The sequence below is a fragment of the Anolis sagrei genome, chromosome 6, assembly GCF_037176765.1.
Source record: "Anolis sagrei isolate rAnoSag1 chromosome 6, rAnoSag1.mat, whole genome shotgun sequence".
NCBI lineage: Eukaryota > Metazoa > Chordata > Lepidosauria > Squamata > Dactyloidae > Anolis > Anolis sagrei.
Window position 1 is genome coordinate 128,233,082 of NC_090026.1, and position 144,179 is coordinate 128,377,260.

Consider the following 144,179-nt stretch of genomic DNA (forward strand, 5'->3'; position numbering starts at 1 on the left):
TAAAACAGTGGATGTGGCTCTTAATGAGACATGCCGCATTATCACGGGGTGTCTGCGCCCTACACCACTGGAGAAATTACACTGTTTAGTTGGTATTGCACCACCTGACATCTGCCGGGAAGTAGCAGCCAATAGTGAAAGGTTCAAGGCAGTGACATCTCCAGCTCATCCCCTGTTTGGGTATCAGCCAGCACGTCAACGACTTAAATCAAGAAATAGTTTTCTAAGATATACAGAGACACTTGCTGGAACACGTCAGCAAGCGAGAGTCCAAAAGTGGCAGGCTCAAACCCAGAACCTCAACCAATGGCTGATACCAAATGAGAGACTCCCTCCTGGGCACACAGAGGACTGGGTGACTTGGAAGGCGCTGAACAGACTGTGCTCTGGCACCACGAGATGCAGAGCCAACCTCAAGAAATGGGGCCACAAAGTGGAATCCACAACATGCGAGTGCGGAGAAGAGCCATCCACTGACCACCTGCTGCAATGCACCCTGAGCCCTGCTATATGCACCATGGAGGACCTTTTTGCAGCAACACCAGAAGCACTCCAAGTGGCCAGATACTGGTCAAAGGACATTTAATCAACTACCAAACTCACATTTTGTTATTTTGTCTGTTTGTTTTGTTCTGTTAGAAATGTAATACAATTGACTGGTTGCCCTGACATGATTGATTGATTGTTTGATAAATAAATAAATAAATAAAATGGCAGGGAAGACTCAAAGATGGCTTTGCCAGTCCCTTCCTCTGAAATCCAGCCCATAGCGATATTCATCAGTGGTCACCCATCCAAGTGCTAATCAGGGCTAACCCTGCTTAGCTTCCAAGTTTGGGATCTAGTGCTTTCTAGTCATCGTTTAGTCCAAACTGTAAAGTAACCATTGAAGGATGTGGACAAGGGATGGGATGGTAGGCAAATCAAGAGAAAAATGAGGCAAATTTGAAATGCAGACCCTGGCAAAGAGGAGGATTTATGGGGAAGAACAAACAGATCAGGGACTAGTCAAGGAAATCTTCCAGTTCCTTGGATATGGATTTTCCCAGCCAAGACTGCCGCCTGGTGTTCAGAGAAGAAGGCCTTCTTTGAGGACAGGTTCAGTATACTACTTTATCCGAAAGGACAGAAATGCTCTGTAATTTGAATTGTTCTCCAACATGTTGGGAAGACTTGCATATAGGACCCAAGTGCAAACCTAACAATATTTAATTAATAAATAATTATTATATAGTATTATATTATATATATTATTATATTATATATATCAGGACCCCCGGCGGTGCGGTGGGTTAAAGCGCTGAGATGCTGAACTTGCAGACCGAAAGGTTGCAGATTCGAATTCGGGGAGCGGCATGAGCTCCCCCAGTTAGCCCCAGCTTCTGCTAACCTCGAAAACATTCAAATGTGAGTAGATCAATAGGTACCACTTCGGCAGGAAGGTAACGGTGCTCCATGCAGTCATGCCGGCCATATGACTTTGGAGGTGTCTATGGACAACGCCAGCTTTTCAGCATAGAAATGGAGATGAGCACCAACCCCCAGAGTCGGACACGACTGGACAGGGGAAAACCTTTATCCTTACCTATCATGCATGGGCCAACTTCGGCCCACTCTCTAGATGTTTTGGACTTCAACTCCCACAATTCCTAACAGCTGGTAAGGGTTGTGGGCGTTGAAGTTCTAAACACCCGGAGGGCCCAAGTTGGCTTTTTTTTTGTCGTGTCAGGAGCGGCTTGAGAAACTGCAAGTTGGATGATGCCTGATATATATAATACTAGCTGTGCCCTGCCACGCGTTGCTGTGGCCTATAGTAAAACTTATCAAAGTTGAGGTAGATATCTGGACTATTATGAAAGAGAGGTACCTACCTATTCCTTCCCCCTTTTCCTCCCCCTTTCTCTCCTTTCTTCCTTCTCTACCTCTTTCTTTCTTTCTTTCCTTCTTTCACTACTTGGTTTCATCCTTCTCTCTTTCCTTCATTCCCCCCCCCCCCTTTCTTCCTTTGCCTTTCTTCCCTCCCTGTTTGCTTCCTTCTTTCTCTTTTTATTTCCTTTTATTTCACCACCATCATAACAATAACAATAATGCAATGCATTGCCTCCGGGACCTGACACCTCTCCCATTCCCCCTAAAAGGGTCTCATAGGAATAATAGCATCATAATAATCATAGAAATAACAACCTTTACCCGCCCCGCGTTGCTGTGGCCAACCTTCCCTCTTTCTCTCCTTCTTTCCCTCCTTCCCTCCCATCTTTCCTTCTCCTCTTCCTTCTCTATCTCTTTCCTTCCTTCCCCCTTTTTCTTTCTCTTCTGGTCTCTTTTCTTCCTTCTCTCTTTCCTTCTTTCCTTCCCTCCCTCTTTCTCTACATCTTCCCCCTTCCTTCACTCCCTCTTTCCTTCCTTCATTCCCTTTTTTCTTTCCTTCTCTCCTTCCTTCCTTCCCCCTTTTTCTTTCTCTTCTGGTCTCTTTTCTTCCTTCTCTCTTTCCTTCTTTCCTTCCCTCCCTCTTTCTGTACATCTTCCCCCTTCCTTCACTCCCTCTTTCCTTCCTTCATTCCCTTTTTTCTTTCCTTCTCTCCTTCCTTCCTTCCCCCTTTTTCTTTCCCTCCCTCTGTCTCTCATTTCTTCCTTCTCTACCTCTTTCCTTCCTTCCCCCTTTTTCTTTCTCTTCTGCTGACTCTCTTTTCTTTCCTTCCATCTTTCCTTTGATTTCCTTTTCTTCTTCCTTCTTTCTCTAACTTTCCTTCCTTCCCCCTTTTCTTTATCTCCCTTTCTCTTTCTTCCTTCTTTCCTTCCTTCCTGTCTTTCCTGGATTTTGACAGGGCGGGAAGGGGCGGGGTGGGGTTTGGAGGTGGCGTGAAGTAAAAGGAGGTAAGATTGGGGCAGGCGAGTGATGGAGCATGGGGTTGCGTGTGTGTGTGCGGCAGCAAGGGGAGTGGGGTTGCGCGTGTGTGTGTGGCAGCGGGGGGAGTGGGGTTGCGTGTGTGTGTGTGCGGTGGGGGGAGTGATGGAGCGTGGGGTTGTGTGTGTGCGTGCGGCGGGTGTGTGTGTGTGCAGGAAGCGGCGCGGCGGGGCTTGGAGTGGGCATGGCTTCGCAGAGGGAAATGTGTGCGCGCGCCAGGGAACTTGCGGCAGGGCACCAATGCACATGCTCAGTTGTTTTGCCGTTTTGTGAGTCTGTTGTTGTGTTGTTTTTCATTTTGAGTAGATATGTTTGTACCTTGTGGGTTGTGTTATGGGCATGGCAATTTTGGTTAAGTTTCGTTGGGTTTTTTTGAGTTTTGTTGTTTTGCCGTTTTGTGAGTGTGTTGTTTTTCATTTTGAGTAGATATGTTTGTACCTTGTGGGTTTTGTTATGGGCATGGCAATTTTGGTTAAGTTTCGTTGGGGTTTTTTGAGTTTTGTTGTTTTGCCATTTTGTGAGTGTGTTGTTGTGTTGTTTTTCATTTTGAGTAGATATGTTTGTACCTTGTGGGTTGTGTTATGGGCATGGCAATTTTGGTACAGTTTCGTTGGGGGGTTGTGGAGTTTTGCTGTCCGGTTGAACCAACCTAACAGATTTATATATATAGATAAGAATATACTTTATATGATTTTGGGATACAGTCACCCCTCCACGTTTGCAGTTTTGACTTTTGTTGATTGATTTAAACTGCTTTCTCCAGGCATTTATCATTCATCCAATGTGGCTCTATGGGAGTGAAAAGGGCCAACTAACTGGCAACCCTAATAGTGATAGGTAAAGGTAAAGGTTTTCCCCTGACATTAAGTCCAGTTGTGTCCGACTCTGGGGTATGGTGCTCATCTCCATTTCTAAGTTGTCCGTAGACACCTCCAAGGTCGTGTGGCTGGCATGACTGCATGGAGCGCTGTTAGTGATAGAGACCCTAATATATTAACGTTTTCAATTGTTGGCAGACATATCCGATATTTGATAATGCTTGCAGTGGAAGAGCCATGATCAGACTCAAGGTCAGCCCATGTATTTGGGGGTCTGGGCCAGAAAACATCTTTTCCCCATCTTGAGTTTTCCAGGGTCTCCAACAAAGAAAATCATCAATACAGTTGAGGCTCTGCTGCCACTTACTGGCAATATTTAGATAGCAACCATGTGCTTAATTCTCTGGGGTTATACTAATGCGAAACTGTAAAATGTCTTTCCTGTTATTTTTTCTGCTATTAGTATGCATCTAATAGAGAGGGCAGCTTTGTTCAATACCTCAGAAGGTAGAGCCAGGTCTAATGTTTTTGAGGAAACATAAGGGCAGATCTGGTTCAAGATTGGGAAAGGAGTACAGCAGGGCTATCTACTCTCACCCTCCCTATTCAACTTGTATGCAGGACACATCGTGCGATGTCCTGCAGGGCTTGAGTTAAAATTGCTAGAAGAAATATTAGCAACCTATTGATGTGAGAGCTGGACCAGAAGGAAGGCTGAGTGAAGGAAGAGAGATGCTTTTGAACTGTGGAGCTGGAGGAAAATCCTGAGAGTGCCTTGGACTGCGAGAAGATCCAACCAGTCCATCCTCCAGGAAATAAAGCCCGACTGCTCACTGGAGGGAAGGAGACTAGAGGCAAAGTTGAAGTACTTTGGCCACATCATGAGAAGACAGGAAAGCTTGGAGAAGAGAATGATGCTGGGGAAAAGGGAAGGAAAAAGGAAGAGGGGCCGACTAAGGGCAAGATGGATGGATGGTATCCTTGAAGTGACTGGTTTGACTCTGAAGGATCTGGGGGTGGCCACGGCTGATAGGGAGCTCTGGCGTGGGCTGGTCCATGAGGCCATGAAGAGTTGGAAGCGACTGAACGAATGAACTACAAAAGGTAGATCTGGTTCAAGATTAGATAAGGAGTATGAAAGGGCTGTCTCTTCTCCCCCGACCTATTCACCTTGTATGCAGCACACATCATGCGATGTGCGGGGCTTGACAAATGCAAGGCTGGAGTTAAAATTGCTGGAAGAAACATTAACAACCTTAGATATGCAGATGATACCACCTTTATGGCTGAAAATGAGGTGGAGTTGAGGAGCCTTCTAACTAACGTGAAAAAAAGGGCAAAAGCTGGGTTGCAGTTAGATATCAAGATTATGGCAACCAGACTGATAAATAACTGGCAAATAGAGGGAGAAAAGGCAGAGGCAGTGACAGGATTTGTATTTCTAGGCGTGAAGATGACTGCAAACGCAGACTGCGGCCAGGAAATCAGAAGATGTTTCCTTCTTGGTAGGAGAACAATGACCAATCTTGATAAAATAGTGAAGAGTAGAGACATAACATTGGCAACAAAGATCCACATAGTTAAAGCAATGGTATTCCCCATAGTAACCTATGGATGTGAGAGCTGGACCATAAGGAAGTTGAGCGAAGGAAGATAGACTCAGATGAACTGTGGTGTTGGCGGAAAATTCTGAGAGTGCCTTGGACTTGCAAGAAGGTCCATCCAGTCCATACTTCAGGAAATAATGCCCGGCTGCTCGTTGGAGGGAAGGATAGTAGAGGCAAAGTTGAAGTACTTTGGCCACATCATGAGAAGACAGGAAAGCTTGGAGAAGAGAATGATGCTGGGGAAAAAGGAAGAAAAAAGGAAGAGGGGCCGACCAAGGGCAAGGTGGATGGATGGTATCCTTGTTGAAGTACTTTGGCCATATCCTTGAAGTGACTAACTTGACTTTGAAGGAGCTGGGGGTGGCCATCTGGTCCATGAGGTCACGAAGAGTTGGAAGTGACTGAGTTCATAAACAACAATAAAGGACAGATCCTGATTGCACATTAGAAGGAACGTCTTGAACATAAGAGCAGTTTGGCAATGAAGGCAATTGCCCAGAGAGATGGTTGGGTCTCTCCTTCCCTGGATGTTTCCCTGGTGATGATGCTTTATATGGAGATCCTGAATGGAGCAGGGAGTCAGACTAGATGGCCTATGGAGTATCTCTTCCAATGCTATCCTTCTGTAATATACATAATGTAAAATAATCAATGCACACACTTGCAAGGGCAAAGAGCAACAGTGCCAAAGATAAATCTCTGCTTCCACATCTTTAGCTGAATATGGACCATATTGAACACGGATGGTCCCATAAACCTACCCCCCCCCCCCCCCCAGTGAAACATCTAAAAACTTCTTTATGGCAGGAGATTAAAGCTGAGTGTGGATTCACCGTTCAAGTGATGTGGAGCCAAAAGCTGCCACTGGCTTTTGAAAAGAGTTGGGAAACCTCTTTAGATGTTGGTATACTCCAATGCTTATCAGATCCAAACCACCCCAGCAGGTTGGGAGCTGTCATCCAGTCATATCATTATGACTTGAGAAATTGCAAGTTGCTTCTGGTGTGACCTGAGAAATTGCAAGTTGCTTCTGGTGTGAGAGAATTGGCCATCTGCAAGGACATTGCTCAGGGGACGCCCGGATGATTTGATGTTTTTATCATCCTTGTGGGAGGCTTCTCTCATGTCCCCGCATGAGGAGCTGGAGCTGATAGAGGGAGCTCATCCGCCTCTCTCCAGATTCGAACCTGCAACCTGTTGGTCTTCAGTCCTGCCGGCACAGGGGTTTAACCCACTGCGCCACTGGGGGCTCTTATATTATTGAATACTTGGATAGTCTATGGCTATAGTACTTCCCATCTGTTTGTGTGACTGTGAAAACTGGATGATGATGCCCAACCAAGAACAGGCTGATAAGAAGGTAAAGATAAAAAGGACTGTTTTTCAATCAATGGTGTGGTGTTTGCAGTCAGAGGGCTTTTCCTGTCCTGGAGTGCAATAGTAACAACAACAACAGCAGCAACAACAACAACAACAACGAGTACTGGGGAGCTTCCAATTTGGGGTGGTGTCTCAATTTGTCCAAGCCAAATTAGAACAACTCAAGTATGAGATGTGAACATTCCACTCAAGATTTGAAACAACTGGACAGGTTTTTCATCATATGGCACAAAGAAGCACCGATCTAGGTATCTGAGTTTGCATAGCAGAGAAAAATCATGTGTTGGGGCTCAATGTCGTCTGGCTTAAACATGCAGTGTGCTTAAAAACGAATTCAATGCAGGAACACACAATATGTGTGTGTGGTTGTTTGGTGTTACTTTGAAGGCATTTTCCATCTGTTAGCTGTGATCTGGGGCAAAATAGGGACCAAAAGGTGTGTCTTTGGGGATGAAGTTGATGCTTCACCTGCAGTGCTCACCATCACCACTAGATGTCACTGTTTGTCATGCAGAAAAATGGTCCATGGGTAGCTTCAGCTGACTGCAGTGAAAAGGTGGACAAAAACTATTATCCTTTTTGCAATGTCTATTTCTTAGAGCAAAGGTGAGGAACTTGGGCCCTCCAGATGTTTTGGACTTCAACTCCCACCATTCCTAACAGCCTCAGGCCCCTTCCTTTTCCTCCTCAGCCGCTTAAGCGGCTGAGGAGGAAAAGGAAGGGGCCTGAGGCTGTTAGGAATGGTGGGAGTTGAAGTCCAAAACATCTGGAGGGCCTAAGTTCACCCATTCCTGCTGCAGAATCATGCTGGAGTTCCTAAAAAATCATAGCAACGTCTCCAAAGCCAAAGGCAACCCACAACCTGGCATTCCTTCCTTCTCAGATGGAGCGGGAGAGCTTTCCAGATGTTTCCGAGGCCCAGCTGCGGGTCACCTGCCGGCTAAGTCAACTCCAACTCGGTCCTGACCTGCGATAAACTGCGAAGGCAAACAACCCGCAGCGGAGGAGCGTGTCCCTTTATTGATTCAGTCGGACCTTTTTGGTTCAACCGTCCTCGTCCCACGAGGCCCCCGGCGCATATCAAGCCTCGGCGAGAAAATAAACACCAGATCCCGAATATTAAATCCTATAAAGTCAAGTTATAAGAGCAGCATGAACCCTTTCCTATATAATATCACTCAGTTGCTTTTTCTAGGATCAGTAGCAACAAATGAAACCAGGACCCATTGGCACCAATGTTAAGAGTTGGAAGGGACCTCTTGAGGTCATCTAGTCCTGTTGCTTTAGGGGTGGCTTCTTATTACAAGTTTTAAATGTATTGTCCAAAGCTTTCATGACTGAAATCACTGGGTTGCTGTGAGTTTTTTGGTCTGTATGGCTATGTTCCAGAAGCATGCTCTCCTGACGTTTCACCTGCATCTGTGGCTAATGGCATCCTCAGAGGTCTATTAGCAGTAAGACAATAATAATAATAATAATAATAATAATAATAATAATAATAATAATGGGTTGTTGTAGGTTTTTTTTTTTTAGGTAGGATGCCACTGAGGATGCTTGCCATAGATGCAGGCAAAATGTCAGGAGAGAATGCCTCTAGAACATGGCCATATAGCCTGAAAAAACCTACAACAACCCAGTGATTCCAGCCATGAAAGCCTTCGACAATACAATAATAGTAATAATAATAATAATAATAATGGGTTGTTGTAGGTTTTTTCGGGCTATATGGCCATGTTCTAGAGGCATTCTCTCCTGACGTTTCGCCTACATCTATGGCAAGCATCCTCAGAGGTAGGATGCCTCAGAGGATGCTTGCTATAGATGCAGGCGAAACGTCAAGAGAGAATGCCTCTAGAACATGGCCATATAGCCTGAAAAAAACTACAACAACCCAGTGATTCCGGCCATGGAAGCCTTCGACAATACAATAATAGTAATAATAATAATAATAAACTAGTAAAGGTGGTCCCAGTGGTGATCCGCACACTGGGTGCAGTGCCTAAAGACCTTGGCCTGCACTTAAACACAATCATCGCTGACAAGATTACCATTTGGCAGCTGCAGAAGGCCTTACTGGGATCTGCACGCATTATTTGCCGATACACCACACAGTCCTAGACACTTGGGAAGTGTCCGGCATGTGATCCAATACAACAACCAGCAGAGTGTCTGTTGTGGACTATTCTTGTTGTGTTTCAAATAATAATAATAATAATAATAATAATAATAATAAATAAGATCGAACTGCAAAGGCTCTGGCACAAACCAGTAAAGGTGGTCCCAGTGGTGATCGGCACACTGGGTGCAGTGCCTAAAGACCTTGGCCTGCACTTAAACACAAGCATCACTGACAAGATTACCATCTGGCAGCTGCAGAAGGCCACCTTACTGGGATCTGCACGCATTATTTGCCGATACATCACACAATCGTAGACACTTGGGAAGTGTCCGATGTGTGATCCAATACAACAGCCAGCAGAATAATCTTGTCTGCTGTGGACTCATCTTGTTGTGTTTCAAACAACAACAACAACAACAACAACAATAGAAAAGGTAAAGCTTTCCCCTTGACATTAAGTCCAGTCGTATCCAACTCTGGAGGTTGGTAGGTACTCATCTTCATTTCTAAGCCAAAGAGCTGGTATTGTCCATAGACACCTCCAAGGTCATGTGGTGGCATGACTGCACGGAGTGCCAATACCTTCCTGCTGGAGCTGTACTTGTTGATCTACTCACATTTGCATGTTTTCAAACCGCTAGGTTGGTAGAAGCTGGGGCTAACAGCGGGAGCTCATGCTGCTGCCCAGATTCAAACCTGCAACCTTTCGGTGAGCAAGTTCAGCAGCTCAGTAGTTTAAATTGAGTTTTAAGGTTTTAATTGAAAATTTAATTGTATATGTTGATCGCATCATTGATGCTTATGTGAGGCTGCCCTGAGTCCCCTTTGTGGGGAGAAGGGTGAGGTAGAAATAAATAAATAACCCAATGCACCCCGGGACTCCAATAATAATAATAATAATAATAATAATAATAATAATAATACTTTATTTATATTCCTCCCTATCTCTCCAAGGAGACTCAGGGTTGATCACAGTACACATACATGGAAAACATTCAATGCTGTTTTGGACAGACAGGACAGAGAAAGACAGAACAGAAAGGATGTATGTTGTGTTGACATCCAGCTTTTTGGCACTTTGTAGGTTGTGCCTTCCTCCTTCCTTTTGGTCGCCAAGCATTTTCTGATTTGTTTATTTTATGCTGTCATAAAACATCTCCCCCACTTGTTTAGAGGTACGTAATTTCTCTACTTACAGCTCTAATCTGTTTAAAAAATGCTTAGGTAAACAGTGAGCTGGGCTTTTTGTCAGGAGCTCATGCCAACCCAGGGCTTCGACCCCACCCAATAGTGGGTGGAGTGGACTAGATGACCTTAAGGGGTGGTAGAGCTTATAATTGCTGGTGATTTACCACTTGTGCTAAAGCCATACAAGTGGAGTTTATATATACACCTGTGGAATGTGCAGGGTGGGAGAAAGAATCATAGAATCATAGAATCATAGACTCATAGAATCATAGAATCAAAGAGTTGGAAGAGACCTCATGGGCCATCCAGTCCAACCCCATTCTGCCAAGAAGCAGAATATTGCATTCAAATCACCCCTGACAGATGGTCATCCAGCCTCTGCTTAAAAGCTTCCAAGGAAGGAGCCTCCACCACACTCCGGGGCAGAGAGTTCCACTGCTAAACGGCTCTCACAGTCAGGAAGTTCTTCCTAATGTTCAGATGGAATCTCCTCTCTTGTAGTTTGAAGCCATTGTTCCGCGTCCTAGTCTCCAAGGAAGCAGAAAACAAGCTTGCTCCCTCCTCCCTGTGGCTTCCTCTCACATACTTATACATGGCTATCATATCTCCTCTCAGCCTTCTCTTCTTCAGGCTAAACATGCCCAGCTCCTTAAGCCGCTCCTCATAGGGCTTGTTCTCCTGACCCTTGATCATTTTAGTCGCCCTCCTCTGGATACATTCCAGCTTGTCAATATCTCTCTTGAATTGTGGTGCCCAGAACTGGACACAATATTCCAGATGTGGTCTAACCAAAGCGGAATAGAGCATGGGGAGCATGACTTCCCTAGATCTAGACACTAGGCTCCTATTGATGCAGGCCAAAATCCCATTGGCTTTTAAAGCTAGAGCATCACATTGTTGGCTCATGTTTAACTTGTTGTCCACGAGGACTCCAAGATCTTTTTCACACGTACTGCTCTCGAGCCAGGCATCCCTCATTCTGTCTCTTTGCATTTTGTTTTTCCTGCCAAAGTGGAGTATCTTGCATTTGTCCCTGTTGAACTTCATTGTGTTAGTTTTGGCCATTCATCTCTCTAATCTGTCAAGATCCCTTTGAATCCTGCTCCTGTCCTCTGGAGTCTTGGCTATCCCTCCCAATTTGGTGTCGTCTGCAAACTTGATGACCATGCCTTCTAGCCCTTCATCTAAGTCATCAATAAAGATGTTGAACAGGACCGGGCCCAGGACGGAACCCTGCTGATGGCACTCCACTCATCACTTCTTTCCAGGATGAAGAGGAAGCATTGGGGAGAATCACCCTCTGGGTTCGTCCATTTAACCAATTACAGATCCACCTCACCGTAGTTTTGCCTAGCCCACATTGGACTAGTTTCCCTGCCAGAAGGTCATGGGGGACCATGATCTTTTTAGAATAAGTGTGAATGTTGCAATTAGGAAGCTTGAATTAGCATTTGAATAGCCACAAAGTTTGCAAAGTCAATCAGTAAGCGGGTTGCTGTGAGTTTTCTGGGCTGTATGGCCATGTTCCAGAAGCATTCTCTCCTGACATTTCACCAGCATCTATGGCAGGCATCTTCAGAGGTTGTGAGGACTGTTGGAAACTAGGAAAATGGGATTTATATATCTGTGGAATAATGTCCAGGGTGGGAGAAGGTCTGTTAGAGGTAGGTATGAATGTTTCAATTGGCCACCTTGATTAGCATTTAATGGGCTAGCAGTTTCAAGGTGTGACTTCTTACTGCCTGGGGGAATCCTTTGTTGAGAGATAAGCATACCTGCATTGAAGTAGCCTAGGTTTTGTTGCCTGGAGGCATCCTCTGTTTGGGAGGTGTTAACTAGCACTTGATTGGGTTGCTGTGAGTTTTCTGGGCTGAGTTTTCAATATTCTTGGAAAGCTCACAGCAAAGAGTGCTGCTGCTTCACCAAACTACAACCCCCTCATTCCATTGCATTGTGGCAATTAAAGTGGTATCAAACTGCATTAATTCTACAGTGTAGACAGAACCAAAGTTGAGATCAGGACCATGTTTTAACTTGTTTAGCTGATTGTTTAGTGTAGACAAATGTTGTTTCATCCGTACAACTATTAAAATATTGCACATGAGACCTTCAGGTGATGTGTATATGGAATATATATTAGACTTGAGATCCATGTCCAAGATATTGCAGCATGTGTGTATACACATAGGTAAAAGTAAAAGTTTTCCCCTGACATTAAGTCCAATCGTGTCCAACTCTGGGGTTTGGTGCTCATCTCCATTTCTAAGTCGAAGAACCGGCGTTGTCCATAGACACCTCCAAGGCCATGTGGCCGGCATGACTGTATGGAGCAGTTTTATGTTCCTGCCAGAGTGGTACCTATTGATCCACTCACATTTGCATGTTTTTGAACTGCTAGGTTGGCAGAAACTGGGGCTAAGAGCAGGAGCTCACGCCGCTCCCCGGATTCGAACCTGCGATCTTTTGATCCACAAGTTCAGCAGTTCAGCAGTTTAATCCACTGTGCCCCAGGGGTAATGGTATGGAATAGGAAATCATTTCCCACAGTGGTCCACACTCTTGTTACATCCCGAATAGACTACTGCAATACACTCTACGTGGGGTTGCCCTTGAAGACTGTTTGGAAATTTCAACTGGTCCAGTGAGTGGCAGCCAGATTGCTCACCGGAGCGACATACAGGGGGCACACACCCCCCCCCCTGCTGTGTCAGCTCCACTGGCTGCCGGTTCAGTTCCGAGCACAATTCAAGTTGCTGGTTTTGACCTACAAAACCCTATACGGTTCCGGTCCAGCGTATCTGTCCGAATGTATCTCCCTCTACGTCCCACCCCAGAGTTTGAGATCATCTGGGGAGGGCCTGCTCTCTACCCCACCGCTATAACAAGTGAGGTTGGTGGGGATGAGGAGCAGGGCCTTCTCAGTGGTGGCCCCTCACCTGTGGAACTCACTCCCGGGGGAAATTAGGGCATCAACATCCCTCCTCTCCTTCAGGAGGAAGGTAAAGACGTGGTTGTGGGACCAGGCCTTTGGGCAATCTGACAACTAGATAAGGACAACCAGACGGATAGGACTGACAGGACTGACAATTGTGGAATTGGAATTTGAACTATGAGATAACGAATGCTGACCGTCAATGAGGAGAAAGTGGTTTATATTGGTTTTATTGCTTTTATGGTTGTAATGCAAGAATTGTTGTATACTGTTAATTGATGTTATTTTGTCTTATAGCTGTTATCTGATGCGGGCATTGAATTGTGCCTTGCTTTTGCAAGCTGCCCTGAGTCCCCTTTGGGGTGAGAAGGGCGGGGTAGAAGTAACCGAAATAAATAAAAATTTCTACATAATATCATAATATAAAATAATTTCAAAAATACTTTTAACAAGAAGCTATTCCTAAACCATCAGGGAGTGGGTGGGGTGGACTAGATGACCTTAAGGGGTACCTTCCCACTCTATACATTCCTTGTGCCAATGGATTCTGACTACATGTGTTGCTATTGTTGAATTTAACTACATTTATTCTCCAGTGCAGACACACCCCAAGACTTTCTCCCTTCTCTTCTCCAGGAATCCGGAGCACTTTCACCCTTGGAAGGAGCACATTGTGGCGCATGGATCTCCAGAGCAGGGGGTTAAACTCCCTTTAACCATGCGAGAGAATGATTAACCATTAAAGCAATAGTTGGTTGACCCGCTGACCAAAGAAGATGCCTTTCGATGTGGTTGAAACAAACACAGTTTGGATACAGAAAACACTAGGCTGGATCTACACTGGCCTATATTTCAGAATGCAGATTAATTGCATTGAACTGGGCTAAAGGGCGACATAGGCTTGTATAATCCAATTCAATGCAATCCTGAAACTGGATTATATGCCAGTGTAGATCCAGCCTGAGAAACCTTTTGTTCCGCTACTGATGATGTTCCTCTTTTTCTCTGGCATTGGATTGAATCAGATGCCTGTTACTGTTGCTGTTCACACACCCCCTGCTCCAGGTCAAAATATGAAATTGAGAAACTCTGAACTGCAGCAGAGAGTTCTGCAAGTTGTGGGAGCTGAAAAACAATGGATTGGCTTTGCGAACGCATGGAGGAGCCCAGCAGTACAGTAGCTACCGGAGATCTTTTTGTCCTTTTTACAACCATCTCCCCTTTTGACTAGTAGTGAATTACTTACTTACTTACTTACTTACTTAGGTGATCCCTCGTAGTCCGAGGATGATGGTTCTCCAAGTGTAGTGACTGTGGAGCCCTATTCTTGATCTGCATCGTCTCCCACAGTGAGGGCATTGGTTTCCAGGTGGAAGGCGGTCCCGGTTGGGGTTGGATTGATGCACCTTTCTCTTGGCACTTTTCTCTCTTTCACCCTCCATTCATGCCTCTTCAAATTCTACAGCACTGCTGGTCACAGCTGACATCCAGCTGGGGCGCTTCCCAGTTCTCAGTATCTATGCCAGAGTTTTTAAGGTTGGGTTTGAGCCCATCTTTAAATCTCTTTTCCCGTCCTCCAACATTCCACTTTCTGTTCTTGAGTTCGGAATAGAGCAACTGCTTTGGGAGACGGTGGTCAGGCATCCGGACAATGTGGTCGGTCCAGCGGAGTTGATGGCGGAGGACCATCACTTCAATGCTGGTGGTCTTTGCTTCTTCCAGCATGCTGACATTTGTCCGCTTGTCTTCCCAAGAGATTTGCAGGATTTTCCGGAGGCAGCGTTGATGGAATTGTTCCAGGAGTTGCACGTGACGTCTGTAGACAGTCCACGTCTCGCAGGCGTATAGCAGGGTTGGGAGGACAATAGCTTTATAAACAAGCACCTTGGTATCCCTATGGATGTCCCAGTCCTCAAACACTCTCTGCTTCATTCAGAAAAGTGCTGCACTCGCAGAGCTCAAGCAATGTTGTATTTCAGTGCCAATGTTGACTTTTGTGGAGAGGTGGCTGCCAAGGGAGAGGAAATGGTCCACATTTTCTAATGTTACACCATTAAGCTGTATTTCTGGCTTTGAGAGGGATTGGCTGGTGACTGTTGGAAGAGCACTTTGGTTTTGACTAGTTATATTGTTTCTAACCCCAAAATAAACATGGTTATTAGGTTCCTGTGGGTTTTTTCGGGCTATAGGGCCATGTTCTAGAGGCATTTCTCCTGACATTTCGCCTGCATCTCTGGCCATGAAAGCCTTCGACAATACATTAAGCATGGTTATCCTTAACTTTTGCTCTTTTGTATCTCTGACTACCTCATCACAGTAGAGCAGCCATTCTCAACTTTGGGGGGGGGGGTGTCGTAAAAGGGTATCAGAGGGGTCTCCAAAGACCATTGGAAAACACAGAATTTTCTGTCGGTCATGGGAGTTCTGTGTGGGAAGTTTGGCCCAATTCTATCATTAGTGGTGTTCAGAATGCTCTTTGATTGTAGGTGAACTATGTATTCCAGCAACTACAACTCCCAAATGTCAAGGACAGATGGATAATAGAGCGGATTCTCACATTTAGAGGATTCTGGCAATGTTAACTCTTCCAGCTCCAAATCTTTCCTTTCCAGGCGTGGATGGACCTTCTGGCAAAATATTAACAAAGGACACTAAATACAAAAACATTGCATATGGTTGCCTTCCTTTGACATGGCAAGAACAACAAAGAGCAAACCCAGAGTAAGCCTCTTATGGCTAAAAATAAAACCATTACTTGTATTTATTTATTTTATTTTAAAAAACATATTTTTAGAAAGTCTTAGAAAATCCGTGGTTGGTGGGCTGGACAGTGGATTTGCAAAAAAATATTTTTCGCACTGTTTGATTCTGGCAACATGAGCTCTTTCTCTAGGGGTGCATCTACACTGCAGAATTAATGCAGTTTCACACCACTTTGAGTGCCATGGCTTAGTACTATGGAAGTTTGGTGACACCCCAGGCAGAGAAAGCCAAAGGCTTTGGAAAACTACAACTCCTAGGCTTCCATAGTGTTGAGCTGTAGCAGTCCAAAGGGTGTCAAACTGCATTTCATTCTACAGAATTAAACACCCAATCAGGACCAGCTAACACCTCCCTTCTTTGGAGGCTTTTAAACAGAGGCTGGATGGCCATCTGTGGGGGGTGCTTTGAATGTGGTTTTCCTGCTTCTTGGCGGGGGTTGGACTGGAAGGCCCACCAGTCTCCTCCAACTCAATGATTTTATGGTTCTATCCCAACAAAAGATTTCCCCACGCAGGAAGCAGCCAGGCTTTGAAGCTTCAAGCCCATTCAGTGCTAATCAAGGGGGCCAATTTCAACATTCACACATGCTTCCAACGGACAACAGTTCTTTCTCTCACTCTGGACATTCCACAGATGTATAAACCCCACTTGCCTAGTTTCCAACTGACCTCACAACCTCTGAGGATGCCTGCCTTAGATGCAGGTGAAATGTCAGGAGAGAATACTTCTGAAACATGGCCATACAGCCTGGAAAAATCACAGCAACCCAAAGACCCTTTTCTTCCAGTCAATTTTAACCTATGGACTTTAAATGTACTTTTATTGGTATGCGTGATTGTAGCATGTTTTATGTCCTACACACGTGTAAAAGTAAAGGTAAAGGTTTCCCCTTGACATTAAATTTGGGGGGTGGTGCTCAGTTCATCATTGTCTGTAGACACCTCCAAGGTCATGTGGCCAACATAACTGCATGGAGTGCTGTTATCTTCCCAAATGTAGACTCTGCAAGGAAGCAGATGAAACAATACATCCCATCCTCAGCTGCTGCAAGAAGATCGCACAAACAGACTACAAGCAGAGGCACAACACCGTTGCTCAGCTGATTCATTGGAACTTGTGCCATAAATACCATCTGCCTGCAACAAAGAACTGGTGGGATCACAAACTGGAAAAAGTTACAGAGAATGAACACATCAAGCTACTCTGGGACTTCCGAATTCAGACAGACAGAATTCTGGAGTACAACACTCCTGACCTCACGATTGTGTTAAAAAAACAAAGTATGGATTGTCAATGTTGCAATCCCAGGTGACAGGAGGATTGCAGAGAAACAACAGGAAAAGCTGACACAATATGAGGATTTAAAGATTGAACTGCAAAGACTCTGGCACAAAGCAGTAAAGGTGGTCCCCGTGGTGATCGGCACACTGGGTGCAGTGCCTAAAGACCTTGGCCTGCACTTAAACACAATTGGCGCTGACAAGATTACTATATGTCAGCTGCAAAAGGATTTGAACACATTATTTGCCGATACATCACACAATCCTAGACACTTGGGAGGTGTCCAACATGTGATCCAATACAATAGCCAGCAGAGTAATCTTGTTGCTGTGGACTTATCTTGTTGTGCCGGCAGGACTGAAGACTGACAGGTTACAGGTTCGAATCTGGGGAGAAGTGGATGAGTTCCCTCTATCAGCTCCAGCTCCTCATGTGGGGACATGAGAGAAGCCTCCCACAAGGATGATGAAAACATCAAATCATCCAGGCATCCCTGGGCAACGTCCTTGCAGACGGCCAATTCTCTCATACCAGAAGCAACTTGCAGTTTCTCAGGTCGCTCCTGACATGACAAAAAAAAATCTTGTAGTGTTTCAAATAATAATAATAACAACAACAATAATAATAATAATAATAATAAGTCTGGATTATTGATGTCGCCATACCAGGTGACAGCTGCATTGTGGAAAAACAACAGGAAAAACTCAGCTGCTATCAAGACCCCAAAATTGAATTGCAAAGGCTTTGGCATAAGTCAATACAAATGGTCTCAGTGGTCATTGGCACACTGGGTGCCGTGCCAAAAGATCTCAGATGACATTTGGAAACAATAAACATCAACAACATCACAATCTGTCAACTGCAAAAGGCCACCTTACTTGGATCTGCGCGCATCATTTGAAAATACATCACACAGTCCTAGACGCTTGGCGAGTGTTTGACTTGTGATTTTGTGATATGAAATCCAGCATATAGATCTCGTTTGCTGTGACATACTGTGCTTTTGTGTCAGTATAAATAATAATAGTAATAATAATAATAATAATGGGAAAAGGCCACCCAAACAGCCAGCTTTTACCTATCCCCTGCTGAGCGCACCCCTCCGATTGCATGATGAACACATTCCAGCAGCTTGATGTATGTATGATGAAGAGTTTCTGCTTCCCTTGAATGAGTGAGATTCAGATCTGGAGGGGGAGAAATATAATCATATCTGCTGCTACGGATTCCTGAGATTCCAAAGCAATGCCGGGGACAATGGGTTGCTGGAGCGTGCCCTAGACCTCTTCTCTGGCCCAGGTGGGCCAGCCTCATGCTTGCCTTTGGCCCAGTTGGAGGGGAGCTGAGACTGGTTCCCCACAGCCGGGGAGAAGCACGCTGGACAGGCAAACTGGTCCCAGCCGGAGGGACGCCCAAGGAAGGCCAGTTCCATGAAGGTGAACCAGACGGAGCAGGTCAGTGTACTCAATGCCCAGAGAAACAGTGGGTCTGGAATCAATGCCTTGGGCAGAACAATGAAGGTATTTGCATTGAAGAGAGTTCATTGCCCAGGAGAGTTGTTCAGGCCTCATCTAGGCTACCCTATAATTCAGGCTGGATTGACACTACCATACAATTCAGATTATCAAATCAGATAATCCAGATGATCTTCTTTGCACCAGATAATATAAGGTCCCATCTACACTGCCATATAAAATCCAGGTTATCTGTTTTGACCTGGATTATATGAGGCCCGATCTACACTGCCATATAAAATCTAGGTTATCTGTTTTGACCTGGATTATATGAGGCCCCATCTACACTGCCATATAAAATCCAGGTTATCTGTTTTGACCTGGATTATATGAGGCCCCATCTACACTGCCATATAAAATCCAGGTTATCTGTTTTGACCTGGATTATATGAGGCCCCTTCTACATAATGTAAATATCTGGGTGTATTTTCCTTCACTGCACCAAATTTGGCACAAATACCTGATACATCCAAATCTCAATACTGGTGGGGTTGGGGGGAGGGATTGATTTTGTCATTTGGGAATTGTAGTTGATGGAATTGATAGTTCACCTACAATCAAAGAGCATTCTGAACTCCACCAATGATGTAATTCAACCAAACTTGGCACACAGAACTCCCATGACCAACATAGAATCATAGAATCAAAGAGTTGGAAGAGACCTCATGGGCCATCCAGTCCAAACCCATTCTGCCAAGAAGCAGGAATATTGCATTCAAATCACCCCTGACAGATGGCCATCCAGCTCCTGTTTAAAAGCTTCCAAAGAAGGAGCCTCCACTACACTCCGGGGCAGAGAGTTCCACTTCTGAACGGCTCTCACAGTCAGGAAGTTCTTCCTCATGTTCAGATGGAATCTCCTCTCTTGTCTGGTGGGCATTGACCTTGGGTTTGGGAGTTGTAGTTCACCTACATCCAGAGAGCACTGTGGACTCAAACAATGATGGGTCTGGACCAAACTTGGCAGGAATACTCAACGATGGAAGTGAACCATTCTTGGCACACAGAACTCCCATGATCAATAGAAGATACTGAAAGGGTGTGGTGGGAATTGACTTTGAGTTTGAGAGTTGTAGTTCACTTACATCTAGAGAGCACTGCGGACTCAAACAATGATGGTTCTGGACCAAACTTGGTACTAATACTCCATATGCCCAAAATGTGAACACTGGTGGAGTTTGGGGAAAATAGAACTTGACATTTGGAATTTGTAGTTTCTGGGATTAATAGTTTGCCTACAATCAAAGAGCATTCTGAACCTCACCAACGAAAGAATTGGGCCAAACTTCCCACAAAGAACCCCCAGGACCAACAAAAAATACTGATGGTCTTTGATGACCCCTCTGACCCCCCAGGGGTCCCAACCCCCAGGTTGAGAAACTCTGCATTATTGTGTCCATCTGTACATTGAATCCCATTCAATCCCACTTGAACTGACATGGTTTAATGCTACAGAATCAGGGGAGTTATAGTTTCACAAGGCCTTTAGCCTTCTCTGCCAAAGGGGGATTGTGCCTGGCCAAACTACAACTCCTGGGATCCCATAGCAGTTCACGTGGCATCAAACTGCATTAATCTTCCATGTAGATGTGTCTTCTGATAGCGGATACATACCAAGTTGACCAGCTTTGGCACCTCATTCCAATGGCACAATGGCACTTGCTTTGGTCCCACAACAGTATCATGATTATTATGTTTATTTTTGCATTATTCTGTTTATCTGTGTATCTCAATCCCAAGTTTTAAGGCTTCGGTGTATCTAAGTTCCCTGCAAAGTAAGGAACTATGTAGCTTAAAGGTCCAAAGCATCTAAATGCTACTTTTGAAGGGTCCAAACTTTCTACAAAGTAGCTCTCCATAGATCTAAACTTCTAGGAACCATGTATCTAAAGTTCCCTCCAAAGAAACATTTCCATCTTTTCAGAATCTGAACCCAGGCCCCTTCCACACATCCATATAATGCAGAACATCAAGGTAGATAATCCACAATAACTGCTTTGAACTGGATTATCTGAGTCCACACTGCCTTCGGATCTGGTTCAATGTTGATTTTATACATCCGTGTGGAAGGTTTAAAGGACATTCAAAACATCCAAAGCCCTGACAGAGCAACGGCCCTTGCAAATGTAAATTCCTTTCCTCTTAGGGGCTCCTTCTTTGGAAGCTTTTAAGCAGAGGCTGGATGGCCATCGGCCGGGAGTGCTTCGAATGCGATTTTCCTGCTTCTTGGCAGGGGGTTGGACTAGATGGCCCACCAGGTAGAGGCTGGATGGCCATCTATTGGGGTGCTTTGGATGTAATTTTCTTGTCAGAATGGGGTTGGACTGGATAGCCCACCAGGTCTCATTAGGAAAAACTTCCTGACTGGCAGAGCTGTTCAGCAGTAGAACTCTCGGCCCTGGAGTGTGGTGGAGGCTGGATGGCCATCTGTCGGGGTGCTTTGAATGAGATTTCCTTGGCAGAATGGGGTGTGACTGGATAGCCCACTAGGTCTCATTAAGAAAAACTTCCTAACTGGGAGAGCTGTTCAGCAGTGGAACTCTCTGCCCTGGAGTGTGGTGGAGGCTCCTTCTTGGGAGGCTTTTAAACAGAGGCTGGATGGCCACCTGTCAGGGGTACTTTGAATGAGATTTCCTTGGCAGAATGGGGTGTGACTGGATAGCCCACTAGGTCTCATTAAGAAAAACTTCCTAACTGGGAGAGCTGTTCAGCAGTGGAACTCTCTGCCCTGGAGTGTGGTGGAGGCTCCTTCTTGGGAGGCTTTTAAACAGAGGCTGGATGGCCACCTGTCAGGGGTACTTTGAATGAGATTTACTTGGCAGAATGGGGTGTGACTGGATAGCCCACTAGGTCTCATTAAGAAAAACTTCCTAACTGGGAGAGCTGTTCAGCAGTGGAACTCTCTGCCCTGGAGTGTGGTGGAGGCTCCTTCTTGGGAGGCTTTTAAACAGAGGCTGGATGGCCATCTGTCAGGGGTACTTTGAATGAGATTTACTTGGCAGAATGGGGTGTGACTGGATAGCCCACTAGGTCTCATTAAGAAAAACTTCCTAACTGGGAGAGCTGTTCAGCAGTGGAACTCTCTGCCCTGGAGTGTGGTGGAGGCTCCTTCTTGGGAGGCTTTTAAACAGAGGCTGGATGGCCATCTGCTGGGGGAGCTTTGAATGTGATTTTCTTCACAGAATGGGGTTGGACTGGATAGCCCACGAGGTCTCATTAGGAAAAAACTCCTGACGGGGAGAGCTGTTCAGCAGTGGAACTCTCTGCCAGGGAGTGTGGTGGAGGCTGGATGGCCATCTATTGGGGGTGCTTTGGATGTGATTCTCTTGGCAGAATGGGTTCTTTGACTAGATAGCCCACCAGGTCTTATTAAGAAAACTTCCTGACTGGGAGAGCTGTTCAGCAGTGGAACTCTCTGCCCTGGAGTGTGGTGAAGGCTCCTTCTTTGGAGGCTTTTAAGCAGAGGCTGGATGGCCATCTGTTGGGGGTGCTTTGAATGTGATTTTCTTTGCAGAATGGGGTTGGACTGGATAGCCCACCAGGTCTCATTAGGAAAAACTTCCTGACTGGAAGAGCTGTTCAGCAGTGGAACTCTCTGCCCTGGAGTGTGGTGGAGGCTGGATGGCCATCTGTTGGGGGTGCTTTGAATGTGATTTTCTTGTCACAATGAGGTTGGACTGGATAATCCACCAGGTCTCATTAGGAAAAACTTCCAGCCTGGGAGAGCTGTTCAGCAGTGGAACTCTTTGCCCTGGAGTGTGGTGGAGGCTGGATGGCCATCTATTGGGGTTGTTTGGATGTGATTTTCTTGGCAGAATGGGGTTGGACTGGATAGTCCACCAGGTCTCATTAGGAAAAACTTCCTGACGGGGAGAGCTGTTCAGCAGTGGAACTCTCTGCCCTGGAGTGTGGTGGAGGCTGGATGGCCATCTATTGGGGTGGTTTGGATGTGATTTTCTTGGCAGAATGGGGTTGGACTGGATAGTCCACCAGGTCTCATTAGGAAAAACTTCCAGCCTGGGAGAGCTGTTCAGCAGTGGAACTCTCTGCCCTGGAGTGTGGTGGAGGCTGGATGGCCATCTATTGGGGTTGTTTGGATGTGATTTTCTTGGCAGAATGGGGTTGGACTGGATAGTCCACCAGGTCTCATTAGGAAAAACTTCCTGACGGGGAGAGCTGTTCAGCAGTGGAACTCTCTGCCCTGGAGTGTGGTGGAGGCTGGATGGCCATCTATTGGGGGTGCTTTGGATGTGATTCTCTTGGCAGAATGGGTTCTTTGACTAGATAGCCCACCAGGTCTTATTAAGAAAACTTCCTGACTGGGAGAGCTGTTCAGCAGTGGAACTCTCTGCCCTGGAGTGTGGTGAAGGCTCCTTCTTTGGAGGCTTTTAAGCAGAGGCTGGATGGCCATCTGTTGGGGGTGCTTTGAATGTGATTTTCTTCACAGAATGGGGTTGGACTGGATAGCCCACGAGGTCTCATTAGGAAAAACTTCCTGACTGGAAGAGCTGTTCAGCAGTGGAACTCTCTGCCCTGGAGTGTGGTGGAGGCTGAATGGCCATCTGTTGGGGGTGCTTTGAATGTGATTTTCTTGTCAGAATGAGGTTGGACTGGATAATCCACCAGGTCTCATTAGGAAAAACTTCCAGCCTGGGAGAGCTGTTCAGCAGTGGAACTCTTTGCCCTGGAGTGTGGTGGAGGCTGGATGGCCATCTATTGGGGTTGTTTGGATGTGATTTTCTTGGCAGAATGGGGTTGGACTGGATAGTCCACCAGGTCTCATTAGGAAAAACTTCCTGACGGGGAGAGCTGTTCAGCAGTGGAACTCTCTGCCCTGGAGTGTGGTGAAGGCTCCTTCTTTGGAGGCTTTTAAGCAGAGGCTGGATGGCCATCTGTTGGGGGTGCTTTGTATGTGATTTTCTTTGCAGAATGGGGTTGGACTGGATAGCCCACCAGGTCTCATTAGGAAAAACTTCCTGACTGGAAGAGCTGTTCAGCAGTGGAACTCTCTGCCCTGGAGTGTGGTGGAGGCTGGATGGCCATCTGTTGGGGGTGCTTTGTATGTGATTTTCTTTGCAGAATGGGGTTGGACTGGATAGCCCACCAGGTCTCATTAGGAAAAACTTCCTGACTGGCAGAGCTGTTCAGCAGTAGAACTCTCGGCCCTGGAGTGTGGTGGAGGCTGGATGGCCATCTGTCGGGGTGCTTTGAATGAGATTTCCTTGGCAGAATGGGGTTGGACAAGATAGTCCACCAGCTCTCATTAAGAAAAACTTCCTGGGAGAGCTGTTCAGCAGTGGAACTCTCTGCCCTGGAGTGTGGTGGAAGCTCCTTCTTTGGAGGCTTTTAAACAGAGGCTGGATGGCCATCTGTCAGGGGTACTTTGAATGAGATTTACTTGGCAGAATGGGGTGTGACTGGATAGCCCACTAGGTCTCATTAAGAAAAACTTCCTAACTGGGAGAGCTGTTCAGCAGTGGAACTCTCTGCCCTGGAGTCTGGTGGAGGCTTCTTCTTGGGAGGCTTTTAAACAGAGGCTAGATGGCCATCTGTCAGGGGTACTTTGAATGAGATTTACTTGGCAGAATGGGGTGTGACTGGATAGCCCACTAGGTCTCATTAAGAAAAACTTCCTAACTGGGAGAGCTGTTCAGCAGTGGAACTCTCTGCCCTGGAGTGAGGTGGAGGCTCCTTCTTGGGAGGCTTTTAAACAGAGGCTGGATGGCCATCTGTCAGGGGTACTTTGAATGAGATTTACTTGGCAGAATGGGGTGTGACTGGATAGCCCACTAGGTCTCATTAAGAAAAACTTCCTAACTGGGAGAGCTGTTCAGCAGTGGAACTCTCTGCCCTGGAGTGTGGTGAAGGCTTCTTCTTGGGAGGCTTTTAAACAGAGGCTGGATGGCCATCTGTCAGGGGTACTTTGAATGAGATTTACTTGGCAGAATGGGGTGTGACTGGATAGCCCACTAGGTCTCATTAAGAAAAACTTCCTAACTGGGAGAGCTGTTCAGCAGTGGAACTCTCTGCCCTGGAGTGAGGTGGAGGCTCCTTCTTGGGAGGCTTTTAAACAGAGGCTGGATGGCCATCTGTCAGGGGTACTTTGAATGAGATTTACTTGGCAGAATGGGGTGTGACTGGATAGCCCACTAGGTCTCATTAAGAAAAACTTCCTAACTGGGAGAGCTGTTCAGCAGTGGAACTCTCTGCCCTGGAGTGTGGTGGAGGCTCCTTCTTGGGAGGCTTTTAAACAGAGGCTGGATGGCCATCTGCTGGGGGAGCTTTGAATGTGATTTTCTTCACAGAATGGGGTTGGACTGGATAGCCCACCAGGTCTCATTAGGAAAAAAACTCCTGACGGGGAGAGCTGTTCAGCAGTGGAACTCTCTGCCCTGGAGTGTGGTGGAGGCTGGATGGCCATCTATTGGGGGTGCTTTGGATGTGATTCTCTTGGCAGAATGGGTTCTTTGACTAGATAGCCCACCAGGTCTTATTAAGAAAACTTCCTGACTGGGAGAGCTGTTCAACAGTGGAACTCTCTGCCCTGGAGTGTGGTGAAGGCTCCTTCTTTGGAGGCTTTTAAGCAGAGGCTGGATGGCCATCTGTTGGGGGTGCTTTGTATGTGATTTTCTTTGCAGAATGGGGTTGGACTGGATAGCCCACCAGGTCTCATTAGGAAAAACTTCCTGACTGGAAGAGCTGTTCAGCAGTGGAACTCTCTGCCCTGGAGTGTGGTGGAGGCTGGATGGCCATCTGTTGGGGGTGCTTTGAATGTGATTTTCTTGTCACAATGAGGTTGGACTGGATAATCCACCAGGTCTCATTAGGAAAAACTTCCAGCCTGGGAGAGCTGTTCAGCAGTGGAACTCTTTGCCCTGGAGTGTGGTGGAGGCTGGATGGCCATCTATTGGGGTTGTTTGGATGTGATTTTCTTGGCAGAATGGGGTTGGACTGGATAGTCCACCAGGTCTCATTAGGAAAAACTTCCTGACGGGGAGAGCTGTTCAGCAGTGGAACTCTCTGCCCTGGAGTGTGGTGGAGGCTGGATGGCCATCTATTGGGGGTGCTTTGGATGTGATTCTCTTGGCAGAATGGGTTCTTTGACTAGATAGCCCACCAGGTCTTATTAAGAAAACTTCCTAACTGGGAGAGCTGTTCAACAGTGGAACTCTCTGCCCTGGAGTGTGGTGGAGGCTCCTTCTTGGGAGGCTTTTAAACAGAGGCTGGATGGCCATCTGCTGGGGGAGCTTTGAATGTGATTTTCTTCACAGAATGGGGTTGGACTGGATAGCCCACCAGGTCTCATTAGGAAAAAAACTCCTGACGGGGAGAGCTGTTCAGCAGTGGAACTCTCTGCCCTGGAGTGTGGTGGAGGCTGGATGGCCATCTATTGGGGGTGCTTTGGATGTGATTCTCTTGGCAGAATGGGTTCTTTGACTAGATAGCCCACCAGGTCTTATTAAGAAAACTTCCTGACTGGGAGAGCTGTTCAACAGTGGAACTCTCTGCCCTGGAGTGTGGTGAAGGCTCCTTCTTTGGAGGCTTTTAAGCAGAGGCTGGATGGCCATCTGTTGGGGGTGCTTTGTATGTGATTTTCTTTGCAGAATGGGGTTGGACTGGATAGCCCACCAGGTCTCATTAGGAAAAACTTCCAGCCTGGGAGAGCTGTTCAGCAGTGGAACTCTCTGCCCTGGAGTGTGGTGGAGGCTGGATGGCCATCTGTTGGGGGTGCTTTGAATGTGATTTTCTTGTCAGAATGAGGTTGGACTGGATAGTCCACCAGGTCTCATTAGGAAAAACTTCCAGCCTGGGAGAGCTGTTCAGCAGTGGAACTCTCTGCCCTGAGTGTGGTGGAGGCTCCTTCTTTGGAGGCTTTTAAGCAGAGGCTGGATGGCCATCTATTGGGATGCTTTGAATGGGGTATGACTGGATAGCCCACCAGGTCTCCTGAATATGAGGAAAAACTTCCTGCCTGGGAGAGCTGTTCAGCAGTGGAACTCTCTGCCCTGGAGTGTGGTGGAGGCTCCTTCTTTGGAGGCTTTGAAACAGAGGCTGGATGGCCATCTGTCGGGAGTGCTTTGAATGTGATTTTTTTTGGGGAAAAATTGGGTTTCACTGGATAGCTTACCAGGTCTCTTCCATCTCTAGGATTGTATAATAAACCCCATTGGAAACCTTTTTTTCCCCTCCCTCTTTCCTCTGCTATGAAAGCTAGTAGAGATGCCGGAGGGGGCGTGGCCTCTCTGTTCGGCCCCGCCCACTCACAAGGGACGCCCCGCCCCTTAGGCTTGGACTACACTCCCGAAGCCACGCCCCTTTAAAGGATCCCTGGATTCCATTCCCTGAAGCCCCGCCTCCTCGCGCTGGAGCCTATTCCCCGTAGCCCCGCCCCCTCTGGAGGCCCCGCCCCCTCCGCGTCCCAGCTGGGCTATAAGAGCAGGGAGCGTCGGGTCGGGGCGGCAGATCGGGCGTCCGCAGGGGAAGGAACGAGATGGTCAGCCCGAGCGCCGCGGCAGCAAAATGCTGGATGGACACCGCCTGGTGCTGCTCCTGCTCCGCTGGCTCTGCTTCTCCGTCGCCGGCGGGGGGCCGGGACCGTCCCTTGCCTACTTCGGGTAAGGCTGTGGGGTGGGGTGGGGGCTCAGGATCCCCCCCAAGTTTGGCCCTTCCCGGCTCCCTTCTTTCCCTCCTCTCGCAAGCCTGGCGCCTCCTAACTTTGCCATTCTTATTTACTATTTCTTCTATTTATTATTCTATTTATTATGCTATTTATTATGCTATTTACTCTATTTATTAGTCTATTTATTAGTCTATTTATTAGTCTATTTATTACTTGATTATTCTATTGATTATTCTATTCATTATTCTATTGATTACTCTACTGATTATTCTACTGATTATTCTACTGATTATTCTACTGATTATTCTACTGATTATTCTACTGATTATTCTATTTATTATTCTATTTATTATTCTACTTATTATTCTACTTCTTATTCTACTTATTCTACTTATTCTATTTATTCTATTTATTCTATTTTATTATATTTTTTAGCATTTATTTATTTTTATTTATCGTGTCAGTATCAACCATTTTTAGCACAATTTTACTATGATTTTTACTATGATTTTTACTATGATTTTTACTATGATTTTTACTATGATTTTTACTATGATTTTTACTATGATTTTTACTATGATTTTTTTCTATGATTTTTTTCTATGATTTTTTTCTATGATTTTTTTCTATGATTTTTTTCTATGATTTTTTTCTATGATTTTTTTCTATTATTTTTTTCTATTATTTTTTTCTATTATTTTTTTCTATTATTTTTTTCTATTATTTTTTCTATTATTTTTTCTATTATTATTTCTATTATTATTTATTATTTACTATTTACTGAGTTTTAGAATAATGCATTGTTTGTTTTGGGATGTTGGTTTGGTCTAGACTAGATCCCTCGTTGGCTGGGTCCAGGGCTCTCTGAATAAGGGTGAACTACAATTCCCAGATTCCCAGGGAGATTGCCCCCAAACCCTGGCAGTATTTGCAGTTGGCCATGTTGGGTCTGTGTGCCAAGTTTGGTTCAGATCTGTTGTTGGTTGGATTCAGGGCTCTCTGGAGAAGAGTGAACTACAACTTCCAAATCCAAGGTCAATCACTCCCAACTAGGCTTGTATACACAGTTGGTCATGTTGGGTCTGTGTGCCAAGTTTGGTCCAGATCTGACGTCGGCTGGTTTCAGTGTTTTCTGGCTGCAGGTGAACTACAACTCCCCAAAGCAAGGTCCATTCCCACAAACCCCTACAGTATGTTCAGTTGGTCATTGTTTGGTCCCGGATAAGGGCGAACTACAGCTCCCAGATCAGAGGTCAATCACTCCCAAACCAGGCTTGTATGCACAGTTGGCCATGTTGGGTCTGTGTGCCAAGTTTGGTCCAGATCTGCCCTCGGCAGGATTCAGGGCTCTCTGGAGGAGGGTGAACTACAACTCCCAGATCCGAGGTTAGTCACTCCCAAACCACGCCTGTATGTACAGTTGGTCATGTTGGGTCTGTGTACCAAGTTTGGTCCTGATCCCTCATTGGCTGAGTCCAGGACTCTCTGGATAAGGGTGAACTACAACTCCCCGATTCCCAGGACGATCGCCTCCAAACCCTGACAGTATTTGCAATTGGCCATGTTGGGTCTGTGTGCCAAGTTGGGTCCAGATCTGTTGTCGGCTAGATTCAGGGGTCTCTGGATAAGGGTGAACTACAACTCCCAAATCCAAGGTCAATCACTCCCAAACCAGGCTTGTATGCACATTTGGCTGTGTTGGGTCTATGTGTAAAGTTTAGTCCAGCTCTGACCTCGGTTGGGTTCACTGCTTTCTGGATGCAGGTGAACTACAACTCTCAAAATCAGGGTCCATTCCCACAAACCCCTGCAGTATGTTCAGTTCACGGGGCTTCTCTGTTTGGTCCCAGTCCATTGTTGGCGGGGGTCCCTGCTCAATGGAAACTACAGCTCTTTGGAGAGACGGGAGTTTGTCTGTGTAAGTGGAAACTTCTACCACGTACACATTTTCACTTATATGCATAGATAATAGTATCCTAAGTTTCACCTTTTCCTGCTTCCTTCCTTCTCTCATAACTCTTTTCACTCCTTACTCTGCCATTATTAGTATTTCTAATAGTATCCCAAGTTTTGCCCAATCTCTGCCATTATTATTACTATTACTATTATTATTAGTAGAATCATAGAATCATAGATTCAAAGAGTTGGAAGAGACCTCATGGGCCATCCAGTCCAACCCCATTCTGCCAAGAAGCAGGAATATTGCATTCAGATCACCCCTGACAAATGGCCATCCAGCCTCTGCTTAAAAGCTTCCAAAGAAGGAGCCTCCACCACACTCCGGGGCAGAGAGTTCCACTGCTGAACGGCTCTCACAGTCAGGAAGTTCTTCCTAATGTTCAGATGGAATCTCCTCTCTTGTAGTTTGAAGCCATTGTTCCGCGTCCTAGTCTCCAAGGAAGCAGAAAGTATTTCTAATAGTATCCCAAGTTTTGCCTTTTCTCTGCCATTATTATTATTATTATTATTATTATTATTACTATTGTTGTTGTTATTATTATTTCTAATAGTATCCCAAGTTTTGCCTTTTTTCTGCCATTATTATTATTATTATTATTATTACTATTGTTATTATTATTATTATTTCTAATAGTATCCCAAGTTTTGCCTTTTCTCTGCCGTTATTATTATTATTACTATTGTTATTATTATTAATAATAATATTTCTAATAGTATCCCAAGTTTTGCCCATTCTCTGCCATTATTATTGCTATTATTAATATTAATATTATTATTATTTATAATGTTATCCCAAGTTTTGCCTTTTCTCTGCCATTATTATTATTGTTACTATTGTTATTATTATTATTAATAATATTTCCAATAGTATCCCAAGTTTTGCCCATTCTCTGCCATTATTATTATTGCTATTATTGTTAATATTTATAATAATATCTCAAGTTTTGCCCATTCTCTGCCATTATTACTATTGCTAATATTATTTTATTTATAATAGTATCCCAAGTTTTGCCTTTTCTCTGCCGTTATTATTATTATTACTAGTTATTATTAATAATAATAATATTTCTAATAGTATCCCAAGTTTTGCCCATTCTCTACCATTATTATTATTGCTATTATTAATATTAATATTATTTATAATGTTATCCCAAGTTTTCCCTATTCTCTGCCATTATTATTATTATTATTATTACTATTGTTATTATTATTAGTATTTGTAATGGCATCCCAAGTTTTACCCATTCTCTGCCATTATTATTATTATTATTATTATTATTACTATTTGGAATAGTATCTCAAGTTTTGCCCAATCTCTGCCATTATTATTATTATTATTGCTATTATTAATATTAATATTATTTATAATGTTATCCCAAGTTTTGCCTTTTCTCTGCCATTATTATTATTGCTATTATTATTAATTTTATTTACAATGGTATCCCAAGTTTTGCCTTTTCTCTGCCATTATTATTATTATTATTATTACTATTGTTATTATTATTAATATTTATAATAGTATCAAAAGTTTTACCCATTATCTGCCATTATTATTGCTATTATTAATATTAATATTATTTATAATGGTATCCCAAGATTTGCCTTTTTTCTGCCATTATTATTATTATTATTATTATTACTATTTATAATAGTATCTCAAGTTTTGCCCAATCTCTGCCATTATTATTATTATTATTGCTATTATTAATATTAATTTTATTTATAATGGCATCCCAAGATTTGCCTTTTTTCTGCCGTTGTTATTATTACTATTACTATTATTATTTGTAATAGTATCCCAAGTTTTGCTTTCTTCTTGAACCAGCCTTTCCCCCTCCCAACTTTGCCATTATTATTATTGATATATAACAAGATGAGTCCACAGCAAACAAGATCACTCTGCTGGCTTTTGTATTGGATCACACGTCGGACTCTTCCCAAGTGCCTAGGACTGTGTGTTGTATCGGCAAATAATGCATTCAGATCTGAGTATGGTGACCTTTTGCAGCTGATAGATGGTAATTTTGTCAGCGCCGATTGTTTTTAAGTGCAGGCCAGGGTCTTTGGGCGCTGCTCCCAGTGTGCCGACCACTACTGGGACCACCTTGACTGGCTTGTGCCAGAGTCTTCTACTGGCCATCTGTCGAGGGCGCTTTGAATGTGATTTTCCTGCTTCTTGGCAGAATGGGGATGGCCCACAAGGTCTCTTCCAGCTCTATGATTCTTTGCAGTTAGCCTAGTTGTGTCCAACTCTGGGTATTAGTGCTCATTTCCATTTCTAAGTCAAAGAGCCAGCGTTGTCCATAGACACTTCCAAGATCATATGGCCAGTGGCATGACTGCATGGAGCACCGTTACCTTCTCACAGAAGTAGTACCTATTGATCTACTCACATTTGCATGTTATCAAACTGCTATTTTGGTAGAAGCTGGGACTAACAGCAGGAGCTCACTCTGCTCCCTGGATTTGAACTGCCAACCTTTCGTTCAGCAAGTTCAGCAGCCCCAGCTTCTGCTAACCTAGCAGTTAAAAATATGCAAAAATAAGTAGATCAGTAGGTACCATTTCTGCAGGAAGGTAGCGGTGCTCCATGCAGTCATGCTGGCCAAATGATCTTGGAGACATCTATGGGCAGTGCCAGCTCTTTGGCTTAGAAATAGAGATGAGCACTACCCGTAAGAGTCGGACTTGACTTTACCTTTACTTATCCCAAGTTTAGCCCCTTCCTGCTTCCTTTCCTTCTCTAGCAACTCTTTCTCCCTCCTTACTCTACTACTACTATCATATTATTATTATTATTATTATTATTATTATTATTATTATATTATTATTATTATTTTATAATTATATAATTATATTATATTATTATTATTATTATATTATTATATAATTATTAATATTTTAATATATTATTACTATATTCTTATTATATTATTTTATTATTATTTTCATAATAATTACCACTCTTACTGCTAATATTCTGCCTTATATTATATTTATATTTATTTTATATTTATATTATATTAATATTTATATTATATTATTATTTTATTATTATTAATATTTTCATTATAACTACCACTGTTATTACTAATATTCTGCCTTCCTCTCCTAAAAGTGACCCAAGGTGACTAGGTTCACCCCGTAAAAAGGGCTCAAAAGTCACCACCCGAACTACAAATCCCTGGATTCCTAATAGGGGGGAATCCAGGAGGTTTCAAAGTGGCATCACATTGCAATAGTTCTATGGTGTGCAGATGCATTGAGCTTGATTCTTCTTAGTGCTCTTTTGCTCTTAGCATTTGGGGCGGTAGAGCATCGGTCAAATTGGACCCTCTGGTTGTTTTGGACTGATGGGAATTGGAGTCCAAAACACCTGGACGGCCCAAGTTGGGTCATACCTGGTGTGTACCTATCTTGGGGGGAGGGGGGGAACTCTGTCCCCTTTTTTCTAATATTTCTATTTATTTTATTAACACTCATTTAATTTTAATTATTACAGTACTTCTTGCCCTTTCCTAAGAAGCGCCTTCGCAACTTCCATGATTGTATTCTTATTTATTTACTACCAGTATCCCAGTTATTTGGGATCAGGGCCATGGGGTGCATTGGTTGCTTCTGCACCCCCTTTTTTTTTGGAGGGGAGGGGGGAAATGTGTGCATCTTCACAGTAAAATAAATGCCATTTAGCACCCCTTGCAACGGACTCCTGAGATTTGTACTTTGCACTCTTTGGCAGTGAAAGATACTCGTAAACCTCACTACCTCTGAGGATGCTTGCCATAGATGCAGGCGAAACGTCAGGAGAGAATGGCTCTAGACTATGGCCATATAGCCCAAAAAAACTACAACAACCCAGATACTCGTAAAGCTTGTGAAACTACAACTCCCAAGATTGCATATAGCACTGAGCCACTTGCAAATAATGACTCTTTGGAGATACTGGAATAGACAGAAAGAGCAAAACTGGAGGAAAGTAAACTTTTTGGGGGCTGTACAGTAGCTTCAAGAAATATATACAGAGTTAGAAAATATATCTTATAGGACTACAAATCCCATCATCTCCTAACCATAGATAATGGGAAGCTTTTGGATACTGAAGTCTCCCTTAGGATTACAATTCCAAAAATCCCTTGGCTATAGATAATGGAAGGTTTGAGTAATGCAGAACAAGGGGGAAATGGCACTTTAGGACTCCAAGTCCCAGCATCCCCAGACAATATGGTAATTTGGGGTGAGGCAGGAAGAAGGCCAACTGGGGGAAGTTCTCTTTTTGGACTACAATTCCCAGAATGCCCTAAGTGATGAGAGGAAGAAGGTAGAGCAGAGGAAGCTATCCTTCAGGACTACAACTCCCAAAATCTCAGGACAGTGTAGTCATTGGTGGCTGGAAGCATAGAGAGCTGGTGGAAATGAAAGGCTATCCTTTTGGACTACATCTCCCATTTACTGTATAGCCTGGCTGGGGCAGGGGATTATGGGTGTTGCAGTCCTCCCCCCAAAAAGCAGGAATCTCTCCCTTTTCCTTGTGACAGATTTCTGAAGTTCTCTCTCTTCTGAAAAGTTGTCCATTCTTGCAAAATATATTTGCAGAAATATCTTCTGGTTGTGATCTTAAGGGATGGGAAACGAAGCTTTCAGAAATGCGCTAGAAAGCGAATGACACATTGGTATGAAAGTGATGTTGATTCTGTGGATGCTGGGAGTGAGAGTCCAATATTGGTGTATTTGGGGAGGTAGAGCCCGATCGTTGTTAAGAAACTATCTGACCAAATTGATTGTGTCAGTCTGGGAATTCTTTGGCCTTTGGGTGTGTCTGCACTGTGGAATTGATGGAGATTGGCACCAATTTGACTGGAATGGGCTCAAGGCTATGCAATTGTGGGATTAGTAGTTTGGTGGCCACTGGCACTTTTGGCTAATTACCTTGTAAAAGGACAACTCTTCCTGAGCCAAGGCAGTTAAAGTGATGCTAAACTACATGATTAAGTCTTAAGTTTTGATAAGCATTGGATTGGTTTGCCTGTCAATACGAGACAAGGTTAGCATTTAGCAGAGCAAAGGAGGACTTGTTTTTTCATGTCAGGAGCGACTTGAGAAACTGCAAGTCACTTCTGGTGTGAGAGAATTGGCCGTCTGCAAGGACGTTGCCCAAGGGATGCCCTCATGTAAGCTGTACCAAGTCTCTTGGGGAGATGGAATTGGGCTATAAATAAAGTATTATTATTATTATGCCCAGATGTATTACTCTCCTGTGGGAGGCTTCTCTCATGTCCCTCCATGGGAAGCTGGAGCTGACAGATTGGAGCTCATCCTGCTCCCTGGATTCGAACCACCGTTCTTTCAGTTAGCAGTCCTGCTGGCACAAGGCTTTAACCCATTATGCCACTGGGAGCTCCTAAGGGGGGACGGGACTACAATTCCAGCATAACTAATTTGGGAGGGGGATTCTGAGAATTGTAGTCCCTAACAAAGTACTTTCGGCTCATGCTGTATTTAGTGGCCTCATCTATGTATTGTCAAAACACAAGTGAGTGGTTAGCAGTGTTGCGATGGTGGAAACCTCCATCGCTATGGTGCTGGGTTGGTCTAGATGTCCATCGGGGGGTCCCTTTCAACTCGGATGAGATAACAGAAATGCAGCTTGATTGATTACTAGCTGTCCCCTGCCATGCTTTGCTGTGGCCCAGTCTGTGTATATGTGTTTTGTGTGTGTATAGATTTGTGTATATGTATATATATATGTGTGTGTGTGTTTATACATACATACACAAAACACATATACACAGACTGGGCCACAGCAACGTGTGGCAGGGTGAGCTCCAATCTGTCAGCTCCAGCTTCCCATGCATTTTGCACATGCATTGTAATGTATTTTTTTGGCTTTTTAATGCTCTTCTGTGTTTTTCAGTGTTTTTATGAGTGATGGTCACTCTTTGGCCTGATAGGTGGATTATGTCCAAATTTGGTGTCAATTCGTCCAATGGTTTTTGAGTTACGTTAATCCCACAAACGAACATTACATTTTTATTTATATAGATTTCATATTTGCTTGATCCCAATACAAGGCAGAATACATCTTCACCAAATCCATTTTCCTCCCAGAACAGGGTACTCTCCAGATCCAGGAAATGCCATTTTCCCAGGATGATGGGCATTGTAGTCCTAGGGCAGCTGGGTTGGAGGAAGAGTATTGCTTAGATTGGGTTACCCTCTTTCCAGTGGACTTTTGGGAGGGATTTATCCAAAAGTTATGTATATATAGGCATCCATTTCCCCAGAACTGAATACTTTCCAGATCCAGGAAATGCCATTTTCCCAGGATGATGGGTATTGTAGTCCCAGGGCAGCTGGATTGGAGAAAGAGTATTGCTTAGATTGGGTACCCTCTTTCCAGTGGACTTTTGGGAGGGATTTATCCAAAAGTTATGTATATATTAGCATTCCTGATTTGAGAAATAAAGGGATAGATAGATAGAATCAATGCCTGTCTCTATCTGTGTATATATTAATATATATTAGCATATTCCCATAATGAAAGGCAACTGCAAGAAGTGGGTCTCCCTTTCCCTCTTCTTTCCCCCCTCTGTGTGTCTCCTAAAAAAGCCAAACCTTTCCTGGCCTCTTTTTAGTATTTCTTTCTCTCTTTTTTGAGCAGATAGGGCTGATTTGGGTTTTCTCTGTATTTTCTTTTTTGCTGCTTCCTGTCTGGGAAAGGAGCTGGGTGTGCCACTGTCTCGGGTCAGGAGGAAGCTCCCACTCTTGATTGCAAATCTTTCCCCATCTGGATAGATCTGACCACAATTTGGCTGCATGTGTATGAGTGTTTGATCTCTTGTTTGGACTACTACAAGTCCCCAAACCCTCCAAACAATGATCTGGGGTAGCTAGTTCGGGTGCAAGGCTGGCTGGGGATGCTGGGAACTGGAATGGAACACAGACTAGATGGGAGTTGTAGTCCCATACCTTACCTGGGAGTTGTAGTTCCATAGCTTGTCTGGGGGTATTCTTGGATTGGGATGATGATGATTATTATTTATATCAGGCATGGGCAAGCTTGGGTTCTCCAAGTGTTTTGGACTCCAACTCCCACCATTCCTTGCAGCCTCAGGCCCCTTCCTTTTCCCCCTTAGCTGGGCCTTCCAAGTGTTTTGGACTCCAACTCCCACAATTCCTAGCAGCCTCAGCCCTTTTCCCCCTTGGCTGGGCCCTTCAAATATTTTGGAATCCAACTCCCACCATTCCCAACAGCCTCAGGCCCTTCAGGTGTTTTGGACTCCAATTCCCACCATTCCTAACAGCCTCAGGCCCCTTCCCTTTCCCTCTCAGCTGGGCCCTCCAAGTGTTTTGGACTCCAGCTCCCATCATTCCTAACAGCCTCAGGCCCCTTTCCTTTCCCCCCTCTGCTGGGCCCTCCAAGTGTTTTGGACTTCAACTCCCACCATTCCTAACAGCCTCAGGCCCCTTTCTCCCCCCCCCCAAGCTGGGCCCTCCAAGTGTTTTGGACTCCAACTCCCACCATTCCTAACAGCCTCAGGCCCCTTTCCTTCCCCCCTCAGCTGGGCTCTCCCAAGTGTTTTGGACTCCAACTCCCACCATTCTTATCAGCCTCAGACCCTTTTACTTCAGCTGGGCCCTCCAAGTGTTTTGGACTCCAACTCCCACAATTCCTAACACCCTCAGCTGGGCCCTCCCAAGTGTTTTGGACTCCAACTCCCACCATTCCTAACAGCCTCAGGCCCTTTCCTTTTCCAAGCAGCTGAGGAGGAAAAGGAAAGGGCCTGAGGCTGTTAGGAATGGTGGGAGTTGGAGTCCAAAACACTTGGAGGTCCCAGCCGAGGGGGGAAAGGGTCTGAGGCTGTTAGGAATGGTGGGAGTTGGAGTCCAAAACACTTGGAGGGGAGGCCCAAGTTGGCCCATGCCTGCCTGAATGATATGGACAACTGCACTTCTTCTTCTGTCCAGCAGAGGGATCCATCAACCTGTGAATTAAGATGGGGAAAACAGAGCCCATCCCTGGGTTGTTAAGACTTGCAGGTGTATCCTGTTCTATAAGAAAAATAAAATATTTTTCATGGGAAAGTTTCTTTTTGCACTCTCTCCTCTTTCTCTCCCCCCCCCCTTCTCTTCTGTTCATTGCTATTTATTTTGTTTCTCTCTGGGAGGATCCATTCTCTGGAATGGGAGGCAAGATGCCAGCCTCCACCCGAAATACCATCACGAGATGGGGTTTCTTTGAAGAAAAGCTATAATAATAAATAGTGGGAGGGAGGATGAATCTGATTTTCCCATCAGCTGTTGCTGCATCGGCTGTTGTATTCCTGCATGGAGCATGGGGTTGGTCTGGATAGCCCTTGAGGGTCTCTTTGATGTCTTGAGGACATCTGCTGGAATAGTTTCCTTTGCTTCAAACTCTCTTTACCCCCCAAAAATGGGACCCCAAAAGCAAAATCCCTGCACAGACTGCATGTAAGCTTGGGAGAGTCTTAATGTCATTGAGATGTGCAACTGGAAGAGTCATCTTCTCTATCCCTTTTGCCATAGAAGAACTAAATTTGGAGAGCTGGATAGGATTTGCTTGGAGAAGACCAGAAGATGAACATGAGTCAATAGTGCGATGCAGCAGCTTCGCACTATTGCTGTGTTTAGAGAAGTCTAGTGTCTCTAAACCTTCCTAATTCTGCGACCCCTTAATACAGTTCCTCATGTTGTGGTGACACCCCCCCCCAACCACAAAATTATTTTCGTTGCTACTTCATAACTGTAATTTTGCTACTGTTATGAATCCTAATGTAAATATCTGATATGCCTTGAGTCGCCTCTGGCTGAGAAAGGTGGTACACAAATGTAAATAAATAATAAATACGTAGGATATATTTTCATTCACTGGATCAAGTTTGGCACAAATGCCCAATATGCCCAAATTTGAATACTGGTGTGTTTGGGGAGGTTGATTGATTTTGTCATTTGGGAGTTGTAGTTTCTGGGATTTATAGTTAACCTAGAATAATAGCATTCTGAACTCCACCAACAATGGAATTGAATCAAACTTGGCACACAGAACTCCTATGACCAACAGAAAATACTAGAAGGGTTTGGTGGGCATTGACCTTGAGTTTTGGAGTTATAGTTCACCTGCATCCAGACAGCACTGTGGACTCAAGCAATTTTTTTGTTGTGTCAGGAGTGACTTGAGAAACTGGTGTGAGAGAATTGGCTGTCTGAAAGGACGTTGCCCAGGGGATGCCTGGATGATTTTGATGTTTTTATCATCCTTGTGGGAGGCTTCTCTCATGTCCCCGCACAGGGAGCTGGAGCTGATAGAGGGAGCTCATCCACCTCTCCTCGGATTCGAACCTACGACCTGTCGGTCTTCAGTCCTACCAGCACAGGGGTTTAACCCACTGTGCCACTGGGGACTCAAGCAATGATGGATCTGGACCAAACTTGGCACGAATACTCAATATGCCCAAATGTGAACCCTAGTGGAGTTTGGGGAAAATAGACATTGGCATTTGAGAGTTGTTGCTGCTGGGATTTATAGTTCATCTACAATCAACGAGCATTCTGAATTCCACCAAGGATAGATTTGGGCCAAACTTCTCACAGAAAACCCCCATATCTTGAAGGGACTTGCTGGTGCAAGTCTCCTTCCAGCCTCTCACACACTCCCTCACCTGCACATGTGCACCACGCTGCCATGTGCCAAGCACACCTGTTCTCCCCTCTCCAGTTAGGGTCTCCCCTTGGCTGACAAGCCAGCCAATCACATCGGGGAGGGCTGTTGGTGGGGGGATTCACTGTCTGTTTCCAAAAAGGAAGAGAAGGACAGGCAGAGAGATCTGTCAAAGGGGTTCCTAAGATCATCAAAATAGACTGTATGTTTTCTGATGGTCTTTGGTGACCCCTTTGAAACCCTCTCGTGACCCCCCCCCCCAGGTCCTAATCCCCACATTGAGAAACGCTGGGAAGTCATACCCTTTCTCTATTCTATGTTGGTCAGACCTCACCTGGAATAATAACCCTGTGTCCAGTTTTGGGCACCACAATTCAAGTAGGATTTTGATAAGCTGGAAAGTGTCCAGTGGGTGGTCACCAAATTGGACAAAGTTCTGGAAACTATGCATCTCTCTGAGGAAAGGCTTAGGGAGTTGGGTATTTAGGTATTTGAAAGGATATCATACGGAGGAGGGAGCAAGCTTGTTTTTTCTTGCTCCAGAAGCTAGGATTCTGTCTCCCACCAGCCTTCGCCGGCATAACGCTATGTAACACGATTTCTGTTCCTGGGTTATAAATGTCATTTCCTAATTGGCTCTATCATAAAAACATGGGAAAGTTTATTATGCTGCAAAAGCTTTGTTTTTGCAGGACATCCTGCAACACATCTTGCTCTAGTTTTTCAATGAATATCTCATACATTCTCAACCAACTCAACGTACTTTGTGGCAGCCTCAAAAACAAAGTTTCTGTACTATAACAACTAATTTCAAAGTAAGTACCACACACTTGAACAGGAAATAATACTTCCAAGCCAGGAACAGAATCTGAAAAAGATAGGCAGAATATAAATAAACTCTTATTATTTTTTTACGTAGTGTAATCAATGATGATGAACGCTAGGATTTGCTTCTGGAGGGCTCCATTGCTGTCATCCCATGGGTGGAATGGGTTAATGTTTGAGATGGGGGTGGAAGAATGTACTTGAGGTCGGGTTCCTGAGATGATTCCAGCTTGAAGGAGCATCACGGGGAAGTGGTCAGAGCCTTGGTGAGGGAGGGCGCCTTTGGAGGCAAGTGGGCCGCAATCCTGAGAAGCGAGGGCTGTATAAAATCTCTCTAGCAGAACATCCTTTGGTTGCAGTTCCAGTTTGGGGTTGGTCGCCTGCTGTGTGATGGGGATGTGCCCAAATCTTGGGGGAAACTGTTGGCATTCATGTTTGCTCAGTGTTTAGTAACACTGATGTCTCCTGGAAGGTATTTTTCCTCTGATATCAGAGGCCACTCTCCCCTTTCTCCCACTCTCCCCTTTCTCCCACTCTCCCCTTTCTCCCACTCTCCCCTTTCTCCCACTCTCCCCTTTCTCCCACTCTCCCCTTTCTCCCACTCTCCCCTTTTCTCCCACTCTCCCCTTTTCTCCCACTCTCCCCTTTTCTCCCACTCTCCCCTTTTCTCCCACTCTCCCCTTTTCTCCCACTCTCCCCTTTTCTCCCACTCTCCCCTTTTCTCCCACTCTCCCCTTTTCTCCCACTCTCCCCTTTTCTCCCACTCTCCCCTTTTCTCCCACTCTCCCCTTTTCTCCCACTCTCCCCTTTTCTCCCACTCTCCCCTTTTCTCCCACTCTCCCCTTTTCTCCCACTCTCCCCTTTTCTCCCACTCTCCCCTTTTCTCCCACTCTCCCCTTTTCTCCCACTCTCCCCTTTTCTCCCACTCTCCCCTTTTCTCCCACTCTCCCCTTTTCTCCCACTCTCCCCTTTTCTCCCACTCTCCCCTTTTCTCCCACTCTCCCCTTTTCTCCCACTCTCCCCTTTTCTCCCACTCTCCCCTTTTCTCCCACTCTCCCCTTTTCTCCCACTCTCTCCTTTTCTCCCACTCTTTCTCCCACTCCTCTCATTCCATTCTTGTGGTATCTGTTCTCTTTTCTTGGAAGGTCCGTGGTAAGGATGTCCCTTGAAACTTGGTGGCTTCGGCATGTGTGATGGGAATCATCTTGCCAAAGTTCAACAACAATCATCCCCAAATCTTATATTCCTGGCATTAACAGCAGTGGGAAGCTCTCCAACGTGGAAGTCTTTGAGCATATAATAAGCAAATCCAAGAAAGAGTTTCTGAGCCTTGTGTTGACCTCAGTGTCCTTTGCTAGTCTATAGGATAGGGCATGTTTTCGTCTTGGCATTGGTTAGCAGCTCTAGCGTTGATCCAATAGACCACTTCGGCATTTTCTTCTGTCCTATCATTGGTCAAGCTTCAGTAATGTCACGATAGAAGGACAAACTCTTGGAAGGTGGGGCAAGGGAGGCTGGTTGGAAGCGCATTTCACACCAGGGCTGGGGACAAGGGGTGCATCTACACTGGAGAATGAATGCTGTTTGATGCCACTTGAACTGCCATCTCTCAACATCATGGAATCATGGGAGTTGTAGTTTTATAGGTCTAGTGGCCTTTTCTTTAGCCAAGATGTTGGTTGAATCTCACTGTGAATAGTCTTTGGTCTCTAGCCAGAAGAAAGGCAGCACAAGTTGAGTATCCCTTACCCAAATTGCTTGAGACTAGGAGTATCTTGGATTCCATATGTCCTTTGTTGTTGGAATATTTGCATATAACTAGTAAGCTATCATTCAGATGGGACCCAACTCTAAGTACAAAATTCATTTATACTTATACAATTAAGACTGTCTTTTAAAATACTTTTTTGTGTGGAACAAAGTTTGTAAGCACTGAACTATCAGAAAGCAAAGGTGTCACTGCCTCGGCCACCCATGTGGAAAGTTTGGGACTATTTTGAATTTCAGATTTCCAGATAAGGGTGCAATATCCAACCTGTATATTGAATAAACTGCTCATATAAAAGCCACAGAGAATGATATAGAGTATATGTCTAACCTACACTGCCAGAGCAGCTTGATGCCAATGTAACTGTTGAAGCTACATCATATGGAATCCTGGGATTTGTAGTTTGCACTTGGAATTCCCAGCTGGAGAGTTCATCTACTGCAGTTCAGGGGAGAATTCAGCACCCACCTTAACCTATGAATCCTAGGTTTTAATAGGATGGAGTCCTGACAATTATGCTTTGACCAAACTGCTGTGAAGATGATTTGCAGACACTGTCTATATAGGCTTGGAGGTCTGAATGTGAAGCCCTGGGTTTGCCAGCACCACCTGCTGTGCTTTCCCTCTTGGCTTGCAGGAGCCGCAGCTGTTGCAGTCTCAACATGTGTTTGTGAAGCTTCTGTTGGCTTCCATAGACTGGATGTTCCCATTTAGGTTGGGCCGAGGAAAATGCAAAATGCCTTCTCAGTCTGGAGTCAAAAGAGCATCTTGCCAGTTGATCAGGGATGGGCAAACTTGGGCCTTCCAGGTGTTTTGGACTTCAACTCCCACATTTCCTAACAGCCAGTGGGAGTTGAAGTCCAAAACACCTGGAAGGCCCAAGTTTGCCCATGCCTTCTGTAGATGCTACATCTATCTTAAGCTAGAATTTGATGTCACCTGGAATTGGTGAAGCTGTGCTTAGGTTGCATTGGAGTGACTGAATAGTAACTTTGCATCGTATTCTTCAACACTAATAAATGCAAGAAATCAGTAGCAGAAAAATGGACTTCCAATCATCATAGTGGGGAAACATTCATAGCCAAAGGCTTGAAGAAGCTTAACCTTCTCAAAGTTGTGGCCGTGAAGTTTTGGAAATAGGACCTGAAGGCCACAAGTGGTTGATGTCCAAGGATTCATAGAGTTGGAAGAGATCTCATGGGCTAACCAGTCCAACCCCCTGCCAAGATGCAATATTCCTGCTTCTTGGCAGGGGTTGGACTGGATGGCCCATGAGGTCTCTTCCAACTCTGATTTTATGATTCTATCTTTACTTGAAATCCCAATAGGAACAAAATGGTGCATCTGAAATATGATGATGGAGAAGCACTGCATGGCTTGTCACTCAAAGTTGTGGCCATGAAGTCTTGGAAATGGGACATGAAAGCCACAAGTAGTAGATGTCCAAGGATTCAAGGAATGCCACATTTAGGGTCCTAATCTTTACTTGAAATCCCAATAGGAACAAAATGGTGCATCTGAAATATGATGATGGAGTAGCACTGCAAGGCTTGTCACTTAAAGTTGTGGCCATGAAGTCTTGGAAATAGGACCTGAAGGCCACAAGTGGTTGGTCCAAGGATTCATAAAGTTGGAAGAGACTTCATGGGCCATCCAGTCCAGCCCCCTGCCAAGATGCAATATTCTTGCTTCTTGGCAGGGGGTTGGACTGGATGGCCCATGAGGTCTCTTCCAACTCTATGATTCTATGATTCTATCTTTACTTGAAATCCCAATAGGAACAAAATGGTTCATCTGAAATATGATGGAGAAGCACTGCATGGCTTGTCACTCAAAGTTGTGGCCATGAAGTCTTGGAAATGGGACCTGAAGGCCACAAGTGGTTGATGTCCAGGGATTCAAGGAATGCCACATTTAGGGTCCCAACTTTTACTTGAAATCCCAATAGGAACAAAATGGTGCATCTGAAATATCATGATGAAGCACTGCACGGCTTGTCAAAGACATAAATGGTTTAAGAACTAATCTAGCCTGAAGTCTCCTTAGAAGTTGACCAAACTGAGGCTAGTATACTTTGGACATACCATGAAATAGCATGACTCTTTGGACAAGATGACAAAAGTGATGCAAACAAAAAGGAAGACTGCTTTTCTCATGTGTTAAGATTTCTGCCTCAGTTTCCAAAGTGTTGAAACTTACAGTCTTGTGAGATGACTGAAACCAGGTGGCACTATTCAGTTGGTCAGAAGTCCAGGTGTTTTGGACTTCAACTCCCACCATTCCTAACAGCCTCAGGCCCCTTCCACTAAAATGACCAAGGGTGTGGAGAACAAGCCCTATGAGGAGCAGCTTAAAGAGCTGGGCATGTTTAGCCTGAAGAAGTTAAGGCTGAGAGGAGACATGATAGCCATATACAAGTATGTGAGAGGAAGTCATAGGGAGGATGGGGCAAGCTTGTTTTCTGCTGCCCTAGAGACTAGGGCGCAATGGAACAATGGCTTCAAACTACAAGAAATGAGATTCCATCTGAACATTAGGAAGAAGTTCCTGACTGTAAGAGAGAACCGTTCAGCAGTAGAACTCTCTGCTCTGGAGTGTGGTGGAGGCTTTTAAGAAGAGGCTGGATGGCCATCTGTTGGGGGTACTTTGAATGCGATTTTCCTGCTTCTTGGAAGAATGGGGTTGGACTAGATGGCCCATGAGGTCTCTTCCAACTCTAGGATTCTATGAATGTTCTGATGGCTAAGTTATATTTGTGCCTCAATGGTCATTGAACTGAATGTCTTGATACAAGTTTCCATGAATGGGATTTCTGATCGGCGGCTGTTAACCTGCCTGCTCTGGGCACCTAATCTCATTTGGAAGAAGTCACTTGTTCGAAGACTGCCTTGAGCCTCCGCCGATGCCTTCACTGGTTGGCGGAAAGAATGGGGACAGCTGGGCCTAATCTCTTTCTCTTTCCCCCTCCTCAGTCCAGCCCAAATGTTTGCTTTTATTTCAAGTGAGGAATTCTTGGCCTTTCCAAATGTGTGACCTGTCTAGGCCCAGGAGCAGTGTGAGGACGGAAGGCTTTCATGGTTGTCCGTTAATGAGATGGTGTCAGTCGGAAGCTATGCTGCTTGTCTGGTTCCTTGGTCCTGGTGGCAACTGTTGTCTGGAGAAGGTGGCCGAGGAAGCCGGGTCAGGGCTCAAAGCCATCGTTAGTGCTAAACGGGTTATTTCCACCCCCCAAAAGCATGGCACAAGGCAGCTTACAAACTAAGACAGATGCATTGGAGTTGGAACATACATAGGCATATTTTCCAGCATTTCATACATTAAATCTGGAGTCACACTCTCTAATTTTCCCAATTTGACAGGGTTGGACTCATCTAATCCTGTGTCTTTTCACTGTTTCAGCTGCCATTAAAATGACCCAGTTTCTTTCCATTCTTCCCATGTTGTCTTTGCCGTCAACTTCCTGAAAACTGAGTTCAAAGTGCAAAAGGAGCTGTCATCGCAAGAGGAAAGAGGAGAAGAGAAGCAGAATCATGCCTTCCCAGTCTGCTCAGGCAAAAGCAAACTGCTGCAGCCCTTCCTTAGCTTGCTTATTCTGCCTCAGTCATGTTTGCCATCTTGACCACATCCTGATGTTGCTTGGCCACATGAGTCCTGATGTTCATCTGTGAAATGTTGGTGGGTATGTGGCCAAACAATATCAAGAGTGTTGCTGAGAAGGAGGAGGATACAAGAGAAGCTAGGATGCGATTAGACCACATCTGGAATATTTTGTCCAATTCTGGGCACCACAATTCAAGAGAGATATTGACAAGCTGGAATGTGTCCAGAGGAGGGCAACTCAAATGATTAAGGGTCTGGAGAACAAGCCCTATGAGGAGCGGCTTGAGGAGCGGCTTAAGGAGCTGGGCATGTTTAGCCTGAAGAAGAGAAGGCTGAGAGGAGACATGATAGCCATGTATAAATATGTGAGAAGAAGCCACGGGGAGGAGGGAGAAAGCTTGTTTTCTGCTTCCTTGGAGACTAGGACACGGAAGAATGGCTTCAAACTACAAGAGAGGAGATTCCATCTTAACATGAGGAAGAACTTCCTGACTGTTAGAGCCGTTCAGCAGTGGAACTCTCTGCCCTGGAGTGTGGTGGAGGCTCCTTCTTTGGAAGCTTCTAAACAGAGGCTGGATGGCCATCTGTCAGGGGTGATTTGAATGCAATATTCCTACTTCTTGGCAGGGGGTTGGACTGGATGGCCCATGAGGTCTCTTCCAACTCTTTGAATCTATGATTCTATGATGCTTTAAAAGAAGGTGAAAAAAGGGATGGCAGTGGATTAATGGTACATGGAACATTGTGGGGAGGGCAGCATAGGAATTATACTTGGTAAATGTCGCTAGATAGAGAACTGCCTCTTCAGGAAGGTCATGGATGGGCCATCCTGGCAAAAATCTCATCCTAAGGTTTGCCATGACTGCTCATGAATGGTTACTTCACCCAAAACCCAGCAGATCGGATTCTTATGGCAAGTGAGTCCTGCTGATGGCTGGCCAACCCTTGGCAATGTGCTTTGAACCACAGTCTTGTTGGACATGGTAATTTGCCCAATTATTATGCTTGGCTGGTTTGGTACTTCCTGGCTTTTGTGGGGGTGAGGACTCCTGTGTTTGTGGAGCGGCCTCGGCTCTTCCAGCTGCTTCCAAATCGGTGTTCTTTGGGCTGGAGAAGGACATGGGTTTGGCGCTGGGCTTTCAGCTTCCTCTGGCCTGCTGTGAAGACACTGTGCTTGCAGAGTTCATGGAGCTGACCTTTGCGCTTTCATGATGTTGGTGTGTGCCTTCTAATCATTTCTGACTTCGAGTGACCCAATCACATAGTTGTCTTGGCAAGATTAATTCTCCAAATCCCTTTAGCAGAAGGCCATGATTAGATGGTGCCTGTAGGCCAGGACCTTCTGAACCTCATGTTGGTGGGTTTGGAAGGCAGTTGGTTAATTGGTCCTCTTGACAGGAGGGAGGTCCATTACTGTTTTGTCTATCTCTTGCTCTTCCTACCAGATGCTGAATTAAAGGAGTTCCTACACTGCCCTTATCCATAAGTTAGACATCTTTAGCCACTGATCCCAGGAACATTAGACTCTGCCTTTGTAGATTCACCTCTGAATTGCTTCCTGAGTCATTTGGTAGCATTTGCTTTCCAAACGTTAGTCACAAAGATTCTCCCTGCCCCTCAGAAAACTGCATCAGTGTCTCAATGGGTCAAAGTTGAGTATTGTATGCTAATCTAGATAAATAAAAAATGTAATGTTTGTTTGTGGGATTAACATAACTCAGAAACCACTGGATGAATTTGGGCACAATCCACCTATCAGACCAACAAGTGACCATCACTCATAAAAACACTGAAAAACACAGCAGAAGAGACTTTAAAAGCAAAAAAATTACAATGCAGGCACAAAACCACATATATATACAAACACACATATATACGCATATACACAATTTGGACACAATCCACCTATCAGGCCAACAAGTGACCATCATTCATAAAAAGACTGAAAAACACAGAAGAGACTTAAAAAGCCAAAAAACCCCACAAAAATGCATTACAACTCATGTGCAAAATCACATACATACACAAACACGTATATACACATATACACAAATATAAACACATTTACACATGTCGCACACAAAACACATATACACAGACTGGGCCACAGCAATACATGGCAGGGGAAGGTTAATTCTTATTAAAAACTAGCTGTCCCCTGCCATGCGTTGCTGTGGCCCACATGGGGGTTCTGTGTGGGAGGTTTGGCCAAATTCTATCATTGGTGTGGTTCAGAATGCTCTGTAACTGTAGGTGAACTATAAATCCCAGCAGCTACAACTCCCAAATGTCAAAATTCTATTTTCCCCAAACTCCACCATTGTTCACATTGGGGCATATTGAGTATCCGTGCCAAGTTTAGTATATGCAGTACTTATAGTTTCTGAGGTTGACTTATAAATGAGTATACTATATACCAGGCATGGGCAAACTTTGGCCCTCCAGGTGTTTTGGACTTCAGCTCCCACAGTTCCTAACAGCCACAGGCCCTTTCCTTTTCCTTTTGCACTCTTGCTTATGAATGAACTCTGTGGGTGAATCAAGCAGGATTCAGGATAGCCAATCTTGCAGAGCAAAACACATAGGGGAAATCCCACCTCTAGCTGCAAGCTTCCTGGTTGTCTGGTCACCAGAATTTGGTGTGATACGTAAAATACCCCGGAAGGAGCAGATGCTACCTGCCAGCTTGAGACCTTTTGTGGGATCACAATGAGAGGGTACCTGAGAAAAGGGGCTTTGCCAGGTTATCCATCCTGGGTCACGTTGTTTGGGTTCTTGGACGAAAGAGAAGCACTTTGGCTCTGCATTGGAGGCAGCGGTCCTTCAGCTCATACAAAGAGATGAAGGAAGGTGAATGATTAACCTTTAGGGGACGCTGCGAGTTGGAAAAGGGAAAACACCGCTGCCTCCTCCTTTTCAGGAAACCTTTTTAGTTTAATAATTGAAAAGGTTTGTGCTCTATCTCTCCCTGTCGAAGGTTTCCTATTAGACCTCCCTTGCTGCCGGTAATTGAATTGGCTGGATGACGAGGCAGGTAATGGAAGCTTTGGAATTTGGAGCTTGGGGGGCATGAGGTTGGCACAAACTAGATCTCTTCCATGCTAGACAGCAATATCCCTCTCAGATGAACTGCCATGGTTTTGGCCTGTGGAGCTCTGGGATTTATAGTTTGTCAAGAGAGGTGGTTGTAGGTTTTTTGGGCTATATGGCCATGTTCTAGAAGCATTCTCTCCTGACGTTTCACCTGCATCTATGGCAAGCATCCTCAGAGGTTGTGAGACCTCACAACCTCTGAGGATGCTTTCCATAGATGCAGGCAAAACATCAGGACAGAATGCTTCTGGAACATGGCCATATGGCCCGAAAAACCTACAACAACCTAGTGATTCCAGCCATGAAAGCCTTCAACAATGCTTTGTCAAGAAGACTTAGTATTCTCAGCTGGAGAGTTCTAGTGCCTTTCTAAACAACTAGGGTTCTCTAGGATTTTGTTGTTTATTAATTTAGTTACTTATGACTCTTGGTGACCTCCTGGACCAGCCCAGCCTAGAGCTCCTTGTCTGCCATGGCTACCCTCAGCTCCTTCAAGGTCAAGCCAGTCCCTTCAAGGATCCCATCCATCCATCCATCTTGCCCTTGGTCTTCCTTTTTCCTTCCATTTCCCCCAGCATCATTCTCTTCTCTAGGTTTTGCTGTCTTCTCATGATGTGGCCAAAGGACTTCATCTTTGCCTCTAATCTCCTTCCCTCCAATGAGCAGCCGGGCTTTATTTCCTGGAGGATGGACTGGTTGGATCTTCTCACGGTCCAAGGCACTCAGAATTTTCCTCCAACATCAGAGTTCAAAAGCGTCTCTCCTCCTTCACTCAGCCTTCCTTCTGGTCCAGCTCTCACATCCATACGTTACTACAGGGAATACCATTGTTTTTACTATGCGGACCTTCGTTGCCAGTGTGATGTTTCTACTCTTCACTCTTTTATCGAGATTGGTCCTTGCTCTCCTCCCAAGAAGGAAACCTCTTCTGATTTCCTGGCTGTAGGCTGCAGTCTGCATTCTGAACCCCACCAAGGATAGAATTGGGCCAAACTTCTCACACAGAACCATCAGGATCAACAGAAAATATTGTTTTTTCTGATGGTCTTTGGTGACCCCTCTGACGCCCCTCGTGACCCCCCCCTGGGGTCCCGACCCCCAGGTTGAGAAACACTGCTCTGATGTCTTCTTCCTGAAATTTGCATTTAGGCTTGGGTTGCATCTCCGAGGTGTCTCACTATGCATATGCAAGGTTTCCAAAATATGAAATGCTTCTGCTCTCAGGCAAATTGGATAGTGGATACTCCACTGTACCAGTATTTTGGGGACTAAAGGACAATGATGGAGTAGCAATAAACTTGTCATGGTTTTTGAATTTTCTCAATTATTTAGTGAGTTTTTCCCCTCCCTTCCATGTCAAACTGATGCTGTAAATAATGGGGAAAAAATCACTGAAATGCTGTAGTTTCTAGTTCCTTTTCCCCCTCTCCAGATGGAAAAAGCAGATTCAATCTGCTTACTGCTCATGTTCTGAGAGAATGAAAAAAAAAAAAAAAGAAAAGAAAAGAAGCCCAAACCCTTCATGTCCAGAATGTTGCGTGTGGCTGCCGGCTTCTGTTTCCAATATTAAACCACTCGTTTCCAGCAAAAGTTGAGGGTGGGGTGATTCTATGGTTTGGCCTTTTTTTTAATGGAACGTGGGGAGGGGGGAAAATAGCATTTTTAAAACCCGGTTACTCCCTCTGGCTTCGGATTTGGCAGCCGCTTGCAACACGGAGTATGCGAGAGGCACTCCACCGCGGCAGTTCATGAACTTTCAGCAGATCGGCTGTCGAAGGGAGAAGCGGATCGGAATACTTGCCGTTCAAATCAAGCCGGGGTTGGAATTTCCTGATCTGGAAAAGCAAGGAGCAATGATGGGGTGCAGAGCTCGACATGGGAATCACTCTTACAAAAGGGAAGGAACCCACCTCTGGAATCCAAGGATTGAATTGGAAAACTTGCCCCAGACAACGGCCTCAGTGGCTGAGCATTGTCTTCTGTGTGGAGCAGAGATGGGAGCATTGGTTGTTGCCAACTTCCATGAAGTTGACTTTGATGGGGCCCCATGAATGAATGAATGAGCTGCTGGAGGAAAGTTCTGAGAGTGCCTTGGACAGCAAGAAGATCCAACCTGTCCATACTTCAGGAAATAAAGCCCGACTGATCATTGGAGGGAAGAATAGTAGAGGCCAAGATGAAGTCCTTTGGCCACATCATGAGAAGAAAGGAAAGCTTAGAGAAGACAACGATGCTGAGGAAAGTGGAAGGAAAAAGGAAGAGGGGTCGACTAAGGGCAAGATAGATGGATGGGGTCCTTGAAGTGACTGGATTGACCTTGAAGGAGCTGGGGGTGGTGACGGCCGACAGGGAGCTCTGGCGTAGGCTGGTCCATGAGGTCACAAAGAGTCTGAAATGACTAAACGAATGAACAACAACATGAATGAGAGAGCTCCATATCACCCTGTCCTCAACCACCATGCTCAGTTCTCGTGGATTCAGAAACATGGTTTCCTTGATTGAATCTATCCATTGGAATCTGGGCTTCTGATATTTCTTCCTTCTACTTTACCAAGCATTACTGTGTGCAATTTACACGTGGTTATTTTGTGCGGGAAAACAGCATTTCCTGTTGAGAAAAAGTGTTTTTCCATAGAATAATTCCATGTACGAATTTTGTGCAAAATAAGCCTTGAACTGGGTTGCTGTGAGTTTTCCAGGCTGTGTGGTCATGTTCCAGAAGTCATTTTGACCTCTGTGTGCTATGGAGTGTGTTCACTGGTGTCCAAAAGTGACACCACACTTGAGCAAAACGCTCCGGTTTGGGGAGATGAAATGTCCTGATGTTTTGCCTACATCTATGACAAGCATGCTTAGAGGTTGTGAGGTCTGTTGGAAATTAGGACAAAACCATAAAAATATGGCTACCAGTATTAAAAAACTCTAAAATCAGGACATTAAATAAAGAACAACACTCAGAAAACATGGAAGTTCCAGACAGGCTAGCTAACACATCCCAACAAAGGATTCCCCCAGGCAGAAAGTAGCCAACAAAGGATTTTCCCCAGGCAGGAAACAATCAGGGCAGCTAACACATCCCAACAAAGAATTGTCCCAGGCAGAAAGCAGCCAACAAAGGATTTCCCCATGCAGGAAACGAGGGCCAGCTAACACATCCCAACAAAGGATTCCCCCAGGCAGGAAGCAGCCAACAAAGGATTCCCCCAGGCAGGAAGCAGCTAACAAAAGATTTCCCCAGGCAGGAAACAACGAGGGCCAGCTAACACATCCCAACAAAGGATTCCCCCAGGCAGGAAGCAACCAACAAGGATTTCCCCAGGTAGGAAACAATCAGGGCAGCTAACACATCCCAACAAAGGATTTCCCCAGACAGGAAGCAGCCAACAAAGGATTCCCCTAAGCAGGAAACAATGAGGGCCAGCTAACACATCCCAACAAAGGATTCCCCCAGGCAGAAAGCAACCAACAAAGGATTTTCCCCAAGCAGGAAACAATCAGGGCAGCTAACACATCCCAACAAAGGATTTCCCCAGGCAGGAAGCAGCCAGGCTTTGAAGCTTCAAGGCTATTCAATGCTAATCAAGCTGGCCAATGGCAACATTCACACCTGCCTCCAGCAGTCTCCAACAGACCTCTCATCCTCTGAGGATGCCTGCCATAGATGTGGGTGAAATGTCAGGAGAGAATGTTTCTGCTACATGACCAAACAGCCCAGAAAACTCACAACAACCCAGTGATTCCAGCCATGAAAGCCTTTGACAATACAAGCCTTGAACTGCGAAACAGTCTTCAGAAAGCGTTTTAACAGCCATGTATGGATTTTGAGTCTTGCTAAAATTACTTCCCTTGAGAGGAAAATTAGCAAAGAATTATCAACCTTAATTGAGATGCCAGGAGCCGAAATTTCCTTGGCATTTGAATCCTTCCACCAAGTCATTTTGGCCGCTGTGTGTCATGGAGTGTGTTTGCTGGCGTCCAAAAGTGACACCACGCTTGAGCAAAATGCTCTGGTTTGGGGAGCTAACATGCCGTAAATCTGGGTCTCTCTGAGCTCCCACCAGCTTTCCCCAAATCTTTTGTCTATGTAAAAAAATTATATATAGAGAGGCGAAGAATCTGCCGATTGCAATGGAAACCTCTGATTCTCTGCGGGAGGATTGTGCTTTTCAGGCCGCGACTTGGGAGAAGACGTTGCTTTCCCCCCTTCTCTCTCTTTTTCTCTCCTCTCCAGGAAGTTCAGCCAGAGAAAATATCAACAGTTCCATTAAAAAGTCTGCTGGTTTTGCTAGAGTAGTGAAATAAACATACCTGTAGGCAGAGCAGATTGAACCACACAGGAAACATTAACTAGAGAGAACACACACAGAGAGCCCCGCTCCCTTCTCCCCCGTATAATCTCCCTCCGATAAAAAACATTGTATGGGCATATGGCAAGGGATAAATCAAAACAGGCGCTGTGGGGATTGGGCTGGAGGTGGGGAAGGGGAGACCCGCCCGTGGTCCAATGCAAATGGAGCCGCTGGTCGGCCAACAAAAAGACTCGTGCCACCCGACTTGGAACGCAAAGCCTGAAACTGTGGATGTAGCCCAAGCCAAATTGGGCCACGTTGTGCCTTTCCCTGCAGAAGAAAAGGGAGGCAAGTAACTTGTGTGCTTTGCAAGACCAAGTTCCGCTCGCAGGTTCAGTCTCCAAGATGGACCATCAGAAATATCTTGGATGCCCGGGAGATGAGCCTCGAAGACCTCAAAGGACCTTTGCTGGTTGGAGTTGACCTGAGCTTAAATCATGGGATGGATCTATGCTATATAATAGATGAAGTCTGTCATTGTATGTTGATTTCCATGGTTCAGTGCACTCACTGCATTGTAACCACTGCTAAAGACTGTTGGTACCTCACCTTCAGAGCCAACCTTCAGAAATGGGGCTACAAAGTGGAATCCTCGACATGCGAGTGTGGAGAGGAGCCACCACTGATCACCTACTATAATGCACCTGAGCCCTGCCACATGCACAATGGAGGACCTTCTTGCAGCAACACTAGAGGCACTCCAAGTGGCCAGATACTGGTCAAAGGACATTTAATCAACTACCAAACTCACACATTTTGTATTTTGTCTGTCTGTTTGCTTTGTTCTGTTAGAAATGTAATATAATTGACTGGTTGCCCTGACACGAGAAATAAAAAACCTCACCAGACTACAAATCCCAGGATTCCATAGGGTCGACTCTACTTTGAGTAGTGTCCAACCACATTCATTCAACAGTGTTCACCAGGCCTGGGCAAACTTCGGCCCTCCAGGTGTTTTGGACTTCAACTCTCACCATTCCTGATAGGAATGGTGGGAGTTGAAGTCCAAAACACCTGGAGGGCCGAAGTTTGCTCAGGCCTGGTGTAGATGCAGCCATTATGGACATCTATTGTCCAGCATAATGATCCCCCCAACAGTTATGTTGGCTAGGACTGTTGGAAACTCTGCTAAAAACATCTGGAAGGGTGTTGGTGTCCTGGTTTTGAAAGCTTCCACACCAACCAGTGGTTGGGAGAAGCTATATTACAGTGTACTGTTTGTCTGAACTGTCATGGAAAATTGGGATAGAAGGTATTGTGGACCCTTAAACCAGCAGAGATATCCAAGAACCTTTGCTGGTTGGAGTAGACTGGAGATGAATCATGATGGCCACTCTGGATGTTATTGCTCTGCACTTCCCATGCTTCTTCCTCAATTACTAGGCTAGCTAGAAACTGTACACCAAAACCATTTGGAAGGAAACTCAGTCTTGGAGAAGATTATAGGAGCTTCTATGAGGACTAGTGGTTGGTAGAAGCTATACTGTAGTGTGAAGGGACTCATTCTGCTTGATCAGACCATGGTTTAGACTCTCATGTTCAATTGGGGTAGAAAGTCTCGTTGTCCCTCTGCATTTCCAGGTTGAACATTTGCAGATTTGATTAGTATGGTCTTTCTAGGAATCTCTTGGTCCTCTAGGGTGACTTGGAGATCACCTTCTGTTAGAGGATTTGAACAATTTCTAGCAATGACACATGTGTTGATACCCATCTTCTCCACTTGAAGGTCATAGCGTTGTAATGGATGTGAAGATTCGAAATTCAGATCAATTTTGAGGAGAGGAAGTCCTAGAATGCAACTACAGAAATCTTAGAGATGACCATGGATGTTGGTTCCCAGGGTATAAAGAAGGATGATCAAATGGTCAAAGTTCTGGAAAGATTGGATCCCTCTCAGGAGCAGCTTAGGGGACTGGGGATGTTTATCCTGAAGAAGAAGAGGAAGTTAGAGGTTTGGAAACCACAAAATCCTTTTGAATAGTGGCTTAAGGAGCTGTGTATGATTTGCTTGGAGAAGAGAAAGTTGAGAGGGACATGAGAGCCATGTTCAAATACTGGGAAGGGTGTCATATAGAGGAAGGGAGCCAACTTGTTTTCTACTACTCCAAACACTGGGACACAATGGAGTAATGGATTCAAGTTCCGGGAAAAGAGATTCCACCAAAACATCAGGAAGAGCTTCCTGGTGGGAGGAGATGTTTCGTAGTTGAATATACTGCTGCTTGGGAGTGCGGTGGAGTCTCCTTTTTTAGAGATCTTGAAATGGAGATTGGATGGCTGTTGGTCGAGGTGGCTTCTTGTATGACAGAAGGAGTTGGATTAGATGGCCCTTGGAGTCCCTTCCAGCTCTATGATTCTATTTCCTGACATGATATCCCAAAGGGAAATTTTATCACTTCAAACACCATGACTAGGTGTTGTGATAGTTAAAAATTTCTCCTTGACATTAAGTTTAGTTGAGTCTGACTCTGGGGGGTGGTTCTCATCTCCGTTTCTAAGCTGAAGAGCCAGTGTTGTCCGTAGACACCCCCAAGGTCATATGTCTGGCATGACTGCATGTAGTTCCATTATCTTTCCACCAAAGCAGTACCTATTTATCTACCTACATTTGCATGGTTTCCAATTGCTAGGTTGTCAGAAGCTGAGGCTATCAGCAGGAGCTCACCCAGTCCCGTGGATTTGAACCACCAATCTTCCAGTTGGCAAGTTCAGTAGCTCAGCAGTTTAACCCGCTGCACCACCGCAGCCCCATAGGAGTTGTGATACAACCAGCAAAATACAAATAGTAAAAATGAAGTGTTCCTCCAGATGTACTTTACAGATTTTGTATCTTGAGTTCTCATTGCTCCAAACACTCTCTGTTCCATCAGACTCTGCTCTGCAAAACCCATTGGTTGCTTCCTCTCCAACATTTTGGGTGTAGCAGCCTTCTTGCCTCATAACTTCATTTTCCCTTCCTTGGCAATGTTGTCATCTGGCAAGAGCAAATTCCACTGGAACATGCCGTGTGAAACCTGGGCAGTTTTGCCAGCCGGTCTCTCCAGGTCCATCCTATTCTCCTGGGCCTTCCTTGGCACGAGGATTTGCCATCTTCCTTGTCCTCCTCTTAGTTGCCATCCTCCATCACCAACTTTTTCTCCAGGATGGATGGAGCAGAGCGAAACTCTGGCAGTCCATGGAGAGATGTTTGGCAAGCAGGGCTCTTTCTTGACTCGTATCTGCTCCGCTTGAAAGCCGCTGAGCTGTGATGGATGTTGGAAGATTGCAAGTGTGGAGAGGTTTAAGAAAAACATGATAATGCAAATTGGAGCAGACTTTACACAGGGAGACAGTCCCAATTAATCCCATACTTCCCATTTTTCCAACTGTTTTTAACTTCCACTCTTTTTCTCCCCTTTTGTCCTTAACTTACTTTAACTACGGCAAACCTAATTTAAGCACAACTCTATTAATTCCTTTGAAGAGAGAAGCTTTTGTCTCCCAGTAGGCTTGGGCAAAAGCAAACTGCTATAGCTTTGGCTCTCCTATGTATTCATCTATATATATAAAAATGCCTCAGTGCATAATGAGTACCTTAAAAACAAAAGAACCAATGAACGAAATCACACCAAATTTGGCAACAAAAGGTCTCACTACACAAGGAGTGAGCATCACTCAAAAAAATTATGATTTTGTCATTTAGGAGTTGTAGTTGCTGGGATTTATAGTTCACCCACAATCAAAGAGCATTCTGAATGATGGAATTGAACCAAACTTGGCACACAGGCCTCCCATGACCAACAGAAAATACTAGCAGCGTTTGGTGGGCTCTGACCTAGGGTTTGGGAGTTGTAGTTCACCTACATCCAGAGAGCACTGTGGACTCAAACAATGATGGATCTGGACCAAACTTGGCACGAATATTTCATAAGCCCAAATATGAACACAGATGGAGTTTGGGGGAAAATAGACCTTGACATTTGGGAGTTGTAGTTACTGGGATTTATAGTTCACCTACAATCAAAGACTATTCTGAATGAACCCCACAAATGACTGAACTGGGGCAAACTTCCCACACAGAACTCCCATGACCAACAGAAAATACTTAAGGCCATCCAGTCCAACTCCCTTCAGCAGGGCAAGAAAACGTAATCAAAGCCCTCCTGACAGAGAGCCATCCAGCCATAGGTATAGATAGATATGATTCACACACACACACAAATAAAGTATTATAGATTTGAAAGGGACTCCTAAAGATGGACAATTATATGTTACCTGTTCCAAAGTAGGCAACCCAGACAATCTCTACGTCAACACTGTCAAAGAAACATCAAGAAATACTGTTTACGCACAAGCATACATTACATATATTGGAAACCAGCACTTTCTCATTACTTTATTTTCCAGATCACCAGACTGGGCCACAGCAACGTGTGGCAGGGGACCGCTAGTAATTAATAATTTTTGTTATCTTGGCCACATGTGTCCTAGTTTTAAGCTGTGAAATGTGCGTTGGCCTTCAAGTTTGCTTGTTGGCTTATGGAGACCTAATGGATTTCTTGGGGTTATTCTTAGGCAAGGAATCCTCAAAGGGAGTTCCTTCCTCTTGTTTTTTGGTGGTTCCCCATCCAAGTCCCAACCAGGACTTACTTTGCTTAGTTCCCAAGATCAGATGGGAACTGATGCCTTGTGTATATGGATATATATGTCTTCAGGTGGTCTATAGACTTGTGACGACCCCATGAATTTCACATGGGTTTCCTAGGCAGGAATCTTTAGAGGTGGCTTGGCCAGTGCCATCCTCTAAAATAGGGTCTGTGGTGTTCATTGGCAGTCTCCCATCCAAATAGTATTCAAGGCTGACCCAGCTTAGCTTTGCCCACCCTGGTGTAATCCCCCATTTATTCTTCTCCCAGTTTTACTAGCAAACCAATGGTTAAACCAACTCTATAAGAGTTTAATCTATATAAATAAAAATGTAATGTCAATTTGTGGGATTAACATAACTCAAAAACCACTGGGCGAATTGACACCAAATTTGGACACAAGACACCTATCAGGCCAACGAATGACCACCACTCATAAAAACACTGAAAAACACACCAGAAGAGACTTAAAAAGCAACCCCCCCCCAAAAAAAACACATTACAACGCATGCACACACACACACACACACATATACACAATTATATGCGCACACAAAACACATATACACAGACTGGGCCACAGCAACATGTGGCAGGGGACGGCTAGTGCAATATATTATATGAGTGTATATAATATTATATATAGGCCCCTGGTGGCGGAGCGTGTTAAACCGCTGAGCTACTGAACTTGCTGACCAAAAGCAGTTCAAATCCACAGGGTGAGCTCCCACTGTTAGGCCCAGCTTCTGCCAATCTAGCAGTTTGAGATAATGCAAATGTGAGTAGATCAATAAATATCACTGCGGCAGGAAGGTAGCAGCGCTCCATGCAGTGATGCTGGCCACATGACCTTGGAGGTGTCTATGGACAACGCCAGCTCTTTGGCTTAGAAATGGAGATGAGCACTACCCCCCAGAGTCAGACACAACTAGACTTAATGTCAGGGGAAACCTTTACCTATATATATGTATGTATGTATGTATGTATGTATGTATGTTTTATATAATCTTCCCGTTTACACGAGGTTTGGAAACTTTTCCTTTACACTTCTTATGTATTGCAGTTGATTCTTGTGTAGTTTCCTCTGTAGCCGTTCCATGTGGTTTATCACAAACATTGTTGTCGCCAGATTTTCTTTCCTTGATTAGAAACATATCCAACAACAAATTGTACAAATTACAAAAGTTGTAACACTGCTCCAGTAGCCGCCTTCTGTAGTGATGAAATGTCTCTGCTCAAAGAGACATGTGTGTCATGATGATGTTGGTGATATTTACATCCCACTTTCCTTGCTTACGTAAATAAGACTCAAAGTGGCTTCGTGTAAAGAGCATACCTGCTAGAAGCTGACACATTGATAAAATGTCATAATTATTGACCCATTTAGTACCTTTCCTGTTGGTTCTATTACACCTCCCATTGTTTGTGGCCAGCATGATGGGTTTTGAAGTCATCCTGTCTCCTCTCAGCCTTCTCTTCTTCAGGCTAAACATGCCCAGGTCTTGAAGCCGCTCCTCATAGGGCTTATTCTCCAGACCCTTGATCATTTGTGTCGCCCTCCTCTGGACACATTCTAGTTTGAAAGTTGAGACTGAACTGGGACTGAGAAGGCAGAAGTTTGAATCTCCACTCAGCATTGGATGCCAGTGGATGATTTTATGCTGACCACTATCCCTTCCAGAATTTGCCAATATGTCAGTCAGTTGTTCTTTCATCTTTTTGAGTCACTGGATTCAGTTTAAGGTGCCAGTTGCCATGTCACATCTTGATTTGGTTTCATTTTTTTTTTGCCGTATGTAGGAAACTTAAAGGAGATCCCACTGTACCTGGAGGCTTGCTTAGAAAACTTTGGGCCTCTTGCATGTTTTGGCATCGCTGCATAATCTGTTTCTCTCGTAAACTTATTTTGTGCCTCGCATTTGGGTCAGTCTAATTCAGGATAGCTATTTTGCTGGAATTCTTCGGCTTGCCTCTATTTTTAGGGACTCGTGGATCCCTTTATATAACTGGATTGTGCCGAATTTGTCACAACCTTGAACCCGTTCTAATCGGATTGAAATATTTTGCAATGTTTCTTTAGGCTGCTGTTTGTCCTACTTTTGGGATCTTTTCACACTATTCAGTTATAGCATGTGTGGGCCAACTTTGGCCCTCCAGGTGTTTTGGACTTCAACTCCTGTTGCAACCCAGATCAGGGAACAAGACCATAAGATATTAATCCACCACACTTGACTGTAGGAAAAAACAATCCTTTTTTATTGATGAAAAATGGTTACAAAATAGAGGAAAATACAAAGTCCAAAAAGCCACAGTAAAATTCAGCAGTCAGGAATATTTATGAACTGGATCAAAATTACAAAAGCAACACTATACAAACCTGGAACCTGTTAGCATCTCACTAACAGTACTTGGAAACTAGAAGCCTCTGGGAATGCAGGACATGGGAAACCGGGAAATCTGCCAAGGTAATGCCTCAGTCTAACGAGAGAGCCCGGGGAGAGACACTTAAAACTAAAGAAATTGTTTCAGGACACGCCTCCAGGCTTTGAAGCCTGTGCCTCCCTTTCCTTTAATCTGCTTGACCTTCGCAGACTCTGCGATTCACTCCTGTTTTTCCAAATCTGTTCTTTTCTATCCTCATTAAAAAAGGCAGGTGCTAGCTCCTCTGGAGAGCTATCGGCGCTTGATTCAGAAACATTCCCATCAGGATGCGTAGTTTCATTTTCCAAGCCACTGACCTCAGAATCAACAGTTTCCAAACTATCAGGGACAAATTCATGTTCAGTAGCCTGTTCAGTTGCATCAGGAAATACAATCAGAGAATCAGGTTCAGGTTCACACGGAGGCTGAACCCCAACAACTCCCACAATTCCTAACAGCTGGAAAGAAGTGAGGAGTGGAGTACCACAAGCAGGGTTCCGTCCTGGGCCCGGCCCTGTTCAATGTTTTTATGATTGACTTAGATAAAGGGAGATTAGATCGGCTTCTTTGCTTTTAGCATTTCGGAAAAAACCCAAGACATGGCTATTTGAGCACGCTTTTGTGAATATTGAGTAACCGACATAAGAACAGAATCAACTACAAGATGGATTGGACATTGTTTTAATGAGTATTTATTGAATTATGTTTTATCACAGCTGTTACGAGTTTATTATCATAGAATCATAGAATCATAGAATCAAAGAGTTGGAAGAGACCTCATGGGCCATCCAGTCCAACCCCCTGCCAAGAAGCAGGAATATTGCATTCAAATCACCCCTGACAGATGGCCATCCAAAGAAGCTTCCAAAGAAGGAGCCTCCACCACACTCCGGGGCAGAGAGTTCCACTGCTGAACGGCTCTCACAGTCAGGAAGTTCTTCCTAATGTTCAGATGGAATCTCCTCTCTTGTAGTTTGAAGCCATTGTTCCGCGTCCTAGTCTCCAAGGAAGCAGAGAACAAGCTTGCTCCCTCCTCCTCCCTGTGGCTTCCTCTCACATACTTATACATGGCTATCATATCTCCTCTCAGCCTTCTCTTCTTCAGGCTAAACATGCCCAGTTCCCTAAGCCGCTCCTCATAGGGCTTGTTCTCCAGACCCTTGATCATTTTAGTCGCCCTCCTCTGGACACATTCCAGCTTGTCAATATCTCTTTTGAATTGTGGTGCCCAGAATTGGACACAATATTCCAGATGTGGTCTAACCAAAGCAGAATAGAGGGGTAGCATTACTTCCTTAGATCTAGACACTATGCTCCTATTGATGCAGGCCAAAATCCCATTGGCTTTTTTTGCCGCCACATCACATTGTTGGCTCATGTTTAACTTGTTGTCCACGAGGACTCCAAGATCTTTTTCACACGTACTGCTCTTGAGCCAGGCGTCCCCCATTCTGTATCTTTGCATTTCATTTTTTCTGCCAGTGGAGTATCTTGCATTTGTCACTGTTGAACTTCATTTTGTTAGTTTTGGCCCATCTCTCTAATCTGTCAAGATCGTTTTGAATTCTGCTCCTGTCCTCTGGACTATTGGCTATCCCTCCCAATTTGGTGTCGTCTGCAAACTTGATGATCCTGCCTTCTAGCCCTTCATCTAAGTCATTAATAAAGATGTTGAAGTTATTGATGTTAAAGTTTTTATATTGTAACGTAACGTGTATTTTTGGTGGTATTGAATTTTGCCTTGTAAACCGCCTCAAGTCGCCGGAAGGCTGAGAGGGACGGTATAAAAATACTGTAAATAAATAAATAAATAGATAAATAGAAGGCAGGATCATCAAGTTTGCAGATGGGGCCAAATTGGGAGGGGGAGCCAATACTCCAGAAGACAGGAGCAGAATTCAAAACAATCTGAACAGATTGGAGAGATGATGGGCCAAAACTAACACAATGAAGTTCAACAGGGATAAATGCAAGATACTCCCATTTAGGCAGAAAAAAAATGAAATGCAAAGATATAGAATGGGAGACGATGCCTGGCTTGAGAGCAGGACGTGGGAAAAAGACCTTGGAGTCCTCATGGACAGGAAGGTAAACATGAGTCAGGAATATGATGCAGCGGCAAGAAAAACCAATGAAAGTCTAGTGCCTAGATCCAGGGAAGTCATGCTACCCCTGTTTTCTGCCTTGGTTAGGCCACATCTGGAATCGCACTGTGTCCAGTTCTGGACACCACAATTGGAGGGAGATGTTGACTCTAAGATGGAATGTGTCCAGAGGAGGGCAACCAAAATGATCAAAGGTCTGTAGAAAAAGTCCTGTGTGGAGCAGCTGAAAGAGCTGGGCATGTTGAGCCTTCAGAAGAGAAGGCTGAGAAGAGACATGATGGCCATGTATAAATATGGGAGGTGGACTCACATGGAGGAGGGAGCAAGCTTGTTTTCTGCTGCTCTGGAGACTAGGACGCAATGGAACAATGGCTTCAAACTCCAGGAAAGGAGATTCCACCTGAACATGATGAAGAACTTCCAAATGATGAGAGCTGTTCAGCAGTGGATTTTCTGCCCCGGTGTGTGGTAGAGTCTCCTTTGGAGGCTTTTAAACAGAAGCTGGGTGGTCATCTGTGGGGGGTGCTTTGAATGAGATTTTCTTGCTTCTTGGCAGAATGTGGTTGGACTGGATGGTCCACAATGTCTATTCCAACTCTATGATTCTATGTAGGAAGACACAATCAAAGCTCCACCTCACTACCTCTGAGGATGCTTGCCATAGATGCAGGTGAAACGTCAGGAGAGAATGCCTCTAGACCATGGCCATATAGCCCGAAAAAACCTACAACAACCCAGTGATTTTGGCCATGAAAACCTTCGACAATACAATCAAAGCTCTCTTGGCAGTTTCTGTTGTCAAACCTATATGCTCCATAGAATCATAGAATCACAGAATCAAAGAGTTGGAAGAGACCTCATGGGCCATCCAGTCCAACCCCATTCTGCCAAGAAGCAGGAATATTGCATTCAAATCACCCCTGACATGGCCATCCAGCCCCTGTTTAAAAGCTTCCAAAGAAGGAGCCTCCACCACACTCCGGGGCAGAGAGTTCCACTGCTGAACGGCTCTCACAGTCAGGAAGTTCTTCCTCATGTTCAGATGGAATCTCCTCTCTTGTAGTTTGAAGCCATTGTTCCACGTCCTAGTCTGCCAAGAGAGCTTTGACTGTGTCTTCCTACCCAGAAGAACAGTGTTGACCTGGATGATAGTGAAAGTTGGACAGTGAAGAAAACAAGGATGGTCTCGTGAAGATCCATCATTCAGTGTTTGACAGTCATATATGTGAGGACAGGATCTAAACCCAAATGTAATGGAGAAGCAGGTGGAAATGAGGCTATTGTTCCTGTGAACAACTGTTCCTCCTAATGTTCAGGTGGGATCTCGTTTCCTGTGATGTGAATGTATTGCTGCCTTGTCCTAGTCTCCAAAACAGCAGGAAACAAGCTTCCCACAGATTGAAACACTCTTCAAATCCAAAAACTATGAATTCATGTGGAATCCCCACCTTGGCTACATGGCTACATCTTGACCTGCCCATCCAACCTGGGCACAGGTCTCTGCGCAGGTGTCCATATTAAGCTGCCCAACCTTGGCAAGCATGAGAAATTTGGTGAAATCCTCAAGAGGCTGAGGCTGCAGAAATGGGGCACAAGTGGTGTGGACACAGCTGCTGTGGGAGGAGTGTTTGATGTCTCCAAGCCGACCGTCTTGGATTCTCCAAGGTGGAGCTGGTACAGATGGTGGTTGATGTGAAACTGCTGACCGAAATGGAGAAATGCCTTGAGAAGGGGCAATCCATTGATGACCTCATGCCTGCTCAGAAATGAAAAGCACTTTAACATCCCAGCACCCCCCATGCTTCTTCCTGGCTTGTTGGATGAATGGTGCAACAGTTGAGGAAGGGGACCCATGAGCTGCTCCGGTCGAGGCGTGGGGTCAGCGGAGGGATCCCCACTTGGTGACACTTGTGGAAAGTCTTCCATCCATATGTGTTAGAGTCCTTTCAGATATTCCAACATGGCTATTATGTCCCCTCTCAACCATTTCTTCTGAAAGCTGAACACCCCCAATTCCCTAAACTGCTTCTCCAGTCTTCCAGACCTTTGACCCTCCTCTTTGCAAGTTCCAGCTTGTTATTATCTTCCTTGGAATGGGGATTTATTTCTTCTTCTGTCAGAATATGGGCATTTGTTTTGGGTGCCACTTCCTTGTCTAGTAATCCTCGGTGCGTCAGCTACAAACCCACCCAGCCTGCGCTCACTTGTGGGAAGGGAGAACGTAACGGCACTTCTTTGGAAGCAGGTGGTTGGTGTGGATCCCAGCCAGAAGCCGGCCTGTTACGGAGGTCTTTTAATTTAGGAGGTGAGACCGAACAAAAGCTGTTGAAGGGTGTTAGGAAGACAAATGGGTCAGCTGTGCGCATTCTCCGGCGCCAAGACTGACACTGACACCTGCTCTGGAGCTGCTGGAGCGCTGTGGATGGAGGTCCTAGGCAACTTGCTTGCCCACCCTGTACAGACAGGCGGTTCTGGCCAAATCGCAGGGGAGCCCTTGTCTTGAATTAAAGGGAGTAGAAAGGAACCCACTCTGCTTCCAAATTGGATCCCTTTTGCCATCTCTCTCTTACCATTAACCCTGCATGTGGCACTTGAAGTGCTGTTCCACAAATCCTTGGCACTAATGCACCACAGGGAGAGCTTGGGAATGGCCCTTTCAAACCAAAACTACAACCTATTGGGAATTATAGAATTACTAGCTGTACCCACCACGCATTGCTGTGGCCAACCTCCCCCCCCCCTCTTTCTCTCCTCCTTTCTTTCTCTCATTCCTTTTCTTTCCTTCTTTCCTTCTTTCCTTCTTTCCTTCCTCTCTTCCTTCCTCCCTCCCTCCCTCCCTCCCTCCCTCCCTTCCTCCCTTCCTTCTTTCCTTCCTTCTTTCCTTCCTTTCCTTCTTTCCTCTTCCCTTCCTTCCTTCCTCCCTCCCTCCCTCCCTCCCTCCCTCCCTCCCTCCCTTCCTTCCTTCCTTCCTTCCTTCCTTCCTTCCTTCCTTCCTCTTCCCTTCCTTCCCCCCTTTTCTTTCCCTTACTCTTTTCCCCCTTTCTTCCTTTTCTACTTATTCTTGGATTGCAACTCCCAGCATCTACCTACCTACCTACCTACCTATCTCTTTCCAGTCTTATCTATCTGGAGGATTGCTGGGAGTTGCAGTCCAGGAATAGGAAATTGGAAATGCTGTCCTAGGCATCCCCTTGGAACCAAGTTGTGTTTTAACCCTCCAACACATAGTTTGCTTTTTAAAATACTAATCTTCAGGATGTTTCCTCCAGATTGGAGAAGACCAAGGATAGGAATGTAATATTTCATCCTGCCTGTCACTGCCCCACATCAACGGTTTGCCTGTTGATGATGCGGGATGGTGTTTGGCATCTCAAAAATGTCCGTGGGTTTGAAGAAGAGACTTTTGATCTCTGCAAGGGGTGGGAGGTTGAGCAGATCCTGTATCTTGGGCCCCACCACAAACCAAAGTAGTGGGTGAGGAGTCTACCTGTAAAAGGAGGAGGTGTTATCTGGAATGCTTCTATGTGAGCATCGGAAACTTGGAGGGCCATCATTGTGCTTCTTGGTGTATCTTGCACCAAGTGATTCAAGCGCAGTAGAATTATAGAGTCAGCAGAGACTTCCAAGGACATCCAGTCCAACTCCATTCTGCAGAAAGACCCAATCCAAGCCCTCCTGACAGATTGCCATCCAGCCTCTGTTTACAGATCCCCAGAGAAGGAGTCTCCACTGAACTCTTCCAGGCTGCAGCAGCAGATTTGACTCTCAAACATCTCTTATTATTGGGAAGTTCTTCCTAAGGTTTAGGTAGAATCTCTTTTCCTATATAATCTGTTTCTTCTGATCTAATGAGCAGCAGAAAAATGCTCCATCTTCAGTATGGCATCCCTTCAAATATTATAACCTGGCCCCAGATTAAACATACCCAACTCCCTGGACCACTTCTCATATGGATCCCTCATATTAGAAACAGCTGGACATGACATGGTAACCATTTTGAAGTGTTTGAATGGATGTCCCATAGAAGATGGATTGTTTTCTGCAGCTCCAGGAACTAGGACACTGAGCAATGAATGTAAATGCCAGCAGAAGGTATTCCAGTTGAATATTGGCCACAGTGGTCCATGCTCTGGTTACATCTTGTATAGGTTACTTCAATGCATTCTACATGGGGTTGTCTCTGAAGACTGTTCAGAAGTTCCAGCTAGTCCAATGCTCGGCAGCCAGGCTGCTTACTGGGGTGGGGTACAGGGAGCGTACAACGCCAGCTCCACTAGCTTCCTATTAGCTTCCAAGCACAATTCAAAGTGTTGGCCTTGATCTATAAAACCGTAAAAGGCTCCAGCCCAGCTTACCTGTCCGAATGTATCTCCCTCTACAAACCCCCAAAGATCTTAAGATCATCTGGAGAGCCCCTGCTCTTGGTCCCACCACCATCGCAGTTGCGTTTGGTGGGAACGAGAGACAGGGCCTTCTCAGTGGTGGCCCCTCAGCTGTGGAACTTCCTCCCTAATGAGATCAGATTTGCCCCCTCCTTCATAACCTTCCAGAAGAAATTCAAATCCTGGCTATGGGATCAAGCGTTCGCAGAATAGATTGTTTTAATGGACTGTTTTCAGTTGATAGCAATGGATTGATTTGGAAGACGACGTGAAATGGCAAACTGTTTTCATGTATTTATTATTGTTTTCAGTGTATTCTAAGTATATTTTATGCTTGTTTTGATTGAGCCCGTTGGTAGCCATCCTGAGTCCTTCTTGGGAGGTGAGAAGGACGGGATAGAAATGCTCCTAATAATTAAATAACATAAGAAGCAACATCCTGACTCAGAGTCCACTGGAGTCCATTTCTCTGGAGGTGCTTAAACAGATGGTCCTTTCTTGGGACTGCTAGGATTGTGTATATTTATGCTACTGTTTTTAATTGTTTCAAGTGTTTTATGATGTTTTGGCATTGGATTTTGCCTTTGTGAACTGCTTTGAGTTGCCCACGGCCTGAGAAAAGTGGTATAAAAATATTATAAATAAATAAACAAACAAATAAATAAAATGGGTTTGGGCTGGATGGCCTTGCAGGGGGTCTCTTTCCAGATTTTGCACTTAATTGACCTTACTTACTTAGGTGATCCCTCGATGTCTGAATAGGATAGTCTTCCAAGATCAGTGTCCTGGCGGTGGGTCCGTAGGTGACTGTGGAGCCCTATTCTTGACCTGCATCTTCTCCCGCAGTGAGGGTGTCCGTTTCCAGGTGGAAGACAGTCCCGGTGGGGTTGGTTTGATGTGTGTTCCTCTTGGCACGTTTCTCTCTTTCGCCCATTATTTGTACCTCTTCAAATTCTACAGCACTGCTGGTCACAGGTGACCTCCAGCTGGAGCGCTCAAGGGCCAGGGCTTCCCAGTTCTCGGTATCTATGCCAGAGTTTCAAAGATTGGCTTTGAGCCTGTGCCGTTACACCCAGACGCTTTTATAAAAACAAAACTATGATGTGCTGTTCCTTATGTCTGGGCGAACTGCCGGTGCTTTTCTTGAGAAGATTGAGATTCTCAGCAACTGAGTCTATTACAAGTTCTGAACATCAAAAAGGATATTTATTTCTCAAAGTTGCAAACAGAACAGTCAATTGATAAACCAAATAGATATTTCTTCTTTCTCTTCTCCACCAGTTACTGAGTCAGCCTTTCCCCAAGTGGCAAAGGGATCCAGGGATCCTTCACCCTAATCCAGAGCTGTTGTCTTTTAGAAAGAACAAATCTTCCCCTGTCTATCTAAGCTCCAGATTAGCCTTGGAGATAAGGCAATGCAGTCTCTCTCTCTATAAGACTCTATAAAACTCAATTCTCAAAGCTCAATATCTATTTTTCTTTATACTCTATAACTCTCTCATAATCTAACTATAGCTCAAATCTTCTCAATAAACTTCTCTATCTTAATTTCTCAATTCCTATCTATAACTCAATTAAGCTTATCTAACTATAATATCTCAATTCTCTCTACTCTATTCTCAATTGTTCTCAATTGTTTTTGCAGTGATTTGTTGGAGCTACCTTTCTGGCCACCAGCACATCAGATTCCTTCTTCAGAACTGAACAGGCAGGCAGGGAGGACTCCAAAATGGAAGTCTTTCCCTGGGAGCAGGAGCGGGCTCAAAGAGCTGCTCCCTAGGCCAATCATTGCAAAGAGTTTGCAGGCTGGCTTTTCCTGCCTTTTCCTGTTAAACTCTAGGCTTTGCAAGGCTGCAGCAGCTCCTAAGAGAAAGGCAAGGGGCAGCCACTCCAAGCAACTAAAAAAGCAATACAAACCAGTCTCCTGGGAGACGGAACAGAACCCATCTTTAAATCTCTTTTCCTGCCCACTAACAATCCGTTTTCCATTCTTGAGTTTGGAGTACAGCAACTGCTTTGGGAGATGGTGGTCGGGCATCTGGACAACGTGGCCAGTCTAGTGGAGTTGATGGCGGAGGACCATTGCTTCAATGCTGGTGGACTTTGCATCTTCCAGCACGCTGACATTTGTCTGCTTGTCTTCCCAAGAGAACTTAATTGACCAGGAGGGAGAGGAGAGTGGAGGGAAATCCTTCCCTTCTCTGTATGCTTAGGCAAAAGCAAACTCTTTGAGTTGGGATGCTCTTCCTCATCCATACTTTTCCCTCCCTTGTTTCACTCTGATGTTGCTTGGCTATATGTGTCCTGGTTTTCATCTGTGGCCTGGCAGCATGGAGATGAGATGGTGCCTTGAGCTTAGAAGCATGGCTTTCCTCGTCCTTCAAAACCTCTGGACCTGACTCACTCCTCTGAGATGGATACAAAAGAGGTCCTGGCAGGGGACGCCGCTGGCACTTGGCCGCCCGATGGGCGATTCCAGGGAGCCTGTGCCAGCGCTGGCAAAAATAGCTCCTTTGCTGCAGAGACTTTGCTGAGTCTCTGGCAGGGTGACCTCAAACGACCCCTTCCTCCCATCTCTGCTTTACATGGTGTAAAAAGGGGCTTTATGGGATTACATGGGTGCCATGCAGCGGCTGCTCCCAACCGATGCCCTAAGCTGCGGGCACGGAGTCGGCCTTAATGGCTGTCCTTGTTAGCTCTTGGTATAAAAAGCGAAACTATGTTGGCTGTAAAATAGCCATGTTCTGGGGCAAAGCTCGGGGGCTTATCTGTTACATGCACAGAACCCTTTAACACTCAATGGTTGGGTGAGGCCAAGTTTATATGCTTGGGGAGGATCTTTCCATTGGAGGACAGAAGCAAGTGTGTGTATGTGGGAGAGCTTATGTATTGATGTTCTCTTTGCTTTCTATAGGCTTTAGAATGACAGGGATGAATCTTAGGGTGAGAGCACTGGCTTCAAAGTTGACCATTTTCTGCATTTGGTCTTTTTCTTTAATTATTTGAATGCCATATTCTGGGTAACTAACTTATGCTTAAAGATGTTGTTGAGGAGCGGTTGTTGGTGACGTTGCAAGAGATTAACCCTAGGTTGCAGGTTTGGGCCTTGAAGTCCTAACGTTTTAGTACTGGCCCATTCAAGATGTACTACTTTATTTTCCTCCTGGCTGCAGTCTTGGTGTACTAATTCAAAGCTTCAGCTTCCCCCTAAACTAGAAAGGTAAAAAACCCTATTTGTTGTGTCATTTGCAACTTATAGCCACCCCAAAGTTAACCTATCCCTGTGTTTGCTTTGCAAGATTTCTTCTGAGGAGGTTGACCTTGATCTTCTTCTAATGCCAAGAGAGTGGGGCCTTCATAAGGTCACCTAGTGGATCCTCTGCTGGATGTTACCATAGAATTGCCCTGGAAGATACAGCAGATTCATTGAGTGGATTCCTCTCTAAACGTTTCAGCCGTAGGTCCTTTTAATAGGGCTTCCTGTCCTGAAATGTGTCCCCTGCAGATACATGGTTGCTGGACTGAAACTCCTGCCTGGTTGAACCTCTTATATTTTACTTCTTGAGCGTCAGCAAAACCCGTTGCCTTGATTCTCCCTGGCTCCGCCTTGGGAGAACGTTTGAGCCATTCTGGAGATGGGAGCGATCGGCAGTCCGGCTGAACTGGTCCCAGTTACAACAGATGTTCTTTCAGCCCCTGTGAACTCCCCGGAGCTGGTGCCATGCTGGTGCCCGTCCAACATGTTGTCACACACGCAAGGCTGGGAACAGTACTCTGGCACCCCTCCTTCGCACGTTTGTGTGCGGGTGGGAAAGAGAAGAGTAGCCCTCTCTGTCACGGGAGGGAAGCTTCTGGGAGGGACTGGGAACAAACATCTTTCCCCTGGTTGTGTGCATGTTTGGCTGACTTGCGAAGTACGGGCAGCCTGGGACACTCTTTGTAGCTTGGATCTAAGTACGTTGCAGGTCAGGATGCAATGAAGACATTTTGGTTAGAACCTCAAGGGCCATCCAGTCAAGCCCTCTTTTTCAGGCAGGAAGGCACAATCCAAACCCTCCCAACAGATGGCCACCTAGCTCTGTTGAAAATTCCCCAATGAAGGAAACCCCACCAGACTCCAAGGCAGCATATTTCACTGCTGAACAGCTCTTGCTTAGGTGGGATCTCAAGGTGCAGGTGCTTACCTACAAAGCCCTAAACGGTTTGGGACCCGCCTACCTGCATGACTGCATCTCTGTGTACGAACCCACACGATCTCTTCGATCATCTGGGGAGCCCTTCTCGCACTCCCACCACCATCGCAAGCGCGATCGGTGAGGACGAGGGAGAAAGCCTTCTCGGTGGTGGCCCCTCGACTCTGGAACTCACTCCCCAAGGACATTAGGCATGCCCCAACTCTGGCAGTCTTTAGGAGGAGCCTGACAATGTGGTTGTTTCAGTGTGCCTTCCCAGAATAAGGAAATTCCCAGCAATATGTCCCTAAACGCACTTTACTAGTGATCTAGGTTTGCCTGCACATTTCATCCCTCTCCAAAACTTCTATCCTAGTTATATGTCATCTTGTCATGCCCAGTATTATTATTTTTATTTAATTATTACATTTGGCCCAGGTTTTTAAATGCATTGTGTTATTGTTAACGTTTATTGCTTATTTTCTGCTTATGAGTTTATTTATTGTTTTGTATTACTGTTGCTATTGTTTATTGTTGTATTGTGGGCTCGGCCTCATGTAAGCCGCACCGATTCCCATGGGGAGATGGTAGCAGGGTACAAATAAAGATTATTATTATTATTATTATTATTATTATTATTATTATTATTTATCCAAGTCTGAGTCCATTGCTCCATCTTTTGGTCTTTGCTGAAGTATATTCCATATTCAAGTAGGGCATTCTTTCACATTTTTAAATGTCCCCTCTTGACCATTTCTTCTCTAAGCTGTGCATCATACTCTGAGGTGGGGAAAGAGATGCCACCCAAACATTAGGAAGAACTTCCTGATGGTCAGAGTTGTTTGACAGTAGAAGATATTGCTTGGGAGTCTGATGGAGTTGAATGGCCATTTCTTGGGAAGGCCTGCATTGTGTATTTGGGACCCGCCTACCTGTGTGACCGCATTTCTGTGTACAAACCCACACGATCTCTTCGATCATCTGGAGAGGCCCTACTCACGCTCCCACCTGCATCGCAAGCGTGTTTGGTGGGGACGAGAGAGAGGGCCTTCTCGGTGGTGGCCCCTCGACTCTGAAACTCACTCCCTAAGGACATCAGGCATGCCCCATCTCTGGCAGTCTTCAGGAGGAACTTGAAAACGTGGTTGTTACAGTCTGCCTTCCCAGAATTATGTCCTCCAAAAGCACTTTATATCGATTTAGGTCTGCTTGTATGTCTCCATCAACGCCCCACCTCCTTTATCTTCTAGCATTATTTTTTAAAGTTCAATTACATTTGGCCCAGCCATAGATTTTAAATGTGCACTGTACCTTGTTCAATATTTATGCTATTTGTGTATGAGATCTATTTTAATTGCTTTGTACTGTATTTGTTACTGCTTGTATTGTTGTATTGTGGGCTCGGCCTCATGTAAGCAGCACCGAGTCCTCTTGGGGAGATGGTAGCGGGGTATAAATAAAGTTATTGTTATTATTAGTATTATTCTTATTATTATTCATGTGTGGGCAGAATGAGGTTGGACTAGATGTCCTCTGAGGGCTCTTCATGGTTGGAAGAACCCCCAAAGTAGGCCTCCCAGTGGGCACCTCAGTCAGGAAAGGTGGCTTGGAGGTTATCACCCTTGGAAAGGACTTCTGTCTCACTATTACTTGTTTTGTGAGACTTATCACATGAAGCAGGCCAAATGGAATTGCTTCAGGACAATCGCATCTTTGGTTGTTGCTTACCGCAAGACGTTGTGCTTCTGTTGTCACTTACTCAAAATAATTTTTAATGATCTTCTTTTCCACTCTGATTTTCCTGTGCAAAATTCCAGTGGTGATTTTACCTTGACTTTGGGTGACCAAGGGGCACTTTACTGGACAAGCAGAATTACATCCGAGGACTTAGGAAATCTTAGAGAGTGGTTCTTTCTAGAAATATATAGCATGGCTGAAGGAAGTTGACCATGAAGTCACATTAGACCATCCAGGTACACCTGGAGAGAAGGTTTGAAATCAAATCTGTGCACAATCAAAACCTCAACTGTAGAGGGAATTTTTTTTTGTCGTGTCAGGAGCGACTTGAGAAACTGCAAGTCGCTTCTGGTGTGAGAGAATTGGCCGTCTGCAAGGACGTTGCCCAGGGGACGCCCGGATGATCTGATGTTTTTATCATCCTTGTGGGAGGCTTCTCTCATGTCCCCGCTTGGGGAGCTGGAGCTGACAGAGGGAGCTCATCCACCTCTCCCCGGATTCGAACCTGCGACCTGTTGGTCTTCAGTCCTGCTGGCACAGGGGTTTAACCCACTGCGCCACCGGGGGCTCCATACTGTAGAGGGATGACTGTATAGGAAAAGCACAGGGTCTAATATGAAATTTTTGGTGTCCACCAACTTGAATCATTTTGCTTGGACTAGTGGTAGACATTGGTGGGCTAGTCCTGTTCCCTTTATAGACTCATAGAATAATAGAGTTGGAAGAGACCACGTGGGCCAGATAGTCCAACCCCCTGCCATGCAGGAAAAGCAAAATCAAAGCACCTCCAACAGATGGCCACCCAGCCTTTGTTTCAAAGCTTCCAAGGAAGGGGGCAGACTCCAAGGTAGAGAGTTCCACTGCTGAACATCTCTTCTTATAGTCAGGAAGTTCTTCCCCATGTTCAGATGGACTCTCCTTTCCTTTGGTTTGAAGCCATTGTTCCATTGCATCCTAGTCTCCAGGGCAGCAGAAAACAAGCTTGCTCCCTCCTCCCTGTGACTTCCCCTCACATATTTATACATGGCCATCATGTCTCCTCTCAGCCTTGTCTTCTGCAGGCTAAACATGCCCAAGTCTTTCAGCTGCTCCTCATAGGGCATGTTATCCAGACCCATTATCATTTTAGTCACCCTCTTCTGGACACATTCCAGTTTAGAGTCAACATCTCCCTTCAATTGCAGTGCCCAGAATTGTTTCCAGGGCGCAGCACTCAAGTGATTCTTTTTCCTGGATGACTTATGGCATCTTCGTCTATGGAATTCCCTCTGCCTCCTCCCTCTTGTCCTTCAGGAGGCTAGTGAAATCCTGGTTATGGAACGAAGCATTCCCAGAATAATGGCTGAGACTGGTTACAGACCAAATTGAGTGACCGCATATGCGGACTGAGTTGAACATGATTTTACCTTGGCGATTTGGTATATATGTATTTTATCTATATATATTTTAATCTTGTGTTGTTGTATGATGTTTTAGCTTGTATTAGTAGCATCCTTGCTGTAAGCCGGCGTGAGTCCCTCTACGGAGGTGAGAAAATCGGGATATAAACATTTCAAATAAATAAATAAATCCTTTTCCCTCCCCAGGTTGACTGGGAATGAACCTCTGACCATCCTCCCTCTGACCTTGGAAATGGAGGAAGCTGCCGTCAAAGCACATTACAAAGTGTGTGACCGCCTGAAGCTGGAGAAGAAGCAGCGGAGGATGTGCCGGCGAGACCCTGGCGTGGCCGAGACCCTCATGGAGGCCATCAGCATGAGCGCCCTGGAGTGCCAGTACCAGTTCCGCTTTGAGCGCTGGAATTGCACCCTCGAGGGGCGCTACAGGGCCAGCCTCCTGAAGAGAGGTAAAGGAGGCTGTGCCAGAGTGGTGGCTGGTTGGGGTTATGGGGTGGCATTGATCCCTCGTCCTTCCTGCTGCTGGGAATATGGTTGGCCCATGTCAGTTGCTTAAAATGTTATCTCTCAGGATGTCTATGTACTCCAGGGCATCTTTAGGGTCATCTTCTGGAGGTCGATCATAAATATGTGCTGGAGGACCTAGAGATTCCTAGGGAGGCGTTATCTGAGGATAAACATTGTGGATGTGTAAATTATGTGGTTTTCTCATTTCCGTAGGGGTCTTGTGCCCTTAGCTCCAGTGAAGGTGGAGGGCTGACACTTTTTATTTATTTATTTATTTACAGTATTTATATTCCGCCCTTCTCGCCCCGCAGGACACTCAGGGCGGATCACAATGCACATATACATGGCAAACATTCAATGCCATTAGTCACACAACATATATAGACAGACACACAGAGGCTATTTAACTTTCCAGCTTAATGAGATTATACTTTGAATTCCAGCCACCGGGGAAGCTGTTGCTTCACCGTCCACTTTTGACACTGACGGAGTACCTTCTCATTCTTTTGTACACTTCTGGAGAGTTTTATAGTGTCATAAATTAGTAAAATTAGCCTCCCCGGATAAGCGGTACCTAAATTTCCTGCTTGACAGATGCAACTGTCTTTCGGGCTGCACAGGTCGACAGCAAGCTAGACAAATGGTTGGGAGCTTACTCCAATGTTTCATTCCCTTATGTTCAAACCTACAAGTACTGTTTTTGCCACTATTGTGGGTCTCTCTGGGCATCTTAGACTCAAAGGAGGCATTTATTTCCAGCAGCTCTGTACAACAATGTTGTTTAGTTTTAAATAATATCTAGAGAGCCTTTTAGACCCCAGAAACAATGCTCAAGGAAGAATATGCCTTGGCTCTACTTCTAGTTGTGTGAAGGTTCATGAGGTCTCAGTGGACATTTTCATTCATAGAATCATAGAATCAAAGAGTTGGAAGAGACCTCATGGGCCATCCAGTCCAACCCCCTGCCAAGAAGCAGGAATATTGCATTCAAAGCACCCCTGACAGATGGCTATCCAGCCTCTGTTTAAAAGCTTCCAAAGAAGGAGCCTCCACCAAACTCCAGGGCAGGGAGTTCCACTGCTGAACGGCTCTCACAGTCAGGAAGTTCTTCCTCATGTTCAGATGGAATCTCCTCTCTTGTAGTTTGAAGCCATTGTTCCATTGCGTCCTAGTCTCCAGGGAAGCAGAAAACAAGCTTGCTCCCTCCTCCCTGTGGCTTCCTCTCACATATTTATACATGGCTATCATATCTCCTCTCAGCCTTCTCTTCTTCAGGCTAAACATGCCCAGCTCCTTAAGCCGCTCCTCATAGGGCTTGTTCTCCAGACCTTTTATCATTTTAGTTGCCCTCCTCTGGACACATTCCAGCTTGTCAATATCTCTCTTGAATTGTGGTGCCCAGAATTGGACACAATATTCCAGGTGTGGTCTAACCAAAGCAGAATAGAGGGGTAGTATGACTTCCCTGGATCTAGACACTATGCTCCTCTTGATGCAGGCCAAAATCCCATTGGCTTTTTTTGCCGCCACATCACATTGTTGGCTCATGTTTAACATGTTGTCCACGAGGACTCCAAGATCTTTTTCACACGTACTGCTCTCAAGCCAGGCATCCCCCATTCTGTATCTTTGCATTTCGTTTTTCCTGCCAAAGTGGAGTATCTTGCATTTGTCACTGTTGAACTTCATTTTGTTAGTTTTGGCCTTTCATCCCTCTAATCTGTCAAGATCGTTTTGAATCCTGCTCCTGTCCTCTGGAGTATTGGCTATCCCTCCCAATTTGAATGCTTTCGAGCAGGTTCCTCCATCCATGAGGACTAGGACCTTGATTCCATCATAAAACAAATCTCAGGGTCTAATTAGATACTCTGGGGAATATGTATCCTCTAAAGTGATTCTTGCCTTCCCTCCCCCAGAATCAATCAACGAGACTTGTAAATTAAGCCCATGTTTCTTGGAGCCACTCTCCAAACTCAATATGATAAGTGTATGATGTGTATTGGACAGGCATAGGCTACCTTTGGCCCTCCAGGTGTTTTGGACTTCAACTCTCATCATTCCTAACAGCCGGTAGGCTGTTAGGAATGGTGGGAGTTGGAGTCCAAAACACCTGAAGGGCCAAGGTTTGCCCATGTCTAATATAGGATGTTGACACTGTTGCCCTTTGCAGGCTTCAAGGAGACCGCCTTCCTCTTTGCCATCTCTTCGGCGGGGCTCACCCATGCCATGGCCAAGGCCTGCAGCGCCGGGCGCATGGAGCGCTGCACCTGTGACGAAGCCCCCGACCTGGAGAACCGTGAGGCCTGGCAGTGGGGCGGCTGTGGGGACAACCTCAAGTACAGCAACAAATTTGTCAAGGAGTTCCTCGGGAAGAAGTCCAACAAGGACCTCCGCGCCCGGGTGGACTTCCACAACAACTTGGTGGGCATGAAGGTGAGGGTCTGCCAGCACTGCGTCACCCTTGGAAACATGCCATTCTCTGTGTGTGTGTATTTTGGGTATGGGTGTTAGGCAATTGACTTCCACTGCCAGTGTTTATCTAAGAAACATAGTGTGATCCTAAGGTCCTAGGATAGCTCTCAGCTTTGAAGGAACACTACTATTGATTGCCATGTTCCAAGATCTCCATAATTGCTTGCACGAAGAGGTCTGAATGTTGGACTATGTCTCTAGAGACCAGAATCAGATGCAGAAAACTACTAGGTGACCTTGGGCAAGTCATGCTTTCTCATCCTCAGAGGAAGGCAATGGTCAACCCACTCTGAAATTATCTGTAATGAGTTAACTTTAGGGCAGCATTTCTCAACCTGGGGGTCGGGACCCCTGGAGGGGTCGCGAGGGGGTGTCAGAGGGGTCATCAAAGACACAGTATTTTCTGTTGGTCATGGGGGTTCTGTGTGGGAAGTTTGGCCCAATTCTAACCTAGGTGGGGTTCAGAATGCTCTTTGATTGCAGGTGAACTATAAATCCCAATAACTACAACTCCCAATGTCAAGGTCTATTTTCCCCAAACTCCCGCAGAGTTCACATTTGGGCATATTGATTGTCATGCCAAATTTGGTCCAGATCCATTATTGTTTGAGTCCACAGTGCTCTCTGGATGTAGGTGAACTACAACTCCAAAACTCAAGGTCAATGCCCATCAAACCCTTCCAGTATTTTCTGTTGGTCATGGGAATTCTGTGTGCCAAGTTTGGTTCAATTTCATCATTGGTGGAGTTTGGAATGCTCTTTGATTGTAGGTGAACTATAAATCCCAGCAACTACAACTCCCAAATGACAAAATCAACCCACCACTCAATGCCACCAGTGTTCAAATTTGGGTGTATCGGGTATTTGTGCCAAATTTGATCCAGTGAATGGAAATACATCCTGCATATCAGGTATTTACATTACGATTCATAACAGTAGCAAAATGACAGTTATGAAGTTGCAACGAAAATAATTTTATGGTTCAGTGTCACCACAACATGAGGAACTGTATTAAGGGGTCACGGCATTAGGAAGGTTGTGAACCACTGCTCTAGAACATGGCCATATAGCCAGAAAAAAACCTATCTCAAAATTGCTTCCATGAGATGGGTTGAACATTGGCTTTGACTCTAGAGTCCAGGGCTCAAATCTTCACTCTTCCATGGCAACCTATTGGGTGACTTTAGATCAGTCACACTCTCTCAGCCTCAGAGGAAGGTAAAGGCCATCTCCATGCCAGGGGTCCTCAAACTTTTTAAACAGGGGGCCAAGTCACAGTCTTTCAAACTGTTGGAAGGGCGGATTATAATTTGAAAAGAGCATTAATGAATTCCTATGCGCTTTGCACATATCTTATTTGTAGTGCAAAAAACACTTTAAAACAATAGTATAATTAAAATGACGGATATAAACTTATTAGTATTTCAATGGGAAGTGAGAACAAGCCCTATGAGGAGCGGCTTAAGGAGCTGGGCATGTTTAGCCTGAAGAAGAGAAGGCTGAGAGGAGATATGGTAGACATGTATAAATATGTGAGAGGAAGCCACAGGGAGGAGGGAGCAAGCTTGTTTTCTGCTTCCCTGGAGACTAGGACGCGGAACAATGGCTTCAAACTACAAGAGAGGAGATTCATCTGAACACAAAGAACTTCCTGACTGTGAGAGCTGTTCAGCAGTGGAACTCTCTGCTCCGGAGTGTGGTGGAGGCTCCTTCTTTGGAAGCTTTTAAACAGAGACTGGATGGCCATCTGTCAGGGGTGATTTGAATGCAATATTCCTGCTTCTTGGGAGGGGGTTGGACTGGATGGCCCACGAGGTCTCTTCCAACTCTTTGATTCTATGATAAGTGTGGGGCTGCTTTTGGATGATGAGATAGGGTTGTTGTTGTTGTTGTTGTTGTTGTGTGCTTTCAAGTCATTTCAGACTTAGGTTGACCCTGAGTGAGGGCCGGGTAAATGACCTTGGAGGGCCGTATCTGGCCCTTGGGCCTTAGTTTGAGGACCCCTGCTCTATGCATACAAATCTTGCCAAGAATACCCCGTGGGTGGTTTGTTTTGGGGTCACCATAAAGCAAAAATGAGTTGAAGGCACATATCAACTGTGGATGGGGCCATAAGACTACAGTGCATGAAAATTGGATCAAATCAAAGGGATTTGGTTGAAACAGTGGATAGTGTGGTACTTATTGGACACCCATCTAGCGGGCCTCATCCACCGAAGGTGGTTTTCCATTTGGGAACAAAATTGGGTCCCAAATTGGACCTTCGCATGTGATATCCGCGAGGATCTGTTTCCTTGGGATTTTGGATTTGGACTATCATCTCCAGCTGCTAAAGCTAATCCAACATTTATTTGGGTTGTTGTAGGTTTTTTCGGGCTATATGGCCATGGTCTAGAGGCATTCTCTCCTGACGTTTTGCCTGCATCTATGGCAAGCATCCTCAGAGGTAGTGAGGTCTAGTTCCAACAGACGGCCATCTGTCAGGTTTGGGGGCCAAAGTTACTGATTTTGATATGACCCATGGATAAGTCAACTTGGTTTTTTGAGGTTGATTTTTTTTAAAAACTAAAATGCCTGGACTTATGAGTATACACAGTCAATAGAAACTGGGTGTTGTGAGGTTCTTTAAGTCACAAATACTGAGTGAGGAAACAATCAGGGACAGCTAATCACCTCTCAACAAAAGATTCCCCCAGGCACTAACAAGCCACACCAAACAACTACCAGGCCATCAAATGCTAATCAAGGTGGTCAGTTGACACATTCACACCTAGCTCCAGCAGACAAGAGTTCTTTGTCCCATCCTGGTCATTCCACAGATGTATAAACCAAATTTCCTAGTTCCAACAGACCTCATAACCTCTGAGGATGCTTGCCATAGATGGAGGCGAAATGTCAGGAGAGAATGCCTCTAGAACATGGCCATGTAGCCCAAAAAAACCTACAGCAACCCAGTGATTCCGTCCATGAAAGCCTTCAATAATACATTCAACATTTATTTCCTTGACAGTATTTATTTCCTACTCCATAAGCTGGAAAGCTTCTTGTTGCCATAAGAATAAACTATGTCCTTAGCTGAAGGTTTACAGTTGGAGAAGCCATGACACAAGAGGAAAGGGGGTTGAGGAGGGAAAAGGGACAACTCAGCAGATGTTCTTGTTGGTGATTTGTAGGAAAATTTCCTGGATCAAGAGTGTTAGTCTTGGCTTATTTTTTCTCTTTCTTGCAAGAATGACCATTTTCAGTTTCCTCCCACTGGTTTAAATCATGAGAGTTTTTGCATATATGCACACGCACATACACTTTTTGGCATGGTGGACCTCCTTTTATTTTTGGGAAAGCATTTTGCACAATAAATACATAAACAGATTTATTTTACATAAGGAATGGTAAAAATAGAAAATGGTGTACTGCTATTTTCCCTTTTGGGTGGCACAAAACCATTTTCCAGACCTTGACTAATTTTTGAGAAAATTATGGAATCTTCTTTTTTATTCCCATGCCATGTGAAATTTGGAGAAACCTCTGGTGGTCTGTCTGGGGATGATGGGGACTGTAGTTTGACAGGCCATACTCTGCAGAGGCGGCTACCTTTCAGCATCTCTGTTGCACCATAGGCTTCTGCAACGGGTGTTCCCCCGATTGTAGATAGTTGATAGTTGAGAGCTGGCTGAAATGGCTGATATTGGGTTTCAGGGAAAACAAAGAAGGCCTGCATTGGAGAGGGAAGGTTTCTCTTTTTGGGGGGTGGGGCGTGATGGAGGTAAGCTGATGCTAATAAGATTTGGTTTGGCGCAGTGTGTTAATCAGAGCCGAAGCCTCGTGGGAGTGTCACTATGGGGTTGGCCTTGGGATGTGAGAGCCTGGGCTTCTGTTTGCTTCTCCCGAGAAGGACAGAAAACACCTTGTTGAGAAACTGGAGTTGTATTTACACTACTTAATCTTACCACAATTTTCGATTGCTGCTGATCCCAAGATCTCAGGGATGGGACCATGTAGGATAATAGAACAATAGCATCGTACAGTTGTGGCAAATTTGCATTGGTGGCCCAGAAACCCGTCTTGAAAGGCAGTTAGCCATCTGTATGATGCCATTCTGGGAGTCTGGAGGGCAAAGTGTTGCAGGATGATGGGGTCAGTCCTCCTCTACCAGTAAGGGGTTTATTGTAATGTTTCATTTCTTTAGAATCATAGAATTGGAAGAGACCTCATGGGCCATCCAGTCCAACCCCATTCTGCCAAGAAGCAGGAATATTGCATTCAAATCACCCATGACAGTTGGCCATCCAACCTCTGTTTAAAAGCTTCTAAAGAAGGAGCCTTCACCACACTCCTGGGCAGAGAGTTCCACTGCTGAACGGCTCTCACAGTCAGGAAGTTCTTCCTCATGTTCAGATGGAATCTCCTTTCTTGTAGTTTGAAGCCATTGTTTTGCGTCCTAGTCTCCAGGGAAGCAGAAAACAAGCTTGCTCCCTCCTCCCTGTGGCTTCCTCTCACATATTTATACATGGCTATCATGTCTCCTCTCAGCCTTCTCTTCTTCAGGCTAAACATGCCCAGCTCCTTAAGCCGCTCTTCATAGGGCTTGTTCTCCAGACCCTTGAACTTTTTAGTCACCTCCTCTGGACACATTCCAACTTGCAGGCCAAAATCCCATTGGCTTTTTTGCCACCACATCACATTGTTGGCTCATGTTTAACTTGTTGTCCACGAGGACTCCAAGATCTTTTTCACATGTACTGCTCTCGAGCCAGTTGTCCCCCATTCTGTGTCACTGAGGAGGGAGTGGGTCATCTCATTGCTCCTTTGGCTTGTACCATGGGCCTCCCTTCCTTGCTGAAGGTGCCTGGCTTTTCAGTGCAACTCAAGGGCCATGTTAGGAGAGGAAACATAGCTATGATGTCAAAGCTGTGCCTCTGGGTGCAGAGCCTAGACCCACATCTCTCACTGTTGGAGTCATCTTCTCAAGAATCTGGAGAACTCTGACTTTCTCTTCTGAAATTCCTATTCTCCATCTTCTTTCATCTCCATCTAGGTACCAATTCTTGGCGAGACAGATGAGTTCTTAAACTCTCATCAAGCAGGGATGGGTGACCATCTTCCTCCACAAATTTTTTGCCCTGCAGCAACAATTGTTGCCATAGTCGAAAGATGTCAAACTTGTGGCCCTCCAGATGTTTGGACCTCAAATTCCCAGAAACCTTGGCCAGCTTGTCTAATGACCAGGAATTCTGGGAGCTGAAGTCCAAAACACCTGGAAGGTCACAAGTTAGACACCACCACCATAGCCTATGATGAGGGATAGTGAGACTTCTAGTCCATATGATCTTTGATGGAGAGCTAGTGGCTCTCAATCCAAGGGCAGTAGATCTGATCTGGATCTAAGTCAAGAGCTGTCTAAAAATGGCTTCACCTTCATCCCTAGACCTTATTTGTTGAATATGTCATTTACACTTGAGACTAAAACCCAGAAAGGATCCACTTTCTGTGATGAGATTAGGGCATAGGCAAACATTAAGAGGAGTGGTGGTTCTCATGAAACTTTTCCTTGATTGGAGTCTACTGGGAGGAGACTGGTAGCCATGCAGTGGGTGGTTGTCACAGTGTTCAACCTTATTTCTCTCACAGTTAGCCTCAACTTCCCATCGCACATCAGGGGAGAGGGGGAGCAGTGCCAGCTAGCTTGTAGCGTCTATCAATAGACATAGGTTTAAGGCATCCTGTGATTATTCTGCATGTTTTGTTCAATGCTATGTTCACTTGCTTTGCGTGAGCAGTTGCTACTTTTACTGACATGGGAGGCATGAACCAGCGCCAATTTGCCATCAATACCAGCATTGCCCTGGCTGTGTCCTGACCAGGTCCTTGTAGGAAACTCCTGAAGATGTCTTCTCCCAAGCTCCATCTTGGTGGTCTCTCTGCCGTGGTATGGAATGTTGTCTTTTCCATTACACATGCAAACATGCTGGATGGTAATGGGACTCATGGGACTTGGTAGACGAGTTAATACCCCTGGTCCTTTGAGCGAGCCACCAGCAAAAACGGCTCACTGTTTCTGGCACAGGAGGACATTCTCGAAACAAAAGACTCTCTTGCTGTCTCCAAACGGTCGCCCGGTTTCTGAAACATTAAGAGAAGCTCCCTGATAGATTTTTTCCTCCCCTTCACACCCTTCTGGGCTCAGCTGGCGCGAGCGTGCCGCAAATGGTGAAATAATCAGCCGCCCGGGCATGGGTTGCGCACATTTTGTGCCGTGCTAAGTCCTTACCGCATGACCTCAACGCCGGTGACAAGGCCGGTTTGTCTGGCACGAGAGATGAGGTCACTGGCCGGGAGGATGCCTCCAGCCTCCTCCTTTCTCTCCATGGAAGGTCTGGAGTAGAGAGCCAATGCTTTTAATTAAAAACAAGTCAATGCCTCCATCTATTTGAGTGCATTCACGTATTCTGGGACTCGAGGTTGGCTTGAGGAGGAAGGGGTGAGAAATGGGGGCATCCCCCTCTCTAATACGTTGTGGCGATGCTGGATGTTTTTCATCAGAACTTGGAAAAGTTACTTTTTAAAATAGTTGTTCCTGGAAACCTTCTGCCAGTTGCTGTTACCATAATCCTTAAATCAGCCTGCCAGGAAACTAGAAATACATCTGGTTAGATTCTGGTCATTGCCATCCAAAAAAATAATGTTCCCAAGTTTGCATAATTCTCACATGCAAGAAGTAAAGGTACCGTCGCCCCTCCGTTTCAATAGATCCTGCATCTTTTTAAATGTAGCAGAGTATCGCAGAAGCTCAGAATAATGGACTCTGGAGTCTCCCGGTAAAAGCAGGTTTCAGCTTTACTAAAGCAGCTCAAAATATACAACATACACCATCAGCAGACAGATGTGAAGAGCACAAACCGAAAGAGATAGGAACAAAGCAAACTGCAGCTGGAAGGGAGTTTTATCTCTGGCACTCTCTAATCTTCCACACAGCAAGAACTCAGGGTCACATACTCTCACAGCTTGCTGCTTTGCTGTTTTAACCCTTCTGTGTCAAACTACATCCTGACAATACAATTCTATTACAATCTATTACAGTCACAATCCTATCACATAAAATTGCATTTAAACATACGTCATACATAAATCATACACTGACATAGAATAGAATCATAAAATCATAGACTTGAAAGAGATATATATCAGTGGTTCCCAACCTGTGGTTCATGGCCTATCAGTGGTCCACAAGAACTAACGTATGGTCCACAGCCTCACTGGTGCAACAAGAGCGACTGGTTTCGTGAAACCCTCTTATAGTGCTGAGGCTTATGGGTTGTTTAAATTTATTATTATTGATGTATTGTTGTTGTATTAAGGCATCAAATAATAATAATAATAAGCCTTTATTTGTACCCCGCTACCATCTCCCGAAGGACTCGGTGCGGCTTACAAGAGGCCGAGCGCAAATACATCAGTAAAACAACAACAACAATACAACAATAAATAAACTCATAAACAAGCAGTAAACATCAACAATAACAGCACGACGCATTAAAGGAACCTATGGCAAGGCCAAGTGTAATAATTAAAATTGTTAAAAAATGCTGGGCATGACCAGGTGAAATAGGATAGGTATTTTGAAGATAGGTGGGGCGTGCAGACGATCCTAGATCTCTAATAAAGTCCATTCGGGACAAATTGCTTGGAGTTTCCTTATTCTGGGAAGGCACACTGGAACAACCACGTTTTCAGGCTCCTCCTAAAGACTGCCAGATTTGGGGCATGTCTGATGTCCTTGGGGAGTGAGTTCCAGAGTTGAGGGGCCACCACCGAGAAGGCCCTGTCCCTCGTCCCCACCAATCGCGCTTGCGATGCAGGTGGGATCGCGGGCAGGGCCTCTCCAGAAGATCGAAGAGATTGTGTGGGTTCGTATACAGAAATGCGTATACATAAAATGCTTGCCTTTTATGTTTGGAATCCATCCTGAGTCCCTTCGGGGAGATAGAGCAGAATATAAATAAAGTATTATTATTATTATTATTATTATTATTATTATTAAATATTGTTTTCTGTGTGCGAGCAGATGGTGACTACTGGATGGCATATGTTCTGTATCGGACACTAGAGCTGATGTGGTCTATCCAGTATAATTTTCTGAATCAGCACCCCAAATAACCAAACCGTATCTAAAGTTGACCAAAAACTGATTTGTAACCCTTTTGGTATTAATTTTGGAGAGTAGGCCCTGGTCAAAGTGGTCCCTGATCAAAAAAAGGTTGGGAACCACTGATATACATATAATGGGATTTGAAGAGCCAAGTATTTTGCTATAAAAGAGTTTTCTCCTTGCCAGGTAACATCATGAGAGCTTTTGCCAATTAAAAAACATCTTGTTCTTTGCATTTCTGAACTGCAAAAATCTGAATTAAGTTTTGGAAAAAAGTCAATGTGTTTTTGTTTTTGTTTTTTTTTAAAAAAAGCCAAACATATAAACCTTTGTGAAATTTTCATCCCGAAAGTCCTGGAGTGTGCAAAACCTGCACATTCTTTGATGGGGCCCCTTTATGTGTCCAAACTTTCCCACCATGCTTGGCAACGTTTGTATGCATTCTTTAATCCCTTTTCTCCATATATATTAAATTGGGGGGGGGGGGGGTGTTGCTCTGCTAGGGCAATGGACTGCCCTTGTCTCGGTCTAATAGAGCCCCCCCCCCTCCTCAATAATTCTCCCCTCGGTAGCAGCTCTCCCTTGGTATCCCCTTAATGAAAAGTCAAGAGCATTAGCCCACTTGATTTGTTCCACCAAGCCCGAGTTAACAGAGTCTTTAATTAAATCTCTCCCCCACCCACCCCTCCGCTTGCCTATTTTTCTCAAAGTATCATTAAGCATGACTTTCCGACTACATCTCTCCGGAGCGTTGCTAAGTTCCTTAATCCCCCAAAGGGCCGGCCCCTTCATCTCACCCCCATTGAACGATGTCTGACCAAGCCTGTCTTACAAGTTGGAGTAGATGTCATGAAAGCAGAGGCCGTTGCCCAGGGTAGAATCGTGTTTGCGGCTGGCATATCCCTTTTAAGCTCTTGGGTTTTCCCTCTGGAAAGCAAGAACTTCAACGTTGAATGTTGACCAAACAATGACTTGGACCAATGAGTCAGAAGAGCTTGACTTGTTTGCATGCATTTCGGGTTAGCTGCAGGAGGTTTGGTGGTAGAGCATCTTCTTTGTGTGCCAAGAGTCCTAGGTTCGGTACCTATCATCTCCATATAAAAGCACTTTTTGTGGAAGTTTGGGAGGCCTTCACTGATGTGTTTTCCAAACCTGGATCCACAAACATTTGGTCTCCCATTCCAAGCATCCCTCGTTGTAGATGATGCTTGACAACTGCTGAGAGTTGAAGCCCAATAACATCCAGGAACACTAGCTGTGTCGAGAAAGTTAAATCACTGTTCTTATCTTAGCTGCTTCGACCTTGCAAGTTCTTCTTGAAGGTGCAAAGTTGAAAAACACCAGACTCATTGGGTTGTTGTTTTTTCAGGCTATATGGCCACATTCTAGAGGCATTCTCTCCTGATGTTTCGCCTGCATTTATGGCAAGCATCCTCAGAGGTAGTGAGGTTGCATGCCTTTGAGGATGCTTGCCATAGATGCAGGCAAAACGTCAGGAGAGAATGCCTCTAGAACATGCCCATATAGCCCGGAAAAACCTACAACAACCCAGTGATTCTGGCCATGAAAGCCTTCGACAATACCATGACCTCTTTCTGTCTGAGAAATGTTTTCCTGACCCCAGGTCTATCGCTATATAAAATAGGTATAAAAAAATCAAACATGTATTGATAGCAAATCAGCATTTGCAAGGCTTGCTAAGAGAGGAGCCCAATGGAGAGCAATGGAAGTTGGCCTTTATAGGCAACAGGGGAAGGTGCTTTATTTTGAGGGGAACTGTGGGTGGAAACAATCAGATGGGTTGAGTGGTCACTCTCCAAAGGCACATCGGCAAAGCCAAGTTTGGACACAGTATTCCAGGTGTGATCTGATCAAACCAAATAGAGGGGTAGCATGACTTCCCTGGATCGAAACACTAGACTCCTATTGATGCAGGCCAAAATCCCATTGGCTTTTTAAAGCTGCTGCATCACATTGTTGGCTCATGTTTAAGTTGTTGTCCATGAGGACTCCAAGATCTTTTTCACACATACTTTTTCACATGTACTGCTGTCGAGCCAGAATGTAGAGATCTTACTATACTTAGCTGCATGGTCAGAACTACCCTGCCCATTTTTCCATTTTTGAGCCAACAAGCTACTTGGAGGTAGGGAATTAAGACTACTTCCTAATTTTCTTGACTTTCACCAAGAAAAGAATCCCAATTGGAAAAGAAGTGCAACCACTGTAAGATGTTTTGAATTGTGGGACTTGCTTGTGAAAAAATAATTAATTTTGGTTTTGCGGATACAAACATGTATTCTGTACGAGTGTGTTTTTGTACAAAAACAGGATGGTTTTTTCCCCACAGAAAAATAATTTTTGGTTGAAATGATTGTTTACAGTGTGAAAAGCCATAGAGTTGTAGGTCTTTTGGGCTATATGGCCAAGTTCTAGAAGCATTCTCTCCTGATGTTTTGCCTGCATCTGTGGCAAGCATCCTCAGAGGTTGTGAGGATGCTTGCTACAGATGCAGGCAAAACATCAGGAGAGAATGCTTTTAGAACATGGCCATACAGCCCAAAAAACCTACAACAACCCAGTGATTCCGGCCATGAAAGCCTTCAACAAGCCATGAAGTAATGTACCCTCCCCCACATAATCTTTCTCAATGGGGAGCAAGCATTCCTCTTTGCATGCAAGAAAGCAATAAGGAAAAATTAGCAAATGCTGAGGTTACTACATGTTCTCCCTGCCCTCTCCCTTTGCAAAGTATTAATGAGCTTTAGCATCTGTCAGGTGCAGATCCATCCAGAAAACGCTTCATTATGGAGACTTGCCAAGGTCACCTTGTGGGTTTCTGTGGGTTTTGAAAATACAATCTCAATTGGTGCCAATTTATTCTCTTTAGTTACTGTAGATTCTTGTGTATAAGTCAAACTCATGTGTAAGTTGAGGGAAGGTTTGGGGGCCAAAGTTATGGATTTTGATATGATCCATGGATAAGTCAACTTAGTTTTTTGAGGTTGATTAAAAAAAAAACCCTAAAATGCCTGGACTTATGAGTATACACAGTCAATAGAAACTGGGTGTTGTGAGGTTCTTTAAATCACAAATACTGAGTGAGGAAACAATCAGGGACAGCTAATCACCTCTCAACAAAAGATTCCCCCAGGCACTAACAAACCACACCAAACAACTGCCAGGCCATCAAATTCTAATCAAGGTGGTCAGTTGACACATTCACACCTAGCTCCAGCAGACAAGACTTCTTTGTCCCACCCTGGTCATTCCACAGATATATAAACCAAATTTCCTAGTTCCAACAGGCCTCACAACCTCTGAGGATGCTTGCCATAGATGCAGGCGAAATGTCAGGAGAGAATGCCTCTAGAACATGGCCATGTAGCCCGAAAAAACCTACAACAACCCAGTGATTCCGGCCATGAAAGCCTTCGACAATACACTGAGTGAGGTAGTCAGAAGATTGGTTAATTGGTTAGGAATTGTGGGAGCTGAAGTCCAAAACACCTGGAGGACCCAAGTTTGCCCATGCGTAATATAGATAGGTAGTGATTTATATGTTTGCCTACTGTAGGAAGTTGTAACTTGTAGAAGCTCTTGAGTCCTCTGGGGAGAGAGGGCAGAATATAAATAAGATATTATTATTATTATTATTATTATTATTATTATTATTATTCAGCCCGCAAAATCCCTGTGAGATATAAACAGTATTTTGTCCACACTGCACAGTTATACTAGTTTGATCCCCCTTGATTGCTGCCTCTGTGAAACTCAGAGGAAAGCAGTGGCAACCCTCTTCTTGATCAATCTTGCCACGAAGGCTTTGTGATGGCTTTGCTATGGGTTTTGCCACAAGTCAGAAATGTCTTGGGGACGCACAACAATGAAGCTCAGAAGAGGCATATAGTCCACATTCAGACACCATTGAGACTATGATTGAATGATGTTGGAAATCCAGGGGTGTAATTATAACTTTGGTCCTTCTCCACAGGTAATCAAAGCTGGGGTTGAGACCACCTGCAAATGCCACGGCGTGTCAGGATCCTGCACTGTCCGGACCTGCTGGCGGCAGCTATCTCCGTTCCACGAGATCGGCAAGCAGCTGAAGCAGAAGTATGAGACAGCGCTCAAAGTGGGCAGCACCACCAATGAAGCCACAGGTGAGGGAGACATCTCTCCACCCAAGAAATCCATCCAGGGTCACGGCGACCAAATCCCGAGGACTACAGACCTGGTCTATATCGACGACTCCCCGAGCTTTTGCCTGATGAGCCGGTATTCACCTGGCACGTGGGGCAGGAAATGTTACAAAGATAAGAACTGTGAGAGCATCTGCTGTGGCCGGGGCCACAACACCCAAAGCCGCGTGGTGACCCGGCCGTGCCAGTGCCAGGTCCGCTGGTGCTGCTACGTGGAGTGCAAGCAATGCACGCAGAGGGAGGAGGTCTATACGTGCAAAGACTGACAGGTCTGTGGTATCATCTAGTAGATATCCTACAACGATGGGAGACACCACCAGGAGATGACCATCCATGGAGGCGAAACAGGGTCTTGGCAGATTTTTGGGTGGTGGAAATGGTGGACCGAATGCTCCAAGATGATGCAAGCACTTTTTTTTGGGTAGTATGTATGGTTTTCTGTGACCTTCCCTCCTTTTTTGTACCAGTCCAACTGATTTCAGCAGCCCAAGAGGATGGATCAAAGTGCCTTTCACCTATAAGGGGACATTAGTTTTGGAGGTTATCACCAAAGCATCAGCAAAACTGTTCACCTTGACTGGATGGGATCAGTTTCTGTCTTTGTCCCTTTCTCATCTCACATGGTTCGCCAAAACTCTCTGAGCTGAATGAAGGCATCCTGCTCAAGAATCAGAGATTGTGACTTTGATTTCATTTTGGTCCTCTTTGTTCCACAGCTGACTGAGATACCTCCATAAATAACTAAAGTGAACTTTCCAATGGAGAATACAATTTTCATGAAGTGGCATAAGGAATGGGGGCAATTGAGTTCTTTTTTGGCCCCTTCTCACGCATGAACTGAAATTGGGAAGGGACATCTTCTTTGTTGGGTCTCCAGAAGTGGAAACGAAGCCTGCTTTGAAAGCAGGGGGAGCATTGTGGTCCTTTGGAGAGACTTGGTGGCTAAAGCCACCCGCACTTTGCACCGGACATTGTGGGAATCCCTTCCCAAGGGACTCATCCTGCCTTTCATATTGCTCCCTTTCATTGACACGCTCCCTCAGAATCCACTTGTTCACTCGCCACCTTCACTGTCTACCTTGCCAATGAGTCATACCACTAGAGGCCTTCTTGTACATTTCTGCCTCTTCGGATTGTCTGGTTTTCTTACCTTGTGTCACTTCCAGGTTGCCTTATGATAGCTGCTTTGAATCCCTAATATGGGCCGTAATTCCTGGTTTCTGGAAAGACGGTTAGACAAGTCACCTTCTGGGGGAAAACATCCCATTGCCTTAAGGACCTTGCTTCAACTTTGCCTTGATTTGTAAGCCATTTGAGGAGACGACAGGTTGCCTCCTACGATTCCTCCGTCTATCAGCAGCACTGGTAGTAACCACCCGGAGCTCCGTGTGTGCCTTTAACTCTCTCGAAAACCACTATGGGCGTGCATATTGGAGACTGAAGGAGAACCAAGAGCAGTGCAAACATTTTGGAGGCCACAAATGACCAGGAATGAGAGAAGAATAAACCAGAAATGACCAAAAATGATTGAAACGATGGCTGTGGGCTACTCGACATTCCTTGGTCTGTTACAATGGGGATGTTACAATTTGCGACAACTTTCCTTCAACAATACTACTTTGGATCAGAAGCATCAGCGGGCGAATCTCGCGGCGCAGAGTCTTGTGTCGGGAGTCGCTTTGGCTGTGAGCACCTTCTGATTCTCCTGTAGTGGCAATTCCTCTAGTGTAACCCAATAGACTTGCTTTTCCCTGCGAAACGGAGGCTTGGGGCGTACTTGTCCAATCCTTTGAGGATGTTCTCTCTCTTTCTTGGAGCTTCTTTCAAATAATAATAATGATAATAATAATAATAAAGTAGCCACTTGTATCCAAGCTATATTATTGCACATGTACCGGGAGCTCATGGTCTTCGTCTTTGGAATCACCAACCCCATGGTTATTATTGGGGAAGGAGGAAAAGGAGGAAGAGTACTCCGTCCTTCCATTTGTTAGCCCAAGATCCTGTAGATGTGGAAGATCTAACTCTTGGGCAACTCTTTGAGACCTTCAGGAATTGGTGTTCTCTCCGTCCCGGTGGCTCCGCACCATTTTGCACCCAAACTGTCACCTTCCACTCAAAAGACAGTCCTGAAGTGATGTGCAAATGATATTCTTTAAGTGTAGCCTTTAAGACTGATTGCAAGCATATTATTCAGTGTGAATACTTATACATACATATATATATATATGTGCCTAAATATAAATATTGAACAGTTATTTATTAAGTCTTTCAGAAGGACCTTCTTATGGTTTCAATGTGGTATTGTGTTCAGTCCTCTCCTGAGTGTCGGCTTCTCTCTCCCCCAGTTTTACTTGCACACCGGCTTTTGTCCCCCAAAAGCTTAGCATTTTCTGCACAGGGAATGAATAATACGTTGTTTTAATATATGAATATCTCAGCCATACTTTTTGTGTGTGGATACAAAGCTATTTTAAGTGCCAAAAAACTCCCCAAACAAAATATGTACAATGTATTGTCGAAGGCTTTCATGGCCGGAATCACTGGGTTGTTGTGAGTTTTTTTGGGCTATATGGCCATGGTCTAGAGGCATTCTCTCCTGACATTTCGCCTGCATCTATGGTAAGTGTCCTCAGAGGTAGTGAGGTCTGTTGGAACTAGGAAAAAGGGGTTTATACATCTGTGGAATGACCAGAGTGGGACAAAGGACTGTCGTCTGCTGGAGCTAGGTGCTGGAGCTGGAGCTAACTCCAGCAGACAAGAGTCCTTTGTCCCACCCTGGTCATTCCACAGATATCTAAACCCATTTTCCTACTTCCAACACACCTCACTACCTCTGAGGATGCTTGCCATAGATGCAGGCGAAACATCAGGAGAGAATGCCTCTAGAACATGGCCATATAGCCCAAAAAAACCTACAACAACCCAAAATATATACAGTGGGTTGCTGTAGGTTTTTCAGGCTATATGGCCATGTTCTAGAAGCATATAAGAAATATATATACATTTCTTATAGAACGAGAAATTGTCTTACTATCCCAGAATTCTTTGCATCAAGATTATTTGATATTATATATATATATATATATATATATATATATATATATATATATATCAAACATTTTCAAATAGTCTTCCCCATATTCCTAGTCAGTGTTTCCAAGTCTAAATATTTTGAGTGGATATGTAATAGAAATTTATGATGTTGCGTTTGTGTCGCCTAGAATTCATCTACAATGTAGAATTACTGTAGCTTGGCGCCGCTTTCATTGCTGTGGCCCAACACTATGGAATCCTGGGAATTGTAGTTCTGCAATAATAATAATAATAATAATAATTATTATTATTATTATTATTATTATTTATATTCCGTTCTGTTTCCCCAGAGGGACTCATGGCGGATTCCAAACATAAAAGTCAAAGTATTGTCGAAGGCTTTCATGGCCGGAATCACTGGGTTGTTGTAGGGTTTTGGCCGTGGTCTAGAGGTAGTGAGGTCTGTTGTCCTCAGAGGTAGTGAGGTCTGTTGGAACTAGCAAAAAGAGTTTATATATCTGTGGAATGACCAGGGTGGGAAAACGGACTCTTGCCTGCTGGAGCTAGGTGTGAATGTTTCAGCTGACCACCTTGATTAGCATATAATGGCCTGACAGTGCCTAGAGCAAACTTTTGTTGAGAGGTGATTAGATGTCCTTGTTTGTTTCCTCTCTGTTGTTGTGCTGTTCTACCAGTATTAAAAAAACTCTAAAATTAGAACAGCACAACAACAGGGAGGAAACAAACAAGGACATCTAATCGCCTCTCAACAAAAGATTGCTCCAAGCACTGCCAGGCCATCAAATGCTAATCAAGGTGGTCAGTTGAAACATTCACACCTAGCTCCAGCAGACAAGAGTCCTTTGTCCCACCCTGGTCATTCCACAGATATATAAACCCTTTTTCCTAGTTCCAATAGACCTCACTACCTCTGAGGATGCTTGCCATAGATGCAGGCAAAATGTCAGGAGAGAATGTCTCTAGAACATGGCCATATAGCCCGAAAAAACATACAACAACCCATAAAAGTCAAACATTCAATGCCCAAATACAACAATACATCCATAATAACAAAATTTATACAACCCAACATATTAATATGAATTATTAACTCAACAAATTAAAATTAAATAAAAAGCACAGCCTGTTATAACAGACATAAGACAATAATTTCCCATTTCTTTGGGGCAAATTGATTAATCATTGCTCAAGATATCTATTGAGCTGGTGGAGTGAGCAGGGCACGGATACGGATCGAAACTATTAATCAGAGGTATAATGGTAGCCTTTTCTGTCAAAGAGTGCTGTTTCCTGACCAAACTACAACTCCCATAATTTGATAGTATTGAGCTATGGTAGTTAAAATGGTGTCAAACTTCATCCATTGTACAATGTCAGTCAGGCATGGACAAACTTTGGCCCTCCAGATGTTTTGGACTTCAATTCCCACATGTCCTAACAGTTTACTGGCTTTGGGAATTGTGGAAGTTGAAGTCCAAAACATCTGGAGGGACGACGTTTGCCCATGCTTGGTGTAGTGAAGATTTACACAATAGAACTGTGCTTGAGTTGACGTTGAAAGTAAGTTCTTAGCACGCAGTTGGGGGACTTGTTCAACTTTTCAAAGCTCTGACTCTTCTGGGAATGTCGTCCAAGCTGTGTAGGTCTCCTGCACTCACCTCTTTTGCTCACTTCTGGGAGTGTTGTCCATGCTGTGTAGGTCTCCTGTACTCACCTGTTTTGGTCAAGCATTGTGTGCAACTCTTTGCGGGGAGAAGAAGTGGCCTCACGGAGAGGATGTTGCATAGGTGGTCCAGCACATGGTTGCTCAGCAGCTGTGCTCCGTTCACACGACACTGTTATGGCGTTAACATTCCACTTGGAACTCTCATGGTTCCCTTCTATGGAAGCCAGCAAGTTTGCAGCTTGATAAGGCCCTAGAGCAGTGGTTCTCAACCTGTGGGTCCTCGGGTGTTTTGGCCTACAACTCCCAGAAATCCCAGATGTTTAGATTTCTGGGAGTTGAAGGCAAAAACATCTGGGGACCCATACGTTGAGAACCACTGCTTTAAAGCTCTTTGGTTGAGAAGTATAAATGCAGGACATCTACTGTATCTGATTGGCTGTACAGTAGTCATGGGCAAACTTGGGCCCTCAGGTTGTTTTGGACTTCAACTCCCACAATCCCTAACAGCTGGTAGGCCAGTGGTTCTCAACCTGGGGTCCCCAGATGTTTTTGGCCTACAACTCCCAGAAACCCCAGCCAGTTTACCAGCTGTTAGGATTTCTGGGAGTTGAAGGCCAAAAACATCTGGGGACCCCAGGTTGAGAACCACTGTGGTAGGCTATTAGGAATTGTGGGTTGAAGGCTAAAACATCTGGAGGGCCCAAGTTTGCCCATGACTGTTCTAGACTCACAGTTGAAGCAGGACATTGTAGATGATAGAAAACCCTATTGAAAGAATGACTTCTTTGTGAAGTTACCATTGAGTTGCACTTGTAGGACCTAGAACAGTGGTTCTCAACCTGTGGGTCCCCAGATGTTTTGGCTTTCAACTCCCAGAAATCCTAACAGCTGGTAAACTGGCTGGGATTTCTGGGAGTTGAAGGCCAATACACCTGGGGACCCACAGGTTGAGAACCACTGACCTAGAAGATGTCTAGAGGTGTTGTATCTAAGCCAGTGGTTCTCAACCTGTGGGTCCCCAGATATTTAGGCCTTCAACTCCCAGAAATTGTAACAACTGGTAAACTGGCTGGGATTTCTGAGAGTTGTAGGCCAAAACACCTGGGGACCCACAGGTTGAGAACCACTGACCTAGAAGATGTCTAGAAGGTGTTGTCTCTAAGCATTTTCTAGGCTCTCCAGAACAACTCTTTGATCGTTTCTAGTGGAAGCATACAATATAGTAACTCTGGAGGACCTAGAAAGTGTCTAGAGAGGTGTCCTCTCAAGGCATGTCCTAGGTTAAAGTGGATTCATAGCGCTATAACGGTCTGGTGTGGATGGCCTCCTGCTCTCCTTGGACCCAGTGGGAGCCCGCCTGGGCTCGTAGCCTTTGAGACGAGAGGCAAAGAAGCGAATGAACTACTGAGTGGGGAAAATGAAGCTCTTCTTTGTGTAATAATAATTCACGCACTGAAGCCGGGTGGGGTTTCTGTGAGTATTTAAGACGGTATTTATGTTATTGCAAATATTAATTGCTCTCTCTTGTTATATATTGTAAATAGTAAGATTTTATTTCCTCCTGTGGTTTTTTTGGGGAGAGAAAAAAAAGAAAGTTATAAATAGTACCGAGGCACATGCTTTCAATGTATAGGCCGGTGTAATACGCATATCATTATTATTATTATTATCTTCGTCCTGTTTGGAAACTGGGAGAACTGTGTAACTTGGGTCAACTTGCAGTTGTAATATTGTGGGGAGGTGGGTGGAAGGGCAAGGACAGAGCATGGGTACTAGTCATGCTGGCTGGGGGATGCTGGGAGGTGGAGCCCAAAAAGGAATTTTGTCCAGTCCTGGGCAAGGATCCCAAAGAAAGGTTGGCCAGGAGCACCTCAAACTTAGCATCCAAGGGTTGTCTTGTGTATTGAAAATGGTGTGGTCCTTCAGGTATTGTAGGATCCAGTTGCAGTTCAAAAATATATGGAAGCCTCTTGGATTCCTATCCCTGGAAATACAAACACATAAGTTTCCTCAGCTGTTGATTTTGGGTACTTCAAGTAGAGCAGTGCTTCTCAACTGTGGGTCCCCAGATGTTTTTGGCCTACAACTCCCATAAATCCCAGCCAGTTTACCAGCTGTTAGGATTTTTGGGAATTGTAGGCCAAAAACATCTGGGGACCCCAGGTTGAGAACCACTAAGTAGAGCTATGTTGGCCCTTTCAGACATTGGGTTGCAGTTCCTAGTCTCAGCATCACTTACCAATGCTGCCTGGGGTTGATGTGACTTGTAGTCCAGAAAGGCCAGATGTACTCCATCCACTTAAAAATTGCTCCTCAAGGGTTGGAAGATGTCTGTTTAGCACAGCATTTGCTTCTCACTTCTTTATGTTGCATTTACTGTTGTTTTTGTTGGGATTAGTCTTGGAAGAGAAACATGTCTTTACTTTGCAGGCTGATTGTTGAGGCATTCATCCCATTTTTTAAATTGTGTCATTAGCGACTTGAGAAAGTGCAAGTCGCTTCAAGTGTGAGAGAATTGGCTGTCTGCAGAAACGTTGCCCAAGGGACGTCCAGATGTGTTATCATCCTGTGGGAGGCTTCTCTCATGTCCCCACATGGGAAGGTAGAGCTGGCAGATGGGAGCTCACCCCATCTCATGGATTAGAACCACCAACCTTCAGGTCAGCAGTTCAGCTGGCACAAGGATTTAACCCATTGCGCCACCGCGGCTCATATTGTGAGAAGGAAAATGGATTATACCACCCAACAATTTTCTTTCTCTTGGTGTCTTGGTTGTTAGGCCTGTCCCTGGTGTTATTTAGAAAATTGTGTTGGATAGACCTCTTCAGCTCTGGTTTCTTAGATATGGTCATCATGGTTTTCTATGAGTGACTCGTAGATGGCATATGTTCTATGTCTCAAAAACTTGAGTGGATAGAGGAAAACCGGTGTCATTTTTGGAATCAGCAGGTTAAATATATCCAGGAACAGAGCTAACATTTGAGGCATCGAAATGTTATCTGGTCAACACACACTGCCCCATAATGTCCATTGTGGTAATTAGTCTGAGAAGAAACCTATCTAGCACTTTCTAAATTGGACTCTGTGGGTGACCCAACAATGACATATGAGGCACCTTGGTTGCATCAATCCTGGGATCAATTGGGCCGAGGACAGGGCGATGGATTCTAAATTTAAAGGTATCTTGTCAAGTTTTCCAAGACTTTCTTTAGAACTTATTAATGGTTTTAGATGTTGTGTGACCCATAAGCAGTTCAGCTATTGCTGCTGATGCAGGTAGTTAGTATGAGAGATCAATGGGACAAAGCTGTTAAGGCACTGGCCAAAGGTTGGCATCAATGGCCAACCATTCCATCAATGCATGAACTAACTGAATGCCTCCCCTGGCAGGAGGAAGGAAGAATAAGGAACGTGGTAGGAGTTTTAGCATTCATCACACGTCAAGAGAGAAGGACTTGACTTTCCACTCTCAATGGAATACCTGAGCTATTATAAACGCCCTCTTTCTGCCCAAGGTACATTGCTCTTCATTCAGATCATGGCTTCTGGAAGTTGAAGTATAAAGCAGTTGGAGGATCTTAATCCAAGCTTGGCTAATCTTGGAGAGAAGAGCAAAGCTTTTGATTGCTTTACCTTGGATTGGCAATGTGCCATCAGAGAACATTCATGGGGTTGACTTTTGTGGTTTTTGGTTATTCAGTGGATTCGACTAAAGTGTTCTCTCTAGAAATACCTAGTTCTTCCAGTACAATTATATGATTAGTTTACATCAGAGGTCTCATGGTGACCTAGAGATTATTGGGACACCTTACATAGATATTGACCATAGAATTGTGCTGGAGGACCTAGACATTCCTAGGCAAGTGTTCTCTCAGATTTAAAAAATAGCAAGCATTTTTATTTTTGGTTTTTCACTTTCATTGGGGTCTTTGTACCTCAACCTAGTCAATGTGGAAGGATGGCTGCAGTTGAACAGAAGACAGAAAAGAAAGAGGCCTTGCATTGAGACCATTAGATCATCACAAGAGACCATCTTAGAGTGGGGCTTCAACCTAGCCAACATGGAAGGATGGCTACAATTGTCCACAATTGAACAGGGATTAGACAGAAAAGAAAGAGGACTTGCATTGAGACCATTAGATCATCACAAGAGACCATCTTAGAGTGGAGTGGCCCTTCAGACCTGTTTGCATTGCAGCTCCAAGAATTGCTCGCCACTGACAAGGTTGGCAAAGTTTCTGGAAGTTGTAATCCAGACACATCTATTGGGTCAGGTGATGCCCACCCTTGTAGTTTCTACACTACAGGTTTGTTCCAGTTTGAGACCACTCTTGACTGCCTTGCCATGAAATCCTTGCCTCTTGAAGACCCTAGACCAATGTCCAAGACATTCTGGGAGCTGATATCTTAAACATCTGGAGGGCCAGCATCAGACTAATTAAATTTGGTGAATTCCTCAGGATGTCAGTGTTCTGGTTCATCTGGAGGCACATTCTAACTCCCCCTTTAAACGATAATTCCCAGTATTCCATAAATGAGATATGACAATTACAGTGGTATCAAACTCCTATAGAACATAGAAGCATGTTGTATTATTCTCCAATGTTCAGGGTGTGAAGGACGGATAAAAGTGTCCTCCTAAAATAGAAGTGTGGAAAGCAGAGACCCCCATAATGTTGTTTCTGCTATTCCAGATATTCAATATTTCTTGCCCTATTGTGTTGGTATATGGAATGGAAGTCAGAAGCCAACCAGAAGGAGGACCATGAGATGTCAGAACATCCCATGGTCCTCAACATGGACTCCTTCATATATTTGGGCCCATGACTCTCATGAGCTCCACTCAACATGGCCAGTGTTCAGGACTGATGGGAAGGGTAGTCTGAAGCACCTTCAGATGATGGGTGCATCTCTGGATGTTTCCAGATGAAAGATGGTTGATACTGACTTGAGATGTTCTTTTCCTGTCCTCTCTCAATCCAAACCAAACCAGCTGGTAGGGGTGATGAAATCTTTGTTTCAGAAATGACTCTCTGGCCTGGACCAGTGTGTTTCCCTGAAGCCTGACATACTCATCTCTTCTATCCATAGCTATATTGAGGGATTTTGCTTGTTCTTGCCTTCTCAGTGCTGCCTTTCCTCTAAGGATCTGACATAAAGACTTCTTCTGTGCACCTCGAAATGGAAGGGTTGAGAGGAACAAATGCTAACATATGAAGGATTTGTAGTATTTTTTTAAAAAAAGGATTTCCATGGGGATGGGTTGCGGACGGTTTACGTCTTATGGGGAGCCTAAATTATTATTATTTTTCTCTACCTCATGTGTACAGCTTTGTAGGTATATAAATCTGATTCTGGAGTGACTGTGGAGAATGTATTTAAGTTATTTAACTTCTTTGTATAACAAAATGAGAACAAATGAGACAATAAAGTGTATTTTAAATTATACATAGAGCCTTGGTTTGATGTTTTGCTGGAGAAGGTATGCATACACACATAAATAGAAATCCCATCTTTTAAAAGTATCCAGAAACTTGGATTAGCTCAAGAACCAGTCCTTGTCGATGAATCTCTAGATCAGTGGTTCTCAACCTGGGGTCCCCAGATGTTTTTGGCCTTCAACTCCCAGAAATCCTAACAGCTGTTAAACTGGCTGGGATTTCTGGGAGTTGTAGGCCAAAAACATCTGGGCACCCCAGGTTGAGAACCACTGCTCTAGATCCTCCAATGGTCAATTAGTGGATCTTTAGGTCAACCTAAAGATTCCTACAGAAAATGCTTCTCTAGGCATTTGAAGGTCTTCAAGTACATAGAGTCTTCATAGGTCTTCATAGAGTCATGTTGGAGGATCTAGAAATTTTGAGAGAGGTGTTCTCTTAGGATTTTTTTAAAAAATATATTTGTTCAGTTTTTCCACTTTTGTGGAGGTCCTGAGCGCCAAACCTACCATGAAAGTGGAAGCTAACTTAATGTGACATCTTCCCATTCCATGTTTGGTGAGCTGTCCTGGTTGAAACTCACATTTCCTGCTTTGAGTCTTCTCCCCTTGGGAATCTCACGCATCAACATGGAGATCCTGGCGTCCTGGCACACTCTGCTGAAAGGCACTTTGTCCACATACGGGCGTGGAGACATAAAAGTTCTTGTTGTGGTGTTGTTTACCATGGAAGGTCTTACTCACCCCTTTGGACCATCCTAGGAGCCATAAATCTCTGCTGCTACACACTAAACATGGTGAAGTCTCCCTTCTATTTCAGAGCAGAGTCAGTTTCCATGACCGAAGACATATCTCTCTTGTTGCTTTCCTCAGAGACCCTCTGGATACCAAGAGGAGTTGCTTTACTTCTCCTCATAGAGTTCAAATGTTATAGTCCTATGTCCTCCCCCCCCCCCCCATGCCTGATGGAGTGTCTCCAGGCCAATTGAGTAGCAACAGATACAAAAGTAAGCTAGTAAGATGTGATCTCTAGACAATGTTAGGTGTGTTTTTCTAGAGTTCACATCTTACTAGCTTAGTAATTGTGCTCCTCAATAGTGCTCCTCAATGACTCCTCTTCATCCTGGAGAGAAGTGACCAGCGAGGTGCCATAGGGTCTGTCCTGTTTCCAGTGCTATTCAATGTTTTTGTCAATGAGTTGGATGATGGAATACAAGGTATGCATAACAAACTTGCAGATGACACCAAATTGGGAAGACAGAGGACAATATCAGCATCCCAAAGTACCTTAACACATTAGAGATCTGAATGGACAAAATGAACCTAAATATACAGTACCACACTTAGAAATCATGAAATACGCGGATATAGGATGGGTGACACTTGGCTCAAAAGCAGTCCATGTAGGAAAGATCTCAGAGTCTGAGTAGATCACATCTGGAGTCAACTGATGCAGCATCTAAAAAAGCCAAGGTGATTCTAGGTTCTACCATAAGAAGTATAGTATCTAGATCAAGGGGAGTCATGATGAATTTTCAGATGGTACAACTTGGGAGGGATAGCCAATACCACAGAGGACCAGGATCCAAAATTGCCTTCACAGATTGGGAACTTATTGGCCAAAATTATGCCAATGAGCTCAAGAGTCCATAGCTTGCAAATTGCATAACTCAACAAAAAAAACGTTCTTGGTGTCTTGGTTTTTAGGCCTGTTTCTGGGTTCTTTGGGGCACTGATTCAAAAAATTGTATTGGATAGCTAGTATCACCTCTAGTTTCTTAGATATGGCTATCATGATTAGATTGTGACTGGAAGATGTTCTGTATCTCAAAAACTACAACCGATAGGAGAAAACTAATGCCATTTTTGGAACCAGCAGGTCAAATTACCCAGAAAAAGGTCTAACATTTGAAGGACCTGAATGTTTGTTGGCCAAGCCAACCTGGTTTCTTAACTCAGAGACTAAGGCCCCTTCTACATTGCAATATAATCCAAATCATTAAAGCAGATAATGCACATTATTTGCTTTGAACTGGATTATATGAGTCCACACTGCCATATAATCCAGTTCAAATCAGATAATATGGATGTTATATGGCAGTGTAGAAGGAGGCAGAGAAATGAAGCATCTCCACAGGATTGGAAACTCAAATTGAGGCTTTGAAACTCAAAGCTTCACCCCTTCTTTCAGTGAACCCCAAATGGAAGTGCCATGAGCTTTAAGGCAGTGGCTCTCAACCTGGGGCCCCCAGATGTTTTTGGCCTACAACTCCCAGAAATTCCAGCCAGTTTAACAGCTGTTAGGATTTCTGGGAGTTGAAGGCCAAAAACATCTGGGGACCCCAGGTTGAGAACCACTGTTTTAAGGTATTTTTATGAACTGCCATCAAGCGGACTCCTTGGATGAGAGGCCTCCAATCCCCGCTGTCCTCAGGTCTTTCTCACACAGCTCTTTCCTTTGGCCTGGATCTGAGCCCCCCCCCCCAAAAGACAAGCGTTGGCACCCTCTTCACTCATCTGTTGGTGACCCCTGAAGACTGGACCCAGGGATCTGTGAGTCGTAACCAGAGTCCCATCTCTGCAAACAGTTTCTCCATCCAAACAAGGAGGCATTGAGCGCCGTGCCATGTTTCCACCCGCTCTTTGGCCACTTTGACTCAAGGCTGGGTGTACCTGTCATGCGTCAGCGTGCGCTTTGCCCAAGGCCCCGCTTGGCATCCCACAAAGGGAGAGGGCCTTTCTTTCCTCCCCTCTTTGGCACGGCTCTGTGCGCATCGTTCTTTCAGGCCTCCTTGGGTTTCAGCTCCCACGAATGCCACCCAGCTTCATGCCACCTTTTCCCTTCTTTTTCCCCCTCTCCAAGCTGTCTTTTCAAGAAGGCTCCGGGGGTAAATGCGGAGAGGTAGCGCAGGTAATAAAAAAGGAGAGAAAAAGAAACCCATTGCCTCACTGGTAGGCAAACAAGTGATGTCACACTGTTTAGTAAACCTGCTTCCTTTCTCTGGAGCGGTGGAAAGAAGCTGCCCATTTGCAAACCCCTGGAAAGTATAACATCGGCTCTTCCTCTCACCCCCTCCCACATTTCAATGGCCTAGGTTTGTTCCATTGGTTGCAAGAAGGCGCCTTTGGTCTTTTTTCCCTCCAGTAAAGGGTCAGGTGGTCAATGAATTGGTAGGAGAATGACTGCCGGTGTTCCCCAAAGACCTCCACTCTTAACTTCACCTTATTTTTCTAGTTGAATCTTGGGCACTGTCAATGCCATTTTTATTTACTATTGACTAGCTGTACCTGCCTCGCTTTGCTGTGGCCAACCTTCCCTCCCTCTTTCTCTCCTTTTTCCTACCCTTCCTTCCCTCCCTCTTGCCTTCTTCCTTTTCGTTCTCTTCTTCTTTCTTCCTTCGCTACCTGTTTCTTTTCTCGCTTCCTTTGCTCTTTGGTTCCATTTTCCTTGTCTCTTTTCTTCCTTCCCTCTATCTCTCTATTGTTCCTTCTCTCCTTCCTTCCTTCCCTCTTTCACTTTTTTATTTCTTTCTCTCCTTCCTTCCTTCTCTAACTTTCCTTCTCTCTTTCCCTCCTTCTTTCCCTCTTTCGCTCCCTCCTCTCCTTCCTTCCATCTCTACCCTTCTTTCCTTCCTTCTCTCCTTCCCTTCTTTCTCTTCTCTCCCTCTTTCTCTCCTTCCTTTTCTACTTACTTCTCTACCCTTCTTTCTTTCCTTCCTTCTCTCCTTCCCTCCTTTTTTTCTCTTCTCTCCCTCATTTTCTACCTCCTTCGCTCCTTCTTTCTCTACCCTTCTTTCCTTCCTTCTCTCCTTCCCTCCGTCTTTCTCTCTTTCTCTCCTTCCTTCTCTACTTTCTTCCTTCTCTATCCTTTTTTCTTTCCTTCTTTCTCTCCCCTTCTTCTCTCCCTCTTCCTTCCTTTCCCTTTTCTGTGTATGTGTTTTGTGTGTGCATATATGTGTGGTTTTGCGCATGCGTTTTAATGTAATTTTGGGTGTTTTTTTTGCTTTTTAAATCCCTTCTGCTGTGTTTTTCCATGTTTTTTTGAGTGAAGGACATACATTGGGTTGTTAGGTGTCTTGTGTCCAAATTTGGTGTCAATTCGTCCAGTGGTTTTTGAGTTATGTTAATCCCACAACAGGCACTCATTCAGTGCCATCCACATTCAGAAAATACATTTCAAACAATTCATTAAAACAATTACATTAATAAAACATTTGTTAAAACTACGCAGGTTTAAAAATCAACATCCGGTCAGTCCATTGTCATTCATATCACTTGAGTCTTATTTTCAAGTGCTGCCTCTATCATTCAAATGCTTGGTCACATAACCAGGTTTTGAGTTTCTTTCCAAAGGACAGGAGGGAGGTAACCAATCTGATGTCACTGGGGAGAGAGTTCCATAGACAGGGGGCCACTACTGAGAAGGCCCTGCCTCTCTTCCCCACCAGCCGCATTTGCGATGGTGGTGGGATCAAGATCAGGGCCTCTCCATCTTCGTGATGGTTCGTAACAGAAGATACGTTCGGATAGGTAATCTGGGCCAGAATCGTTCAGGGATTTAAAGGTTAAGAGCAGCACTTTGCATTGTGCTTGGTAGCAGATCGGCAGCCAGTGGAGCTGGTGTAGCAGAGGGGTTGTATGCTCTCTGTCTGCTTCTCCGGTGAGCAACCTGGCTGCCAACCGTGGGACTAATTGGAGCTTCCCGGCAGTCTTCAAAGGTAACCCCACATAGAGTGCATTGCAGTAGTCTATTTGGGATGTAACGGGAGCATGGACCACAGCGGCCAAGTCGGACTATGTTTTCTGATTTTTTAATATTTTTTTGTCGTGTCAGGAGTGACTTGAGAAACTGCAAGTCGCTTCTGGTGTGAGAAAATTGGCTGTCTGCAAGGACGTTGCCCAGGGGATGGCTGGATGTTTTGCTGTTTTATCATCCTTGTGGGAGGCTTCTCTCATGTCCCCGCATGAGGAGCTGGAGCTGATAGAGGGAGCTCATCTGCGCTCTCCCCGGATTTGAACCTGCGACCTGTTGGTCTTCAGTCCTGCCGGCACAGGGGTTTAACCCACTGCGCCACCGGGGGCTCGATGTTTTCTGATGGTCTTTGGCAACTCCTCTGACAACCCCATGCAACCCCCTCAGGGGTCCCGACACCCAGGTTGAGAAACACTAGTGTAGATGCACCCCAGCACAAGTGCTGACTGAGCTTTCGGGGAGAAAACCTGAGTCCCAAAGGGGCTCCTGGTGGTACTACGAGGCTCCAGCCCAACTTACCTGTCCGAACGTATCTCCCTCTATGTCTCACCTCGAAGCTTAAGATCTTCTAGGGAGGCCCTGTTCTTGGCCCCGCCTTTGGCACAAACACGCTTGGCGGGAACAAGGGACAGGACCTTCTCGGTGGTGGCCCCCTGCCTGTGGAATTCGCTCCCCAGCGAAATCAGGTCAACATCATCCCTCCTCGCCTTCAGGAGGAAATTGAAAATGTGGTTATGGGACCAGGCCTTTGGGTAACTGGCAGATAATTGACAATGGCAATGATGATAATGGGTTGTTGTAGGTTTTTTCCGGGCTATATGGCCATGTTCTGGAGGCAATTGCCTCCAGAACATGGCCATATAGCCCGGAAAAACCTAAAACAACCCAGTGATCCCGGCCATGAAAGCCTTCGACAATACAATGATGATAATGTTATGGAAAATGGACTATGGATAGGCTTCTGATTGTGTTGTGCTCTCTGAATTTGTTTTTACATAAGGCTAGACAGTCAGTACTATTGTACTTTTTTATTAATTTACTTTTTATTTTAAACTAACTTTTAAATTAATTTATCATTTATATGTTAATTACTCTATGTATTATTTACATGTAGTGGCATTGAATTGTGCCGGATGTAAGCCACCCTGAGTCGTTCCCCCCCCCCCTTGTGGGGGTTGAGAAGGGCGGGGTACAAATTTTTGAAATAAATAAATAATAAATAAATGTATTGTCGAAGGCTTTCATGGCCGGAATCACTGGATTGTTGTAGGTTTTTTCGGGTTATACGGCCATGGTCTAGAGGCATTCTCTCCTGACGTTTCGCCTGCATCTATGGCAAGCATCCTCAGAGGTAGCGAGGTCTGTTGGAACCATGGCCATATAGCCCAAAAAAACCTACAACAACCCAAATAAATAAATAAATATGCTCCTATGAAGTTCCACTCAGGTGAGAATGGAGCTATGGCAGGCATGAGCTAACTTCAGCCCTCCAGATGTTTTGAACTCCTAACTGTCTACCGACTGTAAGGAATTGTGGGAGTTGAAGTCCAAAATACCTGGAGGGAGGGCTGAAATTGGCCCATGCCTGGGCTGTGGCCTTCTTTTGCCCCCTGTTGGGAGCTGTAGTCCAAACAGGTAATGCATCTCCTTGCAGACTTGGGCACTGGTTTTGGCTGGGGCCTGCTGGAACGGCTTCTGGAGAGGCCACCGTGGCCGCCTTGCTCATGGGCACTTTGCATCACCTGGTTTCCCCTTTGGAGTCGACATTTCCAGAGAAGATGAAGGCGACCGTCAGCTTCCTGAAGGGCTGCCAAAGACATCTGAGTGCCGAGGAGGTTTCCACCGAAACAGGAAGGGGAGCCTGGGTGGGACCCGGAGGGAAAGCAAGAGGAGACCGAAACGATGTCACTGCTCCTTTTGGTGCCAAGGACGGTGCGCAGAGAGAGCAAGAGAGAGAAAGGAGGAGAAGCAAATAAACAAGGATGAAAGCAAAAAGGTTTTACAAATGGAACATGTCAGTTGTGTGCCTTCAAGTTGCTTCAGACCTATGAAGAACACCAAGGGGGAGCCCATCCCAGTGATGTCAAGCACCTCCCCCCCCCCCCAAAATAAGTGATAGTGGCTTATAGTTCTGCAAAGGGCAAGGGCACCAGACTACACAACAAGGGTTAAGTCTTGGTCACATTGCCAAGGCACTGACAACAACAAGGACCCCACGAGGCTTTTGGGAAATGGCTGGATCTTGGGACTTCTGCCCTTTGTGAGAGTTGTAGTTCCCCCAAGGACCGAGCAATGGATCATGTTATCTATCAACTCAGCACCCATCCGCTGACTTCTACCAAGAGAAATAACTCTTTGCTGCCGGACTTGGACTGCAAGCCACCTCCGCTTCCACAAACCTTCCCCAGGGACATGGGATTTCCAGTTCTTTTAATAAATCAATATTGGAAAAAAAAAATAAAGATGTGGGGTGGGAAGGGAAATTTTATATGAACTTTGTATAAGAACTCAAAATGAGATACCGGACATTTGTGATTGATTTACAAGGGGCAGCGTTGACCCCCTGAGGTCCGCTGCCCACCCTGATGTCATTCTCAACCGAAACTCATCATGGACAGGAAAGCCTTTGTTTACAGAGATTGTATCTTGCCGGCAAGAAACAAAGACAATCATCACAGCCGGCAAATCTGTAATCCCATCATTTCCCCCATTGTCTGCGGTTGTCCCGCCTTGCCTGCTTCTGATTCGCCCATCCTCAGAAGCAAGGAAAGCCTGCTGATTGGCCCTCCAGAGGCAGAGGGCGGGCGGGGAATTTGAACTGTTTTCCTTTGTATTTTCTCTATAAATATGCTTGTAACTGCCCTAGCAGCATGCTTGTGGTGGAATGATCCCTGCAATGCATCCGATCTCAGCTGAATCGCTAATAAACACTTCGATGCCTCTTCTTCGCTTTGGCAAGGGTCTCATTTCAATTATTAATATTAAATAAAATGGCTGGAATCAGGCTTCTCTGAAGGCTTGCCAAGGTAGCGTTCCCTCTTTGGTGGGAACTAAGGGTCATCTCTCCTTGGAGTTGACCCCCCTAAAGTCTAGTTTGGCTTCACCGGGGTTTGTTTGCTTGGTGATAGTCTTATTCACAAGAGGTTTGCCATTGCCTTTCTCTGAGGCTGAGAGTGTGTGACTTGCCTAAGGTTTCCCAGTGGGTTTTGAAGGACAGGCAGAGATCCGAACCCATGTCTCCAAAGTTTCCACTGTGGAATGAATGCAGTTTGACACCACTTTCACTGCCATTTGGTCGTGTCGTGTCAGGAGTGACTTGAGAAACTGCAAGTCACTTCTGGTGTGAGAGAACTGGCCATCTGCAAGGACATTGCCCAGGGGACGCCTGGATGTTTTGATGTTTTATCATCCTTGTGGGAGGCTTCTCTCATGTCCCTGCCTGAGGAGCTGGAGCTGATAGAGGGAGCTCATCCACGCTCTCCCCGGATTTGAACCTGCGACCTGTCAGTCTTCAGTCCTGCTGGCACAGGGGTTTAACCCACTGCGCCACCGTGGTTTCCATGACTCAATGCTATGGAATCATTGGAGTTGTAGTTTGGTGAGGAGCTGGCGTTTTTCGGTAAAGAACACCAAAGACCTTGTAAAACTACATCTCCCATGATTCCATAGCATTCAGCCATTCCACAGAAGTTAAGGTGATGTCATTCTACAGTTCAGACACACCTGTAGTACAATTCTCATACAATAAGATTCTATATCAGTATTTCTCAACCTGGGGTTGGGACCCCTGGGAGGGTTGCAAGGGGGTGTCAGAGGGGTCGCCAAGAACCATCAGAAAACACAGTACTTTCTGTTGGTCATGGGGGTTCTATGTGGGAAATTTGGCCCAATCCTATTGTTGGTGGTGTTCAGAATGCTCTAGATGAACTATAAATCCCAGCAACTCCAACTCCCAAATGTCAAAGTCTATTATCCCCTAACTCCACCAGTATTCCTATTTGGGCATATTGAGTATTCGTGCCAAGTTTGGTCCAGATACATCATTGTTTGATTCCACATTGTTTGGTGAGGAACAATGCCTCTTTGGAAGAAAATGCACAAGACCTTGTAAAACTACAACTCAGGCAGTTTAAAGTGGGACATCTACAGTGTAGATGTGCCCTTTGAGCAGTGTTTCTCAACCTGGATCCCTGAGGGGGTCGCAAGGGAGTTTCAGAGGGGTCACCAAAGACCATCAGAAAATATATTTCTGAAGGTCTTAGGAACCCCTTTGGCAGAGAAGGCTGAAGATCTCTTTGCATGTCCTTCTTTTTGGAAACACGCAAATCCTCCCACCAAGAGCCCTCCACCTGCTCTCTGGATGTAGGTGAACTACAACTCCAAAACTCAAGGTCAATGCCCACCAAGCCCTTCCAGTATTTTCTGTTGGTCATGGGAGTTCTGTGTGCCAAGTTTGGTTCGATTCCGTCGTTGGTGGAGTTCAGAATGTTCTTTGATTGTAGGTGAACTATAAATCCCAGCAACTACAACTCCCAAATGTCAAGGTGTATTTCCCCCAAACTCCGCCAGTGTTCACATTTGGGCATATTGAGTATTTGTGCCAAGTTTGGTCCATTTCTTGTGGTTATATATTAATATTTATACTGAGCAGGAGCTAAAATGCAATTAAGTTCAACAAGAAGTAGATGCAATAGTTTGATAACGGATTTGAAATATATTGCTTTGTTTTGAGCAGAAGCCGGAATACAATTAAGTAAAACAAGAAGTAGATGCAATAGCTTGGCATTTGCTCTTGCATGAAAAGGGGAAAAGTCAGTTGTAATTTTTAGGTTCTATTTTGTATTTAATTTTTTGGTAATTTCACAATTTTCAACCTGCGTAGGGTGTAAGGACAGCTGCAGATATGGACTGCTTCCAAAGAGGATAGGATACATTCATGCAACTATGGGATTATCAATTGCTGGGTAGGGGATTCTGGGTATAATTGTCACACACACACACACACACACACATATTGCTCCAAGCATTGGCCATCGTCTACTCATCTATTTTGCTGTTGAAGATGTTGTTCCCGTTGCTTGTGTGTTTTGGATTCGGTAGCAATGGGGACAGAGTTGCCGCACGTGTTTCAAGGGGAGATAAACCTCGGGAAGCCTCTGCGTCCAAAAGTGACTCATCCCTAGACCTGATCCCAACCAACAGCTGTGCTAACATTGACTAAGTTGCTTATTAAAAATATTGGCAGCTGAAAAAGGATCCTTCTCCATTGGGTCATCTCTTTTTTCTCCCTCCTTTTTTGCAGGGAAATTAGCAAAACAATCTGGGGATAATAATGATAATAATAATAATAATAATAGTAATACCTGGATGTGGCTCACAAATGGGACTTTGAAAAAGGAGACAAAGGAGGGCCTGATTCTGGCAGCCCAAGAACAAGCCATTAGAACAAATGCCATCAAAGCCAAAACTGAAAAGTCAATGACAGATCCCAAGTGTAGACTCTGCAAGGAAGCAGATGAAACAATAGATCCCATCCTCAGGTGCTGCAAGAAGATCGCGCAGACAGACTCCAAGCAGAGGCATAACACCGTTGCTCAGATGTTTCATTGGAATTTATGTCACAAAGACCATCTGCCTGCAACAAAGAACTGGTGGGATCACAAGTTGGAAAAAATTACAGAAAATGAGCACGTCAAACTACTCTGGCACTTCCAAATTCAGACTGACAGAGTTTTGGAGCACAAGACTCCTGACCTCACGTTTGTGCTAAAAAACAAAGTATGGATTGTTGATGTTGCAATCTCTGGTCACAGCAGGATTGAAGAGAAACAGGTAATCCTCAGAGCTCGAGATGCTCGTCTGTTCTTAAGGATAATAATAATAATAATAATAATAATAATAATAATAATAATAATAATAATAATAATAATAATCTTTATTTGTACCCCACTACCATCTCCCCAAGGGACTCGGTGCAGTTTACATGAGGCCAAGCCCAAAGTACATCAAACGAAACATCAATAAACACAACATCAATAAACAATCAATAAAATACAAATCATATAAATCACATAAATAAAAAACAATAAATAGTGACATAAACAATTTTAAAAATGGCCGGGCCAAATGTAATAGATTAAAATTGAAAATATGCTGACGTGAACAAAGTAAAATATAACTAGAATAGGATTTTTCAGAGATAAATGAGGGCGCACAGTCTCTGGCCAGATCTGACTTCACGAGGTACGGTCACAGCTGGTGCACGCCTAAGCTTCAAGGGTAAGTGATGAGTCCAGGAGGACACCCAGACTGCGGACCTGTGACTTCAGTGCAACCCTGTCCAGCACAGGTTGCCACCCAATACCCCGGTCCAGTTTACGATCGACCAGAAGGACCTCTGTCTTGTCAGAATTAATCTTCAGCTTGAAAAGCACATATCTGAGTTTTAGATGGATTGAGAATCAACTGGTTCTCCCTGTAATATGTAGTAAGAGCATCTAAAGCTTTGGAGAGCTTCTGTTTAACCATTTCAAAGCTCCCTACTTGGGTGGTGATGGCATGATCATCAGCAGAGATGAAATTCATGGAGTTGCCTGAGTCAAACTGAAACACCCCTGGTGATGCAATGGGTTAAACTCTTGTGCTAGCAGGACTGCTGGGAAGAGCGGGTTGAGCTCCCTCTGTGAGCTCTGGCTCCCCATGTGGGGACATGAGAGAAGCTTCCCACAAGGATGGTAAAACATCAAAACATCTGGGTATGCCCAGGCAATGTCCTTGAAGGTGGCCAATTCTCTTGCACCAGAAGCAACTTGCAGTTTCTCAAGTTGCTCCTGGCACACACACAACCCCCCAAAAAAACCCAAGATCTGACCTTTGCCACTTTCCGTGAAATGCTTCCATGTAGGGCGTCCAGAGCTTGGGAAAAGGTGTCTTTTTGGACTGTCACTTTTGGAATCCATGCTGGCAGGGAAATTCTGGAAGTGGCATTCCAAAAAGAAGAGAAATGTAGTAGGAGCAATGTGGTGCTTTGATTGTGCTTTTCCTGCATGATAGACAGGGTTTGGACTAATTGACCTCTGGGGATCTCTTCCAAATCTATGATTCTGTGATTTTAAGAACTTTCCCCAATTCCAGGAGGAACTAGCAAAACAAACTTTGAGAATTCCTTACTGAAGAAAACCCTATGAAATTCATGAGGTTGTCGCTTGTCATCATTCAAGAGATGACTTGAAGACACATATATACAAACATGCAAGCCATTTTGGAACTAGAGAGCAGAAACTTTTTTGAGAATAATCCATTTCTGTTCACTTTGTTTTGAACCTAAGGTGGCCAGTTTGGCCCCAAAATGATGTCCGAAAGGCTCATTTTTTCCCCCAGCAGTAACCTCCAACAGCTGTCCACCCTTGCTTTAAAGGACACGGAGGACAACAGTGTAGACAGGCACAGAAGTGGAAAATGTGCTTCGCTTTCCCCCACTTCCCCACCTGTGCACAAACACACACTCGGGTCTGATTGAACATAAATGCGACCAGAGCGCCTCAGCATCCAGGCCAAAGTGGAATTACCGTGCTGCTGCTTGGTGGGGCTGCAGTTGTTTTGAATCTGAATGGGACCAGAGTTTTCCGTCCTCCGAGGATTTCAGCTCACCAGACTGGATTGCTTGGTATGTTGGGCACAGAGCCAAGCCATCACAAGTGTGGGGCGATGTGCCTCACGTTTGTTCTGGCTGGTTTGCTGCCTCCACTCCTCCTGGGGAGCCTGCGCCTCACAAACGGCCACGGATCATCTTGAATTAGGGATCTTTATTGATCTCATACTTCAAGCCAGTGGGGCGGATGGAGTGCGATCCTTGAGCCATAGCAATTAAAGTATAGATCAGGCATGGGCAAACTTGGGCCCTCCAGGTGTTTTGGATTTCAACTCCCACAATTCCTATCAGTGAATGTGGGTGAAGTACAACTCCCAAAATTGTGGGGTCAATCCTCCCCAAATCCCACCAGTATTCACAGTTGGCCATGTTGGGTCTATGTACCAATTTTGGTCCAGATTCATCATTGTTGAAGTCCACAGTGCTCTCTGGATGTAGGTGAACTTTCTGTGGAACTCTCTGCCCCGGAGTGTGGTGGAGGATCCTTCTTTGGAAGCTTTTAAACAGATGCTTGATGGCCATCTGTCAGGGGTGATTTGAATGCAATATTCCTGCTTCTTGGCAGGGGGTTGGACTGGATGGCCCATGAGGTCTCTTCCAACTCTTTGATTCTATGATTCTATGAAATACTTGGTGGGGGTCACAGAAAGGCGATGAACCTGGTGGAGTCACAGAAGGGGATAGACTTGGTGGGTCACAGGAGGGGGATGGACTTGGTGGGGGCCACCGAAAGGTGATGAACTAGGCGGGGTCACAGAAGGGGGATGGGCTTGGTGAAGGTCACAGAAAGACAATGAACTTGGTGGGGTCACAGAAGGAGGATGGACGTTGGGTCTCAGAAGGGGGAAAGACTTGGTGGGGTTCACAGAAAGGTGATGAACTTGGTGGGGTCACAGAAGGGGATAGATGGTGGGTCACAGAAGGGGGATAGACTCGGTGGTTGCAGAAGAGGGATAGACTTGGTGGGGGCCACAGAAAGGTGATGAACTTGGTGGGGTCACAGGAGGGCATGGACTTAGTGGGTCACAGAAGGGGGATAGACTTGGTGGTGGCCACAGAAAGGTGATGAACTTGGTGGGGTCACAGAAGGAGGATGGACTTGGTGAGGGTCACAGAAGGGGATGGACTTAGTGGGTCACAGAAGGGGGATAGACTTGGTGGTGGCCACAGAAAGGCGATGAACTTGGTGGGGTCACAAAAGGGGATAGACTTGGTGGTGGCCACGGAAAGGTGATGAACTTGGTGGGGTCAAAGAAGGGATGGACTTGGTGGTGTCTCTTCCAACTTTATGAATCTATGTTTATGTCTCTGTAGCTGTCATGAAGCAATTCCATGGCCCAGTGAGGTCCACCGGAGGTCCTTCCATGGTCTCCGAAGATGATTGTGCAAACAGGAAACCATGGTTAATAGAGAGCTCTCTTTCTGGAGGCCCTAGAAAATTCCTACGAAATTATACTGAATGTTTTGAATTGTTTTCATTTCAAGGGACCTCAAGCTTTGATACCTCCTTCTCAAAAATACACACACAGAAACCCACATCCATGCGAAATGCCTTCTTTCTGCGGCTCTCTCACCCGCTTTCTATTTGTTCCAAAAATTATTTCAGCTTACATGCTTTGGATAGCTGAAAACTAAGCATCATTGTTTCCAATTACACTTCTCGGCTTTTATCTCTGTTGTATAATCTAGGCAATCCTTCCCACTAATTGGATCCTGATTCTCCTTTCTCTGTTTTTCAAAGTTTACCCTTCGTTCTATTCCTCACATCTCAGCTGAGCTTCTGTTATCTTTACATTTGGAAGAGACGCTTCGGTTTTATTGGCACGAGCTCCTCCATCTGTTCCTTCGAGACCCCACGATTTTCCATAGTAAATTTAGCTAGACAATCAAAGAATGATCAATGTTAGTTTGGTTTTTCCCCCCTATTGCATTTCACATGATCTTAGAGATGAGGTTGGGAGAGAGGCAAACTGCAAAATATCCTCTCCTCTAAACCGTGCCCTTAGGATTGGCTCCTATCTGATGAGACTCCAATGGCACCGTGCCCAGGCATTTTCTGTTGTATATCATACTTGGCTCGGCTCTCCAGGCTGTGTCCAAGCTATCTTCGGATCTCCCCACAATTCCTCCGCAAATTGTTTAAGAGGGAAGAGTTATGTTATGCCCAGAGCGAAATCAAGAGAGGAAAGAGACAACAACCCGATGAGTGATTCTGCAATAGAGGAGGCTGCTAGGCGCGTGTACAAAGCAAAAGCTTATGTTGACATCTGAACCGTGAGGCAAATGGCCGCAAAGACTGCTAAACACACATGCAGCATCATGGGAAGGGTTCGCAAAACGGAGAAAGTATATTCTTGCTTGCAAAAGTAAACTTTCCAGAACTCTGAGCTTGGCTACACCAGAAACAATAAGGTGGAGGCAAAGCAGAATATTTTGCCCCACAACAGACCTGGATCGAGCCATTTGCAATACATCTGCACTGACCACTTAATGCAGTTTGGAAGCAGCTTGAAAGTGCAGTGTTTCGATGACACACCCCACAAATGCATGCCGAAATGCAAAGTAACAGCTTTGGCAGAGTCATATTTGGGAAATCCTCTGAAATAGAGCCTGTTATGTCCATTAGTGAACCAAAGAGTAAACCACATTACATTAAGGCACGGGCACAATGCATATGTGCATTGTAGAATCATAGAATCAAAGAGTTGGAAGAGACCTCATGGGCCATCTAGTCCAACCCCATTCTGCCAAGAAGCAGGAATATTGCATTCAAATCACCCCTGACAAATGGCCATCCAGCCTCTGCTTAAAAGCTTCCAAAGAAGGAGCCTCCACCACACTCCGGGGCAGAGAGTTCCACTGCTGAACGGCATTCACAGTCAGGAAGTTCTTCCTAATGTTCAGATGGAATCTCCTCTCTTGTAGTTTGAAGCCATTGTTCCATTGTGTCCTAGTCTCCGGGGAAGCAGAAAACAAGCTTGCTCCCTCCTCCCTGTGGCTTCCTCTCACATATTTATACATGGCTATCATATCTCCTCTCAGCCTTCTCTTCTTCAGGCTAAACATGCCCAGCTCCTTAAGCCGCTCCTCATAGGGCTTGTTCTCCAGACCCTTTATCATTTTAGTCGCTCTCCTCTGGACACATTCCAGCTTGTCAATATCTCTCTTGAATTGTGGTGCCCAGAATTGGACACAATATTCCAGGTGTGGTCTAACTAAAGCAGAATAGAGGGGTAGCATTACTTCCCTAAATCTAGACACTATGCTCCTATTGATGCAGGCCAAAATCCCATTGGCTTTTTTTGCCGTCACATCACATTGTTGGCTCATGTTTAACTTGTTGTCTACGAGGACTCCAAGATCTTTTTCACACGTACTGCTCTCGAGCCAGGCGTCCCCCATTCTGTATCTTTGCATTTCATTTTTTCTGCCAAAGTGGAGTATCTTGCATTTGTCACTGTTGAACTTCATTTTGTTAGTTTTGGCCCATCTCTCTAATCTGTCAAGATCGTTTTGAATTCTGCTCCTGTCCTCTGGACTATTGGCTATCCCTCCCAATTTGGTGTCGTCTGCAAACTTGATGATCATGCCTTCTAGCCCTTCATCTAAGTCATTAATAAAGATGTTGAACAGGACCGGGCCCAGGACGGAACCCTGCGGCATCCGCTCGTCACTTCTTTCCAAGATGAAGAGGAAGCATTAGTGAGCACTCTCTGTGTTCGTCCACTTAACCAATTACAGATCCACCTCACCGTAGTTTTGCCTAGCCCACATTGGACTAGTTTCCTTGCCAGAAGGTCATGGGGGACCTTGTCAAAGAAGGCCTTACTGAAATCCAGGTACGCTACATCCACGGCATTCCCCGCATCTACCCAGCTTGTAACTCTATCGAAGAAAGAGATCAGATTAGTCTGACATGACTTGTTTTTGATAAATCCATGTTGACTATTAGCGATGACTGCATTTGTTTCTAAGTGTTTGCAGACCGCTTCCTTAACAATCTTTTCCAGAATCTTGCCCGGTATCGACGTGAGGCTGACCGGACGGTAGTTGTTTGGGTCATCCTTTTTTCCCTTCTTGAAGATTGGGACCACATTGGCCCTCCTCCAAACTGCTGGAACTTCTCCCGTTCTCCAAGAACTCTCAAAGATGGTTGCCAATGGTTCCGAAATGACTTCCGCTAGTTCCTTCAATACTCTGGGGTGTAGTTGATCTGGCCCTGAAAGGGGACTTGAACTCATTAAGAGCGGCCAGGTATTCCTGGACGACTTCTTTCCCAATTTGGGGTTGGATGTCCTCCAATCCCTCATCCACTCCATCTTGCTGAGGTTGAAGACTCTCTTTTTGTGAGAAGACCGAGGCAAAGAAGGCATTAAGTAGTTCTGCCTTTTCCCTATCCCCTGTCAGCATTGCCCCATCTTCTCCTCGAAGAGGTCCTATCGCCTCCTTGTTTTTCCTTTTTCTACTGACATACGAAAAGAAGCCCTTTTTATTGTTTTTAATGTCCCTGGCAAGTCTGAGCTCGTTTTTTGCTTTAGCCTTGCGGACCTTTTCCCTACAGGTGTTGGCTATTTGTTTCTGATGGGAGGAGATGTAAATATCTGATTCGGCCACAACCATGAAGCTGCGGATATTGCAGATCCTGGAAGACCTAAGAAGAATGGCTTAGGAAACTCAGCAGGTTGAGCCTGGACAAGAGAAAATTCAGAGGGGACCTGATAGCTCTATTTAAAGATGTGAAAGGATGCCATATTGAGGAGGGAACAAGCTTGTTTTCTGCTATCCCAGAGACTAAAGGCAGATCTACACTTACTCATTATCCTGGGGCTGATCTGGAGTGTCAAATGTGCCATAAAGAGGTTTTGATCTTGGGTCCAGTTCTGTTCAACATCTTTATTAATGTCTTGGATGAAGGTTTAGAGGGCAGGCTGATCACATTTTCAGATGGGACCAAATTAGGAGGGAGAGCGAATACTCCAGAGGACAGGATCAGAATTCAAAAGGACTTCAACAGATGAGAGAGCTGATTGGCCAAAACTAACAAAATGCATTTCAACAAAGACAAATGCAAGATACTCCACTTAGGCAGAAAAAAAATGAAATGCAAAGATATAGAATGGGGGGTGCTTGGCTTGACAACATGTGAGAAAGATATTGGAGTCCTTGTGGGGAGGAAGGTGAACATGAGTCAGCAATGTGATGCGGCAGTTAAAAAAGTGTCATGTATCATGTTCTGCAGTTGATGGTGGTTGGTGGTGGTAGGCCTAGCAGTTGGTGATGGAAGGATTAATGTAAGTCTTAGTTCTAAAGGGTTGAGTAATCTGTAAACAAGAATTCATGGGTGAAAGCAATTAAGGGTGGAGGTATGCAAGAGATGGGTTGCTGGTTTCCCCCCAGGTTTGTGGATTTTCGGTGTCCTGATCTGTCTCCCGAACCTTTGGAATCCTGGAACCTTGAATCTTTGGACTGGCTTTTGACTACGGTGTAGCTTTTACTATCAGTTTTTGGTTATTCTGTGGCTGAGTGCTAACTTTATGTTTAATGTTTTGGACTATTAAAACAGCCAGAAAGTAAGTGCTGTTTTAATTAAATTGTTTAACACGAAATGGGAGTTTGGTTCATCTCTGCCTAAATATTGTCAGAGCCCTGGCATCGTGACAAAAAGCCAATGGAATTTTGGCCTGCATCAATAGGAGTCTAGTGGCTATATCCAGGGAAGTTCTGGCACTTCTCTAGTCTGCTTGGTCAGACCTCTTCACCTGGAATCAGTGTACAATTCTGGGCCATACAATACAAAAGAGATATTGGTCTAAGCTAGAAGGAGTCCAGAGGAAGTGGGCGATTCAAAGGTCTGGAGACCATGAATAATCCCTCTGAGGAGCATCTTAAAGAACTGGGTCTGTTTAACCTCCAGAAGAGAAAGTTGAGAGGACACATGATCACCATGTATACATATGTGAAAGGATGTCATAAGGAAGAGGGAGAAAGCTTATTCTCTTCTGCCTTGGAAACTAGGACTTTGAGCAATGGGTTCAAATGACAGGAAAGGGGATTCCACCTGAACATTAGGAAGAACTTCCTGGTCATATGGGCTGTTCAGCAGTGGAACTCTCTGGCTCGGAATCTGGTGGAAGTTCCTTCCTTGAAAGCTTTTAAACAGAGGCTGGATGGCTATCTGTCAGGGGGTACTTTGTGCTTTTTATGCATGGCAGAAGGGAGACTAGATGGCTCATACAATCTCCTCCAACTCCATGATTCTTTGATTCCATGATTCTAATGGATTCAAACTATGGGAAAAGAGATTCTGTGCTGTCGCACGCTGGGCCTGTGCATAAGACTGTAGACAGGACATAAATTCTGTTTGCCCAACGGGACGCCGGGGCTGCCTCAGATTAAAGGCCTTTGGATTTCCTTAAAACACAATCTCTAGAATGCTTAAAGGTTCAACAAAGTTCTTTATTGATGAAAACAAACAGGCACTTTAAAGCTTTCTTAACTGTCTATTGGCTCTCTCAATCTTGTCCACAGGGAACAGGCACTATCTTCATAACTGTATACTAACTAATGGGGAAATCCTTAACTTCTAATCTGGGCAGTCTGTCTTTGCCTCTGTTGGCGTGGAGCCCCTGCACCCGGTACCAACTGCTTCTGGCTTCCATGAGAGACCCTTACCAAGCAGAGTTTTGTAGACTTCCAGGAAAAAAGGAGTTCAGGCTTCCGTGATGGCTGACTGAAGTCTTTCAGCAAAGGAGCTGTAGGGCTGTATGATCCTCGGCCAAGCTGTGGGCTGTATAACCCCGGCCAAGCTGTAGAAGACGAAGGTTTCTACAGGAGCTCTTGGTATTATGTCCTGCATGGAAAGCTTCTCTGTGTGGACTGAACCCAAACTGGTTCCTATTCCCTCCTTAACCCAAAAAGGGGGCAGGACCAGAGAACCTAACTATAATTGACAGGTGGCTTGCCCTATGATTGCAGCCAAAATATGCCACCTATGCAGAGTCCCTGAAACTTAGGACTACAACAAACATTCAATGCAAAGCAAACAAAATTGGAGCTCCTGGTACAGTTGTACCTGCACAGATTCCACTCAAACATTAGAAAGAACTTCCTGATGGTAAGAGTTTTATGACAGTGGAATATGAAGCTGTCTTGGAATCTGGCAGAGTTTTGTGTCCCTAGAAGTTTTAAAGTGGGGGTTGGATGTTGGGAAGGCTTGAAAAGTGTTTTCCTGCATGGCAGAAAGAGGTTGGATTAGATGGCCCTTGGGAGACTCTTCCAACTCTGTGATCCTGTATAAGGTGAATTGCCCCTCAACTTTTTTTTTGACTGGAAGAGAAGAAGCAATCCTGAGAGTATGAGGAACTTGGAGGTCCACCAACGAAGCCCTAAGGGGCCACTTGCAGTATTGGTTCTCTCTATCCCCTTTCAAAAGCAATATTATGCCTAAAGCAGAGTTCTGAATGTGCAGTCTAGGCTCCTTCCTTCCTGCTTAAGCTTCCCTTGAATTGCAACTGCTCATCTTGTTTGCCCAGGGAAATGTCGGAGAATTAACTTTGTCGCTCTCTAACACCAAAGGCTGGACAAAGAAGATGTGAAATCCCACCAGATTGTAAAGCAAGGTCTTGGGGACAATGCCATGCCATTCGCGAGGATGTTCCCATTGCCTCCAAAGCTATGGTAGAAGCAAACATGGTGGGAATATTGACCCACCTCCCTCCCTGTTGCCATGTAAAGCAAGCAACGGATTTTCATGCTTTTATTACATCCAGTCCACAAACATTGCTCCAAACAAAACCTCCAAGCTGGGTCCCATTGATGTCCGGTGCTGTCTCCGCATTTGCCAAATGGATTAGCTCCTAAATTGCCGGGTTTCTCCAATACGAGAGGATTTGAAGGTGTTTGGGAAAGGGATTTTTAAATGTTTATGATGTGGGTTGCATTTTCGAAAAGAAAAGATCTTGGAGGCCTCACAATCTTCTTCCTAAATCCCCCTTTTTTTCATTAGCAACACAACGGGGAGAGAGAATGAGAGGAAAAAGGAACTGAGTTATCAAGGCTCGCTTACAAAGATTAATCCCACATTCCGCAGCATGTTTGAAAAGTTAAAATACTAGAAGAGATCAGGGTAAAGATCAGCCATTGTGCCAAATGGAGACCTGTGGGACGGGAGCAAGTGGGAATTGGCACTCAAACTCAGAGTGAAGCTGCCTACACTGTTGAATGAATGCAGTTTGATCCCACTTTAGCTGTTGTGGCTCAACGCTATGGAATTCTGGATGTTGTAGTTTGGTGAGACACCAGCGACCATTGGCACAGAAGGCTCAAGACTTTGTAAAGGTCCAGCTCCCAGGATGTCCCAACATTGAGCCACGACAGTTGAAGTAGCGTCCACTGCATCTATCTTAAAATGTGTTAATCTGAGATGTATGACCAGCAGCAATAAAAACAAGTCATTACATCCTGCATATTTTATCTCCTATTTTCTACCATGGGCTCATATATGACATTGGCTATGCTGCACTTGACCCTAGGTTAGGCACGGGCAAACTGGCTGGCTGTTAGGAATTGTGGGAGTTGAAGTCCAAAACACCTGGAGGGCCCAAGTTTGCCCATGCCTGCTCTAGGTTATAGATACAGTCTAGAATCATGTTGGCTGTTTTTGCTGCCACATCAATAAAGCTCATGTTCTGCTTGTGGACTATTGAGACTATTGTTGCTTATTCGTTCAGTTGCTTCCACCTCTTGGTGATCTCCTGGACCATCCCACGTCAGAGCTCCCTGTCGGTCTTGGCCACCCCCAGCTCCTTCAAGGTCAAGCCAGTCCCCTCAAGGATACCATCCATCCACCTTGCCCTTGGTCGGCCCCTCTTCCTTTTTCCTTCCCTTTTCCCCAGCATCATTCTCTTCTCCAAGCTTTCCTGTCTTCTCATGATGTGGCCAAAGGACTTCATATTTGCCTCTAAGATCCTTCCCTCCAATGAGTAGTCAGGCTTTATTTCCTGGAGGATGGACTGGTTGGATCTTCTCCTGGTCCAAGGCACTCTCAGAATTTTCCTCCAACATCACAGTTTCAAAGCATCTCTCTTCCTTTGCTCAGCCTTCCTTATGGTCCAGCTCTCACATCCATAGATTGCTATGGGGAATACAATTGCTTTAACTATGTGGACCTTCATTGTCAGTCTTCACTCTTTTAACAAGATTGGTCATTGCTCTCTTCCCAAGAAGGAAACATCTTCTGATTTCCTGGCTGTAGTCTGTGTCTGTGGTAATCTTCATGCCTAGAAATACAAACCCTGTCACTGCCTCCATGTTTTCTCCCTCTATTTGCCAGTTTTTGATCAGTCTGGTTGCCATCATCCTGGTTGTTTTGATGTTGAACTGAACCCAGCTTTTGCCCTTTCTTTTTTCCTTATGGTTAGAAGGCTCCTCAGCTGCTCCTCACTTTCAGCCATCCAAGTGGTATACCAAAAGACTATAGATACCCAATATTCGTATCCATCTACTTTTGTAGAAGTCCTGTGTCCCCAACCCTAGCAAATGGTGAGGTAAACCCATATGCGACTTGCATAAAGGATTTTGTGATATGTTTGGAACTGCCGTGCTCATTTTATCCCTTTCTTTGAGACTCAGAATCCCACCTGTTTGAGCAATTCGTTTGGCTCATTAGCCATCGCTTTGGATGGATTATAAAGTTGGATGGAGGCAACCGTTTAGTTTCGGAGTGACCTTCAGGAAATTATGGGTTAAGTCTAAAAGAAGCAAGGAAGAGCTGGGGATCTTGGAAAGCCCCAGCAGGCTTCGTTGCTGAATGCAGCTCATTTTGCTCACTCCTGGACAGAATCAGATGCAAAACAGATGGGCCTTTTGACAGACGCTCTCCTTTGCAGCAACTACCAGTTGCTCATTGAGGTTCAAGGCATTCGCTCATGTTGAACTGTGAACCAACTATCAATTTATTGTCAAAGGCTTCCATGGCTGGAATCACTAGGTTCTTGTGGGTTTTTTCGGGCTATAGGGCCATGTTCTAGAGGCATTTTTTCCTGATGTTTCGCCTGCATCTATGGCAAGCATCCTCAGAGGTAGTGAGGATGCTTGCCATAGATGCAGGCGAAACGTCAGGAGAAAATGCCTCTAGAACATGGCCCTATAGCCCAAAAAAACCACAAGAACCTAACTATCAATTTATTTATTTATTTATTTATTTATTTATTTATTTATTTACAGCTTTTATATTCCGCCCTTCTCACCCTGCAGGGGACTCAGGGCGGATTACAGTGTACACATATATGCCAAACATTCAATGCCAATTTTTGACATACAAACATATACAGACATACACAGAGGCTATTTAACTTTTTCTGGCCGCCAGGGGAGCTGTCGCTTTCATCGTCCATCTGCGATGCTGATGAATCACTTCCGCATTCCCCGCATGCTTCCGCGCCGGAATGCTTTGCTGGAGTCTTCTTTATGGACTCATAAATCAGTTAATTTAGCCTCCCCACACTTTAAGGTGGTACCTTATTTTCCTACTTGACAGATGCAACTGTCTTTCGGGTTGCAAAGGTCGACAACAGGCTACACAATTGGTTGGAAACACACTCCAACCCAGGCTGGCTTCGAACTCATGACCTTTTTTGGTCAGAGTGATCTTAATGCAGCTGACACTCAGCCAGCTGTGCCACAATCCCAGTGCCAATGGGAAGTACATTGGAAGGACTACACTCTCCAGCTGTACTGGTTTGGAAGAGGCAGCCCCAATTAATCCTTCACCATCCCACTCTTTCAGCTGCTTTCAGAATGCCCTGGTTTTTCATCTGCCTCTCCCACTTTCTCCCTTGGTCGTCAGACAAGACCCCGCTCCTTCTAGCCTCCCCATGAGATAACAGCTTGTGCATTTCGAACTCAATTTGCAGCTGTTGAAATAGGTTGAAGACTAAAGGGCACAGGGAGAGAGAACTGGCACATCTGGAAAGCAGGTGAACGTGTGCAAATCAGAGGAATACCTGGCACAAGTTGGAGGATATATTGTGTGTGCATGACTGTGCATCTTCAAGTTGCCTTTTGACTTATGGCAACTCCATGGATTTCGCAGGGTTTTATTTGACATTGAGTTCTGAAAGGTGGTTTTGCCAGTTTCTCTGAAAGAGAGCCTGCAGCACCTGGGAATCATTGGTGGTCTCCCATCCAAGTACTAACCAGGGCTGACCCTGCTTAGCATCCAAGATCAGATGGGATCTGGTACCATAGAATCACAGAATTGGAAGAGACCTCATGGGCCATCCAGTCCAACCCCCTGCCAAGAAGCAGAAAAACTGCATTCAAAGCACTCCCGACAGATGACCATCCAGCCTCTGTTTAAAAGCTTCCAAAGAAGGAGCTTCCACCACAAATACCTTTAGGGTATTTTGGCCCTTCAGGGAATCTTCCACATTTATTTTAGTCAGGATTGTAAAATTATCCCTTTTATACATTTCTCTTGGTATCTGTTGAACTGGAAGGAGGGTGCCTGATTTCCAATGACGCTCTTCATCAAGCCACTCTTTCTCAACCTTGGGTGCATCTATACCACATTATGAATGCAGTTAGGAGCCCCCAGTGCTGCAATGGGTTAAACCCTTGTACCAGCAGGACTGCTGATCAAAAGGTAGGCAGTTTGATTCCGGGGAGTGGGGTAAGCTCCCATATGGCAGCTCCAGCTTCTCATGTGGGGATATGAGAGAAGCCTCCCACAGGATGGTAAAACATTCAGGCATCCCCTGGGCAACCGCCTTGCAGACAGCCAATTCTCTCACACCAGAAGCAATTTTCAGTTTTTCAAGTTGCTCCTGATACAAAAAGAAATGCAGCTTGTTACCACTTGAACTGCCATAGCTCAATGCTATGGCATCCTGGTGGTTATAGTTTGATGAGACATCAGTACTTTTTAGCAGGGAAGGCTAAAGAGCTTGTAAAACTACAACTCCCAGGATTCTATAGCATTGAGTAATGGAAGTCAATGTGTTGTCAAGGTGCATTTATATGGTATTTGAGCCAAAGTGACCCCCAAAATTTCAGGGTTTTCAAACTTTTGATCATCTTGGTCAACCTTCTCTAGACATATTTCAGGTTGTCAATATCCTTCTGCTTGCCAATATTGTCCAAGAGCTTAATGAAGGCATCTGGGGCCACACAGAATGTGTGAACCACATTTCTCTACTTTTGATCTATTAGATCACTCTAGTAGATGTTATGACCAACGTTTTAAGAGCAATGCTTGGGAGAGGAGAGCAGAGATGTTTCTCTCTGTTTGCCAGCCACATAAATTATTCCTTCCTCTTTCATTGGGTAGAAGCAGCAAGGTCCCAAAATACACCCAAAAGGCATCCAAAAATGCATCCAAGAGCATCCAGCTCCCTCAGACTATAGACAATGACGTTGGGCAACTTCAAGCGAGTCCCATCCATGGTGATGGCTCCTCCATATCTCATTCAGCCTCTGGCTTCCTCACTGAAAAACTTGACACTATTCTGACAAATGCCGGCAGCTTTTCTTTTCCTTGGCTCCTTCCTCTGTTACTAGTCTTGGCACGCAAAGCAAAACCTTTTCCGTGCCACTAACGAGCGTAAATCATTAATTATCCTGATGGAGAGGAAATGCTCGTGACCTGAGCTTGGAAAAAGGACTTCTCTCGAATGACAGCTCCCCAAATAGTACAAGCAACATAGGCAATGGTTGTGGTTTCTGGGAGCTGTAGTCCAAAAAAAGCAAATTCCCCAGCCTTTGGTCCAGATATACTAATTAGAAAGGAAAAGGATATGGGTGGGGCAGAAGCCTTATTACATAGACATGTTTTAAGAGTTGCAAACAAGTGTGCATCTACACTGGTTGAATTAATGTAGTTTTACACCACTTGAAGTGTCATGGCTCAAGACTATGGAATCATGCGAGTTGTAGTTTTGTAAGGTCTAAGCCTTCTTCGCCAAAAGAGTTCTGTACTTGATCAAACTACAACTCCGAAGATCCCACGTGTGTTTTTTTTTCTGTACTGAATTTTGCAAAATGTCCTCTACCATCCTATCCATTGCTATCCATGCATTTCTGTGCTTTGTTGCATGGCCACCACATACGATCAGGGTGCTTCCTGTTGGCTCCTCTTCATCCAAGAGAAAGGCAACTATTTGGTTGTCAAAGGGTCATGTCTTGCAACCTGTGCAACTCAACATCTCTATCAATAGCTTGGACGACAGAGTAGAAGGCATGCTGATCCAATTCTGGGCACCACAATTGAAGAGAGATATTGACATGCTGGAATGTATCCAGAGGAGGGCGGCTAAAATGATCAAGGGTCTGGAGAACAAGCCCTATGAGGAGCGGTTCAAAGAGCTGGACATGTTTAGCCTGAAGAACAGAAGGCTGAGAGGAGACATGATAGCCATGTATAAATATGTGAGAGGAAGTAATAGGGAGGAGGGAGCAAGCTTGTTTTCTTCTGCCCTGGAGACTAGGACACAATGGACCAATGGCTTCAAACTACAGGAAAGAAAGGAGATTCCACCTGAACATGAAGAAGAACTTCCTGACTGTGAGAGAGAGCTGTTCAGCAGTGGACAAGGCCCCCATGACCTTCTGGGAAACAAACTAGTCCAATGTGGGCTAGGCAAAAGTACGCTTAGGTGGATCTGTAATTGGTTCAGTGGACGAACCCAGAGGGTGATTCTCCCCAATGCTTCCTCTTCATCCTGGAAAGAAGTGACGAGCGGAGTGCCATCAGCAGGTTTCCGTCCTGGGCCCGGTCCTGTTCAACATCTTTATTAATGACTTAGATGAAGGGTTAGAAGGCAGGATCATTAAGTTTGCAGACGGGACCAAATTGGGAGGGAGAGCCAATACTCCAGAGGACAGGAGCAAGATTCAAAACTATCTTGACAGATTAGAGAGATGATTGGCTAAAACTATCAAAAGGAAGTTCAACAGTGACAAATGCAAGATACTCTACTTAGGCAGAAAAAAACAAAATGCAAAGATACAAAATGGGGAGCGATGATACCTGGCTCAAGAACAGTACATGTGAAAAAGATCTTGGAGTCCTGGACAACCAGTTAAACATGAGCCAACAATGTGATGCGGTGGCAAAAAAAGCCAATGGGATTTTGGCCTGCATCAATAGGAGCCTAGTGTCTAGATCCAGGGAAGTCATGCTCCCCATGCTCTATTCTGCTTTGGTTAGACCACACCTGGAATATTGTGTCCAATTCTGGGCACCACAATTGAAGAGAGATATTGACAAGCTGGAATGTGTCCAGAGGAGGGCGACTAAAATGATCAAGGGTCTGGAGAAGAAGCCCTATGAGGAGTGGCTTAAGGAGCTGGGCATGTTTAGCCTTCAGAAGAGAAGGCTGAGAGGAGACATGATAGCCATGTATAAATATATTAGAGGAAGCCACAGGAAGGAGGGAGCAAGCTTGTTTTCTTCTGCCCTGGAGACTAGGACGCAATGGAGCCATGGCTTCAAACTACAAGAAAGGAGATTCCATCTGAACATTAGGAAGAACTTCCTGACTGTGAGAGTCATTCAGCAGTGGAACTCTCTGCCCCGGAGTGTGGTGGAGGCTCCTTCTTTGGAAGCTTTTAAACAGAGGCTGGATGGCCATCTGTTGGGGGTGCTTTGAATGCAACTTTCCTGCTTCTTGGCAGAATGGGGTTGGACTGGATGGCCCATGAGGTCTCTTCCAACTCTATAATTCTATGATTCTATGATTTGGAAAGATGCAACATTGAAGAGGTGGCAAGCTTATTTTCTGCTGCTCTGGAGACTTAGGACACAATGAACCAATAGATTCAAACTGCATGAAAAAATATAAGATTCCCAGGAAGGCCTTCCTGGCAGCAAGAGCTGTTTGACAGTGGAATGCACTGCCTTGGAGTTTGGCGAAGTTTGGCGGATCCCCCTTCTTTGGATGTTTTAAGCTACACCTGGATGGCCATCTCTCAGTAGGACTTGTGTTGTGAGTTCTTGCAATGGCTCGTGGTCAGCCTGGATGGCCTTTGGGTCACTTCCAGATCTTTGATGGAGTGTCCCTATTTTTTTTTTCAAGCAAGGGGCCTTGTAAAAGAAAGCCTGCCTGACCCCAGTTTATCAGCGTCCTGCCAGCTGCTATCTCCATCTCCCGAGGAGCAAGACTTTGTATACTAAGCTGTCAGCGCCTGCAGGAGTGGGCGGATTTTTCCAAATCATTGGTAACCCGAGTGTCACTTGGAGCCCAGATTCTTTCTTCCTCAGTGTCAACAGCACACGGCCGGGGACAGATCTGGTTACCGATGATCTCCTGATCTCCGTCCAGTTGATGGGCAGGAGGGCACGAGGCCAGCAGTAACTGTGACAGCCTGGGCTGTTTTGACAAGCTGGGTAGTTAATAGTCTGGCTAATGTGAAGGATTATCCCCTTTAACCCCGAGACATTTGAAGATTTTTTTGGGGGCAGGGGAATGGAGGGAAGGAAAGTCACCAGGATCCCAGGAATATCCTGCCAGCAAAAGTAACATCAGATCTTGAAGCCTGCATTTCTGGAGGTGCAAGGTGCATCTACACTGTAGAATGGATGCAGATTGGTACCTTTCCGTCAACAAGCTCAGCAGCTCAGCGCTTTAACCCACTGCGCCACCGGGGGCTCCTTGATTCACTGGCATCATAGATTCATAGAATTATAGAGCTGGAAGAGACCTCATGAGCCATCCAATCCAACCTCATTCTGCCAAGAAGCAGGAAAATTGTATTCAAAGCACCCCTGACAGATGGCCATCCAACTTTTGTATAAAAGCCTCCAAAGAAGGAGCCTCCACCACACTCCGGGGCAGAGAGTTCCACTGCTGAACGGCTCTCACAGTCAGAAAGTTCTTCCTTATGTTCAGATGGAATCTCCTTTCTTGTAGTTTGAAGCCATTGTTCCACGTTCTAGTCTCCAGGACAGCAGAAAACAAGCTTGCTCCCTCCTCTATATGACTTCCTCTCATATATTTATGCATGGCTACTATCATGTCTCCTCTCAGCCTTCTCTTCTTCAGGCTAAACATGGCCAGGTCCTAAGCCACTCCTCATAGGGCTTGTTCTCCAGACCCTTGATCATTTTAGTCGCCCTCCTCTGGACACATTCCAGCTTGTCAACATCTCCCTTCAATTGTGGTGCCCAGAATTGGATACAATATTCCAGGTGTGGTCTAACCAAGGCAGAATAGAGCATTGGGAGCATGACTTCCCTGGATCTAGACACTAGGCTCCTATTGATGCAGGCCAAAATCCCATTGGCTTTTTTTGCCGCCGCATCACATTGTTGACTAAAAGAATTTGCTCCACTTTGCAAGATGAGAGTAACTGAATAGTTCTGGATTCCTTAATGAGCAGTGTTTGGAAATGTCACTTCTTTGGAGCACAGCTCCCAGTATCCCCCACTAAAGCATGGCCAAGAATGAGCAAACCTAACTTCGGTGTTCACCATCCTCAGCACAGAATGTCTATTCTCTCTGGTCTGATAATATCCACTCAAAGAATGGACTTGTGCTTCCGTGTGTATGTACAATGCACACCGAATAGCCATGGCCTCCACTCCCTTCCAAGAAGCTGTGCTATGAGTAACTCCATCTGGGCCATTAAACCCAAAACCCCTCGCTCTGGTGTCCATCCGGGAGGAAGTTCCACACCTCTGCTGCGCATTTCCCGAAGAGTGCATCCCTCTCATCGCTGAGACACCCGGAGCTGGTGTTTCCTCACTCAACAAGAGGCAGGTCAAATGTCCATGGACGCATCCAGAACGGATTCCATGCAGCATTCAGAGGCTGTGCCTAAAGAAAGCAGAGGGATCACCCACAGGCTGGGAGGGGAGGGGCGGGGAGTGGGGCTGGCTGCAGGGTACATTTCCCTCACAGCTGTCTCTGTCCATAGCAATCTGTGGCATCTTTCCAACCAGCATTGACCAATGGACCTTCTGTTACAGAGAAGGACTGGCCACAAGGGGCTCTCCTGCTCTCGTCTGCAGCCTTCCAGCACACCCTGAGGTCTGTCCTTCCCATGGCACCATCCTTTGTAGTTCGAGAGATGGGCCAAAATGAACAAAATGGATTTCAACAGGAAGAAATGTACGGTACGACACTCAGACAGAAAAGAAAACATGAGACGCAGAGATATAGAATGGGTAACATCTGGCTTGAAAACAGTCCATGTGAAACGGATGTAGGACTCTTAGTCGACCACAAGCTGAACATGAGTCAAAAGTGCGATGTGGCCAATGAGATTCCATGCTGCATCTAGACCAGTGTTTCTCAAACTGTGCTCCTCCAGGTGTTTTGGACTTCAGCTCCCAAAATTTCTAACAACTGGTAAGCTGGCTGGGATTTCTGGGAGCTGGAGTCCAAAACACCTGGAGGATTACAGTTTGAGAAACACTAGTCTAGACTGAAGGAAGTCATTGTGATGTTCTATAGTGATGTGGTGTGACCTTGAGCCTGAGCTTTCTGAGCCTGAGTTTCCTCAGGACGAGGAGGATGATGGGTTACAGATCTCTGAACATGTTCCGGTTATTGAGGCAGATAGTGTTGATTCTGAAGAAGAGACGGCATTTCTCTTCCCCAGAGAAAGGAATGTGGCTTTAGATAAAGATAGTGAAACTTCATAGCTGCAGGTGGAGGCTCCTTCTGAGAGCTCATGGCCTCTTTGTTCCCAGGGCGACCAGGTCCAGCAGGGCCAGGATAATGAGCTATCCGGCCTTGAAGATAGTGGAGATTTGATTAGACAGGACCGTTTGCAATTAAGAGTTTGCAGAAGCGCACGCCTTGCCAACAAATTTGAAGCTATAGGTCAACGTAAAGCTTTTATGTTGGGAAAACATATTTAATGATCTGGTCGAAGGGCATTCTTTGTCAGTGCAATGTTGCTTCTACCCTGTTAACTTCTGTGGAAATACATTGGCTTTTGGGGAAAGCTTTTGGGCTTTTGGGACTTTAGTTTCGATCCTGATATTTGGAGACCTTGTCTTGCTGCCATGGACTCTTGTTTAACCAATGCTAATGGATTATGCTTCATGTTATTTGCCTTTAGATCTTGGGAACTTTGCCTTTGCATTTAAGACTCTGTTTTGCCTATTGAACTTTTGCAACTTTCTTTCTCTGTTTTGATTTTGCTTTTTCTCAATAAACTACAAAACCTACAGCCTTGATGTGTTGAGGTGTCTTGAGCAAGGTGAATCTATCCTGAGTTGTGACAGGAGAGATCTTTCAAGGCATTGGTGTAGTTGGATTTCATAGATGCAGGTGAAATGTCAGGAGAGAATGCCTCTAGACCATGGCCATATAGCCCGAAAAAACCTACAACAACCCAGTGATTCCAGCCATGAAAGCCTTCAACAATACAATGACTTTCAACTGTTTCAAAGTCATTTGCTAGTGTTGTTAGGCCAAGGTCATCCGCATATATAAAGCTCTTTGTGAGTGGTGGTTGTGGCTGATTGTTAGTAAATATATTAATCAAGGTTAGTAAAGATATTAAACAGTGATATATACTGAAACTTCCAAGTTCTTGTCTGAGGATGAGTTGGGAATGACCTTGCCAAATCAGGACAGTTGGAGGGGATGTTCTTATATTTCTGATGTTCTGGGTCTTTCTAACATCTTTGGCAAGCTTGCCTTCAAAGCCCACAGAAAGAAACCAGTCAAGAAAGAGAATTGCCACAGCTGGCTGAAGGCATTCTCTCCAAGCAGGGTGTACTTTGAAGCCAAAAGCCAGACACAAGCATTTATTATCCTTGTCTCTGCCGTCATGGGCAGGGCGGGGTGTGAACCGAGCGGGGATGGAGAAGGAAGAAGGGAATGTTCATTTTGCTAGAGAACCGCAGGAGAAACAGAAAAAGGGGGAAAGGAGGGATTGAGTTCCCACCGCAAGATGATGTTGGGGTTGCCATGTGATATGAGAGGGTTTTTTTTCCCCTTCTCTCCAAGAAACATTGCAGTGAAATGGAGCAGGGATTCCTGTGCCAAGAAAAAGCAGTGGCATGCAACGGGGGAAACAAGAGCATTTTCTCAGGCTGGAGTCAGACAGGGGAGTGAAAGTAATGGGTACAAAATAATAGTGAGATGGTAGACCCTTCAACAACATTGGCATAGCACAAACCACTAAACCTTCCTGCCTCGGCCTGGTGCATGGGATTATTCTTCCCACAGCAAGCTGCTTTGGTGGTGGACAGATTCTTAGGGTGCATCTACAGCACTCAACCTGAGGGTCAGGACCCCTGAAGGGGTCGCCAGGGAGTGTCAGAGGGGTCAACAAAGACCATCAGAAAACACAGTGCTTTCTGTTCGTCATGGGCATTCCGTATGGGAAGTTTGGCCAATTCTATCGTTCGTGGGGTCCAGAATGCTCTTTGATTGTAGGTGACACTATAAATCCCAGCAACTACAACTCCCAAATGTCAAGGTCTGTTTTCCCTAAACTCCATCAGTTTGGGCATATTGGGTATTCATGCCAAGTTTGGTCCAGATCCATCATTGTTTTGAGTCCAGTGCTCTCTGGATGTAGGTGAACTACAACTTCCAAATTCAAGGCCAATTCCTCCCACACCCTTGCAGTATTTTCTTTTGGTCATGGGAGTTTGCGTGGCAAGTTTGGTTCAATTCCATCATTGGTGGAGTTCAGAATGTTCTTTGGTTGTAGGCAAACTATAAATCCCAGCAACTACAACTGTATAATGTCAAGGTCTGTTGTCCCCATACTCCACCAGTTTGGGCATATTGGGTATTCATGCCAAGTTTGGTCCAGATCCATCATTGTTTGAGTCCACAGTGCTCTCTGGATGTAGGTGAACTACAATTCCCAAACTCAAGGTCAATTCCTCCCAGACCCTTGCAGTATTTTCTTTTGGGAGTTTTGTATGGTAAGTTTGGTTCAATTCCATCACTGGTGGAGTTCAGAATACTCTTTGATTGTAGGTTAACTATAAATCCCAGCACTACAACTCCCAAATGACAAAATCACCCCCCCCCCCAGCCCCACCAGCATTCAAATTTGGACTTATTGGGTATTTGTGTCAAATTTGGTCCAATGAATTAAAATACATCCTGTATATCAGATATTTACATGACGATTCAGAACAGTAGCAAAATGACACTTATGAAGTAGCAACGAAAATAATGTTACGGTTGGGGGTCACCACAACATGAGGAACTGTATTAAGGGGTCTTGGCATTAGGAAGGTTGAGAACCACTGATTGACAGTGTCAAATGAATGCAGTTTCTGTATTGGCCCCACTCACTTTGTGCTTTTTTGACCCTGTCCACTTTCTGTGTTGGATCCATCCCCTTTCCGCTTTTCCCCTGCCTAGGTAACCTCTCTAGAAATTTGCTACTGCCTTCAATTGAACTCTTTGGTAACTTCTGTGGAAAATATTCTGTAGAATCACTTGAATTTTACAACATAATGCTGTACTTGCAGTGGATACTGGGAATTATAGTTCACAGCTTCTTTTCCGCTGCTCTGAAGACTGCTCTGGAGCAATGGATTCAAATGGCAGGAAAAGATATTTTATCTAAATACTAGCTGTACCCACCACGCATTGCTGTGGCCAACCTTCCCTCCCTCTTTCTTTTCTTTCTTTCTCTCCTTCCTCACTTCTCCCCCTATTCTTCCCTTCCCTCCCTCCCTCCCTCCCTTCCTCCCTTCCTTCCTTCTTTTTTTTCTTTCTTTCTCTTTCTTTCTTTCTTTCTTTCTTTCTTTCCTTCCTTTGTTCCTCCCTCCCTCCCTCTCTTTCTTTCTTTCTTTCTTTCTTTCTCTCCTTCCTTCCTTCCTCTCTCCCTCCCTCCCTTCCTTCCTCTTCTTCTTATTCCTTCCCATCCCCCCTTTTCTTTCCCATCCTCTCTTTCCCTTTTCCTCCTTCTCTACCTATTCTTGGACTGCAACTCTCAGCAGTCCTCCTGATTTACCCATCTCTCTCTCTCTCTCTCTCTCTCTCTCTCTCTCTAATCTATCTATCTATCTTTCTATCTAGCTATCTAGCTATCTATCTAGCTATCTATCTGTCTGGAAGATTGCTGGGAGATGCAGTCCAGGAATAGGAAATTGGGAATATGCAGGGATTGGGGTGCTCTCAAAGAAATCCAAGGAGAAGAAAGCTTGCATCTTGGAAGCAGTGCATTTGGATCATCCTCCTCTCCTAAAGGGCCTGGTCTAGGGGATGCTGGGAGCTGTAGTCTAGAAGAGTGTGTGTATATATTGTTGTGTGTTTTGATTGCAAGAGAAGTCATTTTTGTAGCATCTTTTGGCTTTTTAAGTCCCTTCCGCTGTGTTTTTCAGTGTTTTTTTTTTTATGAGCGATGGTCACTTGTTGGCCTGATAGGTGTATTGAGTCCAAATTTGGTGTCAATTCATCCAGTGGTTTTGGAGTTCTGTTAATCCCACAAATGAAAATTATCTTTTTATTTATATAGATGATGAAGAAGCTCTTCCTGACGGTAAGATCCTGATGGAGTTCTCTTCTCTGAATGTTTAGAAGCAGAGCAGGGATGGCCATCTGTTGGGAAGGCTTTGATTGTGTCTTCCTGCCTGGAATAGGGGGGGTTGGACTGGATGGCTTTTAGGGTGTGTTTCAACTCTGTCTTTCTATCCCTGTGTAAAACAAGAGGCTATAGCATGGTAGTTAATATGAGCAAGACCTTAACTCAAATTACTGTATTTACTCGAGTCTAATGCAACATCGAATCTAATGTTCACCTCAGTTTTCAAAAGCCCCAAACCAAAACAAGTGTTTTCTGCCAAATTCAAGGTACAGCTGCAAAAAATACACTCTTTGTCATTTGGCTGAAAGAGGTGTGCATTACAGTTGCTGCCTGCTTAGAATTCCTTCTTTAAAAACAAAAGTGTTGGAACACCAAAACTTTCAGCAACAGAAAAGAAAACCTTGGGGTGCATCTGTACTATAGAATGAATCCACTTTAATTACGCTGTACCAATGCTATGTACAATGCTATGCCTCAGATATGCAGATGACACCACTCTGATGGCCGAAAGCGAGGAGGAGCTGAGGAGCCTTCTAATCGAGGTGAAAGAAGAAAGCGCAAAAGCCGGGTTGCAGCTAAACGTCAAAAAAACCAAGATTATGGCAACAAGAATGATTGACAATTGGAAAATAGAGGGAGAAAATGTGGAGGCCGTGACAGACTTTGTATTTCTAGGCGCAAAGATGAGTGCAGATGCAGACGGTGGCCAGGAAATCAGGAGACGCTTCCTTCTTGGGAGGAGAGCAATGTCCAGTCTTGATAAAATAGTAAAGAGTAGAGACATCAGACTGGCAACCAAGATCCATTGCCTAGTCAAAGCCATGGTATTCCCTGTAGTCACCTACGGATGTGAGAGCTGGACCTTAGGGAAGGCTGGGCGAAGGAAGATCGATGCTTTTGAGCTGTGGTGTTGGAGGAAAGTTCTGAGAGTGCGTTGGACTGCGAGAAGATCCAACCAGTCCATCCTCCAGGAAATAAAGCCCGGCTACTCACTGGAGGGAAGGACACTAGAGACAAAGCTGAAGTACTTTGGCCACATCATGAGGAGACAGCAAAGCCTAGAGAAGGGAATGATGCTGGGGAAAGTGGAAGGCAAAAGGAAGAGGGGCCGACCAAGGGCAAGATGGATGGATGGCATCCTTGAGGTGACTAGACTGACCTTAAAGGAGCTGGGGGTGGTGACAGCCAACAGGGAGCTCTGGCGTGGGCTGGTCCATGAGGTCACGAAGAGTCGGAGACGACTGAACAACAACAATGCTATGTAATCATGGGGGCTGTATTTTGCAAGGTCTGTAGTGTGCTGTCGCACGCTAGGCCTGTGAAAGAGTCTGTAGACAGGGCGTGTTTTCCGAATGCCCAACGGGATGCCGGGGGTGCCTCGGCTGAGAGGCCTTTCAGATTTCCCCACACAAAGTTCTTTTAAAGACTTAGAAAGTTCAACAAAGTTTTTATTGTTGCTTAAATCTTCAATAAATCAAACAAATACTTCAAGGCTTTGGATCAACTGGTGGCTTACTTAAATCTTGTCCACAATGGATAGGTAACTTTCTTCATAAACTGTTTCTTCCTCCTACAAGGGAAATCCTTGACCCCTCCCTGGGCAATCTGACTTAAGCTCTGCTGGCGTGGGCCCCTACACCCAGTCCAAATTGCTTTATGGCTGCCCTGAGTGGTCCTTACCAAACAGAGTCCTTTAGTAGATTTCCAAGAGGAAATAAGGCTTTCAGTTCCCAGCAAAGGCTGGCTGTAGAGTTGGGGAGCTAAATTCCCCAACAAAGCCTATGCTGTAGTTCTCTGTAGAGCTGTGGGACTGGATCCCCCCAGCAAAGCTGTAAAAGACGAAGCTTTCTACAGGTGGAACTGATTCATGTCCTGTACAAAAGGCTTCTCTGTGTGAACTGAACTTGAGGTCCCCCTTTTCTCTCCTTAACCCAGAAAAAGGGGCAGAACTAAAGAACATAATGATAATTGATGGGTCGTTGGCCCTATGAATGCAAACCAAGGGAAGCCACCTTCTTGCAAAATGCATGGAACTTTGGAATATATGCAAACACTCAATAGAAAGGAAAAGAAGTTGGAGCTTCTGCTACAGCCGTACCAGCACATGTAGCCTTTTTTTGACAAAGAATGCTGATGCCTCAGCAAACGACACATCCCAGGATCGCATAGCATTCAATGGCAATTGAATTCAAGATGACATCACTCAAAGGTGCAGCTTATTTATTTATTTATTTGCAGTATTTATATTCTTCCCTTTTACCCCGCAGGGGACTCAGGGCAGATTACAATGCACATATACATGGCAAACATTCAATGCCAATTAGACATACAACATATAGAGACAGACACAGAGGCAATTTAACTTTCCTGCTTTTCCGGCTTCATGAGGGTATGCTCGATTCCAGCCACAGGGGGAGCTGCTGCTTCACTGTCCATTTGTGACACTGAGTCCTTTGCTGGAGTACTTCCTCATTCTTCTGCACGCTGCTGGAAGGTTTTATGGCATTGTAAATTAGTTAACATTCCAGCTTTTCCGGCTTCATGAGGGTATGCCCGATTCCAGCCACAGGGGGAGCTGCTGCTTCACTGTCCATTTGTGAGACTGAGTCCTTTGATGGACTACTTTCTCATTCTTCTGCATGCTGCTGGAAGGTTTTATGGCATTGTAAATTAGTTAACATTCCAGCTTTTCCGGCTTCATGAGGGTATGCCCGATTCCAGCCACAGGGGGAGCTGCTGCTTCACTGTCCATTCGTGACACTGAGTCCTTTGATGGAGTACTTCCTCATTCTTCTGCATGCTGCTGGAAGGTTTTATGGCTTTGTAAATTAGTTAACATTCCAGCTTTTCCAGCTTCATGAGGTTATGCCCGATTCCGGCTCAATTCTGGCCACAGGGGAGGTGCTGCTTCACCGTACATTTGTGACACCGAGTCCTTTGATGATGTACTTCCTCATTCTTCTGCATGTTGTTGAAAGGTTTTATGATGTTAAGACATTAATTAAATTAAGAATTAATTAATCTTAGTGGCTCAGCACTAAGATTACCGTATTACACACATCTAATGCACAACCTTATGCTGGACCTTAGGGAAGGCTGAGCGAAGGAAGATCGATGCTTTTGAGCTGTGGTGTTTGAGGAAAGTGCTGAGAGTGCCTTGGACTGCGAGAAGATCCAACCAGTCCATCCTCCAGGAAAGAAAGCCCGGCTGCTCACTGGAGGGAAGGAGACGAGAGACAAAGTTGAAGTACTTTGGCCACATCATGAGGAGACAGGAAAGCCTAGAGAAGACAATGATGCTGGGGAAAGTGGAAGGCAAAAGGAAGAGGGGCCGACCAAGGGCAAGATGGATGGATGGCATCCTTGAAGTGACTGGACTGACTTTGAAGGAGCTGGGGGTGGTGACAGCCGACAGGGAGCTCTGGTGTGGGCTGGTCCATGAGGTCATGAAGAGTTGGAGACGACTGAATGAATGAACAACAACAACAATGCACAACATCATTTCTGCAAGGTCATTTAGCCAACTATGGTGATTTGAGTAAATAGGGTATTTTCTCCCCTACACAAGTGACAGGGACATCCATGTTCTCTTCTTCTAGCTATCAGCACCCTTAATAAAAGACAAGAAAATACTGTGAAGTTTGGAGCGGTGGGGAGACATTTGGGGAGGGATCATGAATGCCATTCCCAGGAGGTCCCACGCTGCTTTGGCCACAGTTCGTGGCCCTGTCACTGAGAAGCGTCCCGAAATCAATAAGGTATGGTGTGGGTGGGGGGAGCCTCTGAGTTGGACGACCCACCTCACATGGCACTTGAATTACTCGCTGCCCGCCGTGCATTTTGGATGCCGGAGCCGATCACCCCTTAAGCTGCCCACCCGACTCCTGCGTTCGCACACAAGGTAGGCGACCGGCTCGGTCGGCCAACGACAAGCCGGTCACACAAGTATTATGTTTTTCCTCTGGCAGTCTACGGTTTCACCCTCGTTGGAATTATACAGCCAAGACGCCCCGAGGAAGAATGGCTCCATTCACGGCCCCCTGAGACTGGGGCTAATGCAGATGGCAAACACCACGGCGGGGGCAAATTAGCGTCTGATTTCATCCGATCCAAGAGCAAATTTTGTTTGTGTTTACCAGGCAACATTCGGAAGGAGGCAGGAAAAGGGACCGATTCAGCACCATCCGAGGCCTTCTTCCACAAGCACATCAGAGGAGGTTCTGGTGTGCTTGTGATATGCATAGTTAGGAAGTTCTTCCTCATATTCAGGTGGAATCTCTTTTCCTGTAGTTCGAACAGGCCTTCTTCCACAAGCACATCAGAGGAAGTTCTGATGTGCTTGTGATATGCACAGTTAGGAAGTTCTTCCTCATATTCAGGTGGAATCTCCTTTCCTGTAGTTTGAACAATGGCTTCAAACAACACGAAAGGGGATTCCACCTGAATATGAGGAAAAACTTCCTGATTGTGAGAGCTGTTCAGCAGTGGAACTCTCTGCCCCTGAGTGTGGTGGAGGCTCCTTCTTTGGAGGCTTTTAAGCAGAGGCTGGATGGCCATCTGTCGGGGGTGCTTTGAATGTGATTTTCCTGCAGAAAGGGGTTGGACAGGATGGCCCACGAGGTCTCTTCCAACTCTAGGATTCTATGATTCTATGTTTGACATTACATGCAGGAATCACCATGACAAAAATTGGTAGCTCATGGAGCATTTGGGTTTATTTATTTATTTATCGTATCAGGAGCAAACCAAACAGTTGTATTGTATTTTTTTTTAAAAAAAATTGCAAATTTAGCCTTATATTAAACATCCTTTGACCAGTAGCTGGCCACTTGGAGTGCCTCTGGTGTTGCGATAAGACAGTTCTCCACTGTGCACGTGGCAGGGCTCAGACTGCATTGTAGTCGGTAGTCAGTAGTTTGCTCTTCTCCGCACTCGCATGTCGTGGATTCCACTTTGTGGCCCCATTTCTTAAGGATGGCTCTGCATCTCGTGGTGCCAGAGTGCAGTATATTCAGCGCCTTCCAAGTCACCCAGTTGTCTGTGTGCCCAAGAAGGAGTCTCTCATTTGGTATCAGTAATTGACTGAGGTTCTGGGTTTTAGCCTGCCATTTTTGGACTCTCGCTTGCTGAGGTGTCCCTGCGAGTGTCTCTGTAGATCTTAGAAAATTATTTCTTGATTTAAGTCATTGGCGTGCTGGCTGATATCTGAACGGGATGGACATGATACTTCATCTTGTTGATGGGAAGCTTCCCACCGGAGTGGAAATCATCTATCGGACAGATGGCAAGCTGTTTAACCTCAGCAGCCTGAAAGCCAAAACCAAGGTTACAACAACATCTGTTATAGAATACGAGTATGCTGATGACAACGCCGTCTGTGCACATTCAGAAGAAGACCTACAAGCCACTCTAAACACCTTTGCGGAAGCATACGAGAAGCTCGGCCTGTCACTGAACATAGAGAAAACCAAAGTGCTGTTCCAGCAGTCATCAGCCAATCCCTTTCCAATGCCAGAGATACAGCTTAATGGTGTAACATTAGAAAATGTTGACCATTTCTGCTCCCTTGGCAGCCACCTCTCCACCAAAGTCAACATCGACACCGAAATACAACACCGCCTGAGCTCTGTGAGTGCAGCATTTTTCCAAATGAAGCAGAGAGTGTTTGAGGACCGGGACATCTGTAGGGAGATCAAGGGGCTTGTTTATAAAGCTATTGTCCTTCCAACCCTGGTATATGCCTGTGAAACATGGGTTGTCTACAGACATCACATGAAATTCCTAGAAGGATTCCACTGAGACCGCCTTCCACCTGGATCAAGAATAGAGCTCCACAGTCATCTACGGACCCACCAGAACACTGATCCTGGAAGACTATCCTACTCGGCCAATGAGGGATTGCCTAAGTAAGTTAGTAAGGGGATGGACAAGAGATATCACTGCCTTGGTCCTTTCACTATTGGTTGCTACTTCCTGGCAGACCTGACATCCAATGTAAACAATGGCTAAACAATGTAATTTCTCCAGTAGGGTACAGACACCCTGTGATAATGTGGCTGAAGTGACCAGAAGTGACCAGAAGCATTTGGATAACAAGGTGCCAGTCGGAAGCTGTCAAGAGGCCAACTCTGGAGCTTGGACAAGTTGTTTTGGAAGGTCTGCAACTCAGCCAAGGACAGAGCTTTGTCTCTAAAACCTGCCTTCGATTTATACGAGGGGTATTTTTTAAGTAAGGTCCGCTTCGTTGTAGACACTAGTAGTTCGTGCGCATACCGCAATGAGCGCATGCGTCGTGTACTGGCATGCCTTGGGAACAACTGTGCTCAGTTTCCGCTCTGTAGCTCACCTGTATGGTTCTGTTCTGTGCTTTAAAAATGTTTAAGACTATCAACTCACCCTCCGCATGTGAGGTTCGCCCAGTGATACGGTTTTTGTCAGCAAGGAACCTGCCTGCTGCAGAAATTCATTGACAGATTTGTGAAGTGTACAGTGATACAAAGCAAAGTGCGTAAGTGGGTACAACAATTCAAAGATGGCTGTGACAATGTCCGGTCACCCTTCTTTGATTACAGACTATTTGGTTATCGGAGCAGGCGGCAAGTTTTTATGAAGAGGGTATTTTAAAATTCATTCGGAGGTATGATAAGTGTTTGAACAAACTTGGCAACTATGTCAAAAAATAGAGTGAAGTATGTACTTTCTGAAAATAAATTTACTTTTTTGAAATAAACTTTCGTTGTGTACTTATGTTCCAACGGACCTTACTTAAAAAATACCCATCGTACATAAAATAGCCTAATGTATAAGTCTATTTCATGAATACGTCAAGGGCAGGTTTGGAGGCCAAAATGATGGATTTTTGATACAATCCATGTGTCTTTTCATGGAAAGGAGAAAGCAACAAAGATACCTCAGGAGGCCTGCTGCCCTTGGATACCACCATTTCTCCATCTCAAAAAAAACCCCAAAGTAGCATCATGACAGAGAGAGTAGAAGGGAAAGGTAGGGATTCTTTTAAGTTCTCCCAAAATTGACTTAAGTCCTTGACTTTTGCCATTTAGAAAAGGGTATGGTTCATTTTTGGATAAGGATTAAAGTACCAGACTCATATTAACCTGCGGATAAATCAACCCAAGTTATGGATAAACTAACCCAGATTTCTGGTTTGGTTTTTGGACTACAATTCCTAAACTTCCACCAGAAGTTGACCATAGAATCATGCTTAAAATCTGGAGATAACACTTTTCCAGCCATTTTCCAGGTTCTCAAAAGCAGTTCTATAGTATGCTTCAGCTGGAAGCCCAAGGCTGGATCAATTACATATTTCATTGTAAGGTCAGTGTAGACCAGGCATGCGCAAACTTTGGCCCTCCAGGAGTTTTGGACTTCAACTCCCACAATTCCTCACAGCCTATTGGCTGTATTGTCTAAGGCTGTTGTAGGTTTTTTCGGGCTATATGGCCATGGTCTAGAGGCATTCTCTCCTGACGTTTCACCTGCATCTATGGCAAACATCCTCAGAGGTAGTGAGGTCTGTTGGAACTAGGAAAATGGGTTTATATATCTGTGGAAAGACCAGGGTGGGACAAAGGACTCTTGTCTGCTGGAGGTAGGTGGGAATGTTTCAACTGATCACCTTCATTAGCATATAATGGGCTGACAGTGCCTAGAGCAAACTTTTGTTGAGAGGTGATTAGCTGTCCTTGTTTGTTTCCTCTCTGTTGTTGTGCTGTTGTAATTTTTGAGTTTTTTAATACTGGTAGCCAGATCTTGTTCATTTTCATGGTTTCCTCCTTTCTGTTGAAATTGTCCACATGCTTCTTGTATATTTCAATGGCTTCTCTGTGTAGTCTGCATGGTGGTTGTGAGAGTGGTCCAGCATTTCTGTGTTCTCAGATAATATGCTATGCCCAGGTCGGTTCATCAGGTGCTCTGCTATGGATGACTTCTCTGGCTGAAGTAGTCTGCAGTGCCTTTCATGTTCCTTGATTCGTGTCTGAGCAATGCTACTGTGTTTGGTGGTCCCTATGTAGACTTGTCCACAGCTGCATGGTACACGACAGACTCCATCAGAAGTGAGAGGATCCCTCTTGTCCTTTGCTGAATGTAGCATTTGTTGGATTTTCTTGGTGGGTCTGTAGATAGTTTGTATGTTGTGTTTCCTCATCAGCTTCCCTCTGCAGTCAGTGGTTCCCTTGGTGTATGGCAAGAACCCTTTTCCTCTGGGTGGATCTTCGTCTTGACTCTCGTGGCTTGTTCTTGGTTGTCTTGCAGCTCTTCTGATGTCTGAGGTGGAGTATCCATTGGCCTGGAGAGCCCAGTTGAGGTGGTTCAGTTCATCTTGGAGGAGGTGGGCTTCGCTGATTCTTTTTGCATGGTCTGCCAAGGTTTTACAGTGAAATATTGCCAAATTTCACTGTAAGGTCAGTGTAGACCAGGCATGGGCAAACTTTGGCCCTCCAGGAGTTTTGGCTGTTAGGAATTGTGGGAGTTGAAGTCCAAAAACTCCCGGAGGGCCAAAGTTTGCCCATGCCTTGTGTAGACCCATATAATTCAGATGAACTACATTGAGTTGAATTATATGAGTCTACACTGGCCATTTAGTGCTGTTTCAAAGTGCGTTATATGGCAGTGTAAATCCAGCCCAAGACAGCAAGGAAAATAGAATTCCAGATTATTTATGAAAATTGTATTACAGAACGAGCCCCTGATGTTATCTATGACCTTATCGTCGTATATCTAAAACATAATAAACATTAATAGGAGAAAAGAGGGCTTTTCCCCAAAATATATTGGTTAAAGGCATTTTTTTCTGGACTGTAAAGTTATGATGTTATTCAGTGAGCCCGTAAACTGTGCTTTAACCTGTTAGAGCATTTAATACATGTTTCAGAACTGAGCCTTGTCTTGTATTTCAAATTGTTCAGACTGATTCCATTGCATCACAGCCTGAGATCTTCAGATACAGGGTGAGAGATCAATATGTTTTAATGCACTCATGGAATTGAATGGATGCAGTTTGGCACTAACTGAAATGCAATGGCCCAATGTTATAGAGTCCCGGGAGTTATAGTTTGCTGAGGGACAATCCCTCTTGGGGAGAAAATTCACAAGACCTTGTAAAACTACAACTCCCTGGATTCTATAGCATTGAGCCAATGCAATTTAAAGTGTTATCAAACTGCATTCATTCTGCCATTAGACCTGAGGGGGTCGTAAGGGGGTTTCAGAGGGGTCACCAAAGACCATCAGAAAACAGAATCATAGAATCCTAGAGTTGGAAGAGACCTCCTGGGCCATCCAGTCCAACCCCATTCTGCCAAGAAGCAGGAATATTGACAGATGGCCATTCAGCCTCTGTTTAAAAGCTTCCAAAGAAGGAGCATCCACCACACTCCGGGGCAGAGAGTTCCATTGCTGAACGGCTCTCACAGTCAGGAAGTTCTTCCTCATGTTGAGTTGGAATCTCCTTTCTTGTAGTTTGAAGCCATTGTTCCGTGTCCTAGTCTCCAGGGAAGCAGAAAACAAGTCTGCTCCCTCCTCCCTGTGACTTCCTCTCACATATTTATACATGGCTATCATATCTCCTCTCAGCCTTCTCTTCTTCAGGCTAAACATGCCCAGCTCCTTAAGCTGCTCCTCATAGGGCTTGTTCTCCAGATCCTTGATCATTTTAGTTGCCCTCCTCTGGACACATTCCAGCTTGTCAATATCTCTCTTGAATTGTGGTTCCCAGAATTGGACACAATATTCCAGGTGTGGTCTCACCAAAGCGGAATAGAGGGGTAGCATGACTTCCCTAGATCTAGACACTATGCTCCTATTGATGCAGGCCAAAATCCCATTGGCTTTTTTTGCGGCCACATCACATTTTTGGCTCATGTTTAACTTGTTGTCCACGAGGACTCCAAGGTCTTTTTCACACGTACTGCTCTCGAGCCAGGCATCATCCTCCATTCTGTATCTTTGCATTCCATTTTTTCTGCCCAAGTGGAGTATCTTGCATTTGTCCCTGCTGAACTTCATTTTGTTAGTTTTGGTCCATCTCTCTAATATTTCTGATTGTCTTAGGAACCCCTTTGGCAAAGAAGGCTGAAGATCTCTTCACATGTCCTTCTCTTCCTTTTTGGAAACAGATGGCAAATACTCCCACCAAAAGCCCACCATCTGGTCTCTGGTTGTAGAGGAACTACAACTCCCAAACTCAAGGTCAATGCCTACCAAATCCTTCCAGTATTTTCTGTTCATCATGGGATTTCTGTGTTCCAAGTTTGATTCAATTGCATCGCTGGTAGAGTTCAGAATGCTCTTTGATTGTAGGTGAACTATAAATCCCAGCAACTACAACTCCCAAATGACAAAATCAATCCCCTTCCCCACCCCACCAGTATTCCAATTTGGGCGTATGTCATATTTGGTCCAAATTTGGTCCAGTGAATGAAAATACATCCTGCGTATCAGATATATACATTACGATTCATAACACTAGCATAATTATGAAGTAGCAACAAAAATAATGTTATGGTTGGGGGTCACCACAACATGAGGAACTGTGTTAAGGGGTTGTGACATTAGGAAGGTTGAGAAACACTGTTCTACAGTGTAGATGTGCCCTTAGAATAGACATGGGCAAACTTTGGCCCTCCAGGTGTTTTGGACTTCAACTCCCACAATTCCTAACAGCCACTGATTAAGGTGCTGGGTTTTAGCCTGCCACTTTTGGACTCTTGCTTGCTGAAGTGTTGCTGCAAGTGTAGCTGTAGATCTTAGGAAGTTGTCTCTTGATTTAAGGAGTTGGCATGTTGGATGATATCTGAACAGAGGATGGGCCAATGATGTCAGTGCCTTGGTCCTTTAATTACTGGCTGCTACTTCTTGGTGGATGTCAGGTGGTGTGATACCAGCTAAACAGTGTAATTTCTCCAGTGGTGTGGAATTGACCACTAACGTAGGTTGGCTGGAGGATGTTGGGAGTTGGCATTTGCAATGGCACTTCGGGGGCAAATTCTTCATGGTGTGAATGGGTCATGGAGGATGCAAAAACGGCATGGAAGATCTTTCACTTTGGTTCCCAAACCCTGCCGTCTTTTATAAATACTATTATACAGTGACAATGCAAGAAGACTTTTGGAAAAAAAATATTCCAATTTTCCCAGGCAATTTACGAGCTGTTTTATACTTCTCAGATCTTTGGAGTGTTTTATACCCGACGCTTGGTTTTGCTCTTGGTTTTATTGGAGGTTACGTCGGTTTTATCTCCCTTTTACTATGTGCTGTTTTATTATCCCTGGACCGGGTCCAGACTGAGTCATATCCAAAGCGATGGGGCTTCGGTGACTCAGGATTGGCTTAAGCCCCATTGACTTCAGTGGGCGCCTCTCCCCGAAGGATGACTACATCCATAGTTTCAAGAAACGGCTTGGAGGCCTTCCAACCCATAATTTGATTGTTATCGTGCAATTGTATTATCGGGACCAGCGGCACCGGAGCGGCCCAGGGAGTTAGTGGGCTGGTTTCAAAACATAGCAAAGAAATAATA

At 45.0% G+C, this 144,179-nt stretch overlaps 1 protein-coding gene across 1 annotated transcript; it reads left to right on the top strand.

The window, feature by feature from the left end:
• Positions 1 to 26,980: 26,980 nt before the first annotated feature.
• Positions 26,981 to 91,612, top strand: WNT9A (Wnt family member 9A). The gene is made up of 4 exons (XM_060782687.2): positions 26,981 to 27,122; positions 73,426 to 73,685; positions 75,914 to 76,176; positions 88,356 to 91,612. The coding sequence occupies exons 1-4, from the start codon at positions 27,028 to 27,030 to the stop codon at positions 88,827 to 88,829; spliced, it is 1,092 nt and encodes a 363-aa protein (XP_060638670.1). The 5' UTR covers positions 26,981 to 27,027; the 3' UTR covers positions 88,830 to 91,612.
• Positions 91,613 to 144,179: the final 52,567 nt, after the last annotated feature.

What these genes read in the sequence shown, in the direction of transcription:
- WNT9A (XM_060782687.2), top strand. Translation starts at nt 27,028, where the DNA reads ATGCTGGATGGACACCGCCTGGTGCTGCTCCTGCTCCGCTGGCTCTGC. An exon ending in CCGTCCCTTGCCTACTTCGG is followed by an intron (nt 27,123 to 73,425) that starts GTAAGGCTGTGG and finishes TTCCCTCCCCAG; the next exon opens with GTTGACTGGGAATGAACCTC. An exon ending in ACAACTTGGTGGGCATGAAG is followed by an intron (nt 76,177 to 88,355) that starts GTGAGGGTCTGC and finishes CCTTCTCCACAG; the next exon opens with GTAATCAAAGCTGGGGTTGA.